We start from the raw sequence: 144179 nt of genomic DNA, 5'->3' as shown, positions 1-144179 counted from the left end.
CTGAAAGGAAATCCATTAGGGGAAGCCAGAGTCAGGCAGGAGCATTCAGGGCCCACAGTACTACCCTCTCTTGCTCTCGTTCTGGCTGGGTTTTATTTACTTCTGGGCACAGGACTCATTTTAACTCTTATGAGAGTTTATAAAGATATGGGTATGTTTCGCTTCAGAGGATATAGTGATGTGTACAGGATTGGAAATGAATGCTGTAACAATCTGACCCACAACAAACCTTATGTCAGATGGTCTTTCATGATTGATGGTGTGTTTTCTGCACCCAGCTCCCAACCTATGGGGTGGAAGATCAGGGAGTGCACTGGTTAGATCACACCTTCAGTACTGTGTACAGCTCTGGGCTCCTCAATTTAAGAAGGATATTGAGATACTTGAACGTGTCCAGAGAAGGGCAACGAGGCTGGTGAGAGGCCTGGAACACAAACCCTGTGAGGAGAGGCTGAGGGAGCTGGGGGTGTTTAGCCTGGAGAAGAGGAGGCTCAGGGGAGACCTTATTGCCACCTACAACTACCTGAAGGGAGGTTGTAGCCAGGAGGGGGTTGGTCTCTTCTCCTAGGCAACCCAGTGGAAGAACAAAAGGACACAGTCTCAAGCTGCACCAGGGGAAGTTTAGGCTGGAGGTGAGGAGAAATTTCTTCACAGAAAGAGCAATCGGCCATTGGAATGGGCTGCCCAGGGAGGTGGTGGAGTCACCATCCCTGGATGAGTTCAAGAAGAGATTGGATGTGGCACTTGGAGCCATGTTTTAGTTGTCAGGAGGTGTTAGGTATTAGGTAATAGGTTGGACTTGATGATCTCTGAGGTCTTTTCCAACCTGGCTGATTCTATGATTCTGTGTTTACCTGTCCCAGTACCACCCAGCAGCCTCAGCCAGCAGCCACCTGCAGTGATCCCAGTTACCACATCCCTTCACTTGGAGATCTTTTTCCTCAGAGTCACAGGCTGCAGATCATTAAGGAAAGATGTTTCTCAATGGTTTCTGCACTGCCCCTTATAAAAGTCCTACACAATCAGGGCAATCAGGAAGTGTTCACACTATTTGGCCTTTTTTTTTTTTTCTGGTATCTTTCAACACTGACTCCAAAATAATTCTGATTCCCTTACCAAGCAAACACACTATGGCTTTTTTACTGGTAAGGCACAGACTGTCCATTTCCCAGCCTTGGAAATTGCAAAAGACAGCCCTGGTGCCTGCAACACCTTTTAAAGGAGCCCCCTGGCATTCCTAAGGAAAAATTCACATTGGGTAAATCAATATTCAGCTTTATTGTCATCCTGGATCAGAGCGGGCTGCAGGTGAAAGAGAGTTTAGTGGTTGCTATTTATTCCCAGTCGACTACTTCCCACTGCTGAGATAAGGCGTTAAAAATCAAAGTAATGTCTCCTTGAAAGGAATGCATTCCTAACAGCTGTATCCTTCAAAGGCTTCAGCCTTTTCTTTCCCCTCACCATCTCCCTAGGTAGCCCTCCGGGACACACGGATATGTGGGATGCCAACTGCTCACTATCCATCATGGCCCTGCTCTCCAAGGGCCCATTGACTTTCAATAATTTATCACTCAATGTTTGGTGTGTTGCTGCAGAAATAAATCAGAGCTGGGAGTGCCAGATGCTCCCTCATCCCATTGTGCTGCCTTAATTTATTAAAAAGGGCTTTTCTCAACCCAGCCACGGGGTCCAGGAATCTCCTCTGTAGCACAAGCAGTGAGGATGGGGGTTTAAGGTCCACCGAGCCAAGTACAAAGAGTGTTGAGAGAGAGAGAGACTTCAACATGGAAACACATGAGCTTGGAAATCCTTGCAGGGTTGAGCAGGCAGTAGGCTTTCCAAGCAGAGCTAGTGGTGACAGCACTCCAAGAAAAATACATTTATTCCTTAAGCGTGTAGCTTTTGTTCTGGGCTCATAGCCTCCTTTTTTTTTTTTTCTCTTTTTTTTTTTCTTTCTCTTGGACTAGGTCTTGCACCCGGATACGGCAAGTAAATATCAAGCCATAAATCACAAATTCAATGCTTGCTTTTCTTTCTTCAAGGTTGTAGAATATAATGAGAAAGATCAAGCAAATGCAAAGCTATTTTATGCTGCACATGCCGAGTGCAAAGGGCCTTGGGTCTCTTCCAATGACCCTGCAAGAATGATAGGCCTCCTGCTAACAGGAAGATCTATTTTTCTGAGGCATCATGCAAATCCTCTTATGGATTGAAGAGTTTCTCCTGTTCTTGTTTTCTTTAATGTTATTGCAATACACTTAACTTAACATATAATGATCTTTCATTCAAACCTTCTGCACATATATATTATGGTAATTTCATCACATATGCTTCTGGCAGAACAGGAAACACAATTTCCTAATTTCCTTCCCAGAGTCCTAAATGCTCTTCAGCAACTTTTTGGTACTTATCAACCTTGGTCATTTCTCATCTCCCCTTCAGAGTGGGAGAACCATGGCTGTTAACACACCATCTTGCCTCTGACATTACCACTAGAACATCAAGTTAATCCCACCTGGAAGATAGGAGGCTTCAGGGACTTCTTGAAGTTCTAGGACCTTGTACTTGAAGTCCAGCTGCACCAAGGTTGCACATTCAGTTCCAGCACTCCCTAATGTAGTGGGACTTGAGGTCATCTCACAGATACTCTATCATCTTCTGAGGTACCTGCATGGGGAAGAGCCAAACCAAGAGTGCATGATTCTTCCTACACCCCAAAAAATTGTTCAGAGTAATTCCTCTTTCCTAGGACAGCGCTCCCCAAACAGGAATTGCATAACATGACAGGAGCATTCCCAGCAGTGCTGACACACCAGCAGCCTCTCTGCATGTGAAATGGACCTTTGGAGCATCACATCACCAATTGACAGCTAGTTTTTTTAGTAACAGCAAGAAAACAATTTTCTTGACACCAGCTCCCTTGCCAGGTTTCAGGTCTTTACCACATCTCCAGAGGAACTTAGCAGCCTTTACACAAACAAGTTGGTAGTTGTGTTATAAGCCCCCATTTCTGCTTCCATTCTTTCCTCTCCCTCTGAAGCTTGCATTTGCGTTTATGTCTTCCCAGATGTATAAGCTAGGGAAATAAATCTGATGTGTCTAATTCTAGCCCAAAAAGCTGAAGTTTGCCCATGAGAAAGCATAAGCAAGAGCTCATACTGGGAAGCGTTGGGCAATCCTGTCTTTACTGAAGGCAAGTTCCCCAGCTGTGTCTGCCACCAAGATAAATTCCAGATTTCCTTAGGTTCTGTGACATGCACAGGGCCTGTCTCAGCAGCTGCTAAGCACTGTCAGGTCTAATGCTCTCTTTCAGATCTCTCAGCTCTAGTATCAAGAGCATTATTCTGAGGAGATTTTTTTTTCCTGAAATCTTTGTGAGACAACATTGGGAAATTCTGAGTAGTCAGTAAAACTGTTGTTTATCCTCCTGGTAAAACACAGCTTCCACTAAACCACAGCCATTCTCTCCATGAAGATAAGCAAATGTTAGCAAAATTACTGTAAATTGTGAGATTGATGGTTAAGGTTGCAGGAAAAAAAAAAAGGAATTTGCATCTAAACTCTGTTTTCCCTCATTTACAGCCTTCTTGAAATGTCTTCTTTGGCACTGAGAACACTTATCTCAACCTAAATGTGAACTTTGGAGGGGGAGGATTCTGAATAAAACCCCTACAGATGTTTTTGAATTATCCAGGAAGAAAAAAAACTGCACATTTCCCAATATAAACATTATCTCGGTTTTATTTGGGGGTTTTTGTTGTTGTTGTTTTGTTTTGATTTTTTTATTTCTTTCAAGGAGAACATTCAGTTTATTTAGACTTAGATTATTTTATTTAGATGTCAGCACAGCACATCTGTATTTCTTGGTGAGACAGAGGAATGTAAGAACTGCTCTTGCAAGGACAGACCAAGGGTCAGTCCAACCCTGTATCCTGCCTCCAACAGCGGCCAGTAGCAGATGCTTAGAGCAAAGCAAGAGAGAAAACAGGACCAGCAGCCAGGGGCCTTCCCTGGTATACCTGCTGTGCTCCCAGCACTCAGTACTCACAGGGCTTTCTGAGCTGGAGCTAGCTGGGTCGCTGCATTTAACCAACAGCTCAGACCTCTCTGAATGTGTCTAATCCCTTCATGAGCCCCTCTACCTTCTTGCCCTCTGCAGCTTCCTGTGGCAAAGACACAGGCATGAGGTAGCTATGCTGCTTGTGAAATTAATGCCTCCTTGTCCTGTTTTTAAACCTGGTCCTTAGTCTCTTCTCTGGCGACTTTCAAGACCCATCTGGATGTGTTCCTGTGCGACCTGTGCTAGATTCTCTGGTCCTGCTCTGGCAGGGGGGTTGGACTCGAGATCTTCAGAGGTCCCTTACAACCCCTAACATCCTGTGGTCCCATGATCCTGTGATCCAGTGACTCCTAATTCTTACATTATGAGAAACACCAAATAGGCTTTTTCCCTGAATAGGCTTTTTTTCAGTAAGCTGTTTCACCACACTTGTGTGTGCTTGGTCACAGCTCTCCTCACTCTTGTTTTTCCTCTCTCCGTGCCTCTGGCTCTCCTGTATCTGTTTTAGGAGAGCTGAAGCATGGACTTAACAACTCAAACAGCAACTTAGTCTCCTGGCAGTATCTAGTACTTAATTTGCCTATATTTTCCCTCCATTTCTGAGTAGCAAATAATGCTATCAGAGAATTTTCCATTATTCCAAACTTCTTTCTAACTGGCAGTAGCTTGCTGAGAGGCAACTGTTGGTTAGGCAATGGTCATTTTGTTGCTTCTCTTACATTTCATTACTTTGCTCTTATGAGCATTGGTCCCTTCCAACCCAAGCCATTCTATGATTCTAATCTGTCATACAATTTTCAATACCTTGCCTAGTATCACAGTATCACAGTATATCAGAGGTTGGAAAGGACCTCAAGAGATCATCAGGTCCAACCACCCTGCCAGAGCAGGATCACTTAGGGTACTCCACACAGGAATGCATCCAGGTGGGTTTTGAAAGTCTCCAGAGAAGGAGACTCCACAACGCCCCTGGGCAGCCTGTTCCAGTGCTCTGTCACTCTCACTGTAAAGAAGTTTCTCCTCATGATGAGCTGAAATCTTCTATGTTCAAGTTTGAACCCATCGTTCCTTGTCTTATCACTGTGCACCACTGAAAAGAGCCTGGCCCCCTCCTCCTGACACCCACCCCTCAGATATTTATAGGCATTGATCAGATCCCCTCTCAGTCTTCTCAAGACTAAATAGCCCCAGGGATCTCAGTCTCTCTTCATCAGTACAGAAGGCCAGCATTTTAGTTTGCAGTTCTTGAGTTCATTCTTCAATTATTCTATCAATAGTTAATATATCTGGAATAAAAGGTTCAAATATGAGGCTTTATTAATAATTAGAAGGACAACAAATGCTCCCTGTAGACAAGTTCAGTTACCTGTGCTAGTTTCCATGCTAAAAGCAGAACTTCTTTCACAAACCAGGCCAAAGTATGCCCACAATGAAAATAATTTGGAAAGCTGCACTTGCTTCTTGAATAAAGTGTTGATATAGGTTTTGCACTGCAAAATGCATTGGCCATTTCTTTACCCATAAACTCAATTTTTATATTCACACTTTTGCTCTTAACAGTCTCTTGTAGGTCAAACATAAGGCATCCAGCACTTGTCATACAGTTTGGCATCTGCAGTTAATGCCAGTTAACTATTAATTAGAGGCCTCCTACGCTGGGGCATTATTTTATCCCCATAACTTCAGTTCTGTTGTAAGGCAGTTGATGCCCCAAGCCTGTCAGTGTATAAGAGGCATTTGGATAATGCCTTCAACAACATGTTTAACTTCTGGCCAGTGGTCAGACAGTTGGACAAGATGATCCTTGTAGGTCCCTTTCAACTGTAATAGTCTATTCCATTAGATTCTAAACCAGAGCTTTCCCTGTGCACACTCCTTTTCTGGAATACTTGTGTATTTGATGGTTCAGTCTATTTCCCACCAGTTTTACACAGTAGAAAGTATCCTACTTTCAAAATGTAGTCCAACATAAGGTAAAAACATGCAAGCCTGTATTTGACTTGTCTTACACACCTGAGTGTGTCCACATGTGCCTGTGTGCACAGCCATAGAATCAGAGAAGGCTTCAGGTTGGGAAGGACCTTAAAGATCACCTAGTTCCAACCCCACTGCCATGAGCAGGGACAACTTCCACTAAAACAGATTACTCAAGGCTTTGTCCAACCTGGCTTTGAACACTTCAAAGGAAGAGGACATCCACAACCTCCCTGGGCAAGCTGTTCCAGTATCTCACCACCCTCACTGTGAGGAACTTCTTCCCAATATCCAGTCTAAATCTACACTTACAGCTCAAAGCCCTTATCCCTTGTTCTATCACTATAAGCCCTTGTAAACAATCTTTGCCCAGCTTTCTTGCAGGCTCCCTTCAGCTACTGGAAGGCTGCTATAAGGTCTCCCCATAGCCTTCTCTCCTCCAGGCTGAACAACCCCAGCTCTCTCAGCCTGTCCCTATATACAATGCTGCATGAGCATTCATGCAGGCATTAGAGAGGGTAAATGCAGAGACAAAGGTATGTGTACAGGAATGGTGGTTTATCTCATGCACTCCTAAATAAAACCTGAAGAGGCAGAAGTTACCTATAGCAACAAAAGCTTCAATTATTTAATCATGAACATAATTACAAATATGAAAGCACTGTCTGCAAAAATGAATGAAACCTACCAGATCCTTTAAAAATAGGCTCCCACTTGTTTTTTGGGTTTTTTTTCTGCCTGAGTAGGGCTTCAGTAGGTATCATCATAGTACCACCTAGGTAAAGAAATGCAGATTAATGGAGGGAGAGTGGGTGCTTTTTTTTCCTCCTATGCATTCCCACACAATAATACATCAGGGCTGTGCAGCCTTGCCTCCACCCTCAAGTCAGTTCAGAGCTGTGTTTGCCTCTGGGTAATGTTAAATTTAGGGCTTATGTTTTTCAGGACTACTCATCTTCACTTTGCAGCTCTCTCAGCTGCAGTATATCACTCACAGGCCAATACCCTTAGCCCATAGGAGGATATCCCGTGTGGCACACACCAATTTATAAATGAGAATGATATTTGAATGTGTCACATTTCAGTGAAGAAAAACAAACCTTATGAACTCTTTTGAGGCTGTGATAAATTAGAATGTGCACAGTACAAATATTTGTCTTGCACCCTTATTACAAGTATTTCCTTTTCACTGGTTAATTTAATTAAGAGGTGTCCCTTTGGATTAAAACTTTGCAAGATGGATATATTTTTCTCCAAAACATAATTCATTTTGAATGAAGAGGGGAAAACACATAGCTCCTGAACTTATTAATAATGATCTGAATTAAAATACGTTCCTGGCTTCCTTGAACACTTACGTATGTTATGGGATAGCTGGGAGGGGAGGCAAGAGGGATTATTTTTGTTTTCATGAGAAGGACCTGATCCCAGAAACACTGTCAAACACATATGATGAGGAGTTAGTCACAATGATTTCTTTGGCAAGGGGGAAAGAAGCAGAAACAAAAACAACACTGACCCAACTTTCTGTCAAAGTGGGGGACGAGGATGAGGGAGCTGGTATGGGATCATTCTTCTCCCCTCCCAACACCCAGGATACCATCTCACTCCCAAAAAGCCTCTTTGTGCTCTCAAGGGCTGTAGGGGCGTCCCTTGTGTCCCCCTCTCTGCATGATGCAAACCATCACCCAGGGCAGGCTATTGGGCCTTCAGGGAAAGCAAAACCCACAGAAGACCCCATCCTGGTTCAGCTGGCAAGCTCTGAGTGAAAGCAGCCATCCTCTGAAGATGTTACCTGAGCTGTAGAAAAAGGGAAAGCTGAGGCCTACTGCAGAAGGTGAAATTTAAGGGTTCAGAGGGTCAGGATTTTGCCTTGGGTCTGCCATGCTAATCTTGGATGCGCCCCTTCAGATCTCATTTTTTGAGACCCCTTCCCAGCTTTTGTCTGATCTACTACAAGGGCGTTATCTCTGGATCACAAGCTGACTCCTGCTGTGTCTATGCAATGAGCTAATGAGGCTGCACACACAGCTTTGCTGACACCCAAGCATTACAGAGAGATGATGACAAACCCACAACTGTTTTTGCAAAATATCTGTTTTGCCTCTGTTCACAGAGCAATTCCTAGAATTGTCCATTAGAAAACTAGACCCCAGTACAGTCCCTACAGAGCAGGCCTATGGGATTTTGGGCTTGATTCTCTTCAAGTGAGAGTTTAGACACACAAATGCTTGGGAACCACTCCTGTTTTGTGAGGTCTCTTCTTCCACAAAACAGGAGTGTTTACAACTTCCATCCCTGCTTCTGTGGCATGCTGATGAGGGATGATTTTAATGACATTCAAGGTTGAATAATAGAAAAAGGCTTTATCAATTCATCAGAATTTTCTGATCAGTTTGGGGTATTCAGTACTCAGTTGAGTGTCAGTAATTCCTGTTAGATTTTCTTTCATTACAGAGCCTACCAATGCACTGCTAGCAGACTCATTAACAAAGCAAGGGTTAGAACTGCCAGGGGAAAAAAAAGTCTACTCAAATGTAAATACAAAGCCTAGCAAAACATCTCAAGCATATAAGATTGAACTTGAATCATTGCTGCAGTTACAATTGAAAGGTTTTTTTTCTTTTACATAATATTCAAATCCATACTGATGCTGGTTTGCTCCCCACCTCCCTCCAGCACCTGCAGAAACCTCTCTGCTGACCCTAAGACCCTTGGTGAGATTCAAGCCAGAGCATTTGGTCAGTGCCAGCTCTTACATCAGTGACTGGCACCCCTACATGTCCCACTTTTAAAAGAACAATTACTGCCATGCTGTGAGTTGAATGACAAAACTCAACAGAAAATTAACTTGAAGACGTTTCCCTAGCAACTGTGTGCAGCAGTGTCCCACCAGTCCCACATTAGAGCATCACACTTTGAACTGAAAAAAAAATTAAAAAAAATACTGATTTAAATCTTTACCACTTCAATGGCAAGTGCAGCCTGGCAGAGACACAGACTTCCTTTGCCACACTGCCCAGTACCCAGCTCACAACACTGCCCTTTTGCTTCCATGGAAGAGCACTCTTTATAAGGAACAGCTACAGCCATGAACAGATGTTCAGGGAATACAGCAACTTCATGAGCTGGCCCTGAGGAAAAAAAAAAAAGGGGGGGGGGGAGGAAAGCTTAATTTCAACATTGTTAAAAGAAAGTAGACATGCATTATCTCTTTCTCCTTCCATTCCTGACCTTTCTTACTACACCACTAGTGTAATTTCAGTGTGTCCTATTTAACAAGCCATCTTCAATCATCTGACACACATTGGCCTTCTTGAAACGAAGGCCATGAGTTCCCAGGAGGAAAAGGAAGGTTTAGTCACTTACTGTAAACATCTTTGTGCAGCAAGCCTTTCCCAGTCCCTCTTGCTCATCCTGCCTAAAATGGCCTGACTCCTGGAAACAACATGCCATGGTGCAAACAACCCTTTCTTTCCTGGCAGACATAGAGGTTCATATGCAAGCAAACATCATGAAGTTTAATAAGGACAAGTGCAGGGTCCTACATCTGGGAAGACAGGCACCAGTACAGGGTAGGGGCTGCCCTGCTGGAAAGTAGCTCCACAGGCCAAGACCTTGGAGTGCTGGTGGACAGCAAGTTCTCCGTGGAACAACAATGTGCTCTTGTGGCCAAGAGAGCCCATGGGATCCTGGGGTGCATCAAGAAAGGTGTGTCCAGCAGGGCTAGGGAAGTTCTTCTACCTCTCTACTCTGCCCTGCTGAGACCACACCTGGAATACTGTGTCCAGTTTCGGGCTCCCCAGTTCAAGAGAGACAGAGACCTGCTGGAGAGAATCCAATGGAGAGCCAAGAGGATGATTAGGGGACTTGAGCATCTCCCCTGTTCAAGTGGAGGGGGCCAGGCTCTTTTCAGCGGTGCACAGTGATAGGACAAGGACCAATGGGTTCAAACTTGAACATAGAAGATTTCACCTCAACATGAGGAGAAACTTCTTTACAGTGAGGGTGACAGAGCCCTGGAACCCAGGGGGGTTGGGGAGTCTCCTTCTCTGGAGACTTTCAAACCCCACCTGAATGCATTCCTGTATGGAGTATCCTATCTCATCCTGCTCTGGCAGGGGGTTGGACCTGATGATCTCTTGAGGTCCCAAGACCTCTGGGTCTTCCAACCTCTGATATATTGTGATACTGTGACTGTGATACTGTGATATTTTCTCTCCACCATATTACCCAGAGCAAATACAGGGAGTGATGCAAACAGGGGAAGAGGCAAGAGTCCCATTACTCTCACAACTCACTTTTGTTCACATTACTATCATTGTTTTACCTGCTGTGCTCCAGTCTACTGCGTGAGGCCAACATTTCACACCGCATTTTGCTTTATTATTTTCCAGAAGGACAGTAACCATTTCCCCCAAGGATGCTATTCTGGTTTGAATATTTAGGCACATAGATGGAAGGCTGCTGTGACATCATCTTGTAAAATTTATTTGCACTAGTGCATTATCTAGTACCTGAGATAAATGCAGGATTATACCTTGCGACCCTATAGAATAATTTCCAGTCAGTTGTGCTGGAAGTGTCCTGTTCCATAAGCTTGAGTTCCTTCTTTAGGATTTGAAAACACTGAAAATTGCTCCCTCAGAGATGGCCAATCAATTGCTTTCCTTATCTCATGCACATTCAACATCACTGTCATGGATTATGTCTGGACATGAGCAGGCAGTGTAAGCTTGCAGCCCAGAAGGCAAATCACATCCTGGACTGCATCAAAAGATGCATTCCCAGCAGATCCAGAAAGGTGATTCTACCACTTTGCTCTGCTCTGGTGAGACCTCACCTGGACTACTGTGTACAGCTCTGGAGCCCTCAATATAGGAAGGACATGGACCTGATGGAGAGGGTCCAGAGGAGGGCCATGAAAATGATCAGGGTGTTGGAGCACCTCTGCTACAAGGACAGGCTGAGGGAGCTGGGGGTGTTCAGCCTGGAGAGGAGGAGGCTTCGGGGAGACCTAATAGCAGCCTTCCAGTACCTGAAGGAACTACAGGAAGAATATAAAGAGACTGTTTACAAGGGCCTTCAGTAGCAGCACAAGGGACAATGGCTTCAAAGTAGAGAAGGGCAGATTTAGATTGGATATCAGGAAGAAGTTCTTCACTATGAAGGTGGTGGAACACCGGAACAGGTTGCCCAGGGAGGTGGTTGAGACTCCTTCCCTGGAGATACTCAAAGTGAGGATGAACAAGGCCCTGGGCAGCCTGATCTAGCTGGGGATGTCCCTGCTGACTGCAGGGAGGTCAGACTGGATGACCTTTGGAGGTCCCTTCTGGCCCAGACAATTGTGACAATGACTCTATGATTATATTAGCAATATTAAGTCCCAAAAATTGTATCTCACACTGTGATTTATGGTTTACCTGCTGCAATATGAGAAGCCTTTAGAACGCTGAGGCAGAGATGCCTCAAATGCCACCAAAGGGTCATTTTTACAAAAAGAATGTGAGGAGAGGGAAGCATTCAGCAACTTACATGCTTTAGCTGTGCAGCTCTTCCTCCAGCTTGTGGGGTGTTAATTCTCACACCATTCTTTCTTTCTATAGCTCTCCATGCATTGTGAGTAGGAAAAGCTCAGCCAAGGGCTTTGCAGGGCAAGGCTAAACAGTCGTAAGATTATCCCAAAACTTCAGCTGTTGAAGCAGGAGGAACACTATGCAATCACCCTGACCAGTGAGAAAGGGAGTGTTGCTTCTCCCATGGGGAAAGTGGTGCATTTGTGGAACTGAGCAGAGTAATCCAGGAGGGAAAAGAATGATCAAAACTTGGTGAGGAGACAATCCTGCAATCGCTGGGCCTGCTTTGGGAAAATAGTTCCCCACTGTCTCCCAGGCTGCATGCAGGGACTTGGACAAACCATGAGACCTGCAGTCATCTGCAGACTCCAATTTTCAAGTTTCCAGCCTAAGAGCAGCACCTGATCCTACTCCCTCTAAACAACCAGGAACATTTTGGGAGGCTTTGGAGCATTTCATAACCACATGCAATGAAGTCAAAGCCTGAGAAGTGCAGTTTTCTTCTCTATAACTCAACTAACAGCCCACTCACATATTTAGATTAAGGTGTGTACCTTAGGGCAATGAAAAGTCATTAATTTTCTTCTTACAAGAGTTTCTTACGAAAATGTCTCTGTTACTACATCAGTTCCCTCTGTTGACAGAGGATGACAGAGATGTAGTAGATCAGGCAGTTGGACTTTTTTCTGTCATGCAGAATCCCAGATCCTGTCTTCCTCACCCACATACTTACAAGGCACCAGGAACATTATCTCATAGCTATGAAGTACTCCTTTTCTCATTCCTGTGCAGCTTTGCTAACATTACTTGCAAAACCTCCCTGCTCAGATTGCAGCTGGCACTGGAGTTACCATCTGTCTTTCCTGTCTGCATGAGGGTTTGGTGCAGCCTCTCATTTCGCTAGGAGCCAGAGCATGGCTTCTCCCAGCTTTCCATGACAGGAGGCAGAAGTGCTCATGCTCTGGCCATGTGGTACAACCTTGTCACAAATGGATGATTTAGATCACTGAAAGAACTGCTGTCAAAGGTATTAGCAAAAGCAGGGTTACTGAAAGAGGATCACAGAATTATGGAATGGTTTGGGTCTGAAGGCACCTCCAAAGGTCATCTAGTCCAACCCCCCTGCAGCAAGCAGGGACATTCTCCACTAGAGCAGGTTGCCCAGAGCCCCATCGAGCTCACCTTGAATATCTCCAAGGATGGGGTCTCAACCTGGGCAACCTGTTCCAATGTTCCACTACCCAAATGGTAAAGAACTTCCTCCTAACATCCAACCTAAATCTACTCTTCTCTAATTTAAAACAATTGTCCCTCATCCTATCACTGCAGGCCTTTGTAAAAAGTCTCTCTCCAGCCTTTTTGTAGACCCTCTTCAGGTACTGGAATGCTGCTATTAGGTCTCCCCAGGCTCTTCTCTTCTCTAGGCTCAACAGCCCCAGCTCCCTCAGCCTATCCTTGTAGGAGAGGTGCTCCAGACACCTGATCATTTTCGTGGCCCTCCTCTAGACCCTCTCCATCAGGTCCATGTCCTTGTTGTGTTGAAGGCACCAGAGCTATACACAGTACTCCAGGTGAGGTCTCACCAGAGCAAAGTGTCAGAATTACCTCTCTGGATCTGCTGGCCACACTTCTTTTGATGCAGCCCAGGATGAAATTTGCTGTCTGGGCTGCAAGTACACACTGTTGGCTCATCTCCAGCTTCTCATCCATTAGCAACCCCAAGTCCTTTTCCACATCCCCCAGTCTTTATTGGTAGCAAGGATTATTCCAGCCCAGGTACAGGACCCTGCACTTGCTCCTGTTGAACCTCATGAGGTTCACCTGGGCCCAGCCTGTCCAGGTCCCTCTGGATGACATCCCATCCCTCTGGTGTATCAACAGCACCACTCAGCTTGGTGTCATCTGAAAGCTTGCTGATGGTGCACTCAGTTGAGCCATTGACCACCACCCTCTGGATGTGACTATCCAGCCAATTCCTTATCCACTGAACAGTCCACCCCTCAAATCTGTATCTACCCAACTTGGCAAGCAGGATGCTGTGGGAGACTGTAGCAAAGGCCTTGCAGAAGCCCAGGCAGATGACATCTATAGCTTGTTGCAAAAGTGACACTTAACAAACTTCAATGGCAAGGTTCACTCTCTTACTGTACTACACAACCATTTGAACAAGGATTCAAAATTACCAAGACAAAGCCAAAAATACCAAGAGAAAAATAGAAACTGCCATGACAGAAAGTTACCATAAGACAGGGTTATGTGTGATATTAGTTTCTTACGAAAGCTCTGCCATTGGTGAAAGGTCTTTCTGACTCAAGAAGCAACCTTGAGAGGCATCCCAGCATAAGGGGAGACAACTTCCATACAGCCAGGCTGCTTAGCAGGGAGAGCTGAAAGAAAGCCAACTTAGGATGGTTTATTTATGGTATAAAGTGGTTGGTTTGTCATTAAATTGCATACAGTGGAGAAGATATGCATGAGACTCCTTGTACCCACAACTTTCTTTGTTCCTTGATAAATGGGTCTTGGAAAAGCTATCCATTATTCATGTGTTCATCACATGATTGGTGCTCCAAGCTCATACACATCAATGCTTGCTGTGTAATTCTGCAACTTTGTGGGTTCCCAGAAAACAGAATAGAACTGGAGAAGTTCTTGGTTGAATTACAGCTTCCCCTTTGTGTCCTTTGGACCCTGTAGCAAATTACTGGTAGTTTGGTTAAGGAGCTGAGTGCTAGATCCCCATATCTGCAATACTCCATTTTTAGCTGGTATCTACCAAGATCTGACCCAGTCCTAGGACCTGGGTGCTGCAGCTGAAGCATGCAGACTACCCCGAGAGGAGTTGAGGGTTTTGTGTGCAAAAGCAGGAAAGCACCAAATCAATTGCCTGTTCCTAGGAAGGAAAGCCAAATCCTGTTCCCACAGAAATTAATGGTGAAACCATTGGGACCTCAGCAGTGACAGTTCAGGTCCTTTGTGATTGTTTGCCTCCTGAAAGGAATTTTGCTTCATTAAGATGCTGATTCTTTCTAATGCGAATATTTGATTTGCTTCGGGTCTTGGGTTGTCCTCATTATGTGGTTGCCAAGAAGGAATCAAAAGGGGCATCAACGAACCTGCTGTGAGGCAGAGAAACTTTACCGAGCAAAGAGTTACTGTGGGGCAGGGGCAAGAGGGAGTGCACAGGCAGATTCCTGAGGGAGTGCTCCCGGTTTGATACCATTGTTATGGAAACTGACACGTTCAGGATAAAGCATGAAGGCCAGTGAAATGCAAATGGCACGAAGCCCAAGAGAGACCGTATTTGCTCTCTACTTACAAGCTTCCACAGAACAAAATGTCTGAGTTTATGACTTTTGAGAACATTATCTTTCCTGGGCTCATAAAAGCCAAACTCACTCATAAGCGTAAAGGTCAGGAATCACAGAATCACAGAATTTCAGGGGCTGGAAGGGACCTGGAAAGATCATCTAGTCCAAGCCCCCTGCCAGAGCAGGATCACCTACACCAGATTACACAGGAACACATCCAGGTGAGTTTTGAGTATCTCCATAGAGGGAGATTCCACAGCCCCCCTAGGCAGCCTGTTCCAGTTCTCCATCACCCTCACGGTGAAAATATTTTTCCTCATATTTATGTGAAACTTCCTATGCCTCAACTTCCAGCCATTGCCCCTTGTCCTGTCGTCAGGCACCACCGAGCAGAGCCTGGCTCTGTCCTCTTGGCACTCACCCTTTACTTATTTATAAACATTGATGAGGTCACCTCTCAGCCTTCTCTTCTCTAAGCTAAATAGCCCCAGCTCGCTCAGTTTCTCCTCAGAAGAAAAGATGTTGCACTCCCATAATCATCCTTGTGGCTCTGCACTGGACTCTTTCAAGCAGTTCCCTGTCCTCCTTGAACTGAGGGGCCCAGAGCTGAACACAGTATTCCAGATGTGGCCTCACCAGGGCAGAGTAGAGGGGGAGGAGAGCCTCTCTTGACCTACCGGTCACACCCCTTCTAATCCACCCCAGAATAGCATTTGCCTTCTTGAGCAAGAGCACATTGCTGCCTCATGGTCACCCTTCCATCCACCAGGACCCCCAGGTCCCTTTCACCTTCGCTCTCCAGCAGGTCCATCCCAAACCTATACTGGTGCATGGAGTTGTTCCAGCAGCAGCAAGGTGACATGAATCCCAACAGTCACTTGAGGTGGAAAGAACTCTTGCACAAAAGTGGCAAACCCAGAAGATGTGATGCAACAGCCAAACAAATAAAACCATGCATTTCATCCCAGGATGAGTTACCTGTTGGTAACTGGGAGAGGGAGGGCAAAACATTGTCTCCCTGTGTAGCTCCAGCTTTTTTTGCATCCATTTGAACCCAACCACCTAGCAATGGCAAAACTTCCTGCATTTTGATGAACTCAAACAACAGGATCTTAACAACACAGGAAGAAATGTCCCTCAGCAGTAAAGCAAGTTGACCAGATAGAGGTGGTTTCATTGCACAATGATTTACCAAGCAGAACAGTGCCCTGCCACGCTGCAAAATAAAGCTTTTTTTTTTTTTTTTTTTTTTTGACAAAGGAAAGGGTTCTTTTTCTCTTGCAAATGGCTTAATTAATCACTTCCCTCAGATCCAAAAGGAAGGAGGCTTCAGCTCAAAAAACTCTGCTTGTGTTAGCCTCCAGGCAAGGAGATGCTCTTTCCAAAAATTCATTTAGCTATTAAAAGGGGAAGGGGGGGGGGGGCAGAAATGCCAGCAGCAGAGAGATTCAAAAACTGCAAAGTCCAGGCACTTCAATGAGGCTTTTTCATTTAAATAAATAAATAAAGTATAAGTACACTGACAGTCAGTTCTAGAGAAGATTTTGTCCAGAAGGGAGAGGCAGGGTGAGGATACCACCAGCACTTTTACATACAATCCTTTTCTGCAAATTATTTCAAAGGGGAGCTCTTGCTCTTGCCTGCAGACAAAAGCAGAATGCATCACTGTTGCCAGACCACCTGGGACATGGGGAGGAGAAGAAATTTCCAGATGGGTTTTAAGACAATACATTTATATTTACATAGCCGGAACAAATGTGGGTTTGTTGTTTTTTTGGTTGTTTTTCCTTTTCTGAGATAGCATTTCCCTTTGCTTTATCTAGACCACCAAGGAAACAGGGAGGCAGGGATTTTCTATTGCATTAATAGTACTGGTGTTTATGGGTTTGGCTTTTATGAACTTGTGGGAGCTGTTTATTGAGTCATAAACTCTACTAATGGGGATATTATCTCTAAATTATATAAGTACAACAGTATTTGGGTTAGTTAAAAGAAAGGTTTAAAACAGTTACATACTCACAGTTTGTCTCAATTACCAACATGATCCCATAATGGGAATTTAATTGCTAATTGCTGGCTTATATTGCAGAACAACTACAATAACAACACACAATATATAGCCTGTATAAACATGTCCAGACAATTCTATATTATCTCCTTTCACTGCTACCCTCTTGTATGGTGGTTTGGTCTTTTTCATTACAATTATTTCATTCCTAAATGTCTCAAACTGGGAATTCCTCTTTGTCAGAAAAGGAATGTCCTCTCGTGCTTCATTTGACAGATTTCAGCAGGCTTCCTGCACACACTTGAGTGGCTTTGTGCAGAAGGGACAGTCTACTCTTAAATACTTTGCTAAATTAGGTTCTCAGAGAGATCTAACAAGAGAAATCATAGCTCTGTTTAAATCTTCTTTGACTAGCTGGAGTGGAATTTGACTGAGACCCACTGGCCAGAGCCTAAGTCAAGCTCATTAAGGACAGTTAGGTCCAGCTGCTAAGCACAGCACTGAGTCTCTGCTCAGCAGCCCAAGCTCCAGAATACCCCATGAGAGGGACGCATGCACATTCAACATACAGCATGGATTCAAGCTCCCCTCTGACCAGTCTGCCCAGCTCAACTCAGACTACTCAGAGCTGACTGAAACTCAGCCCTTCCTACACCTACTGTACTGCCATGGATTGAGCTGAACCTGCTGCTGTTATTCATACCATGCTGCAGTCATGCCAGCTTCAAAAATGAAAGTGCTAACCAGGAAGAAATTCTTCACAGCAAGAGTGATTTGCCATTGGAATGGGCTGCCCAGGGAGGTGGTGGAGTCACCATCCCTGGAAGTGTTTAAAATAAGACTGGATGAGGCACTTAGTGCCATGGTTTAGTTGATTAGATGGCAGTGGATGATAGGTTGGACTTGATGATCTCGAAGGTCTTTTCCAGCCTGGTTAATTCTGTGATTCTGTGATGATGGGGCCTGAAGTTCAGACTGCAACATGGGAGGCTTCCTGTTCCAGTTGCTGCTTCTGGGTTCTGGGGTTTTGGGTGTGGTCTCTTTTTCTGCTGACATAGAGGCAGAAAGAGCTGGAGTTGGGTAGCTGTTGGTTTTGGCTTTCTGGTTTATACTGGGTTTTTTGCCTGTGTATCTCACTGCACTTCTTCTGCAAATAGACTGAGATAAGGTAATCATGCATTGTATTTTTAAATTAATTAGATTATTAGCTAAGGTAATTGCACAGTGTGCTTATGAGATTTTATGTTATATTAAACTTATCTCTTTATCTCAGCCCTGAGTTTTGAGTGTCCCTCTTCCCCTCACTTTTGTGTTGAGGGAGCAGGCTAAGGTTTAGCCCTTGCACTAAAGCATTACATGTACTCACTGCAGCATGGCTGAAACACACAGCAAGGGCAGCCAAGCAGACACTCAGCTCAGTGCCCCTCCAGCAGTGCAGAAGGATCCCAAAGGGGGGATTCATCTCAGCATCTACCTTCACCTAGTTGTTGGAAAAACCTTCATAGTCAGTGCAGAGGGAGGGACAATCGGTAAGAGGCCCCCCTGTTAGGCTAGTCACTCCCTAGAGGTCTCCGTCACCCTTTCATTGACAAGTAATGGATCCAGAGAGCTAGTGCAGGTGGAGACATCTGCACTGTAGACATCTGAAGAAATAGGCCTCATGCTAGTTTAGGGGAAGTTGTTTCCCACCTGCACCACAGTGGCTCTGCAAAATGTCTTCCTCCTGTCCTTCAACAGTGCCATTCTTCTGACAGATCTGCCTTTGAAAGCGGGAACTCACTCAAGTACTGTTAGGTGATACAATGGATTTTTGCTGTCATAGATCATCCCACCATGCTGCTTGCCAGGGATCTGCATCAGATTTCGGAGAAGTTTGTGAACCAGCTCTTTTACTGTTCTTTGTCTGTAGTTCTTAATATGAAACTAGCATAGTGAAAGAGGAGAGCAAAGAGGACAGATGACTAAAGTGAAGGGCAGATGAGGATAGCTACTTTGTGTGTAATACATACTAGAAGAAACTTCCAGATGATCCAGAAATGACCAACTGTGCAGGAAAAGTATTTATATAATCAATCTATATCCTTAATAAGTGCATCTAAATTAACTGCCTTACCTTGGTTTTAAACTTTGCATTGGAAACTGGCAGGGTCACAACTTCCTCCCACACCCCTATCTGGCTTGTTTGACCATTGCCTAGAACATGAGCCTAGCTTCTGACTGACTATAAGTCATCACCCTATCAAAACCCAGGGAATTTAATTCAAAGCTAACAGTACCTTAGAAAAGCCTTCTTTTAAGATAGCTTTCTTTCAAATGTTATCTGTGCTGCCCTCTGAAATCTAAAAGTGATTTTAAAACTCTGACTGAGCCCCGATTTTGGTGTTTTTCCCTCCTGATATTGCAGCTATTTCACAAACATGCTGCTGTTTTGTCTCTCTCCTTGCACCAGGCTAACACAGCTCAAAGAAGAAGAAATGTTGCATATAAATACACAACAAGTTGCTGAGGGTGCAGAACATTTGTCCTTAACGAACCTATGTTTCCCTCCATGTCACAGAATAACCTGTGTGACTACAAGATGTGAAAATCCTTCTAATGATTACTTCCATATCTCTAACCACAGGAACGCAGTAGAAGGGTCCAGCAAACAACAGACCAGTGGATTACTGTTGGTGTTATAGAGCCTGCTGTTCTCTGAATGCTGTCAAGTAGCTGGAAATATCCAATATTTTAGTTACTATGCAATAATAACTTCCCCATAGAAAGCTTGCTTCTGTGAGGCAGAAATGTTTCCTAGGCTAAAAGGACAGAGAAAGCAGACATGGGAGTCAGCTGAGCTCAAACTTTTTCTGTGAAGAGCTTTCCTGCCATGAAGTAGGATCAAATCACATCCACAGAAGGAGGACCTCAACATCTTTCATTGATGTAGGTGAATGTTTATCTGATGATGGCACAGATGGCTCTGCCTAGAAAAACACAGTAGATGCCTGTATAATGGGCAGGACACAGGAAAATACTGCCTGGTGAGGAACTTAATTTCTGTCCACAGATTGGCCATGGCAGCTGATGGGGCCCATCTGCTGCTGGGACCTGAGTAGCTACTCTAAACTGGACAGGAGCAGAAGCTGATGTGAGGCCATGAGCTAACCAGCACACCACCTGCACACAAGGACTGTTCCCCTTTGCTGTTTTCAGCCTGCCATTTGCTTGCAGCAGCAGCTATTCCAGAGACCTTGAAGCCTCTTATTCTCAAATGCCAAGCTGAGGAAATAAAAATTAACACTGAACACGCAGCAGATCCCAGCAGTGAGATGGGGAGCTGGTATTGTAATGTGAATCTCTTTGCTCCTGCTGTGGACAGCAGAGATACTTGTGGAAAGAAGATATCTTTGGCTCCCCTACAGAGATTGAGAGCTGAGATTAATGGCAACTGCAAGGGCTGCCTTCCCCTTTATGTGATGCATGCTTTAAAGCTGTGGCCTCCTGCCATCTTGAAACTTAATCTCATGGTATTGTCTTCATTTAGGCCCCTCATCAGCAATGTGAAAACAGAGAAGAAGCTAGTGGCAGGATTAGAGGAGAGGTTGAAATATTCTGGGCAGCATATGCTGTAAGTCACATTATACAAAGGGTATTATTGGACTCCTCATTGGCTAGTGCTTTGCCTTCGGGAAGCACTACTGTTTGTGAAAAAGAAAACCTGGTGAAAAGTGTTTATGACACAACAGACCACAGTATGTGACATTTTGTGAGCACAGGGACAAGCACTGAAAATAAGTTCAGGCTCTGCCTTGCTTCCACAAAATCGTTTTGTGCTCATCAGCATTATGCAGGATGCATGAGAAAAGAGAAGAAGGAGCAGTGAGAACAATCATTTGGAAGGGTATTAAAAAACATCTGCAAATTACTGTCATCAGATGATCCACTTCAACCTTAAAACTGAGTAGTTCAGTCTTTGAAAGCCCTTTGAGACCCTCATTGTTTTTAGAAGTGAGAAACCACCTTTTGCTGCCCAGTTTAAATTAATTTGTAGCAAATTATGCCCATTTATCCTTAGACTATCAGTGTTCTTAACTGAAACAGATTACGTTTCTCTCCTGGCCTCAATGCATTTACAGAAGGCAATCATATTGCCCCGAGACTTCATTTATTTCACTAAACAAGCCAAACTCCTTTAGTCACCTTTCTTATGTCCATTCTCTTGGTGACCTTTCCAGTTCTTCTCTGCACTGGTTCCAGTTTGCAGTCACCCATCTTCACCATGACCAAATCAGACGAGATCATGACTAACCAGGGTTCCATGTGAAATGAAATTGTATTTCTTGGACATTATTTTTTTTTCCTGAAAAGAGGCTCCTCTTTGTCCTATGAACATAAAGGCAAACAAACTAATGTGAATTTCTCATCTCTAAAAGCCACTTGGCAATTTCTTGGATGTTAGGAACAAGTTCTTTACCACGAGGGTAGTGGAACACTGGAACAGGTTGCCCAGGGAGGTGTTTGGGGCCCCATCCCTGGAGATATTCAAGGTGAGGCTCGACAGAGCTCTGGGCAGCCTGATGATCTAGTTGAGGTTGCCCCTGCTTACTGCAGACAGGGTTGGACCAGGTGACCTTTGGAAGTCCCTTCCAACCTAGACCATTCTATGATTCTTGAAAACCCTTGGCTGTGCAAGATTTTCATAACTAAAAAATATCCTTCTGATTAAAAAAAAATGACAAGGGCAGCTGCATTTGAGTGTCAAGCTAAGTCATGGTGGCATGTTTTTAAAATCATCATTTTTCATCAAACTGGCTACAAATGAAAGTTAATATCATTTTGGCTCCTGAAACCATCCCTGTGACAATTTCTTCTTGGATCAAAAAGCAGTACAGGGTCTTGCCTATCAGTTGAAGCATGTTAAGTCTTCACAGTTTTCTTTTTGACCCCCTGGATACAGACCATCACTTAACCATTTTATTACAAGTATCTGCCTACCTAGCAGCAATGCACATACTTATGCCTTGTCTCAAGCCCTTTTTTTTTCTGATGAAAAAAAAAAAAGTTAGAAAGCTGTCAAAAGCTTCATATTTTGGCATATAGAGGGAACAGAATTTCTTCTTAGGAGCTAGGGAGGCCTCTAGAGAGAAGATAAACAATGAAAAATTTAATGTACACCACCATGCAAATGTGCAGCAAGCTGATTCTCATTGGAACCATAATTCTAAAAGGGATCTCCACATTTCAAATAGATACAGATTAACTGAATTAAGTTATTCTTTGAACTATTTTCTTCCTCTCAGATTTTCAGATTTAGATACACTGAATTCTCATCTTTCTCCATCAAACACTTCCTCCTCCCTGGATTGTAATTTCAGATTACAGAAAGCAAAGGGTTCTCATTCTATCGACTATGTGAATTTTCCAGGCACTAATAGAGATGGCTCACATCTCCTTCCCTTTCCCTATGGAATGGTAGTGGATGAGTCAGCTCCCTCCTCTGCCTCAGCTCTTCCATTCTTTAAACTGGAGGAATTACTTCGCTCACAAAATCACACAGTTGATTCATATCTAACCATGGCTGTGAGCTAGCATTAGCTTAAAAAGACACAAAAATGCTACCAGGAACTCCATGTAGTCATTTGCAATTCTGAGCAAGAAAAAAAAAAAACAACCTATCAATTGATTTTCAAGGGGCAAGTACAGTCCTACTGCAAGAAAGCTGCACACTAAAATTGCACCTTCTCTTCATATGGGTCACACCCAATTAACCTTAGGTGGCTACTAATCTGAGACACATTTTAGAAAAAAAGCAAGGACTGATAGCTTCCATGCTGTGCTTGTAAAATATTTACTGCTTCACTGGAAGGCTATAATTATCTCTGATACCAGAGCAACTTTGTACTGCGCTAAAACCTTGCTAGGATTTTCCTCCATAAACTAACAAACTTGGACACAAACAGCACTTGAGCATCAACACAGGGATGTGGCAAAAACATAAGTTAAAAAAAAAACAAGAGAGGAAATCTGAATGGATTAACTTCTTGTGCTAATATGGTCCAATGTAAAACAGTCCAGCCTAACACTTTAAAAGGTCATCCCACAACCTTTGTTTGCAGAATAAGATAGGATGGGTCTGACTTTCCTGTTTGACCCAAAGATTTCTCAATACTTGTAAATCCTCCATGTAACCAGACGCAAAGATCAGAGGACACAGTTTTAATTATGTTTGTATAAGTATGAAAGAATACTGCTGATTCAGAAAGAGTTACAAACCCACACAATGTATACAGCTATGGTGGAATAAGAAATTAAATGCAGTAAAATCTATATCTGGTTTTGTTGCTTTACAAGGAATGTTTGCAGTATCTGTCTAAGTAAGCTTTGGAGCTGAAACACTAATCCAAAAGCAGATCAGATTATTCCTCCTTGCCAAACAGATCATCCAGAAGAGGTAAGTATTTGATCCTGTTCACAGGAAGGGATGGTGCTTGTCCACTCCAGTCATCTTCATTCTGAAATTAGTAACCCAGAGAGTATCTTAGAAGGCTGATATAAGAATTATTAAAAGCTAGTCAACATAAGATTGAATGAGCTGCTTCATTTCTACATATAAATTAGTGAAAAAGTGGCCATTCATAGAGCACATTCTCTTTCAAGATTACTACATGCACATTTTTACCAATCTTGCAGCATATTTTATAAAAAATATTTTATATCATTAGCCCTTTTGCAGGTATTTTCAACTTAAATAATGTTAGATTTCCTTCACTACAACACTTACCTCGCAAGTCTTGCAAGCCATCTATGTTTCCACACCAAAAATAATGAGTTGGAGAAAAAAAGTCAGCTAAACAAGCACAACTCTGTTGCTGAAATCTGTCAATTGCTGAAATCTGTCAAACACAGCTATTGTAGCCCCCAGTATTGCTGTGCACTCGTGGTGATTCATGAACAGAATGACAATTGGATTCTAAAGTTGAGCAAGATTTAAATTCCTTCTTCTCTGCTTTTCCATTTCATATTGATCTCTTCATTAAAATATTTTTGCACTATACCAAAGATAGCCTAGATATTGCAGATAACTAACAAAATCACAACTTCAATAAAGCTCAGCAAATTATACTGGCCTCGGTTTGGGTGCAGCTCATTAAAAACAGTGCTGTATGTCAGTGTGACAGTCACAGCAAGGCTTTGGAGCTGTTGAGGAGCTGATTATCTCAGCATGATGAGGACTTAGGATAATTTCTATCGATTCTCTTTCTTCCCTTTTGATTTCACCTCTCACTTTTCTCCCATAACTCCATGTAATGTTCTCAACTGGGACTCTTAGGCATCAGCCACTCCTGGAAAGACCATCCACCAGCTGTCCTCCAAGCAAAGGTAACGTCTCCTTCATACCCATCCTGATCAGAACATACATTTAAATGTCCACTTCAAACTACTGTTTGCTTCACAAGAAACTCTTCCTTCACACCTTCAACTTGTGAAGGCTGCCTCCTGGGTTCACTGCCACTTGCACCCCACCTTCACCCGGGTCTGAGCCACCTCCTTCCCTCACCTGCCAGAAATCAGGTCAAACTTTCTGTGAGGGGGGAAAAAACGGTCAAACACATAAAACAGCCAAGTGTAACTGTGTCTCTACTTTTCATCCTTGCTTTTTGGTAGAGAGCTTAGCACCAGCTTCAAGAAAAAAATGCTCCAGGCACAGGCTCTGACCTTCTTTTTGTTTTTGTGGTACTGAGGCTCATGAAGCCCCTTATCCTGACATAATCTCTTGAGAGCAGTCACTGTTTAAATATTGAGTTATAACTTAAGCACAGAATTACTCTGTAAAAACAAAAAATACCCACTGAACAAAAACTAATGCACACTTTGGACTACAGGACTGTGTAAAATACGTGGAAGAACCTTGATTTTATCTGCATGAGATGGAAAAGCCCTTGTCAATGACAAATGAAAAGTAAACCATCATGAAAGCAGAGCAATCTAGCAAGCATTGGGCCCTCATTAGACATCACCAGCAGTCTGAGATGCTACAGAAGGAAAAGCTGGTAAACCAAGCAGGAGAGAGGAGCTGGGCTAATAGCACACTACTTGAGGAATGCTGCTTTAAACTAAGTCACTGCAGAACTTGAATTTAAAGGAATGCTATGTCTGAATAACATCAAGCACGTTCTGTACAACAAAGTAACACACTAGGTAGGCCAAAAGAGCAAAACTACACATTGGCAGAAGCGCTTCAGATTTATCTGTTGCAAAGGTTTTTTTACAATCAGCATAATTGCTTTATGCACCATCTATTTTAAAATGTTCCACTCAGCACAAGATGGCATGACCAGATTAATCTCAGCAGTCTGTTGATACCACATTCTTATTTACCCTAAGTAGCAAGCTGGTGGAGACATACAAAGTTGATCCATCTTGCTGTACACCTACCAGTGATGTGGTGTATTATGATAGAACCACAGAATCACTAAGGCTGTAAGAGACCTTTAAGATCATCAAGTCCAACCAAAACCCAGCTACCATGACCACTAAACCATGTCCTGAAGCACCACATCTATAGCTTCTTGACCACCCCAGGAAACTCTACCACCTCCCTGGGTAACTTGTTCCAATGCCTCACCACTTTCTCAGTAAAGAATTTTTTCCTCATGTCCAATCCAAACCTCCCCTGGCACAACATAAACCCATTTCCTCTTGTCCTAATTGCTAGTTACCTGGGAGAAGAAACCAACACCAGCCTCACTACAACCTCCTTTCAGGTAGTTGTAGAGAGCTATAAGATGTCCCCTTAGCCTTCTCTTCTCCAGACTGAACCACCCCAGCTCCTTCAGTCACTCCTCATATGACATGCCCTCCAAACCCCTCACCACCTTGTTGCTCTTCTCTGGACACGCTCCAGGATCTCGATGTCTTTACTGTACCGTGGCAGCCAGAATTCAACACAGAACTCGAGCTGTGGCCTCACCAGGGCTGAGCACAGGGGCACAATCACTTCCCTACTCCTGGACACGGACACACTGTTTTTGATACAGGCCAGGAAGCCGTTGGCCTTCTTGGCCACCTGAATACACTGCTGGCTCATGTCCAGCCAGCTGTCCACCAGCATCCCCAGACCCTTTTGCACTGGGCTGCTTTCCAGCCACTCTTCCCCAGGACTGTAGCATTGCTTGGGGTTGTTGTGACCAAAATGCAGGACCCAGCACTTGATCTTGTTAAACTTCATTCCATTGGCCTCAGCCCATCAATTTAACCTGCCCAGATCTCTCTGCAGTGCCTTCTTACCCTCAAGCAGATCAACACTGCCACTCAATTTAGTGTTACTTAGTTTCTATGGAGTTATAAAAAATACGTAGATATTTTTTGCAGTGTCAGGGAAGTTTAAAGTATTTCCTTATCAGCATGCAAACAGACTGTTGGACATGTTATAATGATGTTTGTAGGTGAAGCAGTATTCATACTCATTGTTCATGGACAAATAAACCTGTTTCTCCCCCTCCCTCTTTTTTTTTCTCCTTCCAGAAAAATCTCACACAGATGTGACACCTATTAGGCAAAAGGGTGTGACAGGGCTCCTTGTCCCTGTTTGACTCCTCTGCTTCATTCTAAATCTCCCATAAAAAAATAATTACTTGAAGAAAACAGGCACAAACACACAAATATGAAAACTGCTGTGGTCTCCATTGGATAAAGAACTCCTGTTAAAGCTGGACAGGTTATATCAATGTACTGTACTGTGCCTTTGCTCAGAGGCACTGGTTTTACCTTGGGAGGAACCTTTATCGTCTGGAAAGCAGGGATTAGATTCTCTCTCCAGTTCAGCCCATCCACAAACTTTTTATATTCCACTTGCTTATGGTCATCTTCAAACCTAAGCAGAATATCCATAAAAGGATTTATGGTGAGAAGAAATTTTCAACAAAGTTGTATCGTGTTATCTACACCATGCTAATATACAACCAATTTTCCTACTCCTTTATTACCAAACACTGGAAAGAGTACAAAAAACGCTACCAAAATGTCAGGATTTCTGTATCATACATTCTATTCCATACTTTTATACCTTATTGTTGTCTTTCATAGTGGAATTCAACTTCTTTAAGCTTTACTTCATTTCAACTAATTTCATTTTACTTTTGAAGGATTGCCCAACCTTTTCCAATACTGGGATCTCACAATTGGTGACAAACAGAGTTGGGATGATCAATTTATGATTCCTTTGTGTAGAAAAGAAACAAAATGATACAAGAGTGCTGAACTATAAAACAACTAACCTGCTTTTAAATGGCTTCTACAATAATTTCCAGAAAATAAGCAATCCTTCAAAAATGCTGTATGCACACACCTTGGGATCAATTTACAATTTACAAACATGCAAGTCTAATTTATCAAATGACAGCCAGAGTTAATAAAGACAAACCTTGTCATTTGCTAGTTGTTTTATGGCATTTTTCTCTGTTTCCATGGAATAAATATATAATTGTGTCAGTTAAGACACTCCCCTAAATATGTGAAGATATAGATGCAGCCAGCTAAGGACTGTAGATGTGGAACACGTTATCTCCCTCCTTTAAACTTCTAAAATTATTGGCCTGCAGTAATAACAAGTAACACAACAACAAACCCCATGGAAGCAGATTTGCAAGCCACTCCATTCTTCTTGCCATTGATTTGGATGAAACAGCTTCAGAAAAAAAGTCCTAATTTTAGCAAAACCTTTGGGTGATTCAGGCACTTGGAGAACCACTCCAACTTCAGTTGGACTACTCAAATGCTAGAAAGACACCTGCAAGCTGAAGGCACCGTGCAAATCATTGCTGAAATGAACAGCTAAACTGCTCTGCTGTAAATACTGTGCTATCAGACTCTGTGAATGACATCTGTCTCACCTAACACTACCTACAGCTAAAAGGGACCTGGGTTAGGCATATAAGCACACCCTGGTAGTGTCTATGCTTCGCTAGGGTCCATGGACAGAAGTATACGACTAGCATGACCCAATACCTACTCTCTGGTGGGAAACATCAAGTTAAACCATTCTCCCTGGTAATCTGGTGAAACAAGTACTACTGCAGAGGAGCAGGATCAACTTCATGAGCCAAGTCTTTAAAAAAAACCATTTTATCTTGTTATTAACGAAATACCACTGCACAAAATATGAGTCTCAAACCCCTTTAATCACTGCAGAGAGTTCTGGTAAAAATTAACCCAGGTACTTTAAGGGAGAATTTACAGCAAAAACTGGGAAAACAATATTGGATAAGAGAAGAAATATATCTAGTGACAGAAATAAACTGCAATAAACTGCAACTCATCCTCTCCTCCTCCTTCCCCCACACTTTTCATTCAATAGTCAGCAGGAGAGACAATAATAAAATATACTGAGAGCCATAAACAGAGATGTTAGTGATAAACTGGGATGTTAAGTACAGTGAGTTACGCTGAAGATGAAAGCAAAGTCAGAAAAGAATGCTACTGTTACTAGTATTAAAGAGAAGCCTGAAACACTGCCATAAGAGACCCTGGTAGCTTGCTTCTTTGTAACAGCTTACACACAAGTTAACTTTTTCAGAAAGCCTTACTTTTGGGGAATATATATCAAATATATGAGAAAATTATCCTTTCCACTTCTAGGGGGTTCTTGTTTGCTTCAGGTTTTTTGCAGGTAGTAATTGGGAAAAGAAAAATTTTCCTTTAGAAGTAACAAGAAAATAAAGAAGCTTATACCTCTTGGAAAAAAAGCTATGGCACACAGATTTTGAATTTCAGAATTGCATGACTTTTTTTTTTTCCTTTTACTCTATATGTATTCATCTTCTAGCCATTATAAAATTCAAAAGATTAAGTCTACTGCCAAGATGCAGAGCTGTGTGAACAGGATTTTTAAAAATTAAGAACAAGTGAATGTGTGTAACTGCTTAAACTTTATGTTGAGAAAATGAAGTTAAGGAAAGTATTGCTTCTGCTTTAGACAAACATTAACGTAAAGTCCTCTGATGTGACAGCACTAGCAAACTGAGATGACAACATGGGCATGAAGTTAACTTTAACATGGGTAGCGGAAATATGATTCCTAAATCCTGTATTTAAACAGGAAGCAGCTTATAATATTACTCTAGGATAATTCACAAAAAAAAAAATCTGCTCTTTACATCTCTTTCCTGCTGTGACTTATTGTATCAATCTACTAAAAGCACATACTTGCAATTTGGCACAGAGTATCCAGATGGACTGAGGAGATGTTATCAAATAGTGCATTATTAGGACAGAGATGTCATACATTTCAGGGGCTGGAGTTAATGCCAATGAAACTGGCAGTGCTCTTCAGGAAAGGAAATTAGATTTGTCTTATCAAGAAGATGCAACAAAGATCTCCTGAAACTCTGTTTCTCTTCAGTTTTGCCCTATGACTTCACCAATCCCTATCATAGTTGGCAGAGATTATTTTTTCTCTTTGTCATTACAGAAATAATAGCACATTTCTGCTTCTGAAAATATATCCATAATGAAATACTCCAGATATCTGAACAACCTGGATACATCATATTATGACCATTCCTGAAGATGCTTTGGTGAGTAAAGGCTACTTGTATTTTTTGATTTTCCGTCAAGAAACCTTTAACCCAAGTATTTATGTGACAAGTTGATGTACATGCAGAGGGGTTTTTAATTGCTTCGTTTTGAATAATATTTATTAAGAAGTCAATCTGATAATAATAATAGAGGAGAACCATTGTGCTGCTTTAACCTTAGAAAAAAATGCTGGGATTCTTTAGCCTGTTTGAAAGCCTCTGTGGAATACACCTAAATTGTCATAAACTGCTCACATGGAAAGATTTAAAACAGGAAGCACAGGCAAGTCTGTGCAGCTGATTAGTACAAATTAAGTAATGGCTACTGTCTTGTGTATATATTTGTTGGCATCTTGAACAACTATAAATTGAATCGTCAGTTCCTCAGGGTACTGAATAACAGAAATAATTTCTTTAAAGAAAACCAAATACTAACGCTAGAGAGTCTCTTCATCAAAAAAAGACACAGGGAGTCTCAGGCATCAAAGATAATGAGCAGAAGACTGCATGAGAAAGATCATTTCCAGGCCTGCTCCTATTACCAGTATATTTGATGTAGCAGGAAAAGAGGATTTGCTTCCTGAAAGGAATAGTCAGCCCTAAAAAATACATTGCAGGTAGGCAGCTAGGTAAAACCAGGGAAAAGTCTGGCCTGGCCAACTAGTAACTTGAGAACTGGCATGACCACATAGGAGGTCTATTGTTACCAGCCACTGCTACCTGAGACACTAGGGGTTAACTGTTTTAAAACAGCCCCTCTAGAGTCCAACATTCTCAGCCCAGTACTGTGGAGAGGAGAAGAACTATGCAACTCTTTTTAACAGAAATTAAAAGCCATATTTTTAAAAACAGGGACATGCACTTCCGTCTAATATGGAACAATCAACATGTAATACTTGTAAGCTTGCCATCCATTCTTTCTTCCCTCCATTTTTTCTTTCCTCATCTATCAGCTGTTTAAATATCCTCTGGGAAGTGACTGCATCTTTCTAAGTTCTTGTTAGCATACATTTAGCATTGCAGTAAATAAAATCACAGAAAAAAACAATCAACCAAACACACAAACAAACAAAAACCTAAAATCATTATTTAAGCACTTTAGCAAGGTTTATTCATTAAACAAACTATAAATTTTTATTATGCCTGAATACATTTAAAGAATTATTTATAATGACTAATGTAGTTTCTGTGTAGAAACAATTGCACACTATCTGCATGGCTTAGTACATTGTGATTCAAAGTCTGTATTGCCGTGTGATTAAAAAACTAAGTGAAAAAATACAGATGGAGAAAGGAAATACTTTTTGGTAACTCAGCTCAGGTAAATAAGAAAAATGGGACACATTGCTGGGTACTTAAATCCCACTATTTCATCATCCCATGATTAAAAATATAAATTTAGTCTAGACAGTATGAAAGGCTCTTACATAACCTCAGCCTTTGGGTACAGTAAACAAAGTTTTGGGTCATCTGGAGGTGAGCACAAACTGAGTAACTTCTAGTCCCATCCCACGCTTTCAATAAGCGACAGATCATTGCAGTATAATTTACAAATGTAAATAATAAATACTTTGATAATAAAGTATTACCTTTCAAAAAGGAAAACCAGAACCATCAAGCCCTACAGAAAGCCTTCACCACCTAACCTCAGATAGAAAAGCTGAATAAACATCTAACTTCAGTCTTCAACTATCATCTGATCACATCGTCTAGCATCATTTTATAGCTGAATAGGGTCCAGCTAGTGCATTAGCTATACATACTGATTTTCTTAGGAATCAATCCAACAACTTTTATTGTACTACTTTCTTCCTATATAAATACAGATACACACAGTAGGAACACCACCCCCACTTGCTTTGCAAACATTAGTGGACACAAAATTACATCCCCCCCCCCCCAAATAGGAAAAGAACATTGTTAATAAACTTTGCCCACACTAAATTGCATACTCCCCAGGAGTGAGTCTGCTCTTCATTAACAATAAACCTGTCTGCTTCATGATGATTCAGTCTCAAAGAAAACTACAGGAAGCAAGAGGAAAGGAAAAGTCTCATTCAGCCAACTCTACTTGTTAATTTCCTAATTACTGGAAATTAACTCCTATTAAATAGACTTTAAAAAAATCTTTTCCTGTCTCTGCACCCTCATGGAACAATGATTTAATAAGCAGTGCCAACTGCACACATTATTAAGAAAGTGACAAACTTCCTTCTTAACTGAAGTGCAGCAACTCACCACATAAGCTGGCATCTTTTGAAGCAGCTGACGGTGTAATTTAGAACCAGCATTACACATAGCTCTCTATCATATGACATACTGCTTACACTGATTTCTGAAAACCAGCTTCATACCATTTACCTTTCTCATAGAGAAATCTGCAATACAGACTGGCCACAGCTCCTTTACAGACAAATGCTAGTGGATGATAATTTTGAAATCCAGCTCTTATACAGGCTGAGGAGGCAACTTTCTCCTCCCATCGCCTACAGAAATAAACTAGAGCATCTGAATCCTAATTCAGCTGTTGTGGGGGCCTGACTAAAAAGCTGGGTGAAATCCAGCATTTAGTCTCTTCCTTGTCTTCTGATCTTATCTCTAATTGTTATTATAGTGTACTGGGCTCTTCCTTTTCTAACTGCCTACATGGAGACTCTTCAGGAGAAAAGCTGAACTCACAAAAGCTTTCCCTGATATAAATAATACCACAAACAATAAACACATTTCTGGAGCCTATGATGTGCCAGACTTGTCTGTTTTTCATCACCATTGAGTTAGTACATCAAGGAAAACCCCCAGGCCCTTGTTTGCCTATCTATTCAATCGCAGCCTTTATGAAGTGGAAACTATGAGAACCACTTGTCTAATACAGGATGTCAATTGTCCTCCAATACTTTTTGTGTTGGGCAACTTAGTGGGAGTTCTAAAAAATGAGGTCTAGATTAATGTTAAAATTCAGACATGCTTCTGATGACTAATGCTTGTAACCTGTCAGAAGTGACAAATGGCAAACAAATTGCCCAAGTCATCTATCTGGCTACTGGAAGGAACCATACTAAAGGTTTTTGGCCTGGGAACAGGGCCTTTGTGAAAAATACCCCCTTAGGCTTCTTAATGAAGCCTTGCTGATACTTATTTAAGTAAGAAGTCTTGTTTGCAGTATGATTCGACATTTCTGCCAAATAAAAGTCTTTTCATTATTTGACAAATCCAGATGCTTAGTTTCCTCCAGAAAACAAGAAGCATATCTACCTGAATGAATCCAGACATGACAGAAGACAAGACATGCTCTTCCTTTAACACAGTACCAAGGCATAGACAAACATTTTAGATTTCCCACTGTCTTAGTTTAGTTTTAGAATGGACAGAAAGCATATTTTACCACTCCTGAAAGGAGTAAAATAAAACTGCTCCATACAGAATTGGAAATTTAAAAGGCTGTACTATGTACAAATATTTACATTATTTACATGAATGTGAAAGACTCAAATTCATATTTCAGCTTGCAACCAGCTCGTTAAGCCAAAAGCCTTCCAACAACCCAGGCTTCAATGCCTCCCCACCATTCCTCCCTAACCCTCACCCTGCCAAGCTAGGCTTAATAGCATTGCTACAAAACTGGCTTTGCCAAGCCCAAACCTCCCCCAAATTGCAAGTGATAAGAGATCCACACTGAGAAGAGAGAGGCAGAAAAGGGCCAAATTGACTCTGCAACCTATCTATATAACAAATGCAGGGCTTATGGGATAAAATAACAAAAGATTACAATTTCCTGTGCCTATCTAGCCCCTTGGAGGACTTTTCAACTCTATGGTTAGTCTTAAACTAGCAATACCCACAAGGGAAAGAAGGGAAAGAAGACAAAAAAGATATCAATGAGCACACATTTAAACCTGTTACCAGAAAATCTGGCCATGAAAATCAAACTCAACAAGACATGAGTGTTCAAAACACAACAGGTGACTCTGAACTCTAGCCTTTAATACAAGTGCACTGAATAGGAGTTCTTTTAACTTCTATTCCCATTAATACACCCAGCCAAGCACTTTGTTTCGAAACAATTAAATGTGCTATGGAAAAGTACTAAAACCATGCAAACAATCCTTTTCCTTTTTAATTGCAATAAAATATGTTACATATGAGATTAATTGGAGGAGGAAATCACTTTTGTGTATTAGAGATGATGTCTATTTCATTCAAGGACATTTCATTGTATTCATCTTGGTATGTTTCTTAAAACTGATATAATGCACTTTCATAAGATTATTTTTTCACCTTATACACATGCAGGAACAACTAACACACAAAAAAAGAGAATGTCATTGATAATGGCAAGTTTCAGTAGCTGATTCCCAGAAGACTAATTCCATATAATCTGGCAAAAAAACAGATGATCTACAAAACAAAGAGAAGTTACTAATATGGATGTACCTTGGTTAATTATAAATATTCTAAATAGTCCATGTGTATAGGGGCAAAATAAGCATCATGAAGCAGTTAATGTTAGCTAAATGACAAATCCTTAAGTATTGTCTCTGCAGTAGATATTTAGCAGTGATTTGCACTCATGCATGCAGGTCATACTGTCTGCCCTTGACTTACATGGTCAGTAAAGCTTGTAGATCATCATCAGCCAGCGGCAACTTAAAGGACTTGCAAACAGTCCTGCACACCTCACGAGGAAGCACTCCACATCTACAAAAACAGAAAAAGACAGTGAGAACCGTGCATCAGGTAATTTCCAGTTATACCTTGAGTATGAAGAATATCACAGGAAAAGAAAACAAGTTTTTATGAAATTTTGCTGTTACACAGCAAAGAAATTGCAGTGCACATGGCAAGCAGTCCCCCCACGCCGAGGTCCTTAGCATTTCTCTGTGATTCTTTATCTGGGACATCAGAGCACAAAAAGGGCAAACAGGTCATATAAATAATCATCTCCAAATCCTTTTGTCACCCCTTAAACTACTGTTTTCCTTCTTTGACTTAAAATAACTGTGTTTTGCATGTGAACAGGCATCTGATTATGTCACAGAATGTTCAGCACAGCAGCTGTAACAAAAAGTCCACAAGCAAAACGAAAAAGAGACAGAAAAGCTATCCTTTTCTTGTCTACTGTCAAGTGTCAAGAGAGGCCTAACATTACAAATATTTTGGCCATGATATATCATTTCTTAGCAATAAAGAGAAAGTACATAGGTTTATGAGCAGAGCTTCCCAAATAACAGCTTAGAATATACAGAAGTGACTTGCTTTTCACGGTCGTTGTACATAAGCACTGCAGACATTTGTCCAAAATTCTCAAAGTTATTTTTCTTCAATTGTTCTTGAGCCATTGCAAGGAGGAAGTGGAGGTCCATTTCATATTCATCTTTCTCACTGTAATAGCGCCCAAGTGTCATCATTTCATGTTCTGAAAATGCTCCACTGGTGATATCAACTATCAAGTTTCTGTTCACAAAAACAACAGCCTACATTAGTTTTAAGTAAAGGAATTAAAACCAGTTAATAATCACTAAATTTCAGAGAGGGGAAAAAGTAAATATTGAAGTGCACTGACTGGGAAATGCTGTATTTAGATCTTTAAAGAATGTATCTACTTAAATTTGAAATCTGTTCAAGGAGGTCTAATGGAAATTACTCAAACTCTGAGAATCTTGCAGGAGTTTTTCCTCAGTAGCTGGCTATACATACCAAAAATAATCATAATCATCATTGTCATCATAGTAATAATATAACAACAATAATAACAACAATAACAACAACTACTACTGAAGCCTTTTACCAGGGATGCCATATTGGCATGGAGTATTAGCAGAGATTAATTTTGTCGTTACAATTATCCAACAAGTTAGGGAATTAACAAGTTATTGCCCTGTTTTGTCCCTACCTAATAATGTTTTGCATTCTGATGCACATGATTAATTAATCTGTAAACACAAAACATGCACAACAGCATTAGTGTAAAATAGAGAGAATTAACAATGGCAGAGGACAAGGCGGGGAGAAGATCCCAGCAGAGAACAGAATATTAATCAAGTGTCAAGCCACACTTCACATGCATTGTAAGTTTGCCCTGATGGGTAGCTTTCAGGGCAAAGCTGGGGGAAGAGAAACAGAAATTGGTACAAAGAGAGGGCAAAAAGCAACACCGAACTTGCCCTCCTGGCAAGAATGGAAGACAGGAGAGAGACCAGTTTATGCTTTGACACCATCAGCAGAGAATGAAACCCCATGCCAGGAAGAGCTAAAGATAACCCTCTCCCAAGATTGCTTATGCTGCTCAATAGCCCAGTGTAAGGAAGAAGAAATGTTTCTGAGATCCATCTGATAGGCCAGTGCTGGCACCAAATGACTAGTCATTCCTGTAGATATCAAGGATTTGTTGCTGATACTGGAGCTTCAGTAATTTCTGGGTAAGCTTCTGAGGGCACTTGTAGTATATCAGCAAATGCACAAGTTTTGGAAATTAAGAACCAGGACTAATAATTACAGTTCTGAAAGATCTCCATTTGCTTTATAGAGTTGGTGGAGAGGAGGAGAAGGACTGATTTTGAAGACTACATCGTCTTTGCAGTAGGAGTTTTGTTGCCTTCAGTTATTACAGAGCTCTTCGTATGTCCTAGATGTTAATACAACCAAGGGAAGAAAAAGATCACCAGTGAGGCATGCAAGGAAATCTAGGAAGCTTACTGCTCTCCTGGAAAAAAATGGCCTGTATGTTACCTCAGCTGTTACAAAGCCTCTTGTCAAACCTGGCTTAGAGTGTTTACATTGCCATTCTGATTGCAAATGTTTGCCTCTGGTGAACTCCTGTGCAACAGGATATTTTTTTGTAACAAGCATCAGCATAGGCCTATGAGCCCCAGTCAAAATTAGATTAACCAAATAAAATATTTCTGGATAAACTGCACTAAGAATAAACTTCACTGTAACTGCTGATGCAATTAAATCTGTACGTTGTGGTAACCCTGAGGGTACTGCATCCCCATGATTACAAACCAATCTTTGAAAACAAATAGGAGAAATTATTAATGATGCACAAAGTTCTGACACAAGACTCAAACTGTTGGCTGGAGAATAGTTAAATTCTTGAATCAATCTGATAATGTCTCTCTTAACATCCACACGCAAACTAAAAGCACAGAAACTTAATGTCCTTCCAAATGACAAAAAAATATCAACAAACACCATTTTTTACTTGCTTTCTCTCAGAGGCTTGTGTGGTACAGTTCCAGTTAAGACATCTTTTCATAGAGTAAGATCGCACTTACCCAGCTATTCAAAAAAAAGAATGCTAAACACTGTATCCTGTCTACTTTGATTCAACTGATGCCTTTTCCATGTCAAACAAATCAGAAAGATCTTCAATTTGCAGTGGCAGAAGATAAATATGAGAATACAAATTGCTGGCAGTGTAAGCCTCAACTGAGACTATGCAACCCCAATGGCCAAAGCTTTGTTCATCTATTAACGTTACCATTATTTTGTCAGTATTAGTATTCCACGTACTGAGTATTACAGCAACATTCAGAGATCCAGTCAAAACTGGAGCCTCCCTCCTCTAGCCTGCAGTGATACTACTTGAAAACATAAAAAAGATGACAATACTGCCTGATAACTCTGGCCCTCAAAATGTTTGGGGTAGAAAAGTTGAAGGCATGTAGATAATATCACCCATCTGAATGTTTCCACAGACTGGATTTCCTTACATGGCACAGATTTTTTCCAGTGTCATGATTTTAAAGGTCTTTTATTTACCAAGCCAGTCAGTGACAATCAAGTCGCCAAAACCCCTAGATAAATTTATTGTCTTATTTGGGAATTATGGAATATTTTAGTGATTGCTAGGGACTAATGAGGGAGACTCAAGATTCAAAACCAGAATTACATCTAAACCCTTCCTGACAAAAAGAAACAAGCTGTAGCAATTTTTCCCACAGCTTAGTTCTCTTTGTTTTATTTATTGTGTATGTGTGTGTGTGTTCTAGAAGAATAAGAAAGATTGCAATCTAAATTTGGTAGAGAATGAAGAAATAATAATTAACTGCCTAAGAGAGCTGTTTCTCAAGCTAAGCATCTTTCTTAAACCCACATGGTTCTTTGTCTCTAACAGCAAAATGTCCTGCCAGCAGCTTATGAGAAAAAGCAGTCTGGAGAGGCCCATGTGATGCACAAGCACCTACATTTTAGGGTTTTTTGGTTTTTTTTTAACAAACTTTTCAATGGTTTTAACAATAGTTTAGGGATAGTTTCTGTGTACACCATGTATTTATTTCATGGATGAGGTGCCATAGATTTATGATATGAAAGTAGTTACATTGACAACTATGTTTCAGTACATCATACTTACAGGTATATTTTTAAACATAAAAAATAGAAAGTTACATAGGTGAAAAGGAAGAAATCTGAACAGCCAAATTCAGAGCACAGTAAAGCCTTAGTTGTATTTAAGATAAGTGGATTATCATGCTGGTTGAAGCTGTCACACAGATAATTGCCTGTACTAAAAATAATCATTTGTAGTTAGTCATAATCATGAAATGCCATGACAGATTAAAAATAAACAGTGATGTACACAAGGAAATATAAAACTGAAAGAAAAAAATATATATATTCTGTTCACAGAAAGTATCTTTATTACCTTAAGATTACTAGACATAGTCATACAGTGGTTTGGGTTGGTAGGGACCTTAAAGATCATCTTGCCACTGGCAGGCACCTTCCACTAGACGAAGTTGCTGAAAGCCCCATTCAGCATGGTCTTGAGCACTTCCAGGGATGTGGCAGCCACAGCCTCTCTGGGCAACCTGTTCCAGGGTCTCACCACCCTCACTGTAAGTAATTTCTTCCTTACATCTAATCTAAATCTAGCCTCTTTCAATTTAAAAACATTACTCCTCATTCTACCACTATACTCCCTGACAAAATCTCTCCCAATCTTTCCAGTAGGCCTCCCCTTTGGTACCGGAAGGCTCCTACATCATGAACGAGCAAAACCAAAATCTGCTATCACTACAAAACACAGAAGCTAAATGCTCCTTAGAGGCAAATTCTTCCTCTGGCACTGTGAAAGTTTCCTGTCAGATTCCTCGCAGTTCCACCACAGGAGGGGTGTAGACTATTAGTCGGTGGTCAGACTGGCCCAGGTGAGCATTGAGGACAAGAAAACATTTATTACATGGCGTCTCCTGCTCTATGTCTTGCTCATGGAGAGGCCTGTTGCTTTTTTGTTACCAAAACCAAGCGCCTAGATTCCATAAAGCCAGATATATCTTACTCCACGCCACAGACCAGCACTGCCCTAAATTAAACAGCTGGGTTTTTCACAGCTGCACAGAATAAGACCATGATTAAATTTCCACTCAGCTGAGTCTCTTCTTGATAAACAAAAATCTTTTTGTGCTATTTAAAAGCACAATCACTTCTTCTAAAAGTGTGCTCCACCAATTTCATCACACAAATGTTCCAAAACTTTAACCCTCTCTTAGTGCATGTAAAAAGATACAGTTTTGCAGATGATTATTCTGTAATTTGTATTAAAACCATAATTACTTGATTTTAAACAGCTATTGTGCATATAAATTAAAATCCTTTTCCAAGTGCTATAATGCTGCTCCAGATATACGTTAACTTTCCATTTTCTGCTCTTCTTACTCTACTAATAATATTTTCCCTCTTGATGCATTTAATAATTCAAAATCTTGCTTCTGTTGAGTAAAATATCTAAGTCTAGAAAAACTTTGACCAAAATCTGTCAATAACTGTGGCCTCTCAGTTTAAGTCCTACCTTTTAATAACTTCAATAACCTTTTTCATTTCTGAATACCACCTTGTTTTCATTTCTCACTACCTTCACTTTGAATTGCTGGAAGAAATCTTCTGCTGATCTATGTATCTTCTGAGATATTGCAGATGCAATTTCTGCCTTGGTTAACATTCCTATAGGGATAACTTCTACACAACAGATATCTACTTATGTGCTTTAGTTATTATGACATTTCCTAAATAGTGTATTGTGAGTCTGAAGACAAAATACTTCTAGGTAAAACTTCCTTCCATGTTCCACACTATTATCTGTACCAGTACTCAACACCATTCATGGGTTCAAATATTCTGGTTGCAAGATAAACTGAAATCAGCTTGCTTCTGAGCATGATTTCTTCTTTCAAGTATCTATATGTTTACCCATTTCTATATCTGAATTATTGCCAGAATCCTGATTTCCATTTCTACTATCTATGCTGAAATTACTAGCTAAGCATTAATTACTCCTTACACTACTGCTTTCCAGTCTTTTAAAAAGATGCTTACTGCTGCATTCTATTATTTCATTACACCTCAGTTCCATGAAGGCTCTCTTCATCAAGGATTCAAAACCTAAATAACACCATTTTCAGAAGGCAACTCAAAACATTCCTCATTGAATTTCAAAAAAGCTAATTAATTGTTTTGACTCTTAGGATGGACTCTTATTTGTCTTTCAGTATATATATTACTGCTGACTTGCCCTTCTTCATAATACTCTGTGACAGTTCCATAGAAGTAGACAGTTTTTAGTTGTGCTTTTCAGCTAACTTGAAACTATAACATTTCTCTTTTTTCCTGGGGCATGGATTCATTTTCTTTTTCACACACAGACTCCAAGTAAATGAAAAACAAATATATGCTATTCATCAGCTAACACATGCAGAAGGCATCAAGAAACAGTCATGCTTTATACATTTTTGGGGAATGTGCCTTCATTAAATATAAAAAAACCCAAGAATCCACTCTCTTACCTGAAAGAGTCATATTCAATCACCTTAGTATGCTCAGGGTCTGTAGCTGCAAACATCTGTCTGATTTCTCGGGAACGAGATTCAGTCATGTCTTTCAGTTTCTTGAAGATGGCACCAATATCAGCCACAGAGAACTTCACAGAGGAAAGCAAGACCAAGATTAGAAAGAAAAGCTCTATACATCCAACTACGCACGTGCCACCAAAACTTGCCAAGACGCAGGGCAATCCTGAACTGCTAAGTATTATTAGTTTCTTCATTGTCTCGCTTCAAATGCATAAATCAGCACTGTGTTAAGCTTGGAGGGAAGCTTGGTACTGAAAAAAAAAATGCTTCCTACTGAGAATGTAAAAGATTAAACAAAAATCATCAAATCATGCATTCTCAGAAAGCTTATTTGAGCTACACAAATGGACACCTGCTTTTGCTTCAAACATTGTATTGTAAAGGTCAAAGTAGAAACATTTAAAGTACAGTTCCAATAACTTATTCCTCATTTTATGTTGGTGTACCTCACTTAATTCTCAATGAATATCATCAGATTGTAATCCATCTTTTCACCACTGGCTCCAACAAGATGTTCCAACAGATATTCTCATTCATATAAGACTATGTTGCCTTAAATACTCAGAATTAGCAGACTGGAAATTTGTTAGGAAGCAACCACAACAGGATTATACAAGAAGAACGCTTATTTCTTCCTAAAAAGTTCTGAATTTAGGTAAATAGAACCAGAGCACTAAGGCTTCCATCCTATATGCAAATTGCTCTGTTAGAGCTCTACCAAGGATTTATTTGCAATACTCATTATTAACATACAACATCTATATATTTAGTCATAAAATTGGAGTTGAGCCCAAGTATGAATACCTGCTATGTCCTTACATCTCACATGCTCTACCTAACTTATAAAGCACAATGAATTGTCTGAAAGCAGTTTTCTCCCATTTCTTCCAGTAAGCAATGGTGTTTTAAATAGCAGTTGAAAACTGGTATGACTGGTATTAAGAATCTAATCACTGTAAAGACTGAGCCTCACTCCTGATCATGCTGAAGTCTGTCTACAGCTTTGTATCACTTCAAGGGGATCTAGAAAAGGGTATTTACAGTCCCCATGACACTGCCAGAGCAGAACACATTGTTTCAATTTTAATTAATGTATCAGTGTGGCAGGTAACACCCTCAGATTTAGAAGACAACTAGTGCCTGTGCCAAAAGGTACAACGCTGGCATGCAATGCCATGCAAGCCAGTTGTGTGGAGCAGCTTGAACAGCAATCAAGAAGTTTTTTTCAGTCCCCTCCCAAGCTGTTATTGTTTGGGCTGTAAGCACACAGCTTTTCACTTGAAAAGCTGAGAAAGAGATTGGGAAAAGAGTGGGCAGAAGGAATCAATGAGCAGAGTATTTAAAGACGGACAAAGTGTTCTGCCTATTTAAAAACCTCCCTTCTCTACATCATCAAAGCAGTTATTTTTACAGCTTTTTTTCTAAACTACATATTCCCAACACCTACATAGACACTGAGTATGCCAGCAGCATGGCAGTAACTCTTTATCAGCTTTCCCCCTTCTCGTAATTGCTGACATGCTAGTGATCACAATGTGGTTTTGTTTGATTGTCTTGCCTAAGTCAGTGGTTATTATGTTGAATTAAGTGGAAGTAAAATCAACCTCCATGTTTGTGATGCAGAAGACTACAACAATTAAACAGTTAGGAGTGTTTCAGAGAAGATTAATTCGGCACACTAATGCCATGTTTGTAAGAATCCTGCTCAAACCTGGGTAGTAACAGTAGGACTGTGCACAGCATGCATGTTCTGTTTTGCAAGCAAATTTACACTTTCTAAATACTTTTCTCCTCAAACTGAAAAAGAAAATAGAAGGGGTTTTTTTAAATGTTGAGAATTAGATCCTTAGAGTTACTTTCAAGTCAGGATGCAATAAAAAGGGCAAGACCCAATGATTTTTCTCTCCCTATAACTTAAAAATTACACAATAAATACAGTTTTGAAACAGCAATAAAAAACTTTCCAAATATCTCATATGGTGTCAAACAAATGTTTCATAGATGGCAACATTAATTCCAACCTGTACAATTACCAATCAAAATTTCATCTAAATCTACATCTGCCTATAGAAAAGTGGCCAAAAAGGCATTTCCTAGAAGAAAAACATTCCATCTGGATTTCTTTCACCAGTTTTCAGAACACGTACTGATGTGTTCTGCTGAAAACAAACCTCTGTCTTCTCAGAAGGAAAATTATTTATTTTCTAATTTTAGAAATAACTGGAAAATAGTCATCTTAAAATTGATTCTTCATGTTCAAACTATTTCCCAGCATTGCTCTTCTCTAACAATTACTTAAGTTCTCATGATTTGAGTATGTAGTCCTGTGATGAACTGTGGCAGGCAAGGTGTGTCCTTAATTTTGGAATTCTATTCAAAGGATGTGAATAAAGCATCTTTCACGAGAAGAACACAGCTTTTTCCTAGCAGCTGTTTTAAAACCTTAACCGCGCAAAGAACAGTTGAAAATTAACTAAAAAGAAATATTTTTAGTGTTGCTTCTTCCCATTTCACAGATTTTATTTTGATAATACACAATCATTCAAATCTTGTTTGATCCAAGATAATCAATGCCAACGGCAGTCTGAAAGAACATTTAGAGTCTAACGATGCACTCTGCATTTTGGGGAATAGCTCTGGGTTTGATTCTACTAGGAGGAGACACAGTCCAGCAGCTAAAAAAAAAAAACACCACCAACAAAAAACCCCATAATGTATATAGCTTTGTATTTTACTGCTTAAAGCCTTTAACAGTTGTATCATTTTATATCACCAGGCATTTTGCAGACCTTTCCCATTTAGCCAGAGAAGGTAGGTGGTGTTAACTTGACATTAATTTACTAGTTTAATTTGAGTGAGAACAGCACCTGTGGCCCAAAGGCAGCACGGGATCAAGCTGCATCTACCTCTGCCTAGCAGCACAAAGGCATCAAGACTCATAGACCTCAAGATTGCACTAGGCCTGCTTGGGAGTCCTGCAGGTCCACTCACTTTGGTGAGCCAAGGAGCAGGGAACAATTACAACTTGCAAACCCTCTCCCTTTTCCACCCACAAAAGGTCTGGACAAAAGGGCAAAGGACCATGGTTTGATAAACCCTCCTAGGTATTTTCCCTAGGAGTATTCTCAACAAGTCTGTGCTCTGGGGAAGGTCAGCTGAAGGCACAGTTTGTGCTACCACCCCATAATGAGCTATGAAGCACACACACTGCCCTGAAGTCCTCACAGCACAGCCTAGTCCAAAAGCTGTTGCTGAAGATCACACTGTGATGAAGCAACAATCCAGAAGAGGGATTGCGATGCCCTGGCTCCTGAGCTGATGCACTCTTATGATGCACCTCAGAGTGGCTGGGTCAGAGCTGCTCACTATAGGAATTTCCAAATATATTAGGGTGCATTTATTCAAACACTGTAGGACAAACTTCAACTTAACAAAAAAAATAGTAACCTACCCTTCTTTCCAAACATAAAATCCTACAAAGCTCTGTGTCTTTTCTGTGGTTCTTCCTCCCTGTAGGTTTTCCTTTTTTTGACCTCTTTTGACAACTGCTAAAGGACAAATGGTTTCTTCCTGCTGGATACATTTCTGGCTCTGGTGAATGAGAGCTTCTTTACTAGCCATTTGTGTAATGATTGGTAGCATTCAGAATGCATCAGCAGAGCCACCCCAGCTCTTTATTTATTGTTGCTCTCCCTCTGAAAGCAACACTGAAAGGTAGTGAAATTCAGTACAAACTGTAAGCTTGAAATGCGGACTGTGATACGAATTTCTAATATTACAAGGGAAACATTTTGGCAGGTAAACATATATGAACCCAAAAACTCAAATCAGGGTACAAAATAGCCTCATCAGTAAGACTCTAAATTAGATGTACCCACACCTTGGGTACTGTTTCACCCTTCACATCTCACAGCTGCCTTGCTGTGACAGGACAGACTGAAAAAAGGGTGAAACTTTACTGGATAGGAATAGGCTGAGGGGGGAAGAAACGTCTGGGTTTTGCAAAATTATAAATGTGGTGCATAAGGTGAATGGGGATCTTCACTGAACCACAGAACACTAGAACTCAAACTGAAACTAGTGGGAGGTTGGATTAAAACAGATAAAAGATATTTACTTCTTTTATCATATATTTTTTATATAGTAGGCAGTGAGATTTTCAACTTGCTGTCACAGGAGCCTGTGGAATCAGACAACATCTGTAAGTATCATAAGAGTTAGCTCAATTAAGGGACAAGAGGTCCATAAACAGTCTCTCAAGAAGGAAAAGGCAGGGATATATCCACTAACAACCACTAATACAATAAAACTGGATGCTGAGAAAGTAAAGAGTGGCCAGGCTTGTATGCACTCCCTAGCTAACATCTCCTAAATCCATTGCTAGACAGAAACTGCTGGGTTGTGAACTCTGAGTGAAGAAACTAGGTATTAAAAATACTAAAAAATATATAGATGAGGTGTGATCCTTTAAGATAATAGAAAATAGCAAAAGCCTGCTTCACCTCATTTGCATGTTTCTCCATGTAGTTGATCGTGTACTCATCCGCATCCACCAAAAGGAAGTTGTGACCATGGAAACAAACTCTGGCTCCAATGAACAGATTCTGAGCCTTGAAGTACTCAGATGGCTCACTCTTAAAGAGCTCCTGCCCAGGCTTCTTAATGCGACCTCTTTCCAAGAACTTCCCACCAAGTATCCCTGTGAGAATAGAATTGTAAATAATTAATCATGGCTTTATTTGGGGGAAAAAAAAAAAAAACAACACAAATTAAAATCCAAAAGACACCTCAAAGCAGCTGGTTTGTATTTAAAAATTAGTTTTCATCCTCAAAGCTTATTGTTTCACATAATATATTCTCCCGCTCCCTCTCATTGCTAAAAGAACTGCCTCTGCCAGTGTCCACAGCAACATTGTGCATATTCTGGGACATGTCTCATTTGAATGCCTGCCAAACACCTTCCCTTTTATTCTTTTCTTTAAAATGGGACAGAAATGTGCCTCTTCAAATCGTTCCCATAACCCTGTTGCCAGCCTAGGGACTGACCCTGGAGAAATATAAGATGCAAAATGTAAGATGCAGGCAATTATCCTTGAACTGGTAAACCAAAAAAAAAAAAAAAAAAACAAAACATAAAGAAAAAATTCACAGCTTAGGATAGCACAGTCCTACAAAGTGGATGAATTCTGGTTTTGAAGGACTTAAGAGCTCTTGAATGTAAAAAAGAAAGCAGGAATGACATAACCCTATCTTCCACATACTGTTCTGCCAACGCAATTCTATGCAATCTGTTATTTCCTTTGTGAGGTGGGTATGTCACATTATTTCTGTTCACATTATAACAGTTCTATTCATGCCACTGAAAACTGCACACAATGCTTAAGGGTATGTAAGATAATAAAAGGAAGACTTTGATTTCCATTAATATCTTCTGGTGCGCTACAAGATTGACTTGCAATGTCCTGAGCTTTCTTCAAAACATTCTGTCCTGTGTTAGTTTCATCAGGATATGTGCCCTACAACAACTCTGGAGTCCCTAGGGTTCATGTCCTGTTTACACTTGAGCTTCCAAGCCAAAAAGCATACTTTAGTAATGCTTAATGATGTATTAAGTAGTGATGCAGGTCCAAAAAAAGGCTGATGAACAGTGTAATAAAATGCCTTTTATAGTCAAAATTATAAATTAATGTGAAACCCAAACTGCTTTTAAAGCCAGATGTCTGTCCTTTACTAGCACCATACAAGCAAAACATAAAAAATACACTATGGTGATGGTCAGATCTAGCTTGAATCAAAAAACATTTCAAATCACTAAGGTAACTCTAATCTTAACACATTCCTTTTCATCTAGCTATTAAAACAACAATGACATTTTAGGTTATATAACCCTGGCAACAGTTTGTAATATTTAAACAGAACTGGTTTCTCTAAGATTGGAACTTCACTCTTGTCTCTACTGCCCTGCAATTGTACAGTTAGATTGGAAACTTACCTTAACACCTCTGTCCCATAATTGCTTTTTAAACCTTACGCGTTAGTACATTTCAAGTGGTATGAAGAAAAACATCAGAAAATATCTCATTAGGTTAGAGATTTTTACACTGAAACCTGATGAGAAATTTTGATGAAAATCTACGAGAGCCAGGCTCAAAGCACAAAATAAACACCACAAGCAAAGACCCTCTTCCACTAAGATCAGATCAGACTTTGCGGGTGTTTGTACAGCTGTTGGCTTAGTCTTACATGAGTTAAAAAAGGGTTGTGTTCTTCTGCATGGGGAGCCAAAGTTCTCATGCTTTGAACTCCATCTCAAGAAGTACTTCAAGATGTCCAGCCCTGTGTATATCATATGCAGGTTCACACTGTTTCTCATAGTGTGAGTACTTCTCTGCAACCTTCAGGTTGCTGGACTGAGAAAAACAAGAGCAACTTGTTACCTCTAACTTAGAACTGAGACTAGAAATATTTTTACTTGCCAATTTGTATTACTTCATGCAAACAGAAAAGGCCAAAACAGCCCTTTGAACCTCTGCACAAAAAGAATGGTCAGGTTGCTCTTCTGGAAGTCATTTACTGCTTTAATTCCTCACTTCTCTAAGATGTGCTTATACCCTTAGCATCTTTTACATCTCTGGCCCTAAAGAATGCAAATCAAACATGTCATTCACTAGAGGAGAACTGAGCTGCTCTTGAGCCTAACAGCAGCATTACATAATTAATATGTACATTTATAGGTGTCTTTCTCTGTAATAAAATAAGTTGCATAAATTACAGGTCACTGGATTGCAGTAAACCAGTAAAATAATGAAGATAGGACAGCATTTCTGTAAGCAGTGCTAAATCTTGCAGTGGAGCAGGGCTAACTGGGAATGCTTGCTGAAGCCTAGGCAGGTACTCTGCATATTTTCAAAATGTTTCTCAAAAAATAGTTTGTATGTTAGTCAAGGGTGAGGTCATTCATGATGTATTCATAATAGATACAAGCAGAGATGCCATTAGAAGCACTTTGCATTGAAAAAGATCACACAGGATGACAGGGTTTGGAAGGGACCTCTGTAGGTCATCAAGTCCAACCCCTCTGCCAAAGCAGGACCATAGAATCTAGTGCAGGTCACACATGAATGCATCCAGATGGGTCTTGAAAGTCTTCAAAGAAGGAGACTTCACAACCTCTCTGAGGAGCCTGTTCCAGTGCTCCATGACCCTCACAGTAAAGAAGTTCCTCCTCATGTTGAGGTGGAACCTCCTGTGCTGTAGTTAATATCCATTACCCCTTGTCCAATCACAGGGTGCAACCAGGAAGAGCCTGTCCCCTCCCTCTTGACACCCAGCCCTCAGATATTTATAAACATTTACTAAATCCCCTCTCAGTCTTCTCCAGAGTAAAAAGCCTCAGGTCTCTCAGCCTCTCTTCATAGGGCATGTGCTCCAGTTCCTTAATCATCCTCATAGACCTCCATTGGCTCAGACCTTCCCAAAAACCTGCTCATGTGCAGGGAGCTCAGAATCACTTGCTAACACCACTGCCACAGAAAGAGTTCTCTAGGAATACAGAAGGCTCTTGATATTCACCACACCTTCATTTGATTATGGGTGTGATATTCATCACAGGTGTGAAAGGTATTAATGTTGGAAACAATTTCAGTAAAGGCTTAAGTATAGAGTCACAAGAATCCTTGGTACTCAACTGTAAGTTGAGTAACTGGATGTCAGAAAGCAAACTTTCGGTACCTGAAGCAAAATGGAGTCAAAAGTCCTCCCTAGGACAGGTTTTGCTCTAGACAGTGAGCTGGGAGTATCAGATAGGTCAGTACTGAGTACAGTGAGCTGGTCAACACTGTAGAGTGTACCTGAAATACCATATTAAGGTACTCTATGCCAAGAAGCTGATATAGGGCAGTTCAGGCAGTATCAAAAGAGCTAGTCCAAAGGTTCCACAAGAGCCTAACAATGGTAACTAAGGAAACCTTTTCTCTTGTCTTTGACAATGTTATTTCCTGTCTTTTTTCTCTCAATAGTTTTATCAGAGGCTGACAGAAGCTTTTATGTGCCAGTCTTTCAGCTGCACATGTTGAGAGGTGCCACGGCACTTCTGGATGTGAAGCACTCTGAACTGTTGCTGCAGATATTTTGGGGGCTTCAAAGTAAGAAACTCTCTCTTCAACAGGGTCATGCTTAGCCACGACTTCTCTATCTCTGTAAGTTACAGAATGACTTCCTGACATCCAACCCCGTGATGGTGTCCTTACATTTGTGTTCAAGACCCTCCAAAGAAATATAAAGATGCTTGAAAATCACAAAAACTTTTATATCCTCAGTTGAAGTCAGCCTACAACAGACAACAGTGTTCAAAGAATTTAACCATGATAACACTGGGTGACCATGCTCCAGCAATAGGCTAAATGTGATCAAGCTATCAAGAATTAATAAAGCAATCGTGACTTAAATGCTGGCAGCCTGACTCTTGAAATTAAGTTCAGTATTATACACACACACACATACAGACACTAGCACAGGGCAATCTTCACCCTTTATATGCTCAACACCACATCATTAAAGCATGCTTAAAAACATCTGCTTTCACTAGCTGCTTCTATACAATGTATGCTATACAGGCTTCATAACATCATCTTGCAAAACATAGGGTTTACTCTTTTGTTCTTGACGCCTCACATTTACTGTTCCTATTCATCATCAGTTACCATTCCGGTGTTATCCACAAAAAAAAGGCAAATCTTAAAGGACAGGTTTGCAAATTAAAATGTAACAAAAAAATCTAACTTCCAGTTCCCAAGGGCTATTGTGAAACCCTGCTAAAAAATGAAGAGTGATGAAGATTATTAATTGCTATGACATACAGCTATGCAAGATCACAAGGCAGACCTGCTAGTCTAATTCCCATTGCATTTAAAAATCCACGTCCCTGCTTCTGCTAGCACGACGTCTGGCCATGACTTTTACTGTAAACTAATCAAATGAGCCAGGCAATTGGGACTGACTGCAAGACATTATTACATCCTACCTGTGTTTCGCTGCTTATGTTCAAAAACTGAAATGGTGTCATCACTCAGGAAGTAGGAAACAATGAATTTCCGGTCCTGGTCAACAGGACTGTCTGTGACAAGTTTTGCAAGGAAGCGCAGTATGTTACTTTCCATGCCACATCTGAAAAGCAAAAGAAGAGGTAAAGTATCAAAAACAGAGTATGAGAAAAGCCATCAACGCTATGAGATGCACTCTCCTGAGTTTTGTAACACAGATTAATTGTTGCTAGTCCTGCACCAAGAAGGGAAATGGTGTAAGATTCCCTTATTTGTCAAAAACCATTTTCGGCTTAAACTAACAGGACCAGCTAGAGTCAGCCAGATAGAAAGGAATCATTTGCAGGGGAAAATTACTTCTCTGCCACACACAGATTTGTGTTGTAAATCAAGCTCTAGATTTCTTTTCAGAAAAAAAAGCAATATAAAGGAAAAACTCATTTAAGTATGCATATTTTCAAATCAAATTCTGACTAGCAATACATACTAGGATTATCTCCACAAAATCAGGTCCACTGGATGATCTTTTTAGTTGGATATTCCTTAAGTGATTGTGTTTTAAATGATTAATAGTTCTGTTATATGCACTACATCAATACATTCCCAAGCCTTTCTCTAATATCTTTCTTTTTTTACATGGATTCTACAGGTGAATCTCTAGCATGTGACTTTGCTTCCCACTTAAGCTTCAACAAGCACTGCCTGACAAAACATTTAATAATGTAAAATAAAGGGTTAATGCTTTAATACTGCTACATTAAACTGCATGAAATTCAACAGACCAAAAAAAAAAAAAAAAAAAAAAAGAAAAAGAAGGAAATGTCAGGAAGCAAAACAGAAAAACAAATCAGTGTTGGACTGCTGAAGCACACAAAATTCCTGACTAATTCCTAGACTAAGACTTCCATCAAACTCCCACTGATGACAGCAGAAAGGAAGGAGCGGGGCATAGGAGGGTCAGAATATTTGCCTCTCAAAAGAGAAATTTTGCTGATTTGGGAAAAAAATGGAGTACTCTGTCATTAACCCATCCTCATGCACCTGTTCTTTGAAAGTTTGATGAGCTACAGATTTTGCTGAAAAAAATTACATCCCTACTTAGCATTTATCCCCTTCACAAAAAGACACGACTAGAAACAGTCAGAATTCTTTTTTTCTGGAATACCTGTCTTTCTCCATAAACTTCTTGAAATCTTTTTGGGGAGGCTTGAGAAGCAGACCCATACAGGAACACAAAGAATCTTCTTCAGAACCAAATCCAGTATAAGGAGGAAATGTTTTTACTGGTTTTGGAGGTGGTGGAGCCTTGTATGGAACTGGGGTGAAATCCTCTACAAGAAAGACAGCAAGAGTTGTTTATTATTGTTCTGATTGAGCTATTCTAATAAGAATTTAAACTCCCAATATGAATACTTCTTAGCCTATTTCTGTAACAGTGTACTGACCAAAGTCAAACAAGGATCCCTCCTACCATTACAGGGGAGGAAAAGACTCCACAGAAGCCAACAGTGAAATTACTGTTTCTTCAAGGGTTTCAGGATTTCATCTATAACCTTCAAATGTTTGACAAATATCATTGACATACACAGGCAAAAGGAGAGGCAAACAGTTTCAAAATGGGATAAAATAATAAATTAACAATTTAAAATTAATTCTGCAGTTTTATCCTTTGAGAGAAATAAATATATATATATAAAGTAAAATTTTATTCACCATTTAAATCATACATATATGAGAAGAATTTGCTACATCAAAGCCAATAGCTTCAGTCCATATCTCACTTTATCCAGAGTTTCAGAAGTTTTGGGTTTCCTCATTTTCCCCAGTCTCAAGTCTTTCCTTGCAGTGACCAATGGTCCTGACTATCCCAGACACTGCAGGAGCACTCCTGGTTCAGCAGGGACATGTCTGGTCAGGGCCCTGCACTCACTTCCCATAGGGGTTACTCCCAAAAGTAAGGGGTAAGTAGGGCTTACTCCCTGCTGCCCTGCAGCCCCTCTTTACTCCTCTCTTGGTAAAACTCTTGCTGTGCCATTTGAGCCCCTTGTTGCTACCCTCTTTCACTGCAACACAGCTTCCAAATGCCAGTGAAATTCACATGGAAGTTAACAGAGTAATACAGTCTTCTGGTTAAATAAGGTTAATAGAAAATGGGAAAGGTGAGAGGGGAAAAGTAACTTGTATATGGGAGAAAGTGAACGAGCAGATCTGAGGCAAATTAAGACAAAAACCATAGAAAACAGGATAATTCAGGTAGCACAGGACCTTGGGAGGTCTCCAGCATGGTCTCCTGCTCAGATGGGGTCAGCCCCAAGTAGACCATGCTGCTCAGAGCTGTTTCTGGTTGGGGTTTGACACTTCCCAGGGCACAGCCTGCACAGCCTGCCCTGGCAGCCTGCTCCAGGGAGTAAAGTTTTTCCTGACCCAACTCTGAGTCTCTTGTTTCCACTTATGTAAGTCATCTCATGCTGTCCTGCGGAGTAACCCTGTGAAGAGCCAGGCTATCTGGTCTCAGCAACCTCCCCATGGGTGGGTGCAGGCAGCTACTCAGGACTCTTTCTGCACTGAGCAAGCCTTTCTCTCCAAGGAGTTCCTCAGTCCTGACCATCCCGGGGTCTTCTCTGACCTCATGCTGGCTCATCCATGACATTCCTGTCCTGACAGACACAAAAGACAGCACACCTAACAAGCACAGAGCAGAGAGGGATAGTCACTTTCCTCAATCTTTGGGCAGCCTAGACTGTGGCTGGTACTCTCTGCCATGGCCCCAAGCCCAGCTTGCTAATGCCCTATGTCCCACAGGACCCTTTCTGAGTGATATATGTAACCTGTATACAAAAGTGGATCCCATGAAACTTAAATTTTCTACCCAGAACTGAAGAGATATTAATAACCTAAACTCGTAGCATGGGTTTCATTGCAAATAGAGAAAAATGACAAAAGTGCTGTCGCTGGCAACATTTTCTGAACTGGTTTGTGATTAAAATGTTTTAAACGTGGCTGTATCAGAAGATCAAAGCAACATATACTCTTAAAATCTGACTTACATAACAGTACTACAAAGTTGAAAAATATAAAAAGTACTCAGATTAATGTTAGAGTTTACCTTGAAAGCACAATGAAACATCTTTTGGTCTTTACCTCAAAAAAAGGGTTCTGTGAAACCCTATCAACATTTTTCTCCCTAAAATCTACATGTGCCTATTTTGTGCCTCAAAAGCACAGAGGCAAAGCACTTGAGATGCATGCAGAAATTCTCAAAGCAATCTCCACCATAGAATCACAGAATAATTTTGGTTGGAAACGACCTTTGCAAGATCATCAAGTCCAACCAGTATATGACTCTACCAAGTCTGGTGCTAAACCATAACACCGCATCCATGTGTCTTTAAACACCTCCAGCGATGGTTATTCAACCCCTTCCTGGGGGTGCCAATTCCAGCGTTTGACAACCCTTTCAGTGAAGAACTTTCTTCTAGTATCCAGCCAAACCCTCCCTTGGTGCCACTCGAGGCCATTTCCTCTCACCCTATCACTTGTTACTAGGGAGAAGAGACGAACACCCGCTGTGTGTGTGCAAACAGGCGCCAATTCACCACTCCCTAAATCCCGTGTGTTACAAAACTGCCTCTCGAGACATTTTCGGTGCGCCTCGAGCGTTTCGTTGATCCCAGCGCAGGCAGAGCAGCGGCCGCAGCGCAGGTGTGGGGCAGACGCGTGCGCGCTCACCGCCGTGCCGCCCGCAGGGAACCGCCGCCGGCAGAGGCTCCTGCGCTCCCACAGCGCCACCTAGTGGCCACCCGGCGGGGCAGGCGGCGGCCGTCACTCCGGACCCATCGCAGCTTGGCGCTGGGATGCGCAACGCGGCTGCTGCTCGTTCAGGTCTTCATGTTCTTCATAAACCTTAATGCCAAATTTCAAGTTATGCAATACGTTAATATGCATTAATCTTTGATCCCTCGAAGTCGGAAGGATTGTAGCAGTGTGTTTTCGCAGAAACAAACCCCTCCTCCTTGCATAGTTAAAAATAACACACTTCCTGTCAAGAGCATTTGGGAAGCCAGCACATGCAGTTGAGCTGATAGACTCAAAGGATAAGCTGATGTGTTTAGATGTGAGTCACACACAGAGCATTCATTAAGAAATCTTTATGTCCTTTAGCACATGTTGATTAAAATTAGCTCTGTAAACTAGAAGGAAACTACAAATTTACTGTAGATGATCCTGCTCTAGCAGTGGGGTTGGACTAGATGACCTTCACAGTTCTCTTCAAACCCCTACCATTCTGTGATTCTATGAAATTATGTGTTAGCCTCAGAAAGTATGTCAAATTCCTCACAACCCAATCTTGGTGTAAACAAAGTCTAACAAGATGTTCAGCACTTCAGTTCTCATCCCTTTCCCTGAGGAAAATGACTTCGCTTCATGCAGATTCACTAAAAGGAACAATGCAAACATCCAGTCTTGTGCCACCTACAATTTCCAGGATCTTCAAGGATTATGCATAAAGACTCTTTCCCAGGAATGAGGAAATTCAGTAAGAAATTGCCATGGAGAAATATAGTTTACAGAAATAGTTAAAAACTCATTCCTGCAACTTTTGAACAGCCACCTTGGTGCAGTAGATAAGCAGCCATGCCCGAGCTCAAAACTCGTTTCATCTTTGTCCTGCCAAAGACCATTAGGGTAGAATCAGACAGACAACTTGCATTTACCCATAGAACACACTCTTGCTGAGATTATCACTGTTTTTTAAGAAAAATTACCTCTGTCTAGTCTGGAAAAGGAATCAATGCTCTCTTCTTGCAGGCTGTGGGGAAACTGGAAGCCTGGGATTACAAATTTCTACTTTCAGAAATAATAGCACAGATATTTTTCCCAGTGTCACCAGTTGTTACTGTATCAACTGATGCCTAGCAGGAGATGGGCTGGCTTTAGGGGTTTTATTTCACCTTGTATACCAAACATGTGCCATATACTAGTGATTTTTTCTCACAACATCAAAACCTGGGTGAGATTTGAAAAAGCACTGGGAACAGCAAGAAACAAAACAGCTCTAACCACATTTTTAGCATATAAACAATTTCAAGATAGCATAGCCGACTTAGTAGGAAAAACTAAATTCTTCAGGAAGATTTCACTGCCACAGAAGAAGCATTAAACCATCTTGAATGAGCTTGTCTGCTTTCAGTTTCAATGTACACTGTCAGATTTTGGTATATATTATAAGATTCCCCTCTGCCCTCAGTCAAAGTGTAAGAAAACCATATTTCAAGAAAGAGCCAAGTGCTACATATCTTGAATTAGAGTGATAACCATACTGAGTATCAGTATGTAGCAGGTATGTAAGAAATTCTGCCTTCAGAGGAAAAGGCCAGACACCCCTGAGCATTACAGCCAAGAACAGGAGAGAGAAATCCCACTAGCCCCAGACAATTTAAGAGGTGGCAGTAACCTGCAGGGATTACATTGTTATCACGATTTTCTCTATATGTATGAGGAGATGTGTAACAGACAGATGAGACCTGTTTTTTGTGAGAGCCTGTTTCACAGTTTAGGTCAGAAGTAAAATAAGGCAATACTACCATCTTCACAACTTTTACATGCAGAGTGAAAGAAAATTCAGTGCTTGTAGAATCATTCATCCAGCTAAAACACAGAATCATCAAGCCAGAGAAAAAGAAAAAAATTATAATTGAAAAAACTTATGATCCCTGAGTCATGATTGTTTATTCTGATTCAAAGAAAATCCTCCTTTTACAGAGTCTTACTTCATGATTATTTCAGTTACCTGAGGAATATAGTCATCTGTAAATGCACAATTATATTTAGAAGCTGCTGCTCAGTCTCCACCACATGTAGCAGAGAGGTTAGACACCAGAAAGACTCTGATCCCTGACATGCCTAGTGAAAATTGGCAGCAGGCTTTAATGCCCCCACTGAGGGAGAAGTAAGAAGTCAGCTGTTATCCAGCAGCAGCTGCCTGGCTAAAAGCACACATGTACTGGCCAGCCCATCACCCTGCACACTGCGCTACCCAAGCAGCAGGTCAGAAAGGGAGCCTGAGAAATGAGGGGGTGGGAGGGCGAGGAGTGCTGGGACAGGAAAAGGATTGCAGGGTGCTGTGAAAAGGCATAACAGACAGGCTTGGGAGGTGCTGGGACGATGAATAAAAATCAGTAGGAAACCAGATTTTACTGGTTTTGTTCCTTCAGGAACAATCTGTTATTTAAGAAAGAACATTTTATACCCAACACTAAACTCTGCTGAAATACTGTATTTAGTGAGAAGAACAAGTATCAGCTTTGCCCCCACTGTGCATCAGTATTTTTCATATTTCAGCTGGGTGACCACAACACCTGCACGGTTACAGAATATTTTTCTCCTCCAGTGAGGCTACACTAAAATGTCTGGGCAGATAATGTCACACATTAAGGCATTTTCTCTTGCATTCATTGCACTGCTGGATGACAGTAATGTCATTATCTTCCTATCGAAAGGCATTAGCTATTGTTTACTCAAGGAAAAGCTCTCCTTTGCTTTTCACAAACAGTAGAAAGAGTAAAACAGGTAAACCCAATATTGGAAATATATCAGATATCATAATCATGTGCTTTAAGAGAAATCTAAACTGCCCTTAATTCTCCTAAAGGGCAAATTCCATTGGCAAGCAACTTATGCTGAAACTGCAGAGTAAAAATAAATATTGTCCTTTATAATGTCTTTGGCAGAAGAGTATAAATTGAAGGGGAGTAATGTGAAAACACAATAACAAACAGCTGGATTGATGCCATGAGGTGCTGAGCACAGTGTCTTGATGTAAGAACCAATTTATCCACTTGCTTACTCTTACTCAAGTAAATGGTCTCCCTGGACTCAAACTGCAATTAAACATGTTTCACTCTTTAATTGGATGGGAGTAGAATGCTGGACACTTTGTGGGACTGACTCCACTGAGAGCACCTTGTATGCTCATCAGATACAAACAGAATTTGTAACTCACTCTTTCTCTCTCTCAAGACCTCTTTTTAAGCCAAAACCTACCCTGATTCTACACCTAGTCCATCTAATTAAAAAGTAATACCAACATTATTTTAATCCTGATGGGGAAAGCAAGAAAGAATTTCACAGCAAATTGTGAGAATCTCTTAGCTTTAAGAAAGTGTGTATTTTCTGTGAACAAGAGAAGGCAGCATCAAGTAGGATGCTTTTTTCATGTTAGCCAAAGTCTTTGCCACCATGTATCCTTAAATGTATGTGCAAAACTCTGCAGTTCCCCAAAGGTCTCAGATAGAGCACATCTTTGTGGGGTTTGTGTTAAGTAGGCAGAGAAACTGGAGACAGCACTGAGAAAAATCAGAAAAACCATCACAGATATAAAAGAATGGAATATGGACAAAGACTGAAAAGTTTCCCCTAGCAGGAATGGCTTAGGAGGAGGATAGGGTGGTAAGATGGTGTATTGGAATAGTGTTCAAATATGTATGAGGTTGTTCTAAAGAAAGGATACTCAGCAGTTGTTCTCCATGTCCAACAAAGGTAAAATAAATACATTACTCTGTCAGTTTACACAAACCAGGTTCAGAGTAGCTATTAAGCCACATTTCTAACTATAAGGTTAGGACAAGATACCTCAGGAGGCAAAGAAATCTCTGCTAAAAGATGCTGATAAAAGGCTACCTACAAACACCTGTCATTGACAATCTATGCATACACACACTGCTGCCTCAGAACAACAGGGAGGGACTAGACCACCTCTGGTCCCATTTTTCTAGAATTCAGCACATCAGCAACTTCTGACTTCTCCTAACTTTCAAACCACCTAATTTTAACATCCAGAGATATAACCAGTTAATTACTGAGCCAGCATTAAAAGATAGGAAGAGCCTTAGTATTTGTGTAACACTTGCATTGCACTGGCTGATACAGAAAGGTCAGCTGCGTTTCATTTACTGTCTGCTGTGAGTAAGAAATCTCCATTCACTGTTCCAGGATATTTTGCTCAAATAGAGGCTACTGCTGCCAAACAGCAGCAGAGGTCTTGGCTGAAGAAAGTCTCAGGGAAGAACCCTCCATTTTGCAACTTTGGAGCTAGACTCACTGTTATTATATGGTTATTGAAGATGGCTTCCTAATGCACTGGCTAGTATAAGAAAAGATTTATTTTGATATAGACAAGCCAAGTTATTACCAAGAAAGTCCAAATGACACGTTTTGCCAATTAAGAAATTTAGTGTTTTAATGGCAGTACTACATCATTTAATCCTCCCAACAGAGCAGACAAGCTTTCATCCAAGCACTATGCTCCATCTGATCACAAGTCAAGCTGAAAAAAGTAGTCTTCTCAGGTATTTTGTTTCATAATGTCAGAGAAAGGCCATAGCAGGATTCTTCCAACCATCACTGAACAGACACTCAACTATATTTATTGAATGAATAAACTGCCAGAAATCAACTAAGTTGTTTTCACAGGAGCATGTCCATAATAGAACCATTAGCAAGTCTGACCAAGCAAACTCAAAGACAGGTAAGCAAAAGCCACTATACCAAAATGCTTTTCCATTATAGACATGTTTGCTAGATGTCTCCAGAATTCAGTGTTGAAACTTCACAGGATACATACTCAAATACACAAACTGCATTGTAAAAACCAATAATGTGATAGCCTACTACTGTCATGTCAGAAAACCTTATTATGTGAGGATTCTGACATCCATAAAAAATGAAACATAGTCTAATGGGGAATAATTGAACTCATTCTACTTACCTGCTCATTACATGCTCTTTATTATTTTCTAACTGCAAACACAGATGTTGGATTGGGAGGGGGAAGGAGAAAAGAAGAAATGGTAGGCTATCCATATGACTATTTCATCATTCTAGTTTTTAAGTTAGGAACAGAACATGTATATTAGATGTTAGTTTTCCATGGAGTATCACATAAGAAAGCCCTTCTGGATCACCTGCAAAATTACTGCTTTGCTGTTAACAGCCTACAACAGATTGCTATTGCTAAAGGTTTTAATGAACATGTTTTGTCAGTAATAAAATTTGAAGACAGCTCTGTCAAAACTCTGAAGTATAAAAATGCACATAAGGAAAGGATAATTACCACTACTTACCAATTCCATACTTTGTCCTGTAATAATCTTTAGTGAATTCATCACAATCACAGAGTCTTATCTTCCTTCCCCAAACATTAATTACTGCCCCTATTTTCAAGTCACTGTCTCTGTAAAATTCCTGATGCACTGCTCCTGTCTAATAAAAGAGGGAACATTTACACAGCAGTTCTATAAATCTCAGAATCCCACAACCTTTCTTAAAATCTAGGTCATTTAGTGTGTGTGTGTGATTTAAAATATAACCTTCATAGTCCATATGCAAGTTTTCTTCACCCCATGCTAAGCTACCTCACTTTCACAAATGTAGAATTTACATACAGTAAATCTCAGTAGTTTTCATTTGAGCTATTCTCCAGTGGCAACACAACTGTATAAATAACTCTCTTTGCTGTAGAGGATAACAACCACGGAAATTACAAAAACTACTACAAGGACATTCAACAGCTGGAGGCATTCAGTAACATCCAACCTTACGATTGTCCAGCATGTAACGGCCTCTGCCTCCTGTTAAGTTTCCAAGCACATTGAGGACAGTGCGACGGGTGATGGTGCCCGGCTGGTACAGCCCAGTGGGAGCATACTGCAAGAAAAGAGACCAGCTCTTCAGAAATGCAGTTAACAGTGATGAAGAAGAAATCAGTTACCTTAGATCTGGCAGGGTTTGGTGTTTTTGTTTTTTGTGGTGTTGGTTTTTTGGTTTTCTTTGGGTGTTTTTTTGTTGTTGTTGGTTTTTGTTTTTTTTTTTTTTACAGACTGACCATTGTTATAGTGTTTTCTTAGGAGAATTTTTAGTAAATTCTAAGGTAAGATTACACCACGAAACCTAAAAGGCAGTGTATATGTCAAATGCCAGGAGAATCATTCAGAATGTTACTGTGCATCCCAAAGTCTCTTTTCTCTTGGAAGCAGGCAGAAAGCAAAGGTTAGCACACTCAAAGTAGCACATCATTCTCAACACCTGTTCTAAAGGCAGATTGGGTTGGTTATAATTATAAACACACCAGTCGGGGTTGCTTCTACTGGGCTAACCACTGCACAAATACAGTGGACTCAAGTCAGCACAATTCTATTGGTAAATAAAAGGTAATATTTTTGTTTCTGTTGTGAGTTTCAAAATTGCAATTGTAATTTATCCCAGTAATATCAAACTTAATGAACAAACACATTATTGTTTTTTTAAATGATTAGCAAACTGCTGATGCACAGCAGATAAACTGAGTTATTTAGTCTTACCAGCTTCCCTGACAGCCCAACTTTTGACTATCTCTGCTGTTCTCAAAAATTCCATCAAATTCAGAGGAACAGGCCAGCCTTTTAAATTGCAACATGCACTTTAATGCTAGAAGGGGTCTGATAACATAGAGCCACTGCTAAATCAGCGTGGCAGAGGTTAGGATGCACAAGGTGAGAGAAGTGCAGTGTTTTGCTGTTAGGGTTTTACTACAAAATCTCATGTACATTTTTGACATCACAAAGAGATTACCAGCATGAGAAGAAAAGGAGGGAAAAGATTTCTCCAATGTGAGTTGACATAATTCTATCATCAGGATCTGTCTGGAGTGATACATTAAGTGTATCCAGCTTGTTAACTTTATAAGCATAGCAGGTTACAGAGGACTCAAATTCCTTGAGGATTTCTCTGAGAGAAGCCTTTTCAATTAAGCACCTGATTAATGCCTGACAAGGCTTATTCATGGATTCCTATTGATTTTAACTAGCTCTGCATAAGGTCTCAAATCTAGGAGCTCAGTTTTAAGAAATCACTCTAAATCTGCTATGAAGAAGCAATGACGTGGAATACTAAAACAGGACTGTTGCAAAAGTTCTACATATAAGTTGTATGGATCAAATCAGTTTCACATTAGTTCTTCTATCAATATTAATTAATTTTCTGGACTTCTATTACCTCAGAGCTTTATGAATATATTTATCTTAATACACTAATAAAGGAGAAAGGAAACCATAGGATATCTTTCTGCCTAAATTCTCCTTCCTTTCAATTTAAGTACAGCAAGCCTAAACTTACTTTTTCCCATCACTTAAATGTGCAAAACAAGTCATGCAATTATCACAGAATACGTCCAGTTGAAAGAGACTTCAAAGATCATCCAGTCCAACCCTCAACCCAGCACGGATGCACAACACTAAACCAAGTCTCTGAGCACTAGGTCCACAGGCTGCTTAAACACCTCCAGGGATGGTGATTCTACCACTGCCCTGGGCAGACCATTCCAATGTTTGAGAACCCTCTCTGTGAAAAATTATTTCCTAACATCCACCTTAAAGGACCCCTGTGCAGCTTGTAACCATTTCCTCTAGTCCTGTCTCTTGCCACCAAGGACAAGAGGATGGCCCCTCCTCACTCCAACCTCCCTTCAGGTAGTTGTAGAGAGCAATGAAGACTCCCCTCAGCCTCCTCTTCTCCAGACTGAACAACCCCAGCTCCCTCAGACACTCCTCATAGGCCATGTGCTCCAGACCCTTCACAAGCCTCGTTGCACTTCTCTGGATGCACTCCAGCACCTCAACGTCCTTCTGGTAGTGAGGGACCCAGAACTGAACACAATACTCGAAGTGTGGCCTCAACAATGCTGCGTACAGGGAGATGATAACCTCCCTGGTCCTGCTGGCCACCTTGTTTCTAATACAAGCCAGGATGCTTACTCTGAAAATACTCTTAAAATACCATTACAATTCTCGTACAGCATTTTTTTAAGGAATTAAACATTTCTTAACTAGAGGAAGAAGTTGAAATAAACTGAAATTTTCATTCTCACCTTTGGAAGTTTATCTCTTCTGAGGAAAAGTGGAACTGCATCCCGGCCTGAGTTTATTGGTGTAATTTCTTTTATATCAATAGTATCATCAGACAAATAATAGTGCAGGACAAGTTCCCGTGGGTCTTCAGACATGGATTCTGGGTCATCCCACACACAGTAAAAACGCAAAACATGTCTATCATACTCCAGAAATTGTTTCAAAGTGTCAAAGCGCTCGTAAGGGCGCAATGGGTTCATACTATCCAGAATCTGCAGAAAAGGGAGAAATTAAGAGAAACACCTTTTTAATTATTTGCTCTGAAAAACAGGATACCAAACTGCAGGATAACCTCTACTCTTAGAACATGTTTTTAGGATTTTCAAATAACACCAGACAATTACAATATATGAAACACTGTTTATGCCATTATCAAAGAACAATTTACAGGGTTGCTGTGCCCTCAGAAAATACATAAAAACTATTTTAGATTGGGTTTGATCTTTTGTTTTTTCTTGCAATGAGGTCTTTCAGATCAGAGAATTGTTAAATTATTTATAGTACAGCTCACATTTTCAACAAATTGCCTATGGTAATCAGATGACTGCAACTCCAAGCAGCATCACCCTTCTTGATTTACTTCCTTAAAAATATTTTTAATAGATGATGTGGTATAAAAAAATAATTCTTTATCTTCCCTTTGATTTCTTTTTCTTTTAGCTTTAAAACATAGTTTATTAACTTTTGATTCATGTCAGTTGCCACAAGTATGTATGTTCTCCCCTCAATATGTACCCATAGCTCTGAAAAAGAATAGCAAATCTCCAGCTAAAGATATATTGCAGCTGATGTGATGTATGGCAAGATGCTATCTACAGTCATGACTGCTGCAGAACCAGTAGCACTGCATTAAATCAGATCCCAGGATGATGTGATCCAATCCAAGGACTGTATGTGCACACTGTTAGTTACAGTCACATAAAGAAATATTGACCTGAACGGGGTATTTTTCCTAAGTCAAAACTCATCACGTCAAAGTGAGTTAAAGGGGGTGAGACAGTCTTTCTAATCTACAAAAATTCTACAAAAATGCTTCCAAAGACGAATGGTGACAGGCATCAATGAGACGATGTAAGCTGAACTGAAGAGAATGCACTGATGACTACAGGCGGTTTATATCAGTGTCTGCATTTCTATTTATTCATTGATACATCTTCTCACCTTAAAAAGCTGATAGGGAGAAGGCCCATTCTGTCAGAGCATCAAATCTTAAAATAATGAGAGCAGTACAAGTTTTGCCTGCCAATGTCCCTGCTGTTCTGAAGCAGTCTTTCCATTTCGGGCATCATAATGTTTGTATGCTACAATCCAGGTATTTACAATCCCAGTACCATCTTTCCTCCTTCCTGGTCCTTGAAGATGCAATAAACAGCCAAATACAGCCACAGAGCCAGACAACATCATCATCCATGGGATATCATCTCCAACAACACTGAAATGTAAATCTAAGGGGGTTGGTACAATTTTCATTGATCTCATCTTCTATTTCATTGTATTCCTTACTTTTCTTTGTAGCTTCATCTTCTGAACATCTATTAGGAGTCTGGTGCAAACTGATTTAATTTTGCTCAAAGCACTTCAGAGCAATCTACCCTTAATAAATAAAAAAAAACTACCTCATGCAAAATAGTCACAGGAAAGTGAGAGAGCATAAAGCAGCCAGAATTTGCAAGATAACTTTTCTGTTATTTCTCAACAGCTGAGAATATTAAGACATAGATTCCATTAATTTTTGGTCTTTTGATGCCCTTACCTCTCAAACATTTCTCCCTATTCCATTCTCTTCAAGTATACAAGTGCACAACACTTGAAAGTGTAGCACACTGGTTTTACAAACAAAACATCTAAGCAGGTTATGCAGTACCACATACAATGTTGTCACAGGCTGCCAAGAGCAAGACAACTCAGCTCATGTTAACTACAAGGTTTGAGAAAGGAAAAAGCAACCTATGCCCAGCCTGAATCACCAGCACACAGAACCAGGAGACCTGTTATAAATACTACCTTTCAATGGAGGGCTGCAAAAAGCCTGACAGCATGAATGAAGTGAAACTAACATCATTGCCTGACAATGGCTCAGAGACATGCAAACTGTCCTATACATCTCTGTCGTGACTGTCTTCCATTTTTGCTGCTGAGAGACGCAGCACTAGGAGGATTAAGCTGAATGCCACAGATACATGGAGTACTAGGCTGTATTTATCTCAACACAACAAGAATCACAGAATGTTAAGGGCTGGAAGGGACCTCAAAAGATTATCTAGTCCAACCCCCCTGCCAGAGCAGAATCACCCCTACCTGATCACACAAGAATGTATCCAGGCAGGTTTTCAATATCTACAGAGAGGGAGACTCCACTACCCCATGGCCAACAGCCCTACAAAGTCAGGTCAAAAGAAAAATACAGTGGATCTGCACTCATATTAACAAAATAAAATAAATTTTAAAAAGAACTAAAAGAAACTATTCCCTACAGAAAACATCGCTCCCACTACTGTTCCCAGAGAAAAGACCTCAGGTCCTGCTGAGGGGAATATACAAAGCATCAAGGAGCTGTGAGTGCAGTTTTTGGAGGAGGTGTGTGTGTTCACATACGCATGAAAGAAGGAAATGCCTTCCAGTAAAACTTTGCAAGTCTTAAAACCACAGAGTGCTGGGTTCTGCTTGACAGAAGAATTTGTTTTACACCTGCAAACAACTGTTAATAACATGAAAGGTAGAGATGAAAGATGATGTATGAATAGACCAAGTGAGTCTGCAGGAAGCCATGGATGTGTTTGAATCAAAATTACAATTAAATCTTCCTTTAAATACTTTTAAAGTGTTAATTATAAATAAATTAGCTTGAGCAAAATCAAAAGAGGAAGACATAATAGGGCATTTGTTTTCTTTTCAGTGCAAAATCGAAAGATTTCTTTTCTTTTTACCAATTAATTCTGTTCTGTTTAGAAAAAGAAATGTGTCAACACCTCAGGAGAAAATCAGTTATATTTGAGATTTCAGTAGGTTAGTACAATGAGCCATAGCATAAAATTCTTAAAAGTTAGTATTTTCTTGGGATTTATGGTGTTGAAAGAGGTAGTTTATATTTGCTCTTAGAGAAATATTTTAAAGAATGCATATTACTAACAGCAATGGCACTTGTATCAACATCAAGTTTTCAGCATTACTGCCTCATCTGACCTTCTGCCGCTCTTTGGTGTACGGATCATCAGGACGACCTGCAGGAGGATTTAATCTAATTCCCATCTTCCTCAGGAAATTTTTTGTAAACTGGTCACAATCTATAATCTTATATTTTCGGGCATAAAAAATTACTTCTATGTTGATATTGAAATGTTCTATAGTATAGAACTGATCTTCCTGAGGAGGTGGAAGTGGTATCCGATGCCGTCGAACAATAGACCCTGTAAGAGAAGTAGAATAAATTCATGAGCCCATGGCTCAAAGGAACACTTCACAGATTTTCTATGCTGATATGACCAAAACAGATGAAGCTGTATGGGACAAACAAAATTATCCTACATTTTGACAAAGAACTATTAGCTAAGATGGTCATTTTTATTGACAACAATATACTGATTGTCTTCCAGAACCTCAAGTTCTGGTATCTGTCTGAAGTTAATACAGAAAATTACTACCTTCTGGACCAAAGAGGAAATCACTGGAATAAATTCCCATTTGTTACTGCAAGTATAACAGGTTAGTATTTTTTCAAAGCATTTGGTTCTCATTATGAAAGCACTTTTATTTTTTAAAAGCAACAGTTGTCTCCTTTACTCATTAGTATCACTTTTTCTTTAAAAAAAAAGAAAACACACAAAAGTTGTGCAAAAAACAGGTGGTGAGAGTGTGTGGGAGGGACAACGTTTGTCTGTACACTCTGCAGGGTGAGGACAGCTATATGTAACTAAAGTTAGAGAAAAAAACTGCCCTGCAAAGGGGAAAAGTGTGACTTATCAAGCATGGAGAGAACAGTGATGAGCTGGGCAGCTTTCTGGGTTGCAGTAAAGAATACATCTCAAAAACACAGAGCCAGAAACTCAACCCAGAGACTCACAGAAACACTATTCAATGGAAAAAGACAGGAAGGGATGGGGCAGAAGAATAAAAAAGGAGAGACATTTTAACTTTGGTAAAGTAAATACACACTTGAATGTCTTTAAATCAAAATACTGATATTCTGAGAGTATTGCAATTTGTTTACATTTACCATGTAAAAAAAAAAAAAAGGAATCTATGATTGGTCTATGAGCTAAAATACATTGATGAATTGGGTAAATTGCTTATAAAGCACTGCTGACAGTTAAGAAACTGGAGCATCTGTCATATGAGGAAATGTTGAGAGAGCTGGGTTTGTTCATCCTGGAACAGAGATGGCTCAGTGTGGGGAGGAAACTTATCAATTGTTATAAATACCTGATGGGAGGGAACAAAGGTGATGGTGCCAGGCTCATTTCTGTGGTGCCCGCTTACTAGGCAAGAGGAAACAGGCACAAATTAAAAGACACAAAATTCCATTTGAACACAGGAAAACACTTTTTTACCTGTGATGGTGATTAAACACTGGAACAGGCTGCCTAAAAAGGTTGTTAAGTCTCCATTCTTGGAGGTACTTAAAACCAAACTGGGCCTCTGGCTCTAACTGATCCTGCTTAGAGCAGGAGGGTTGGACTACATGATCTTAAGATATCACTTCCAACCTCAACGATTTTGTGATCACAGTATCACAGTACATTAGAGGTTGGAAGGGACCTCAAGAGATCATCAGGTCCAACCCCACCGCCAAAGCAGGATCTCCTCAGGTAGTCCGCACAGGAATGCATCCAGGTGGGTTTGGAAAGTCTCCAGAGAAGGAGACTCCACAACTTCTCTAGGCAGCCTGTTCCAGTGCTCCATCACTCTCACTGTAAAGAAGTTTCTTCTCATGTTGAGGTGAAATCTTCTGTGTTCAAGCCTGTTCCTTGTCTTATTACTGTTCCCTGAACCTTTTGTCCCTTGTCTTATTACTGTGCACCACCAAAAAGAGATTGGCCATCCCCACTTGACACCCACCCCTCACATATTTATAGACATTGATCAGGTCCCCTCTCAATCTTCTCTTCTCAAGACTAAACAGCCCCAGGTTTCTCAGTCTCTCTTCACAGGGGAGATGCTCAAGTCCCCTAATCATCCTCGTGGCTCTCCATTGGATTCTCTCCAGCAGGTCTCTGTCTCTCTTGAACGGGGGAGCCCAAAACTGGACACAGTATTCCAGGTGTGGTCTCACCAGGGCAGAGTAGAGGGGGAGAAGAACTTCTCTAGCCCTGCTGGACACACCTTTCTTGATGCACCCCAGGATACCATTGGCTCTCTTGGCCACAAGAGCACATTGTTGTTCCATGGAGAGCTTGCTGTCCACTAGGACTCCAAGGTCTTTCTCCATGGAGTTGCTTTCCAGCAGGGCAGCCCCTAACCTGTACTGGTGCATGTTGCTAATTCTCCCCAGATGCAGGACCCTGCACTTGTCCTTATTGAACTTCATGAGGTTTGCCTGCACCCAGCTCTCCAGCCTGTCCAGATCTCATTGGATGGCTGCACAGCCTGACTGGGTGTCCGCCACCCCCCCCCAGTATCACCCTCAGTGAACTTGCTGAGGGTACTCTCAATGCCCTCATCCAGGTCATTGATAAAGATATTGAACAAAACTGGACCCAGTACTGATCCCTGGGGAACACCATTGGCCACAAGCCTCCAAGCTGACTCTGTCCCACTGATGACAACCCTCTAAACCCTGCTGTCAAGCCAGTTTTCAATCCACCTCATGGACCAGCCGTCTATGCTGCACTTCTTGGGCTTTTCTATGAGGATATTACGGGAGACAGTATCAAAAGCCTTACTGAAGTGACACTACAAGTACATTAGAAACAACTTATAGGTAGCTTAAACACATATGAAATGCATACATTAAAGAGAGGTATGCAGCTGCATGTATGAGAAGCCAGGATTTATTCCAAGTGAAGCTGGAGTTCACAAAGAGCAGCGGATCAGCATAGCTGGGACTAGACTTTTTTTTTTTCGTTATTATGAGAAGAAGTAGGACAACAGTGAAAGTTTTGCCACATCAATACCTCAATGTAGGTATATGAAAACACTCTGCAGAGAATAAAAAGATGGTCCAGTCTTCAGCCTCAGGCTTTTTGCTGTGCTTTACCAACCCAGACACCTCTGTAATATTAGAGTTATAATGTGGATGCCCACTGGCTAAGACCAGACAGCAACCACCAATCCATATTATAATAATTCCTTACCATTATAGGTTCCTAACAACTTTAAATTACAGTAATTATAAAAGGTGCAACTTTAAGACAGCTACAGTAAACATACAAAAATTCCCAATCTAAAAATAGTTGCAGTACTAACCTACTACTACTATAAAAGTTTATTAGACACAATTATCTAAAAGGTCTGTCTCGTTATCTCTCTCTGCAAAGCTGCATATCTTTCCAGTGCCCTTCAGCTGTGCATCTGGTGGTACTTCCCACACAGTCCTGTTTGATGATTTTCCAGCAGTGCTGCTTTGTTTTGGAGGTAGGTGGGGGGGTGGAAGAGGGCCTTGGAAGACAGGGGATAAAAAGAGGCAGAGGAGGAGGGAGAAAGATACCACCATGTGGTTTTATTTGGTGTTTGAAGGGCCTTATTGCTACGTTAATTCATAGAAATTCTTTATTGTTTGCTTTATTTCCCTGAGAACTAATCTGTATGAAATGCCTTCCACTACTACATCATCAGTTGTTTGTTAAATTATGTCTCCTACAATGAAAACACCCCCTTAATTTTCCAGGGGAATAAAGCAACAAAGCAGATTTGCCTTACGTTCCCATTAAAATCGTTATTTAAGACCCATTCAGCATTCTGATGTTTCTCATGTACCAAATCCAATATTCTGGTTGCTGATCATTTGAATGTAAAATAAACGTCAACCTCTATCTGCTCAAACATACTCATGCAGATATTTAAGATGCATCCTCAAGGAAATATTAGTTAGAAAACATGAACATCTTAGCATGATGCAAAACTGCATCCCATTGCTCTTAACAAAATCACACACTTTAAAACATGCTACCTGGTTTTGGCTAATCCCTGGGTCACTCCTACAAAGATCAACAGATAATGTGCTGTCAGAACAGTCCTCTGCATAAATGCAGAGATTCCTGTTGAATCATCACTTTAGTGAGAATATAATGGTTGACAATTTTCTAACATGAGGTGTTTTCTGAGGGCATATTTAACTCAGAACGGGTGAATAAGCCTTCAGCTAGTTTTTCATATCACTTTTCAAAGTACAATGCACATGCCCATTTTCTCTGAGGGAGAAGAATTTCTTCCCTAATGGAAAATGTCTTGTAAAGATAATACCTGTAGCAATCCTTTGCCTTTATTAGGTATCACTGTGCCTGATCTACACATGTAGAGGACACATTTTATATCGTTGAATTTGAAATTTAATAAAATCTGATCAGCTGAGGTTAGGGTTCATCATGTTTTTAAATTGTCCTTCCTTCTGGAAAATAATTACATTTCTTCTTCTAGAAATATGCTAGAAGTCCTTAAAGGAGGACCTGGGTATGTGCAGCACTGAGGTTTGGATGGCTGTTCTTAATGCTTCTTTTGTCTTTTGTCAGTTTATTGAGCAGGCTAACCTATTGCACCACCAAGCATTATTTTAAATACCTGCACCTGGTCAGGCTAAAGCTCCTCTCTATGTGCTCTTGCAGACAGAGTTGAGAGTACCACTTTTCTCTCATAGTGGTTGTGGCATTGAATTCCCATGCCATAATTTGTAGCATATCTTCTTTTCTCTCAGAGATTCTTTGGCAACAACAGCAGCAGCATAAGGACACCTTAATAGTACTGAAAGCCTTTTGACCACAGGTTGGATCATGAAGCTGGGTAGCAAATAATTTGGTCACTGCTGCTGCGTTGCTCTGCAGAATAAAGAATATTCTCAGCACACCTTTCTGACTTCCTCTGTAGTACTTGAGTGCATTAGAGAGAGGAGAGGAATGAGTTACCCCTGGATTTTATACAACATTTGACTGCTTGCACAGAAAGGAGGAGAAGCAAACACTACTATTCCTTCAAGACAGTTTACCCCAATAAACATGGGAGCTTCTTACATTCACTTATTCACCCGTCTCAGAACATAGCAAGGTCATGATTTGGCTACCATTAAGTATGGCAAAATCACAATTATTTCAAGGCCTCAGGGGAGGTCTTAAGCTCTTAGATAATCAGTTATATTGGAGGAGTTGACTGCAACTTCACTTTCCTGCTTGTACTTTCCTCTTCAGCCAGCCTTGGGAATCCAGCCAGCAGGCAGCTCCACTCCCTTTTTCAGCTGGCTGACCTTGGGGAAACCAGCCAGCTGCTCTACTCTGCTCTGGCTTGCAGGGCCTGGATTGCACTGGAAGCTCCAGTCAACCCCATGGGACATAAATGACCTTTTGATAAGACAGTAACAGCCAGCCACAGTCCTCTTAACTGGGAATTTGATCTACAAAACACTTGCACTGCCATATCTAGCCTGGCTCTCTATGGGAGAATTCCTTTTTATATGGGAAGAATAATTAGCATTCTGGCTTTGGAAGAACATAGTGGAGTTTGTTATGTGGTGGAGTTTACTGTCCTTCTCTCCACTCTGTACTCCCTTATCTTTAGTTAGTTAGTTAGTTATTGTGAACTGTGTCTGTCCTGGTATTTTTTTTTGCTTTGATTCTGGTTTTTCAAGTTCAGGTTGGCCTCTGCATTCCTTTGAATTTCTCTGTACAGATTGCTTCCAATATTTTCTGAAGTTCAACCTATAGCAAGCCAGTTTCCAAAATTAAATGAAATTTACATTTCAGTTATTTAGTAGCAACCTTATCTGCCCAATTTCATGTCCAAGTACAAAGCCAGTTCCATAAAGCATATTTAAAGACACTGAAGTATATTTCCCACAGATCATTTACTTTGTCAGTGTGAGATTACAATCAATGCTACAATCATCTTTTCTGGCCCTTTTTTTCCCTGAAGCCAGTTAGGTTTAGTTTTGTAAAATCATAAAGTTAGAAATTCTTCTAACTTTGACAGCTCTTTCTTCACCAAATTTTCCTGCAGTCCATAAGTCTACATCCAAGTTTTCTTCTGCAAAGCCATACATACTATCCACAGTAGAGAGTAAAGTGGGAAACTACTATATTTCTGTGATCCCTTCATGCCCAGGTACACCCATTCAGACCAACAGGCTTCTCAGCTTTGGGTTTGGCACAAGCACTGGTAATCTCATGGCCTCAAGGCATTAACTAGCTAAGATGATATACCTTTAATCTACCACACCAACTGCCTTTGATCTACCCCACCACTGCTGTATCTACTCTTCAAGAAGAGTCATGAGAACAGTCATTTCACTCTCTTCTACATATTTTCTGCTGAGGTAAACATCCAAGCTAAGGTACCACCACCTTCTACCTTCCACAGTTCAATTCCATTCTTTCCATCACTGTTTTTTGCTGTTCTTCCTTTACTCAAGCCTTTTCCTGCCACTGCAGTCTCCAACTGTTCACATATGCTCAGCTTATCCTGCTCTTGATGTGCCAATACTTTCTTTGCCCACACTCCTATGTCTGTGCTCTTTTGTTCAGTGCAATTTGCCTTTCAATAACCCAAACTCTCTTACAGTTGAACTCTCCTCTATGAACTCCTGGCATCTTCATTAACTGAAAGTTCAGCAGACATGCAGAGAACAGCATTATGAATTAGATCCTGAACCTCAGTTCAGTTCCTTACTTTTTCCTTGTCTGCATGATCTTAGGCAAGATTTTAATTCCTCTGCTTCAGTTTACCAGCTTCACAATGCAAACAATGACACTACTGTTGCTCTCAGGCTTACAAATTCCCAATAAGAACAGGGAATTTCAATAGTTTAAGAAATATATATGTAATTATTATAAAAGAGGCAAAGGGCCATTTTCTTAATTGAAAACAGAGTAAGACTAGCAGTGAATGGTTTGGGAATTCTTTTTAAGAAACACTGCCTTTGCATATATCCAACACAAGTATTTAGTACCTTTAACATACCAACTTTGTAGTTGTTCTTCAGTTATGGACCATGAAGTCAATGCCCAAGTGAATGTGAGTGAAGAATCCTCTGACAGGCATCTTTACCATATTTTCCCCTCTACATCATATTAATCTCTAGGATAATAATACTTGTGTATATATAAGGCCAATGGCATCCTAGCCTGTGTCAGGAATAGTGTGGCCAGCAGGAGCAGGGAAGTCATCCTGCCCCTATGCTTAGCACTGGTCAGGCCACACCTTGAGTACTGTGTCCAGGTCTGGGCCCCTCAGTTCAATAAAGATATTGAGTTGCTCAAACATGTCCAGAGAAGGGCGACAAAGCTGGTGAGGGGTCTGGAGCACAAGCCCTATGAGGAGAGGCTGAGGGAGCTGGGGGTGTTTAGCCTGGAGAAGAGGAGGCTCAGGAGAGACCTTATTGCTGTCTACAACTACCTGAAGGGAGGTTGTAGCCAGGTGGGGGTTGGTCTCTTCTCCCAGACAACCAGCAACAGAACAAGGGGACACAGTCTCAAGCTGTGCAAGGGGAAGTTTAGGCTTGATCTTAGAAAAAAGTTCTTCAGAGAGATTGCCCATTGGGTATACATATTTATCCCACATAAAGTACTCTTACAAAGTCCTGGAGGCTTTCAAAACATTCTTCCATGGAAGACTGAGAGAACTCTTGTTTCTGTCTGATACTACTCAGTTAATTTTAGATCTGGTACCAAATGTAACTCCAAAAACCATGAATACAAGATACAACCAAGGAAATGAAGAAATTGTAGCCTTCCTGTTACCACAGGAACATGACTGCACTGCGAGGAACATCAAGCCTGAAAGCACAACTAGCACAACCCATACTACAAAGACAATGAAAATGTCTCATTCCTATAGTTTGATTCAAAGGAAAAAAGCTTTGACTCTGTTTTATCCTGCTTTAATGAACCTGGCTTTCACCTACCCTCTCAAAGATGTCACTCTGCCTCTCAGGTTAGCAGTACTTCTTTTGTTGTAAGACACAAAATCCAGATACAGTTACTCCCACTCCTGCGACACAAAAGTCAAGGAAAACTTAAACCTGATGAGTTTCCTGGCTCATGATTATGAGTGTGGGGAGGGGGTAAGTAGCTTGTAGGTTCCCAGAAAAGCTTCAACATTATTTTCTTCAGTTCTTGGAAAAGCACTTGCCCAGGCGGGAGTTGGATGAGGTTTCTCTGAACTCAAGATCAGTTTCTGCTCAATAGCCAACAAGAATTCCATCAAGAAGAACTACTCACACAGGGACAGCAGAGCCTGAAGTACTGGCTTAAGAAAAGATGCACAGGTAGTTTTATCCCAGATCTAACAGTAATAATGCACCTTTAAATATTATCCTACTCTGTAGACTGAGAAAATAGTAGCATCTGCTCATCTTAGAAAAGAATGCAGTAGCTAAATGGTTAACTTATTTTTGAAGATTGCTGCGCTAAGACCCACTAGAATGTACATAGTATCTGTGGGGATGGGGAGGTGCCACAATCCCTAGATACTCATCCCAAGACATGATGCTTAGCTGGACTATATCCCTTGAAAACATTTTTAATTCTGGCAGTGACCCATAAACACCAAGAAGCAGCAGCTGTGTTCCCCTTCTGCAACAGGATGTTGACCGCTAGATCTGATTATCTTAAAGTAAACCAAGTCCAGTCATACTCCAGTAAATCAGCTCAGTAAACCCTCCTCCAGAAGTCCTCAGGCTGGCCCAAGTGCAGTGATGTGACAGTGAGGCAAGGCAGCTTCTTAACTTAGAGGTGTCAAGGAAAAATTACCGTGCCAGAGGCACTTTAATCATAGATGAACTAACAGCCAGAGGCACAAAAGGAGCTTTCCTTCAATAATGGCAGAGACACTGCAGCAGTAAATGAACAACTACAGAGCTGCCAGAGGAGAACTGACTGACAGTGCCAAGATGGGAGGAGCCAGGCTCAGGAATGCAGATCTAGAACACAAATTGCTATTGCAGAAGTGACACAACACCGAGAAAAGACCTACTATCATGTGATTTCAAACTGTATTAGGGACAAAATTGTACATCTGAGTACGAGAGGGGATTCTGCCTTATAGAACTTCAGGAACTAAGACAATAACAAAGTTCTCATTATGTTCTGTAATAAGAAAAGGCAATTATAGTTGCTCACTTACATCCCATTTTAACTACAAGAAGTCACATTATGTAGCCTTTGGAATGGACTAAGACTGTACTGAAGACAGATATAAAAGGACAAAAAAAAAAAAAAAAGAGTACTATAAAAAATAGATACCTTGATTTATGCCACTATTTGTCACTTGGGGTTCAATCACTTGAATTGTATCATCTTCAAGGTAGAAGTATATTTTACAATGTCTGATTCTATATAGCTCCTGATTTTTTTCAGGCACTTCTTCCTCAAAATAGGCATCAAAAGACAATACCTATTAAAAACAATAAATAAGTATAAAGCAGCAAAATCTCCAATGGTTTTGCAAAATATGTCAAAAATAAACCTCTATAGAATATAAGTAACTAAAGGTATAGATTTCAGGAGGTAGATTTATTTCTCAGAAATGTAAGAACAGAAATCCATATTAAATCACATAAATTTGAAAGTTTTTGTACGGCATTTTTATTATCAAAACATCTAAGCAGAGATGGAACTCTAAAGTAAAGAAATAAATCAAATATAAAACTGTCAGCAGACTGCCTGGACTGTCTTCTGAACAAAGCACTTCTGATAATGCAATGAGCAGCCCAGGTCCTGAAGTAAATTTTAAACTGCTATTCAGTGAATTCCTGGAAAATGAAGTGCATTATGACAGTAGTGGCTTTACCATTGAGGTAAGTGGAAAGAAGCATTCTTTTTAAGCAGATCTTGCACACTGTCTGATGAATAGTACTGCAGACTGTCAGTGAGAAATGACATTTTTCAGGAGTCATTTAAAACTGTGCAATGTTGGCATTTCAGAACTTACCTGGTTCTGTAATTCAGCTAGTGGGGAAATCTCAGGGAGTACACCAACTGGGATTCATGGTCTCTTGCAAGAGCAATAATGCAAGTTAAAAACCCCTCATACGTGAAGTGGTCAGTGGTTTACTACAGTGGCCTTTATGTCAGGAGATCCCAGCTGAAACTCAGCCAGCCATTACACAGGTTTTGCACTTCTTGGTGTCATTTAGGCCTTTAATCACCAGGACAAAGTTTAAGTGCAAAGGAACACCTACTTAGTAGCGCATTATTTACCAGGATGCTTGCTGTGGTACGTTTGTGCAGGAAGGCATTAATTAAAGCAGCTTTCCATCCTGCCCCTACAATACATTTGGATCCAAATCAGTGATAATTCATGCTTCATTTTTCACCATGGTTCTATTTAATAAATTAAACTACCTTTATTTTTGATTCATGACACAAACTGAAGCATTGGGAAAAAGCAGACAACTTAGCTGTTCCCTGCGTTTCAATGAGCATCTGGCAGACCACAGCTTGAAAATATTTGAAATCTAGTAAGCTGTCCAAGATCCCTATATGACAGCACAGATTGGTTAATCGTCTGTATTCCTTTAGCACATGCCTGTGAGAGCCTCAAAATACTTTCCCGAATACTGATGACAGATTTTAAAGCACCCTAACATGTAAACACAACCTCTTCTTCTACATCTGGAGAAAGAAAGCTAGCAGCTTGCTCAGGAGTACACAAGAACAGCTGCCCTGTGTCCTAGTCAGACTTCTCAATAGGTTGCTCTCCTTTCTCTCAGGCAGGTTAAGTGCAAGATGAGGAAAACTATTTCAAAGGCTAAGATCCCACTGATGTTGAGCATGCATCAAACACTATGACAGACATATTTTTGGCAGCTGCTGTCCTGCACTGTGACCCACCACCATTACAGAAATAAAATGCAAATTAGAAGTGAAGGAGATAACCATTGCCTGTTAACCTGATTGCATTGAATCCTCACACAAAAGAATCTAGACACTGTCAGTTATGATTTAAGTAGTACAACATACAAGTTTCTGAGCAACCTACAGACTAAATAGCTGAAAATAAGTTAAAAATCATTCTGCCTACATGTCATTTTTAATTATGGATTTCACTGTTTCATGTATCAAACACAAACACTGGGTAAAAGATCTGGCATACAACAGAGCCAACACAAAACAACTATGTTATCCTTCAGCATCTCTTCTTCCTTCCATTTGTCTAAACATTAGGGTATAGTGCCATTGTGGGTGACCAAGGTATCCTTCCTGGCCTCCAACTACTACTTTGTAAGGACCAGCAGCTCTGTTGAAATCTCTTGAATACTCCAGGGAACTTAAGAGGTACTATGATGGAACTATGATGAACATCCTAGGGTTCAGCTGACAAGAAGCTGATCTCTTCTCCAGGCTGAACAACTGCAACTTTCTCAGCCTGTCTTCATAAGAGAGATCCTCCAGCCCTCTCATCATTTTTGTGGCATTCCTCTTGACCCTTTCCATCAAGTCCATGGCTTTCTTGTGCTGAGGGCACTCTCAGCACTGTTTTCTTTCACTGAGCATATACCTATGTCCTGGTTTACTCCATTTGAGGAATATGTGCAAGTTCTTTTGCACTGAAACTTTATCTGCTTGATATGCTTATCAACATGCTAGTGTATGACTGAAATATAGGCAGCAGCCAACTGCAATTTTGCAAACCAAAACAGATGATTCAAGAAAGGTGAGAAGCAGGAAGGAATTGAAAAGAAGATGACTTACTTTTCATTTTAAAGCAAAGTTAATTTTTAAAATACCTGAAATGTAACACTTCCTAAACCATGTCTCATCTGTAGTACATTGCTGTGTGCAAAATTCCCATCCCACTCTTTGAAAAGTTAAATGTTACCTATGAAAACCAAATGTAATAAATATTGAATAAACTCTGTGGCATGCTGTAAAGTTGGCACAAGTTTCCCTGGTACATGAAGTTATCAAATTATAAACATCATTTCAAGACCAGGAAGCCTTGTGTGTCTATTTAATCACAGAAGAAATTGAATTTACACCTGCTTTCTATTAAGCATATGAAACTGCAAAAAATATTTCTCAGCCTACTTAATAATGACTCTTCATGCCTGTCCTTCCTCCAACTGCTATAGTACTGCTGAAAGTTAGATACCAACAAAAAAATGGTAAGTAAGCAGACTATATTTGAAAAGTTAAACATCTGCTGAAGCCATTTCTCATGTAGTCCATTCTGCTGCATCACAAACTGCAGCACTGAAGGACATACCTGCATCCTGGGCTCTTAACTAGGGAAGCTAAATTACTTGGGTAGTACCCTTGAAAAGTCTGCAATTAATACAAACAAATGAGCCCTCCAGAGGCCAATTCTGAACCTGCAGACTCCTGTCCCATATTGCCATATGGAGGAATACACTGAATAGAGAAAAGGCCAGCTAGCTCATCTCACCTGCCAAGTTCAGTGCCTGATGCTCAGTGGCAGGTCCCTGCTGCCTCCTACCTGACCACATTTTTTTCATAAACTTGTGTCCAAGTCCTGTTAACTTACATATGGCCCTGAGAAGCCAATGCACATCTCCTTGATGTAAGAAGAGTACAGATAAAACAACTGCAAGACTGGCTGGTATGTTATACCAATTCATACTTGAACACACTGCTGAAAACTATGTAAGCAATACTTGGGATTTCAGAGGCAATGCTAAATGAAATCAGGTGTACCTGTTCATGCCTTACATTTTCTTGTAGCATTTCAGTTCTGCCAAAGAGATGAATGTGCAATTGTACTGCAATTACAAAATCAGAGAATTGTCAGAGTTGGAAGGGACCTCTAAGATCATCCAGTTCCAACACTCCCTGCCATGGGCAGGGATGCCTCCCACTAGATCAGGTTGCTCACAGCCACATCCAGCCTGGCCTTAAAAACCTCCAGGAATGAGGCTTCCACTACCTCCCTGGGCAACCTGTTCCAGTGTCTCACCACCCTCATGGTGAAAAACTTCTTCCAACATCCAATCTGAATCTACCCACTTCTAGTTTTGCTCCATTGCCCTAGTCCTATCACTACCCAACGTCCTAAAAAGTCCCTCCCCAGCTTTCCTGTAGACCCCCTTCAGATACTGGAAGGCCACAAAAAGGTCTCCTTGGAGCCTTCTCTTCTTCAGACTGAATAACCCCAACTCCCTCAGTGTCTCCCTCTGATCAACCTTGTGGCCCTTCTCTGGAGACATTTCAGCACATCCATATCTTTCCCGTAATAGGGACTCCAGAACTGGACACAGTACTCCAGATGGGGTCTCACTGGAGTGGTGTAGGAAGGGAGAATCACCTCCCTCGACCTGCTGGCCACACTTCTCCTGATGCAACCCAAGATACAACTTGCTTTCTGGACTGCAAGTGCACACTGGTGGCTGACATTGAGCTTCTCATCCACCAGTACCCTGAAGTCCTTTTCTTCAGGGCTGTTCTCAAGCCACTGCCCAGCCTATATCAATGCTTGGGATTGCCCTGACCTAGATGTAGGACCTTGCACTTGGTTTTGTTGAACTTCATGAGGCTGGCTTGGCCCCACCTCTCCAGCCTGCCAAGGTCCCTCTGGATGGCATCCCTTCCCTCCAGCCTGCCAGCTGCACCACACAGTTTGGTGTCGTCAGCAAACTTGCTGAAGGTGCATGGTTCTTCTTTTAAGAAAAAATTGTGAGACTAGCCACTCTTCCCAATATTTAAATACTGTAATGATTTAGTCATGCAACATTTATGTGATCTGCTGAATGATTTCTTTTTCTGAATCGTTTTTCTTCTCTGATTTTATTTAGAAATAAAATATCACTATGGCGAGTTTAACAGAAATTTAAATGTGGAAAGCAAAGATAGTATGCTACAACATTCCTATCATTATATATTACAGGGGTTTGATAACACTTTCAATTTAAAGGTCTCACTACATTCTTGCAAAATAATTTAAAAAAATAAATTAAATCCCTCTCTCTATAATGGATACAATCTACCTCCATTACATATAAAATAGGTCACACAAAATTGAACAGGACTTTCAGCAAGCAAACATGATGGCATAAGTGAATTCCAAGCCTACAGCATTCCAGTAAAGTTAATGGTTCCCCAGTGCCCATGCATGCTTTCTCCAGTAATGCAGTCTACCTTACATTCTGTCACCATTCTCACTAAAAAGAAATATGTCAACCACTCCCTTACTTTTATTATATCCTGTAGGAGATGTACCCCAAAATAGAAATATTTTTATATGTTGCTCTACGGCATGATAAATGTTTATATTAATTGTCCACTATACCAATATGATGGAAAAATAGATGTTACCACTCTCTCTGTCCATCTAGAAGCTTTTTTGCATGTACAAAATAATCTGATATATCTTCCTGATTTTACTTTTATACCATCTTTGTCATATTGTAGCAATTCATAAAAAAACATACAGATACAGGTTTCTACATACCTGCTTGTCAAAAGCTACCCAGGCAGGAGCATCACTTCCCATTCCTTCAGGAAACACACTGTATTTAGGTTTCAAGTTCTGACCAGGTAATGGTTCACCTCCTATTCCAGGCTTATTTTCTCCAATCAGCATAGCAACATTATTGCAGTAACCCCAGTGCTGTGACTTGTGGAACTTTTCTTTCCCTATCTGTCAAAAGGTTGGAAGAGGGGAAAAAAAATGGTTATGTTTTTATATCGAGAAAAGTTAGCTATCAGGGCAAGGGAGATTAATCACTTGAAAGTTTCTCTATAATTACTTTTAATATAGAGTCTGAAAAGTCTGTAACAACTGGAATGCTGCAAGTGAAGTGACATATTTTAGTGGTCAATTTGCCAACCTCACACAAAAAGGGAAACACATTCCAGTAATTTACCCAGTCTGAGAGACAGGATGATAGTGGCTGTTTCCTCCCCACTTTCTTCCCTGCAACAAGGATTGAGGCATGTAGTAGAAAAAAAGCAAGTCACCCAGGAGAACTGCTGCAAAAGGTAGACAGGAAAAGCCTTTTCTATGGATCTCCAGAGGACAAATGGAAACCAGTTCAGAAATACCTGCTCTTATCCCATATGTCAAAGATCTTATTTACACTTCATCTCTGAGTTTACAATAAATAGCTCTGAACTGGTGAATGCACTTAAATTTTGGGAAGTTGGATCTGGATCAAAAGATAAAATACTCATTCCATCTGGGCTTATTCCAAAAGAAGGTCTCTGTAGTAATTTCTTTATACTATCACTATTTTTTTCATACAATTAAAAACAGCATGCTTGAAAAAGACCTGCACAACCAACTGCAAAGACACACATCTTCCCTACTTGCATTTCTTGGCTGGAGCTGCAGCTGGTCTGTAAGTGATGCAGAAAAGCCCCTGACCTCATGTGAACACGAGTCTTCCTTGTGGGAATGTCCTTCCTAATGATCTGCCTGCTTTGTTGGCCAGTTCCCTTGAACACAGGCAGCCAGTGTGAGCTGGGCAGCAACGACCTAATGACACATCTGTGTCATGCAGGAGGACAGGGAAAGAGAAAAAGCCAACAGAAAGCTCCACTAACCCTTCCTCCCATAAGTGGCAATTCTGACTTGTTAGCTCTTCTCACTCTGCTATTCCTTCCTTCCTTGCCCTCTCAAATCCTCCAAACACTTTGTCTGGGAAGGCAGAGACAGGCCACTGGGTAACTGCACCCTGGCACTTTGAGTAAGAGAGGGAGACTACCACAGCTGTGCCATCCCTCAGCCTGGGATGGGTGAACATGAGGGAAGATGAGGCAGAAAGGGGAGGAACTGACATTATGGATGAGCACAGAGAAGGCCCTGGGTTTCCGGGTGGGACAGCAAAATTTTTCATAGGCAGCACTGGAGTACCCATGTTAGTAAAACAGCAGAAGGCCAAAACTGCCTCCCTCCACTACATCTGGGGAATATCACACGTGTATATTTAAATCACTACTCACCCAAAAGGTGTAGACAATTCTATGTCACTAATATTAATGTTAAAAAATGGTACAAATACCCATTTTTTATTATTCAAGTGCTCCAAGATAATATAACACAGGCTCAGCACAGCAGTCCTGGGAATGAACGCAAGCAATGAAGCAGCAAAACCTGAAAGCAACCAAGTAGTTATTTCATTCTGCCAATATGAAAGAGAGCAAGGAGTCTGAAAAGCAGCTAACTACCCTCATGGCTCATAACTTTTATGCTCTTATGTACAAACTGCTGCATACTGAAGGTTACAATCCAAACCACTCACCTGCCTTGCAGTGCTCTAAATCTAAAGACACAGGACAGAGAGCTGCCCTTGACACCAACAGCTCAATCACTACTTTAGCTGAACATTTCCTTAAAATACTTTTGCATTCCACTTTTGCAAGGACAGTAATATGAAGAACAAGAAATGACTTGCTATTTTTACAAATTACTATTTTTAATACCATTATAATCAATGGCCATATATTGCTTAGGTTAACAAAAGTTGGGCAAGCCAGCACCCTTTGAAATAGTCACTGCAAAATGAGGTAAGGTTCACATTCTGGGGACAGTAGCAACTGGGGGGGGGGGTATGGATGCACTTCCCCAGAGAAGATATTTCAAAGGTAAGCAATGTTTTGTGAAGGCTTTGAATAGAGGTCAATAAAAGGACATGTGGCAAGCACCATAGCTTAAAGAATAATACAAAGGAAAAAAAGAAGTACTTCTGAACTGTATGTTTATAACTCAAGAACAAGGGTTACTGAATAAAAGAGAAAATCAATGAAAGGAAATGCTTGTGTAACAACTAGTTAGCTCACAGCCCCCCTGCCATATAGTATTGCTCAAGCCAAGAATGTAACAAGATTTTTCTAAAAAGCTTCATATTTGCAGGAATAATGCCCAAAATAAAATATTTCATGACAGTACTTTTTTTTTTTTTTTTTTTTGAGCTGTGATATTATGCTTCAACACACACTGTAAGCACTGATATTTAGGCATTAGGAGCAGATCTTCCTATCATCATCCACCCCTCCATCAAGAAGTGAGCACAGGCACTGTCCTGGTACAGGATGCTGGAACAAATGGGCACTGATGGAGTCTGGCAATCACATCTGCACTGGAGATTATTTTCTCCCTTTCCTTTGTGCACTACTGAGCTGCCCTTTCTTCTTCTATTTCATTTCTAACAAGTCTGTTCCTTGGTACAGCATAATACTAGAATCACAGCATGGCTTAAGCTGGATGGAACCTTAGAGCTCATCAACTCCAACGTCCTGGTCATGGGCAGGGATGCCTCTCAAGTAGGCTGCTCAAAGCCTCATCCAACCTGGTGGTGTTCAAGGCCAGGTTGGATGAGGCCTTGAGCAGCCAAGGCTAGTTGAGAGGGGTAAAGTCAGAACAGAAGGGAGCTTTCTGCATTTATCAGTGTGGAATAACTACAGCCAAGATGAGTATTAAAAGGGAAATCTCTAGGCAGAAACATCTGATTTATACTGAAAGTGCTCCAGAACACATTTGCTTGGCACAGCAAATATTTATTTTCCCCCTATTACTAAAGCATGAGTTAGGGAGAAAGCATCATCATTAAAGCACTGTGCAGGTGGCAGTTTTCCTGAGAAAAGGAAAGCTTTTCATGTCCTCAAAAGATTCTTCTAGAAGCATTTGCTGTTCATCTGTTTCAGAGCTCTGGTGAGCTACAGTGTGGTGCAGTGTTCATCAAAGTAATCCAGCTTTGCTTCTGCTGGAAATTTTCCAGAATTTAGGGATGAAATCACAATATCCTTCACAATTTGATATCAAAAATAAATGGCCCAACAGCTGCAATTCCATTAAGAATCTTTTATGACATTCTTGTAACTTTTTGGGGGTTGACAGAAAGACTATTTTAGATTCCTAATCACAGAATTACTTATAAGCCCCTTCTCCATGAAAATCACCTAAATCCATAAGCAAAATAATCTCTTCTAGAAGTCTGTACAGTCATTTCTTAAAAAAAAAAAATAAAAGGACAAAAAAAAAACCCACCACCAAAATAAACAACTATAAAAAAAAAGTAAGACAAAGAGTGATTATAACTGAAGATCACAAAAGAGAAAAATGACATTTGGGAAGGCTCAGCTAATGAACTCAGACCACATCCAGCCAAAAATAGTGGCAGAACATCATGTTACCTCTATAGTAATATTAAATGACTTCTAAAAGAAATCTGTGAGAGTGCAGGGAAAGAACTGTGTCTGCTGTGCTAATGCAGCTAAACTGAACAGGCTGTAGATCTGCTGAATAAAGCTGGCCATTTTCCGTGCGGTGAGCCTGAAATAAATATTGAGGATATATTCAATAGCAACTAATGCAAAGGTCAGGATTCTATGATTGCAGCCATTGGCTTTGCAAACTCAGCCACTGCAGTCCTTGGGGAACACTGCCTCTTGCTCTCTTCATCTTGCTCTTTGATACAGTCACAGCAAACTCATCAGGGAGCTGCACATCTCATCTGAACCAAACATAACTGGAAATCTCTCACCATAGCAGATGAAGTGATGAGAAAGTCCTGTGACACAGACTGTCTCAGGAGCTATGTGTTTTTAACCAAGTCCCATAGGGAGTTATGGCAGAAGTTGCTAGTAGCAGTCTGGTTCTCTTCCTTGTATCCATTTTTAATTCCCACCTTGAGAACAACTGCTGCACTGTGGAGGTCCTGCTCAAGTCTTGTATCAGGATGAGCCATTGTGTTTCTGAACTACTCTGGGCTGCTGATACAGTCTCCTGGCTGCTTCAGCTGAGCAATGGAAATACATGCAAATGCTGCACACTGTGCCAGCCAAACTCAGTTGACCAGTTTTCAATTCCTTTTTCATCTCTGGCTTGCTGCAGGTTTCAGAATGTTCATAGGTTATGTGGTACTGTAAAAGGAAGAATACTTTAAGACATTGTTCCCAGTAACTCTGGTTCTCCTCTAACACATCTCAGATTGAGGTATATCAACACTAAGAGCCTGGATCAGTTAAAAAAAGACATGGAACTGCTGGAAGGCCACAGAAATGATAAGAGATATGGAACACTACTCTGATGTGGACAGGCTGAGAGGGTTGTGGTTGTTCAGCCTGGAAAAGAGAAGGCTGCAGGGAGACCCTACTGTGGCCTTTCAATACAGTAAGGGGGCTTATAAGAAAGATGGGGACATACCTTTTAATAGGGTTTGTACCAACAGGACAAGGGATAATGGTTTTAAACTGAAAAAGTGTGGATTTAGACTGACTATAACAAAGACTTTTTTTCACAGGGAAGGCGGAAAACACTGGAACAGGTTTTCCAGAGAGGTGACAGAAGCCCCATCCTCGGAAACATTCAAGGTCAGGTTGGATGGGCTCTAAGCAACCTGATGTAGGTGAAGATGTCCCTGCTCACTGCAGGGGAGATGGACTTAATGACCTCTAAAGGTCCCTTCCAACCTAAACAGCTGCATGATACCATAATTCTATTAGCTTGCTCTTACAGCCTGAGCTGGCGCAGCCTGAGAGAAGACAACAGATAGATATAAAGGATGCAACCTTGACAGGCAGATACAGGAAAATACGGGTTTGGGGGTTGTGAACAGAGATGTGGGGGAGTGGGGCTGAGTGGTAGGAGGTAGTGGCAAGGGTTGAGGAAAGAAGTCAGGAAAGAGGAAGGGAAGACACAGCAGAAAGGCTTACTTAAAAAGGTTGGTAAGAGCTCCGTCAAGAAAAACTCATGTCCGAGTTTGGTGCTAGAGCAGCAGAAAATAGTCAAGCTGGGAAACACAGAGACAGCAGCAATAGCACAGTTGAGGGCAATTGCAAACTCCTGCATGGAAAAACGAAGGTGTGGAATTTCTGCTGCCCCACTAAATTTACAACAGAAACTGATACTCTCAAGACTGTATTTTCCCTCTGAAATTTCCAAGGAATACCATGCATGTTGTTGCATGGATTTCAAACCTCAGGCAAGAAAATACACTGGTCAGCCATCACCTGGTAAATCTGACCCATGCACATAGGTGGTCCTCTCCATTAACTGATGATACGAGGCAAGAATATCAATCTGGTTTCAGAAGAGGCAGTTGCTTTTGAGAAGATAGAGTAGAAACACTAACAAAGAAAGCAACGATGCTGTTGCATTGCAACCAGTGTCATCCCTAACACAGTCCAGACTACGAGCGCACGATCTTTTTCTTGGAGTAACAGAGCAAACCTATTACATGCAACATGTCCACCACATGCAGGATTAAATACAGTTATCAAGATCTGTGACCTTATGTCCTCGCAAACAAGTGACACATATAAAATTTGTATAGCCAAAACTGAAAATCTCATTGTTGCACAATTTTTATATTGGTTGGGTTCTGCAGGAAGAAGCCACACTACCTAGGTTTCCCCATGGCTCTTAAACATTGGCTTCTGGGGAAGGAATTCCCCTTTTCAAGGGTATGCAAGAGTAGCAAAATTTTCAAAGCTGCAACTTACATGTTACTATCTGTTTGTGAAAATAAAGAAATGAATATAAACTCTTCAATGTAAGGTAAATCATGTGCGAGAACATCCTACCACTGCAGAGGGGCAGACAAAGGCACTGCTCTAACGCTGTTGGGACAGAGAAGCAGCAGCTCTCCCAGCACGGTCTCTGGTCCCCCCAGCCTCATCAAAGGGGAAAGGTCTGGCTTCTGCTCATGAGCCAGCCCCCTGGAGAGAAAGGCCATGCACAGATATAGACTAATCTGTGCTCCAAATAACATCTTGCTCTATCGTTAGGTCTCCTGATCACCCACATGCCAACATGGCAGACACTGTCTGTGGACTTCTCTTCAAGGAACAGGAGTTTTAAAGGAGGTGAAGAGGGCTTGTGTGATGGTTGGATTCATGTGTACACAAACTACTGTAATTTTGATTTTAAAGAGATTTGGGGAAATAGGAGCAGCTCCTTTTACTGTCTTTGTAGATATAAAGTAAATATTTTATGCTCCTGACACCTTCTGTCAGCTGTCATTCTTCTCTAGCCCAACAAACCACACATCAAACATGTCACTGCTTGTGCTGTGCCTGTCCCTTTCATTCTTGCACTTCATTCAGTGCAAACGAAACACTACCTTACTTTACTGCAAGAATCACTGTTTTTAAAGTGCTATCAGCTCTCCATGTTTCCCTCCAGTGGAATTAGCTGTGATGCACAAACAGCAAGATTTCGTCCCAGCTAACCAGCACAGCAGCAGCACCACTCTGGCTGATGTTGCCAAAACCCAATCGGTTACAGTTACTGATCCCACCAGTCAGTTACAGTTGCAGGAGATGGGGGTGTGAATAGTGAATAACAGCTAGTGGCTGCTGCCTTTTGCACTGCCAGCACCACGGATGGCTGCAAACTGCCCTGCCTCACTGCCCTTGCTCCCAGAATAAAGAGGAAGCATTTCTGCTCCTGGATGGAGAGGAAGTAAGCATTCCTGGTAGAGTGAGCTAGAAGTAATAATAATCATAATGGAGGGGTAATACAAGGGACAGTGACCCCTAGATCCAGAGATTTAATTGCTGTGAGAAAATTTCTTCCCATTTGCCAGCACTGCCCTGAAGCTGGACTCCATGCCCCTAACTACCCTAAAGCTCTGGTTTTGCGGAGATAGCCCAGCTGACTTCATAAACACTTTCAAAGTAGACAAAACACCTACATACTCCTCTTCTACTGCCTTTCATGGGTCTAGATATAAGGAAAATGGAAGCATTAGAAGCAGAGAATATTGTAGCAGTAGTCTGAACAGTGGTAAGAGTTGAATTAATACCCATAATTATAAACCAAGGGCTGACAGGAACAGCAACTCCCTGTCATCTGCTCATCCTTCAGGGGATGTTTTGCCACTGTTGTTTCTGTGCAGCAAGAGGCACTGATGGCAATGCTTACAGTACTAACAGGTGAAAATTCTTTATTTCTTTTCAATTTATTTACAGATAAATTGAAAAGAAATTTACCATATTTCATTTCAATATGATCTTTCTAGCCTCTCATTTGTGGAACTACATGAAAATAAGATTAAATCTAACAGTCCACTCTAAGTGGAGATCTGAATTGCTTGTCAAGAAAGGTACCAGTATTAACACCACTATCTCAAGGACTGTCAAAAAGAGAAATGTGGAGCCCTAACAACAGTATAACCACAGATTTACAATGCTGTCTCATGGTAATTGTAACTTGGTTTTCACAGCTTTAGTTCTCACAGCACATATAGGCACTATATGCACTTCAGCATGGAGTGCTCAGCATGCTCTATATGTTAACTCTTCCCAAGCATGTGAAGCCAAATACTGTGCCTATTCTCTGAAAGAGGAGGCACCATGTCTATCACAAAGCCTCCTCACAGGTCCTGTGGAGCTCTGGAGACAACTCACTCCATCAGACCCCAATCCCTACCAATTAAGTTGCACTAAAATTTGGAGAACAACAAAGTTATGGATAGCATTGAGAAGAGCTATTTTGCTTCCACCTGGCAGATACCAATAGCACACACCTATTTCAATGCTGCTGATATAGCCTTGTTTTGTTTTTCTATAAAAATGGCACCCAGCCTGTTGTTTTAGGGAAGAAATTGTCCAAAAGATCCTTGCAAGATGGGCTTCTCCTGCAAGAGGTTCTGTGTGTGCACATAACTGTGAAGTGTTGACACATCAAGGCTGAGGAGTCCACAAACTTCTATGCAACTTCATGTTCCCTGTGTCAGCACCCAGGTAGCTACAATTGTGTTTATCTCTCTTGACATTATTTTATAGAGCTGCCAGAGGTTTTACAGTGGACCACACTTAATGCAAAAGGATTCATAGCTCATAAAGTAGACTCCAGAGTTGCTAACAGCATGTAGAAGCCTCATATTTGAGGGAACTGCCACTGATGATACCGTTGACATTAACACATGTGTCTTGACAAATCACTTGCAAATTGTACCTGCATTATATTACGACCTTCTATACACTTCCTTATATAGTGGACTAGACTTAGGAGATAGCAAAGAACCCAAGCAGACACAATGCAGAAATAAGGGCTCTTACAGCTACATGTTCATAGTGTGAAACAGATTCCCTTTCAGATATTTTAACATTATTAAGAAATTAAGACTGCTTCATCTGCCTCCTAAAGGCACCAGCTACAGTGCCATGCCCACGTCCCTCCTTATCTCCCATGCCTTTTCAGATTGTATTCAGGAAATTTCTAGCTATCTTTTATGAACGTGTATGAGGTAGTGATGGCAGCCTCCCCTTTTGTTTGCTGCTGTAGATCAGGATAAAAATACCATCTTACAAATTCACAGACTGCCATCAGTATTTAATAGCACTGGCAGCTCTGAAAAAAACACACTGGCATCCCTAGCATTTCCCACATCACCACTCCAGCCTCCTGCCTCTGCAAAGGGTTTTTGGTTTATTTAGAGCGGTATCTGCCCCTTCTCGTTTTGCTTCGTCAGAGACGCCACAAGACCTCACACTGCCCCACAGCAACTGTCAGATCCCTCAGTCCCACCCCAGCTGCAATGAACTTCCACTCCCAAGGTAAGACCGGAGGAAGCCTGTACGCCTAACAGCATTCGTCCTTCCACCTGCCGGGTAAGAAGGGCAGGAAAAGGCTTCGGCGCTTGCTCTCCGCCGCCGGGGCCGACTCCGCAGAGGACACCTGCGGCTCGGCCCCTCCTGCCAGCCCCACCGGCAGTCAAAGCGCCATCTTGCTCCGCCCCGCCACCTCTCAGGCCTGGCTTGAGGTGGGCGGCCAGGCCAACGGACACCGACGCCATCCCCACGGCAGCCCCGACACCGAGGCAAGGGAGAGGAAGGGACTTCTCCTCCGCTGTCACTCACGTTCCGGTGGCAGAAGGCCCCGGGCAGGAGCGGCAGCGCCATGGCCGCCCCGGCCAGCCGGCAGCTCCGCGCCGCTGGGGGCGCCGTTGCCTGGAGACCGGCCGAAGACGTCACGGGGGGAAGGGGGGAAGGGGGGGGGGGGTGAATGGCGCCGCTGCCACGCGGGGCCGAGTGGGGGCGCTCCTGGGCTCCAGCTCGCCTCGCACCCGCGGCGTGGCCGCATCGCCGCCGGGGACAGAACGCAGGGGTCCCAGAGACTGTCTTCGGCCCGCGCCTCGGGCCCCACCGAAGGTTCCCTCGGTGCGGTAGCTCGCCCAGGCGGTACCGGAGAGAGGCAGGAAGACCCTGGCCTTCGTCCTCTGGAGCCTCGGCCCCGCAGCGCGCGGGCCGTGTGGCGGTGGGGCACTAGAACAGAGGGAGGAGAGTCAGGGTTCGCTACCTTTGGGATCTTCGTGGGACGGAAGTAGAACTTACATGCCAACGCGTTTATTTGATTATTAGGAATTCATTGTCGGCTTCTTCATAAATCTCTCAAAATTAACCTCGGGCCCAGAGCTCTGCATAGTTCCCTTCCTTCCCCCGCGCTCCCCACCCAGATCACCCCCACCTGCTGGGTGCAGTAACCTTTGTCTGAACATCGTCCCCCTCAAAATCACTCTGGAACCAGGGTCACGGACAGGGCAAATCCCACCGCATTGGTGGTTTTCTGCACACGAAATTAATGTTTTCATTTATGTGACTTTTGGACGGCGCATTTTACTTTGGGGCCCAGGCAGGCTTGGGGGAGTGGGATGCTTTTACATCTTTTTGTTTGTTGGTTTTTGTTTTGGTTTGGGGTTGTTTTTTTTTTTTTGCATTTTAGTCCACTGGGGTGGTGAAACTAGGTCAGTGGGTTTCCACTTTCTGGTTTCCCAGTGCTGTTGTTATGCACCTGCATTTGCATTTAGTGCGGAAAGGTAAACATTTAAAATGTATTTTAATTGAAAATAAAAGGAACCGTCGTTTTAATCACATTCGTTTCATACAGTGGGTGGTATTACACTCAAATTTAAATTTCAAACAAAATACGGTGAGAGTTTCTCACGGATGGTATGGATGGGGGGTGGGGGGGAATGGGTTGTTTCTTTCTTTAATGGAAGTAACATTTTCCTTGTTAATAAGGCAGGATGCATTCTAGATCACCTCCAAAGCCTATTCCAGAGAACAGTAACCATGCTATGTAATGTTCCTCCATTTTAGATAAAGCTGTTCATGAATATATTCTTGTAATTAGAAATGCTTTTTACAGGGGGGAAAAAAAAAAAAAGGAATTTAGGAATAAAATAGCTGAAACCCAAATATTTCAATTCTGATATGTCATCACCCTGCCTGAGAGGAGCTGTACTTCAGTTGCTTAATGTCCTTATTCTCATAGATGGAGTGGATCTCCCCTGCCATATTTCATACTCTATGATGCATCAGGCCATGAAATTCCCATAACATATCATCTCTCCTCCCTGAAACAGGCTGTGGAACCCCATAGGTGATGTGTTCAGTCTGAATGAGTTTATGAGGCGCTCCCTGTACAGCTCCCATTGGCCCTTCGGCAGCCTTTGCTATGTGAATTGGTATTTGTCCAAAATGTTCCGATTTCAAAAACTAATTTCAGTGAAAATTCTTTACGTTTTGCCTTTTTCTTTTCTTTTCCAGAAAGTCTGAAATGGGGAAGCGCAAGAAAGGAGAGGGAAAGGAAGGAAGGAAGAAAGGAAGGAAGGAAGAAAGGAAGGCAGGCAGACTGGCTGTGCAAATTCTAAAAGGGTCATTGCAGGGCACGCAACACTGCCTACATCAGCAGTGAAGCTTCACAGCAGGAAGCTCTTCAGCATCATCAGTTGTTCTTTGCTTGTTCATGTGATCCCCTGATATCCTCTCAATATGTCTTTATGTCCCTGACAAACATTGTACAGGAGAAAGCTATCATAAAACCTACCATTTGATTTTGGCAGCTGTCCTTAGAGAGTGAGAATCTTTGGAAAGTGTATCCAATGCATTTTATAACATTTATGTGCCAATGTGTCTCTCTGAGACAGCCTAGCTGTGGCTTCCTGCAGAATCCCTGTAGGCCCTTTGCAGCTAATGGCACAACTTCTCATTTGAGATAGTAACCATTGTCAAAACACAATAGCAAAGAGCTGTTGTCTTTTTTCACTTCATGTGTTGTCCAGAATTGGTATCTCCTGTTTACTTTTTGTGGTTCCTTACATGGTGGGATGATTAAAATGTCCTAATACTCTTCTGATATCAATAGGAAACTGCTTCAAGGTTTCAGATGGTACAGGCAGAAGCTGTGTGTGAAAAACATGCAAGGGAAACTTCTTTAGGAAGGTTAGCGAAGTGCACAGCATCCATAGGGAGTCTAATGCATTTCCAGCAGAAAATTCTGTCCTAACCTTCAGGTCAAATCTTTCTGCACATTATTACCCTCTGCCTCACCCAGTAAAGAAGCTGCAGGGAGCTATGTGGAAGGGGAGTGTCTTCCTTGTATACCAAATGGAGGGCTGTGGTCTGAATTTTTCTACTCATCTTTAATCTTTTTTTGCTTTCAAAAGTAAAAAGGAAAGATGAAATATAAAGAAAAAAGAAAAGAGAAAAGAATAAAGAAAAGAACAGAGAAAAATAAAATAAAATAAAAACAAAAAAGGAAAAGAAAAAAGAAAAAAGAAAAGTTAAAAGAGAAAAGGATAAGTAAAAAAAAAACAAAAGAGAAAAAAAAGAAAAAAGGAAAGGGAAAGGAAAATAAAAGAAAAAGGAAAGGAAAAAGTGAAAAAAGAAAAGAGGGGGAAAGAAAAAATAAAGGAAAATAAAGAAAAAAAAAAAGGAAAGGGAAAGGGAAAGGGAAAGGAAAATAAAAGAAAAAGGAAAGGAAAAAGTGAAAAAAGAAAAGAGAGGAAAAGAAAAAATAAAGGAAAATAAAGAAAAAAGAAAAAAGGAAAGGGAAAGGGAAAGGAAAATAAAAGAAAAAGGAAAGGAAAAAGTGAAAAAAGAAAAGAGAGGAAAAGAAAAAATAAAGGAAAATAAAGATAAAAAGAAAAAAGATGGAAAGGAAAGGAAAGAATATATTCTGCTTTAGAACAGAATTGGGTTTTTTGTATTACCTTTTCTTTGGGTTTTTTCTGACATGTTTATCTTTTTTGTTCCTTGTTATATTCACTCAAAAATAGAGACCAAGTGAAAGCAAATTAATTTTAATGCCTTGTCTGGGAAAAATAAAAGTAATACAGGAAAACCATTTTTTATAAAAGCTTTTTATTAAATGAAGATTGTTAATGACAACAAAGGCAAGCAGTTGTCTTAACTGTATATTCTGACAGTGCTCTACAGATAATATCTCTATCAGTTGTGCAGTTCAAAGGGGGAAGAAAGCAAGAGGAAAGCTAAAGCTGGGGAAAACATGGAAAATACTGGGTTTATGATAAAAAGAGATTCTAGTCTCTGTGTATTGGGGTTGAATTTTACTGTCAAACTTGACATCAGTAAGCATATTCAAATTGTAAACTTCTGAGCAACACAAAACTTTCCAGGAAAGGTTTAATTTTAAAAATAACCCTGGTTTTCACTCTGACCAAATGTCATTAGCTCCAGGCTCTTGTTACTCTCTTTGTCTGGGTGGAAGACCAGGAAAAACCATTTTTGATAAATGTTTTTTATTAAATGAAGACTCTTAATGACAACAAAGGCAAGCAGTTGGCAGAAGGAGACCAGGTCTTCCTCTTCCAAGTTGTGTCATTTTGATAATAGGAAAATTTGAAAAGAAGAGGGCAGCAGGGAAGTTTTGCTAAAATCAGCATCATTCAGTGTCACTTCACTGTGGAGACATCTCTCTGCTTCCATCATCTGTGTTACTTTATCTTCTTCCTGAGACTGGTTTTACAGGCCACGTTAAAGCTGGGTTATCCAAATTTATATTGTTCTCAGGCTGCCTGGTTTAAAGTGAATTGTGACCCTATGTGGGTCATCACATAAGCACACTAAAACATAAATTGAACTCTGACAGATGCTTGATTAGGTGCCAGAAGTTAAGAAAGGAAAACTATTGCCTGATAATTCCTTCTTGCTCAGCCCTATCTTAGAAAATTATCAAAGGTTGTAACAGTCATTGCAGAACTCAGAGAGGGGGTGGGAGTAGAGGAGACACAGAGCTACAGCCCTACCTGCAGCTGGCTAGCATAGGGTGGGGACAAGGGCAAATCCTGACATGCCTGTTCATTGTGGTGCAGTGCAGGTCAACTGATACCATCAATGAATGATCCTTAGAAATACTCATTCCTTATGTTTTCCCATGTCTTTTATTACCTCATTCATTTTGTTTTCACTGGTCAATGAACATGTGGCATATGAAGATACTTCTTCATGGCTGGAAAACAACAGGCAAACCATCATTTTGGCTGCAGCTGTGGAGTGCTCCAGATAGCCCACACAGGGAAAATCAGGTGTTTGTGTGGCCATGGGTCTGTGGCCATGTACCACATGGGTGCTTGGTGGATTACTGGTGCAGCTGCCTGCTGCCCCAAGATGACAAGATGTTAAGCATCAAGTGCCACAGCTCATGGCCCATAACCTTTTTCTCCTCACAATGCTGTGGGGAATAGGAAAACAGAAAAGCAGTTACATCCATCCTGGTTCCACTGGAAGGTTTCCTTAGCCACGATGACCTCTCCATGGCTAATTGCCACAATTCAGCATGCCCTAATAAGACACATTTGCACATGAGTCACCTATCTGCCATGTCCTTTGGGAAAACGAGGCAGTGGGCAGGGAGAAGGGTGGGAGCCATAGTAGATAGGTAGCCAATGGTGCTACCTCCCTGGTGCAGCCTGTGTGCTAGAGGCCATGCAGGAGGCCTGTTCCCACCCCATCACACCATCTCACAAATTCATCAGCCTCTGGAAACTTGATGGAAGAAGCTTGCTGTCTCACAGAACAGGCTTGGTGGGCGTGTTTCACTTTGCCATGCCTGTTTAAAGCATTTTGAAGCTCCTACTCATCTGATACGCAGCTCCTTTACATAAGGTGTGAGCTTTTCAAGGATGTTTGCAATCAGCCTGATTTCCCTGTCATTGAAGTCAGGCAGAATATGAGGGGCTGCTTTGCTAAGTTCTCCACACTTCTGAAAGTACACGGAAAAGAAATATTCTGGGCCTGGTAGGTAGCTTTGAGTTGCCCCCGCTGCATATATTCAGTGAGATCTGCAGTAGGGAGTAGTTGTTCAGTTCCTCTTCGCCCTCTTCACGTAGGCTGGTTTGAGATGCAGCCACGCTAGTAAAATGAACCTGACAGAAAAGCCTCTAATTTAATTCAGGAGTGAAACGCAGATTTTTTCTGCAATTAAACCATAGGCACTCATTTAATGCAGCACACAGTAGCTGCTGGGAAGTAGGAAAAAACCTAACAAACTGGCAGGAGGAAAGCATCAACAGAGGATGTAGCAACATCACCACTTGTCAAAATGAGGTGGAGACCTCCAAGTAGTGTTGCCACCTGCACAAAGAACAAATTGCACGTCCCTCCCTCCAGATCTGTTTCAGAGTGAAGGCAATCACCTGGGAACATGAAGCCCCAGTGGCAGGGGACACAGTGACTCTCTAACAGGAGCAGCTAAAAAGTACAGCCACCCAAACAGCCCCACGATAGCCAGGGAATCATCATAGAATCATAGAATGGCTTAGGTTGGAAGGGACCTGAGAGATCATCTACTCCAACCTCCCTGCCACGGGCAGGGGTGACACTCAACTGGACTCGGCTGCTCAAGGCCTCATCCAACCTGGCCCTGAACACCCCCAGGGAAGAGGCATCCACAGTCTCCCTGGGCAGCCTATTCCAAAGTCACACCACCCTCATCCTGAAGAACTTCTTCCTAAGATCCAGTCTAAATCTACTTTTCCTCAGCTTAAAACCATTCCCTCTTGTCCTGTCACTTACGAAAAGTCCCTTTCCAGCCTTTCTGTAGGATTCCTTCAGGTATTGGAAGGTAGCTATAAGGTCCCACCAGAGTCTTCTCTAGGCTGAACAACCCCAGCTCCCTCAGTCTGTCCTCATAGCAGAGGTGTTGCAGCCCTTGGATCATCTTTGTGGCCCTCCTCTGGACTTGCTTCAACAGCTCTGTGCCCTTCTTATGATGGGGACACCAGAACTGGATGTAATATGAGAGGTGGGATCTCACGAGAGCAGAGTACAGGGGAAGAATCACCTCCCTTTCTGCTGCCCAAAATGCAGCATTTGTTTCACCTGATGGCAGTGTCAAACACTGCAGAACGATGGGTTGCACTCGTGGCCACAACACAAAAGGGAGGCAGCTATTTACCTCCTGACTGTATTTGGTTTTCCTTCCTTCACTCCCAACCTGTTTGGGTTGTCAATGGGACTGACCTCTTCCATGTCACAAACATTTCCTGACTTTTATCTCTTTGCTCTCACACTGCCTTGCTGACAAAAATGAGGGGTTTGGCTCAGCAGAAGTGTCTATATAATCTTTCTTCCTTTCCACCAGTGGTGTGACTTCTGTAGCCTGACTCTCCATGCCCATTGTCAAAGCTCTCCCATTCAGCCAACGAGGCACCACAAGACACTCAAAACCCCAGCCCTAGCTCTGTGCAGCCAGACTTTCCAGTCTGCTTCCTTCTGCCTAGGAAAATTCTGTCGGCATTTCTCCAAGTCTTGCAGGTTGCCTTGAGGATACACCACTGGTTCAGGCTGCATGACTGATCAATGCTTCCCTCTCTTCCCATTCTCTGTTTTTGAGGCAAACAACAAAAGCAAAACAACATATATTTTTTTTTAATTCCCATGGCAATAAGTAGATAGACTGATTACAGTCAATTACCAGGAGCTGCTATTGATCAAGGCTGGTTTAGAACTGTGCTTGTTTTCTGCAATCAAGCTTACAATACAATTTGCCCTGCATTCAGCATCTATTTCAATTAAAATGAGAGGGGAGGAAATGACACTTATTTTAAATAAAAAGCTTTCAAGCTATCCTTGCAGGCAGCTTTGAGGATCTAGGACAGATCAAAGCTGCTTTGAGAACTCATCCATTCTGCTTCAAATATGATAGCACACTGTCCGTAGAAAAAAATCAAAGCAGCAAGTATATTTTGGGTTTCCAAGCAGTGATCTCAAAGCTGGTGAAGTCTGCCAGAATAATAACAGAACCAGAGTGACAGTAATCCCCTCTGTCACATGGGACCATGACACTGGCAATTGCAAACACTGCAACAGAAATTGTTTCTTAAACTAATCAAGCTCTTGTCTTGAAAGGACTTGGGGGTGCTGATGGACAAGAAGCTGGACATGAGCAGGCAGTGTGAGCTTGCAGCCCAGAGAGCAAATTGCATCCTGGGCTGCATCAAAAGATGTGTTGCCAGCAGATCCAGAGAGGTGATTCTGCCACTTTGCTCTGGTGAGACCTCACCTGGAGTACTGCATCCAGATCTAGAGCCCTCAATATAGGAAGGACATGAACCTGATGGAGAGGATCCAGAGGAGGGCCATGAAAATGATGAGGGAGTTGGAGCACCTCTGCTAAGAAGATAGGCTGAGGGAGCTGGGGGTGTTCAGCCTGGAAAAGAGGAGGCTCCTGGGAGACCTAATAGCAGCCTGCCAGTACCTGAAGGGAGCCTACAAGAAGGATATAGAGAAACTGTTTACAAAGGCCTGCAGTGACAGAATGAGAGGTGATGGCTTCAAACTAGAGAAGAGCAGATTCAGATTGGATGTTAGGAATAAGTTCTTTACTATGAGGGTGATGGAACGCTGGAACAGGTTGTCCAGGGAGGTGGTTGGGGCCCCATCCCTGGAGAGTGAATCTCAGCAGGTCTCTGGGCAGCCTGATCTAATTGAGGATGCCCCTGCTTACTGCAGAGGGGCTTGGACTAGACGAGCTTCAGAGGTCCCTACCAACCCAGAGCATTCTATGATTCCAGTCTTAGTGACAGTGAAGTGATCAGTATGGATCAAAAGTCTCAAGCAATACCAGCTTCTCAAAACTAACTGAAATCAGTCAATTATGAAAAAGTTAGGATTTGAGGTTTACCCCAAACCTAATCCCTTTGCAGATTAGGACTTTATTGTAGCTTCCAGCATATAGGCATTCATGGGAAACAGCCTTTTCATCCTTGTTTTGGTATTGTCCTTTGAATAATGTGCCTCTTTTTTGCTGTTTGATGCCCGCTGCTTACATAATGGAAGATAGCAATCACACCTCCTTTCAGCTTTTTGCCAACTTTAGTGAACCAGACTTTTTGGCACTCTGATTGTGTGATAACTCATCTTTCTTCTCAACACACAGGTCTGCTTTTCTCTCTGCCTATTCCAGTCAGAATGCATCTTCCTTGAATAAAGGTAGTTATTCACAGTAACCTAAGTCTCACCAAGGTGCTGCGCTGTTACTGATAATCAGTCTTGCCTCTGCTGTCCCTCTGCTGTTTCTTCCCAACATTTCTTTCTCCTGAGTTTCTGCTTTCTGGGTTTGTGCTTCCTCCTACTCTTTCTCATTCTCACTTGTACTGTTTTTTGGTTCTGCTTCTCTTCTTCGTCGCTGTTTTTTTCTCATCAAAAGCCAAAATAAGTGAGAAAAGTGTTGGATCTCCCTTTCCAAACCTGTTGATTGAATGTGTTGAAGAATAAGCAGTCTGTGAGGAACAGGATTTATAGGGCTGTTAGCTTGAATGGAGCTGTCTGGCTCAGACTGTTGAGTCTCTGAGCACAATTTCTTACTGCACAGCTCCACTGATGCTCTTCCTCTCTTTCTATGTACTTTTAAGGACCTCTGTATCAGTGTGTGAGGAGCATGGGTAAGACCTAATTTAGGGGTTGAGAGAAGCAAACCACTATTTGTCAGAGGTGATTTCATGGCCTTAAGATGTATTTTTCAAGGCAAAAAATCCTGATGGTGCATGGCTAGCTTGTCTTCCATCTGTTGAAATTAGAGCCACTGTCCTGATGGGGTTTTGCCTGTTTGTTTAGAGGTAACCTGTGTTAGCACAGAAACAAATGACTTGACTTGAACTTCTGAATGAACTCAATTCTTTTTATGCAGGAGGCACCAGTTCTTACTGGCTATGGCTCTACCTTAAGCACAGAGCAAACCCCAGATCTTGTCAATGAAAGGACAAAAAAAGTTTAAATGAGAGGTGAAACACTTCACAGTATCACAGTATCACAGTATATCAGAGCTTGGAAGGGACCTCAAGAAATCATCAGGTCCAACCCCCCTGCCACAGCAGGATCACTTAGGGTAGTCTGTACAGGAACACATCCAGGTGGATTTTGAAAGTCTCCAGAGAAGGAGACTCCACAACCCCCCTGGGAAACCTGTTCCAGGGCTCTGTCACCCTCACTGTAAAGAAGTTTCTCCTCATGTTGAGGTGAAATCTTCTATGTTCAAGTTTGAACCCCTTGTTCCTTGTCTTATCACTGTGAACCACTGAAAAGAGCCTGACCCCCTCCACTTGACACCCACCCCTCAGATATTGATAGACATTGATCAGATCCCCTCTCAGTCATCTCTTCTCAAGACTAAACAGCCCCAGGGATCTCAGTCTTTCTTCATAGGGGAGATGCTCAAGTCCCCTAATCATCCTTGTGGCACTTAGCAGGTTCCACACCACGGTGAGGCCACGTTTATTTTTGTGCACTAAATGTTGTAGCGAGGACGGTTAACAGATGAATAAATGACTTGAGGTTGAATCCTTAATGGAATCTCAAGTGGAACAAAACCTAATGTGAAAGTTGAGATTTTAACAACCTTGACAGTGTCCCTTTAAATTACACTTAATAAATACCAGGGAGCTGAAGTGTCCTGTGGTTGTGCATGTATTTGTAACAAACCATTGCACAAATATTTGGCACCTAACGATGAACTAAATGGTATGACATTTGCTTGGGAAAATTAATTACTTTAACATGTGTTGTATAAAATATGAGATAATCATGTAATGTATTCGTGTGCTGTAGAGTGTTGCTGAGTGACTAAGTTATTACCAAAGGAAATTTATGAGAAATAAACAAGAAATACTCAGAGATACTGTAAATGTCATGGTATGCTCAAGGGCCTTTTTGTGGCTGAATAATTCTAATGTGGATGAGAAGGACAGGGTCATGCAGTGAAAGGCCAAGTTGAGATGAGTTAATCTTTGCATTTGCATACAATTTTACAGGCATTTAATGTAGCTATGATGTTTCTGTTTCCAATTGTAGGGTCGGTTCATAATGGAGACGACAATATCAAACCAGACTAAACTTCATGATCCGGTGCAGTCTTGGCACCAAATTTTGAATTGTCTGTGTTTAAGAAGAAAAGCTGCCTATTAAAGAAATGGAGAATAAATGATCCTGATAGTCTAATCGTGGCTGCTGTGCTGGGCAAAATCTTCCTGCCTAATTTATGTGACTTTCTGGAGTGGTGAAATAATCTCCTTTTGAAGTCTTGCCTGTGAAGAGGCTCTTGTCTGTACGACTGTCATGTCTCAGAAGCAGGGAAGATTCAGCAACTGCCAGAGCTCTGCCCTCCTCTCCTGTTAGGATGCTCTACATGAGACTGCCTACATGAGGAAGAAATGGAAAGCAGTAAACTGGAGAAATATGAACTGGCAAGGGAAAAGCAAATCTGTATGTTTCTTCTCAGACAAGAAGCACAGAGCACGATGGACCTGATCTCTAAATAGTAGCAGGAAATAATATGATAGAAAAATCACATCCATTACACTTGTTGTCTTTTCCCCAACTAAGAAACTCAGATAGATGAGGCTGTTTTGTGAGCAGCTAGCAAAATCCTTTAAAAAAAATGGGGCTGGCTGGTGTGGCAGTTTTAAGTTGATGCCTAGAAAAATTTTCCACAGATTGAGTAGAACGTGGTAGAATGTAAATAAATTACTATTGGATGTAAAGGGAAAATAATGATAAGGTCTAAACAATCCCATTGGTCTGATAACTAACATAAAGTTAGTTGTATAAACGAACTCTTTCTCTTTTTGGCCTCTTCTTTTCTGTAAAGACAGACTGAGAGAGTTGGGGCTGTTCAGTTTGGAGAAGAGAAGGCTCCAAGGAGACCTTTTTGTGGCCTTCCAGTACTTTAAGGGGGCCTACAAGAAAGCTGGTGAGGGACTTTTTAGGGTGTCAGGTAGTGATAGGACTTGGGGGAATGGAACGAAAATAGAAATGGGTAGATTCAGATTGGATGTTAGGAAGAAGTTTTACACCATGAGGATTTTGAGACACTGGAACAGTTTGCCCAGGGAGGTGGTGGAAACCTCATCCCTGGAGGTTTTTAAGGCCAGGCTGGATGTGGCTCTGAGCAACCTGATCTAGTGTGAGGTGTCCCTGCCCATGGCAGGGGGGGTTGAACTGGATGATCCTTGGGATCCCTTCCAACCCCGACAATTCTGTGATTCTATGATTCTTCACTCTAGCAGATACTTGCTGGTGCTTTTGCTTAGCTGTTGCTGATCTTGGCTGTGTTCTTCTTGTGGCTAAATACTAACAAAGCTACTCTCTGCTTTTCTCCTCTTTCTTTTTCCTTTGTCTGGGAGAGGGGGAAGCTGTTGTCAGCCCCCTGGTTTTGTCCAGGGGGGGTTCTTGTGATGCTTATAAATTGTAAATACATGTAAATATTGTATACTATGTACATATTCATTGCATTTCATATTTCTAGGTTGTAGTCTGCTTGTAAATCTAGCTTCATTTGTTTCCCAACTGACCTGGTCTGGCAATTTTATTTTGGGGGTAATTTCAACCCACCACAGTTGGTTTGGGGGGTCTTTAGCTACCTCACCAGTTATGAAGAACATAATAAACTAGGGCACAGCCTGCTCAGTGAGTGTGTTACTAGCATTTTATCACACAGCCATACAGAAAGCAGCTTCCCAGGTGGCCATGCTGGAGTCAGTTCCTAACACTGGAGAGGAACAGCTGAGGAGTGTGAAGGTGGACGACTGTGTTGGAGAGAGTGTTACGGCATTTGAAAGCCTCAGGAAATGAAGGAAGGACAACATAAATCTGAAGGCAAAGGTCCTGAAGGCAGCAGACTTGAATTAACATAGAAGATATTATCAGGTTAATTCCTCTGCGAATCAAATTCTGGAAAGGAGCTCCAGAAAGAGCTGATGGTTCATTAAATAAAAAAAATATAAACAAAAGACAATAGGAGCAAAATCACAAAACGTCCCAGTGTGTGGCAAGGACAGAAAATGCAGGAAGAGCTATCTGTGAAATCACAAGCTCTTCAATGATCTCAAGTGCAAGAAAGGAGTGTACAGAACATAGAAACTAGGTCAAATATCTAAAAATGAATGTTGAAAAAAACTCAGCATGAGCACACAGAGACAAAATCAGAAAGTCTAAGGCAGAAAATAAAACACTTCTATTCTTTGCTTATACTAATAAGGCATTTTAAGGGCATTTTAATAGTAACAGAAAGAGAAACCAAGAGAAGAGTTACTCTATGGGTAGGAAAATTGGCAGCTGATGCTGAGAAGTTCAGAGCACTTAGCGCTTGTTTTGAAGAAGACTGGAAGATGTCAACCATAGTGCTTCTGTTAAAAATAGGGACAGGAGATTGTGGAGCCAGGCAATTAGAGAGCATCACCACCCCTTTAACTCCTGAGAAAAGACTAAAACAAATAAGCAGGTGATTTATAATCCCATGACATTTGAAAGTGAGATGCCGCTTGATGTGATTTGTCTTCTTCCAGAGCCAGCACAATTCCTTTCACAACAGGCAAACAGGCATTGTAGCTACAAGAGAAACAACATGTGCCACACACAAGTCCGTGTCTGTGTGGGTCAGGGTGGGAGCAGCCAACCATAAATACCCTTGGAGGAGCCTTTCAAAAGGCAAAATGTGAGATCCTCTCTGCTTCCTGCTACCAGTGCTTGTGCAGCTGCCTACATTGAAGACTTTGCAGTCTGTAATAGTTTTAAAACGTGGGGAGCACCAGAGCTGGAAGGAGCTGGGGGAGAGAGATGTGAGCAGTGGGTGCTCCCTCACAGTGCTCTTGCAGCTGTGGTCCTGTTGTCCTTTTAAATAAAAAGGATGGCTGCCCAGGAAGGTGGTTGGGTCAACGTGCCTGGAGGTGTTTCAGAAAAGACTGGATGAGTGCCATGGCCTAGTTGATTAGTTAGGGTTGGGTGATCAGTTGGACTTGATGATCTTGGAGGTCTCTTCCAACCTGGTTGATTCTGTGACTCTGTGCAAGCAGGGGAGGATGCAGGAAGTGCTTGGGAGCTGGTGGGGCCGCTTGCTTTGTAGCTGTGGGAATCTGTTCTTCTGAGCTGAATGGCAGAAAAAGATGTGGCCAAGAAGACACCAAAAACCTTGCCGGTAAGAAGGAGCCAACCTTCCAAGTGCTGACAGCATCTCGCTGTGCTGCTGCATCCTGGATGCTTGGGCCAATGAGTTGAGGAGAGCACCAAACATGGGGAAAGATGCTGCATGTATGAAAGCCTGATGTTCAAAATAGCTCTCTGGAGCTGTACATTTTTATCTGCATTTAATGGCCATAGTGGATAAGACAAGACAAAAAGTAACCTAGTTACAACAGAAAAATAATGTGGTGGTGAGAGTAGTGAAGAAGCCCCTTATGAGCAGGGCACCCTCACTTTCCAGTGCATGTAACACAGTGCTCTGCTAGGTATGGCTTAGGTATAGGTGATCTACCCCAGGGTCAGTAGAAAGTTTAAAAGAGTTTGTACTGCCTCTTTCAGCACTGATTTTTTTTCCCAGGATGTGATACCTGCAGCAATGGCCTGACAGGAACCTCACTGGAAAGGTGAAGGAATGGGTGGCCTTCAACTGATGGCATTCTGGCTCATCTTTTGCTCTGAACTACACGTGTGGTCTCTTTTCCTTCTGCAGAGTTAGCAATGGGCTCAAAAATGGCTGAGGACATCACAATGGGCTGATTCCCAGTGGATGGGATATTTTTTTTCTCCAGGGACAGCTGTGCCAGACACCTCAAGGGAGAAACACAGAAGCTGTGTGAGTGGATAACCAGTGAACAACTTGCTTGTTTGTGGAAGAAGTTAAGTCATAATCTGAAGGACAGCTATCCAGACCCTGAGCCTGCTGGCATTTCAACCCTTGCTAGCATAACTGTTGGTGGTCTTGTCACTTATGGAATGGATGACATCATTATTTTAATCCTCCAAGGCTTTCAAAGCAATGAAGCTTCATCCCTCCATTGAGTCGAGCAGCCTTCCTCTCTTATCTTCTGCCTCTCAGAGTCACCTGTGGGTTTTGTTGTCTTACTATGACAAAGTCGGGAGAAGTGCCAGGTCTACCTGCAATTCACTTCCTTAGCTTGTACACTTCTGATTGCTCCCTATCTAAATCGCTGCCTCAACCTTGATTTGTTTTTTCCCCAATTCCCTAACAATTTTCATTAACCATGCCTTACATTTCTCTATGTCTGGATAGAGAAAGGGATAGCATTAGCCTCTGTTTTAATGGAGAAAAGCAGCTTGCTCTGAAGGATGGTGGAGAACAGTAACCTACCACGAGAAGCTTGAACTAACTCCTAGGAGAGAGCCTAAAGCTTGCTCTTGTCTGCAGAGGGATTTTTAGGGAGAGTAAGCTCCTTAAGCTAAATTAGCTCTACTGACTAGGGTCCCTGTAGAGCATTAGGCTGACCAGCACCAAATGTATTCCAGGTGAATCACTAAAACTTAGTGACACTGTAATGTCATATTGTTGAGTATAATTGGCTTCCCACTCCTTATGTACCCCAACTCCTTGTTTGTGATTTGGCTACTGGTTTACACTGTGCTTCAAGGTGAATGTCCAAGTCTTTCCCTGACTTTGTTGTCTGTGATGGAGGACAGAGAACTGTGCAGAGTGCTTCAGAGTACTCCATCCACTGGACATGATTTTGCATTAATGAGCTTTATCATCCCACTGCCCACATGCTCAGGCTGCACAAAACTTTTGGGAACTATTTTCACCCCATTGGCTTAGCCTAACCTGAATGACTTTGTGTCACCTTCAAATGCTGCTCCCCCACCTCTTTCATAGATCACAAAAAGGTACTGCAAAACACCCCTCATCATGTTATACAATTCTTGGGCATATTAATATTAATACAGGCTTTAAAAAAAATACTGAAAAAAAACATTTTGGTTACAAAGATAGGAGATGCCAGGATTAAAGCTTCTTAATAGTTGTGATCTAAATCCCTCTGTACAGCATCATAGGTTTTAGTCATGGGTATATGGAGGATTATTTAGAGGACTCTTTGTTTAGCAGGCAGTATATATTTTGGACTAGATGGGTTGTTTTTCTGACCAAGGATGCAGTCTCTGGTTAAATGTGCTGTTGCTACATGGACACAGAAAAAATGCAGCAGCATTTCGGATCCATGCTGGTAAGATAACATAAAAAGGACTTTGAGATACATCAGAAGATTCTTTTCTGGACTTTATTTTTTCCTATTTAGTATGAAAAGGAAGGGAGAGAGGCTGTACTTCTAAGAGTTACACATCTAGGATATGTTTGGATGAGTGAAACTGCCTTCTTAAATAAAATAGGAACATTGTTCTCTGTGTCTTCCCTTAGGTGTGGGAAGGGGACTGGGGGACTGCTAGATCCCTCCAAAGCCACCTCTCTTCATCAGCTGTCTCAAGTAGGACAGACAAATGACAAAAAGCAGCAATTTGTGTACTGTGACCATTGCCTCTTTCCATTTTGTTCAAGCAGTTGGACTTCACTTGTGGGAGTCAGCGAGACTCCTATCCCAGGGATGTAAGTGAAGTTGTGATTAACCAAGCAGTGAAATAGACTCTGTCAGTTGGATGTATGCACAGATGTGACCTCATGCTTGCTAAGCAAGAGGCTTATTTGTGCATTCCAGGTGTGGATATGTCTACTATTGCCCATTGGTCTTCTCCCAGCTGTGTGGTGGGTAAGGAATGGGATGGTGAAGATAGCAGACTTTCAGCCCAAACACTTCCATAGAGAAACACAACTGAGAGGCCAATTCTTCTGCACATACCTTTGCACCTGAAGCTTCTGACCATACCAGGCTTCTGACAAAATTCTGTGTTCAGGCTACTGCTATCTCACTCACTTCACTTGTGCTGGGAGTCTCCCAACAACAAGCAAGTATGTAACTGGGGCAAAAGCGACCTGGGGTGGCTTGTGCTACCCAGCTAGGGCGATGGATTGACATCTATGCATAGAAGATCCCATCCACAATCCTCTTTTACCTCCTATCTTCCTCCACCAGGACTCCCTCAAATGAGCATGATCTCAAAACTAGAGAAAGGAAAGGGTGATTTCACTGTAATAGTTTATAATTAGGAAAGTAATCGCTCCCATTTTCTGATTCCTTGTGGAGAGATTAAGAAACCTAAGCTGTCCTTTAAACTGTGTCCATATTGTTTTCCTTCTGGATTCCTCACCCAGCAGTTTGGCAGATTTCATGAATTTCATTTTGGAACGAAATCAGATTCACTGCAATGGATAACAATTTGATTAGGAGTTAAGCATGCAGCTGTATTGTAAGTTAATTTAACTGTAAATAAGACACAAAGCATGCAGCTGTATTGTAAGTTAATTTAACTGTAAATAAGACACAACATTCAGTATGATCAGCTCGATACAATGAACTATAATAACATCCATTGAAACAGAATGATGCAATCCCAACTGCATTTGCAGTTCGTGCTGATCTGGAAAGAAAAGAAATCAGGCACCTGGGAAGAATGTCACCAGAGTATTACTGAGAGGTTTTTCTGTTGCATAATTTTTTGAGATCCAGAACTATTTACTTGTCAATTGGAAATTAAACCAGTGAGACTCAATTAATGCATGACACTGTTCCCTTTGAGTACAAACATGACTCAGAAGCAGTTCATAAAGAAGACAAGCTCTTGCTTAGTTTAGCTACATGACCTGCTTAGTTCTCAAAGGGACCCATCAAACTGAAATTAGGCAGTTAAAAAAAAAAATCTAAATAAATTCAGGAACTAACACATCCTTGGATCCCTCTGCTAATTTATATGGCTTTGCAATCACATTTTGCATTTTTTTGTCAAGTTTCCCTCTTAGGTGAGAACAGGAAGGGGAAGGGAGGTTGTCTGAGCACAGCTTTACAGTCTGCACATCAAGTGACAAGTCACACATAGCATAGTGTCAGCCCACTACCAAGGAAAATATTCTTGGTCATATTCTGTCCTGTGCCATGGCTGACCACAGTTTCCTACATTTTCAATGCTTGGTCAGCCACAGTGAGGATTGCTAGTGGTGGCATTGGTAATTTAAAGATGGAGAGTTTTCTGTAGGACCAAGCTGCCAGAAAGAGCTGAGCACAGAAGGTATCTGCTTTTTGTATCATATCACATCACACTGACTTGAGAACCTGGGAAAGGGAAGAGACATCATTCCATGGGGAGTGTGGTCATTCTGGCCATGAAGTCCTGTCTCATCCTGTGAAAGATTCCTTGGGGTGCAACCTTTGCTTTATTTTCCTGCAGATAATTATCCACAGGAGGTTTGAGTAACTATGACAACATTTAGAAAAATAACCCAGATCCCTTAAAACAAACAAACAAACAAACAAACAAATTCAGACTCCACAGCCTTTCTATCTTCCTTCTTACTATCTCCTCTTCCTGTCTTTTGGAAGAAGATAGGTTGGGACTTGGTTGCATGCTTTCAAACAGGAGCTGTATGGAGGTGAAGGTCACTGTAGAAATAAGCTGGATCTCTTGGGACTATGGCTTGGTTGTCATACAAAGATATCCCATTCCATGTGAAACATCCTACAATATCCAAATCATCCATGTATAGCTGGTAGAGATGACTCCATATGGATGGATTGGATATTCTGAGGTGTCCCAAGGGCACTGAAACCTTCCCTGTTCAGGCATCTGAGTCACAGAATCACAGAATCACAGAATGTTAGGGGCTGGAAAGGACCTTCAAAAATCATCCAGTCCAACCCCTCTGCCAGAGCAGGATCACTTAGACCAGATCACACAGGAGCACATCATGGTGGGTCTTGAGTATCTCCAGAGAGAGAGAGTCCACAACCCCCCGGCAGCCTGTTCCAGTGTTCTGTCACCCTCACAGTGAAAAACATTTTCCTCATGTTTGCATGGAACTTCCTGTGTCCCAGATTCCACCCATTGCCCCTTGTCCTGTCATTGGGCATCACCAAGCAGAGCCTGGCTCCATCCTCTTGGCACTCAGCCTTTACATACTGAGAGGGGATCTGATCAATGTCTATAAATATCTGAGGGATGGGTGTCAGGAGGAGGGGGCCAGGCTCTTTTTGGTGGTTCACAGTGATAAGTGTGGAACACAGTGATAAGACAAGGAACAATGAGTTCAAGAAGACTTCACCTCAACGTGAGGAGAAACTCTACAATGATGGTGACAGAGCACTGGAACAGGCTCCCCAGGGAGGTTGTGGAGTCTTCTTCTCTGGAGACTTTCAAAACCCACCTGGATGCATTCCTGTGCAGACTATCCTAGGTGATCCTGCCCTGGCAGGGGGGTTGGACCTGATGATCTCTTGAGGTCCCTTCCAACCTCTGACACTGTGATGCTGTGATGCTGTGACATTTATAAACATGAATGAGGTCACCCCTTAGTCCCCTCTTCTCCAAGCTGAAGAGCCCCAGCTGCCTCAGTCTCTCCTCATAAGGGAGTCTTGCTCCCTCTGTTGCCCCACTAGGAATGTGGTGGCATCCCAGTTCTACAACATCCTGGATAAACAACTGCGTGCATGCAGGGATGGCACTTTTTACTAAAGAGATCCCTCAGCTGGAATTTTGGATTCTTAAGAGGACAAAATGCATGAAGGACTTCACTATGCCTCTGTTGTTAAGGGTTAAAATGATTTCATTTTTAACTGCCTAATTTCATGATGGGTCATGGCTAAGCAGGTCCTGTAGCAAAACATGACAATGCTGGGCTACATGGAAAGCTTCTCACAGCATTAGATCAGTGCATCCCAAAGTCACAAGAATTTACAGCTGGAAAGGACACCCTCCCAACCCTCACTGCCTCATGCACTGAGCTGGCTGAGCGTTTCTGAACCACCACTGCTGAATGTGTCCTTAATACTCTCTTTGAAAAGGTGCACAACACATGCCTGGGTTATGTCTTCCAGTGCTGCATGATTTTGTCATTTGGAAGTTTTCTCTACTGCCTAGCCTAAATCTTCTTTACTTCAGTTTAAGCTGATTTCTTCTTGTCCTTCTTTTGATGGACACGATGAGCAGTTGATCATAATCCTCTTTATAACAACCTTGTGTGTACTGGAAGACTACGAGACATGTTTTTTGAGGACTTGGGTTTGGCCTTAAAATAACTCTTTCCAATTTGTTTTGCCTCTGTGCTACTTGGCCTCAAAAGAGGCATTTTTCATAAAAGAAAGAAGCAGGACTGATCATTTGATAACCACCTCTGCAAATGCAGGTTTTAGTCCTCTGAGAGGCAACCTGTCAGACAATAAACTGATACTCTTATTTATCAGTGTCATGTGTAATCTGTAAATCCTTCTAGTGAGATAAAGATTTGCAATTTTTTTCCAACAGTAAATGTTGGAGACTCTAACTGACTGGTGCCTCTGATCCCTTATTGAACTTGCAGTGGCCTAAGTGACTAGTTGCTGAGCCAAGGAAAGCTATATTAGGTAATCTGGATAGTAACACAATAGACTTCCCACTTCTCACAAAGACAGAGATTAAGCAAAGCAGTGCAGATAATAAACAAAATCAAAACCACTCGGGAACATTTTCTCAGTCATTGCCACTTCAGTTATGTGTTTGGCTCCTGGTGCTGACCTTGGGCTGCATGTGTCCACATCTCTTCTCTCTTCAGGGGAAAAAAACCTCTTGCCTGAAACTCAATTTGCCTTCTCTGAAAAATGAAACCTGTTTGCCAAGGAGCAAGAACCCTGCCTGAAATCCAGAATCAGCTGGTGCTGCAGCCATTCGTCTTTGAGAAGCACTTGAGAAGCCTTTGAAAAGCAGCACAAAACATGTGGGTTCCTCACAATGTGTGGCCAGCAGACCCAGAGAGGTGATTCTGCCACTTTGCTCTGCTCTGGTAAGACCTCACCTGGAGTACTGTGTACAGCTCTGGTGCCTTCAACACAACAAGGACATGGAGCTGATGGAGCAGGTCCGGAGAAGGACCACAAAAATAATCAGGGGGCTGGAACACCTCTGCTAGGAGGACAGGCTGAGGGAGATGAGTTTGTTCAGCCGGGAGAAGAGAAGGCTCCAGGAAGACCTAATAGTGACCTTCTGGTACCTGAAGGTACCAGACAAGAAGGATGGAGGGAGACTGTTTACGAAGACCTGCAATGATAGGACAAGGATCGATGGTTTTAAATTAGAGTAGATTTAGGCTGGATGTTAGAGGAATTTCTTTACCATGAGGGTAAGTGAAACACCAGAACAGGTTGCCCAGGGAGGTGGTTGGGGCCCCATCCTTGGAGATACTCAAGGAGAGGCTTGACAGAGCTCTGGACAACCTGATCTAATGGAGGATGTCCCTCCTTACTGCAGGGGGGTCGGACTACATGAACTTTGGGGGTCCCTTCCCACACAAACCATTCTACAATTCTGTGATTATGGATCTGGGAAGTCTGTCACTGTTATCCTGAAGGGGATTGGTTTGTGGAAGAAGCAAGGAGCAAACAAATGTGTATCCCAGTGCTGAGCAGGTTGGAAGAATCTCAAGCTCAATACATATTGCACAGGAATGGAATCACTTTTAGCCATTTGGAGAAATATTTATGCTCAAGTTTCACTCAGAAAATGACAGGTTTTCTCCTTGCTGGTGTGACCTGATAGCAAGGAGAAGCAAAAGTGATGGGTGACAGCAGTGAGCACTACTTGGTCACCCTCATGTCAATAGAATCATAGAATTGTTAGGGTTGGAAGGGACCTCAAGGATCATCCAATTCCAACCCCCTGCCATGGGCAGGGACACCTCACACTACAGGAAGTTGCTCACAGCCACATCCAGCCTGGCCTTAAAAGCCTCCAGGGATGAGGCTTCCATCACCTCCCTGGGCAACCTGTTTCAGTGTCTCACCACATTCATGGTGTAAAACTTCTTCCTAACATCCAATCTGAATCTACCACTTCTAGGTTTGCTCCATTCCCCCTAGTCCTATCCCTACCTGACATCCTAAAAAGTCCCTCCCCAGCTTTCTTGTACATCCCCTTCAGATTCTGGAAGGCCACAATAAGGTCTCCTCAGAGCCTTCTCTTCTCCAGACTCAACAGCCCCAACTCTTTCAGTCTCTCCTCATAGGAGAGGTGCTCCAGCCCTCTGATCATCGTCGTGGCCCTTCTCTGGACACATTCCAGCACCTCCAGATCCTTCTTGTAACAGGTGCTCCAGAACTGGACACAGTACTCCAAGTGGGGTCTCACCAGAGCGGAGTAGAGGGGGAGAATCACCTCCCTTCACCTGCTGGCTGTGCCTTTCTTGATGCAGCCCAGGATGTGATTGGCTTTCTGGGCTGCAAGAATAGGAATTGAAACAATGACCATTCATTACCTGATGAGAAATAAAGCATGGTTTGGTGGGCTTGGCCATCTCACTGCTGTACCGTGGGCAGTGAAGTGCTGTACCCCTTTGTCTTTGTATCCTCCCCTGTTCTGATACTGCACAGCTGCGTAACCTTGAGTCAGGCTGCTGGGAAAGAGCCATGAGAAAGTCACCACACAGATAAGAGAGCTAAAATTACAGTCAGAGGCAGGAATACTGAGATGGGCTTGTTGTAGAGCTCAAGAATCCAAGGGGGGAAATATCTGCAGGGAAAGGTATTGAATCCTTAAAAAATTTTTAAAAAGGTGAGGCGATTTGGGGGCTTTTCAGAAATTAGGGAATGGTTGGGTTGTGTTGCTGGTGCTACCTCCCACTGCACAGAGAGAAAATGTTTTTTGAAATGCCTATTGTCCCTTGTAGTAAAGGTGCATGAGTGCTTTGATCCAAAGATATCCCTCCTAGCCTCTGGGGTTTGGTTCCACAGATGAAGAGATGCTGCTGTGGCAGCACCAAGGATATGGCCACGTCCTTTCTGAGCAGCACAGTGTGGAAAAGCAGCAGGGTTTGACACCTCAGTGTGAAGCAAGGGCACACATGGGTCATGCTTGCTGGACCAGTGCACAAACCCCAGGAACATGGTGCCTGCCTAGACACACACATACACACACTCACACACACACTGAGCCATTCACTGGGCTGCCACCAGATTTTCTGGTCCTCAGCAGGATACTTCCAGTTGGGCTCAGTTGTGCCTTTATTCTTCCTGAGTCCCAAAATTCAGCCAAAGATGAGTTTGGATATACAAATCTGCACAGCAGCTGCCAAGGAAAGGCCATGCTGGGGAGTAAACTGATGTCCATGGGGAACCTTAGGGGGAGGGGAGTTCCATCTCAGGTGGGAGCAGGACACAGGGACTACACCAAGGTCAAAGCCCTGTGTGGCCATGCCTACATGCCCATCCTGGGAAGGTTTGCCTTGGCAGCTTTTTTGCAGCTGCACATTTTTTCCATTAAATACCTTCCTCTTCTACATGCAGCTCTAGGAGAAAGTAAATGAAACATTCTCCAGGGCTTGTGACCTTCTTCCTGTGTGGTCTTACTCCTTCAGCCCCTTTCCTCCCTGCAGATGCAGGCTGATGGTTGAAGCCCTGAGGGCAGCCCTCACCTGACTCTGGAGCCAGCATTGGGAAGAGAGCTGTGGGGTAAAGCTGTGGACAGCCTCTTCAGGCAGCTACTGCCTGGTGCAGACCTTGGTCCCTGTCCCACCATGAGCTGTGGCACAACCCCACCCAGCCACAGGCTCTACTCATCCTGACCCCCACCTGCAGACCCATGTCCCTGATGCAGGTAGGTGCCCAATGCCTCGGACTGGGGCTGTCCCAGTGCCCCCAACTGCTCTGGGCTGGGAGTAGGATGGGTCCAGGCTGCCAGGCCCTGCCCTGTCACCTTCCTGCTGCCCCAGTGCCTGGGAATGGCATGGGTAATGACATCTTGCTCCCCTGGGAAACACAGGATTTAATCAGCCTGCAATACCAAGAAGAGAAGTATGCCTATTATTTTTGTTTTACTTCTACAGTTAAACTATTTCATAAAGAAATCATGTTCCTATCTAAAATAAATCAAGCAATAAAAAGGTGTGGAGACCAGCAAAGGTAAGGTGTGTGGAGGTGTAGCATACAGAGAATTTGTATTCCTCTCATTTCTTATTCAACCTGCAGGTCATAAACTGCACAGTTCACATATTTACAGAGCCTTGTGAAACATTAGCAGCTACCTCCTCTATAATATATATTAATGTAGGGGAAAGCAATATCTGAAACTGTAGAAACATGAGAAACCCTTTGGAAAGGTAAATCACGAGCACAGCATTGTCAAGACCTCTTCTCATATTGACAATAAGGGATTTGCAGTGAGAAATCCTATCAATAGAGGTTATTGGCATAAATCTTTTGTGCAACTGACTCCCAAATCTTTTGTCATGTGTGCACTTCTGTGGCATGTATGTTCAAGCCATGTCTCCTCAGTCATGTATTCATTTTGCCACTTATAGACACAGAGAGCTATGAGTCACAAGGATTTAGTTCTGCTGCAGAAATGAAGTCAAGCTTACAGATCTGTAAATGTGGGGACTGTGGTACTCCCTCTTCTTTTCCAGTGTAAACTTCATTAAACACTCACCAGTTCTCAGCAATTCCCTTTCCAGTAAGTTATCTCAACTGCTCCACAAAAGCTTTCCAGCACCTCCCTCTCCCTTTACAATCCTAGGACATGATTTATCACTTGAGTCTGGGTGTGCTGACAACTTTTAATAGTACTAATTGCCTTATTATCCACTCCAGTGCGAGAGTAAAACCTTTTGACATTTTCCTACCTTCCCTGAGGAAAACAAATCCCAGTTCCTAGGATGTTGCCTTCTGCTGCCTCTGTGATTACTGGGGCGAGGAATTCCTTTAGGCCCTTTGCCTTATCAACCTCATCTGTCACCAACTTTCCATTCCTGTCTCTCTTTCAGTGCTCCCTAATCATTTTGCATCTTCTGTTACTTTGCAGGTTTGTGTTGGTTTTTTTTCTCTTCCTTTTTTCTTTGCCATGTCATTCTTCATCACATATTCTATTCCTTCTTTTCTATCAATGTACTTTTTTTCACATCAGGCTCTGTGATATTTACCTTGCTCCAGTTTACTATTTTTAAATTAGTGTGGGAGTACCTATGAAAAGCACAACAAAACAAACAAACAAACCCCACGATGACATTTTTCTGCCTGTTCCGTATTTGACAGTTTGCTGCAACAACTCCAAGTAAGTCACACACAAACACCAAATCCTGTATATTATCTACTAGGAGATTTTCATTTTCTAATATGACCAAAACATGTAGCAGGTCTCTAAACTTTCTGATATTGATATAATAAATAAATGTGCCTTTTTTTTTAAACAAAACCAAGGGGGAATTAATTGTAATACCACATACCCTCAGCATCTATTTCTCATGCTCAATGTGAATAGTAGAGACCAGCCATAGAAGAGCATTTATGATGCATGTTTAGATGTGCAGGAGCACAAGGCACAAGGTTAAACCCAGGAGAAAGACTGAGGGACTGAGTGGGGTAACACCTACTTTCAGAGTCATATAGATGTGCTAGATGGATGGGGTGTTCACAGCAGGATGCTTGTCATCAACACTGAATCAGGTCAGCTGTGGTTCTGTTCAGCCAGATCTTGTAACCACCTGAGTGACCTGCCCCAGTTCTGCACCACCCTTCTGGTAGAAGAGCTTTTCCCAGTGTCCAGCATGATTCTCCCAAGCCACAATCTGTGGCTTCTGTCCCTTGTTGAGGAGGCTTTCACCTTAGGTTCCCCTCAGCTTCCACTTCCCCAAGATGAACAGCCTCAGCTCCCCTTGTAGGTCCTACACCTGAGGACCTAAGCAGCTTAGGTGTTCTCGTCTGGACTCTTTCTTATTTCTCAGCATGTCGCTCGGACTGCAGGGCCCAAGAGCGGTTACAGAATTCCAGGTGTGGTCTCACCAGCACTGAGTACAGACAAACAGATCACTGTGTTCCATAACTGCTGACCATGCTCCTCCAAAGGGGCCTCAATATGTCATTTCTTTCATTTGCAGCCTGCGTGCAGGGATCATTCAAATTCAGTTGGAGGTCCACCATAACCTCCATGCCCTCTCCAGTACAGCTGGTGCTCAGGCAGCAGCTGTCTATGGCGTTAGCCTTCCCCAGGCACCAGACCTTCTGCTTTTCCTTGCTGAAATCCATGAGATTGTTTTTTCTGCCCCAGCTTTGCCTTTGAATCAAAGCTTTGCAGTTCAGTATGCCAGATGCCTCTCTTAATTTTGACTCATTACAGTTTGTTGCATTCTGGCCCCATCACATAGGTCATTGCTGAAGATATTGAACAGTATTTGTGCAGCATCAGTTCCTAATGGACTGTGCTTGTTACCACCTACAGCTGGATACCAAGACATTGCTCACTGCCCTCGGGGTCTGGCAGTGCAGGCAGTTTTCAGTCCACATTAAGAGCTCCCTTTCTCTACCTAACCAATTGTTTCATCAGAGAAGGATAACAGGCTGGTCAAGCATGACCTGCCCTTGGTAACTCACTTTGTCATCCTTCATGCCATTGGCAGTTCTAACATGCTTCATGGAATTAAAGTCACCTAACCATCAGTACCTGTAGATGGACAAGTCATGGCCTGGGCTGCCTTTAAAAACAGTGGGTGAAAATAGCTCTGTCTAGGTCAGATTCATCTGAGCCACCTTAGGTGTCAAGTTTAAAGTAAACTTGACACAGAACTGCTTGTTTCCTTTCATTTTTCTAAGCAGGCCATAGGATACCTAGCTTGACATCCATATTCAGACAGACAAATTCTACTTCTTGTACCTTACTGTTAGCTCCTTTGCAGTGTGCAGTCCTTGGGTTTCTGATTCTCTGCAGATGACCTGAGACTCCCAAAGCCTAATGTATTTGGTTTGGCTGAACTGGAGTCAATTCATTCTCCCCAGAGCATCTTCCCTAACTCTGTGTTTTGCAGTGATAGCTGAGTGTTGCTAACACACTGCTGGTTTGGCTACTGCTGAGCGAAGCACCCAGGCTGTGCTTTTCCAGCATTTCCCCCACAAGAGCAGCATGACAGATGTCAAAGATCTTGGGAGAGGACACAGCTGGGCCAGCTCACCCAAACTGACCAGAGGGGTATTCCAATGCCATAGGACATCAGCTCAGATACAGAAGCTAAGTGAAAGAAGGAAGTGTGGGGATATTCGTTGATGGTGTTTGTGCTCTGGAGCAACCACTGCAGGTATTGAAGCCTTGCTTCCTGGAGAGTGGCTGAACATTGCCAGCTGATGGGAGATAAAGAATAACATCTTTGCTTGCTCTTGCTTCTGTGCATGGCCTTTGCTTTTGCTTTGAATCCTATTAAATTGCCTCTATCTTGACTTGAGGGCCTTTCATTGTATTTTACCTCTCCCTTGTCCACCTAGGAAAGGGAATGATAGAGCAGCTTTGGTGGGCATCTGGCCCCCCAGCCAGGGCCAAACCATCACACTTAACTAGAGATTCTTGTAACAACATCATGTGTGTATCACTTCCAGTGTTTGCTCTACCTTTGCTTTCATATACGAACCAGTTATTCACTGAAGCATCTACTTAGCTTTACTTGCACAAGCAGCCTGAAAACCAAGATCCCACAGGACCTGGCATGCAGTTTAGCTACTGCAAGAAGCTTTTAAGTTTAGAAACTAAGTATCATATTTGACACCATATAAATAGAAACAAAATTATATATTATTAATGTTGTAGAAAGGCAGCTTCTCAGTATTTTTGAGCCTTAACAATCATACATACACTCCTATATGAGCATTAGGAATACAGACTCCTTTTGCTGTGAATTTTCATTCCTCCCAAGTGGGTTTTGAAACTCTATTTGGCAACACTTGATTTTCATCCATTCCTTTCAGCTTTTTTTCCTTGCATTTATAGAGATTTCCTCAGATGTATTTTGGCTTAGATTTCTGCCTGAGCAACATCTAGCTATCAAGGCATTTCAATTGTGTCACTGGAGAGGATATGAAAGCTGAAATTACATTTTATACATTTGGCTGCAGTATGAGTTTGTTGTCTGTTAAACACAGGAGAAAACAGCATATCCTTTCTATTACAATTAATACTTCAGGAAAATAAGATGTTTAATTAAAAATCATACTAGATATATTGGTTCTTAATTCTCTAGGCCCCATGAGTGCATATTGGCAAGTGTATGCAGATAGCCTCTTGCTGTGATGAAGGTTCAAAGTATCAGTATGAGATGGGAATTGTGTATCTCAATACTCATTAATTCCCATTGTGGATGGTAACATTTTCTATTAAGTATTTTTTAATATACAGTCTACATATGCAGAAATTTTTTTTTGACAATTTAAGGCTGTGACCAATGGAGTTTGTGGGAGTCTGATGGTAAGGCCAAAACCCCTTGTATCAAGGGTTAGATGTATAGCAATATATTCCAGTTCTCAGGTAAGCATCCTACCAAATGGGCAGCAAAATATTCTTAGTGTAGTCTCCTGACTTCCTTCCTGTTAGAGCCTTTCCATGTCAAGCAGCATATCTAACTATGTAGCAACAATTGAAGGTTAGCTTTGAAGAGATGAGACCCAAGTTTCTGTCCACACTCCCATGACTGCTGAGACATCTACACAACAGAATATGTCAGTAGGAGAGAACAAGGATATCTCATGCCAAGGTATCTTATGGCTTGGTAGATAGGGTACAGGCCTAGGAAGAAGAGGTTCTCCAGGAAGAGGTAACTGAATGTGGTCCCCAGTTTCCTTGAGCTAACCCAGAGGCATCAGCTGTCATATAATCCCACATCTGAACTGGCTTGTGGGATTTATTCCCCAACTTCACCCCATTTTCACAGATCAGCAGCACTGTGTGCTGTGGTGCTCTTTTCTAGGTAGCAGTGAAATAAAAGGCAGGCAAAACAAAAGTAGAGAGGTAGAAACATGAAGTGTACTGAGAAATCTGGGACACAGAGGGCAGAGGGCAAGAGAAGAGGGCAAGGGAGGAAGCGGACCTCTAGGTGCTGAACCTCTGAACCAGTCAAATCTGTTAATGCTGTATTGGTCCATCCAAGCTATAAATTGAAGCTAGCTTGGGTAGAGCAGGATTTCTTAGTTAAAGCATAGCATCACCTGTGCTAGGGTTAACCATGCTGTTTCCAGCCAGTGTGTGAGCACGAAAGCCCACGTGAAATCACTGCACCGTGTTCCTCTGTGCTCCAAGATTTCGATGGCCTCTGAGCTTGCACGCGGGGCCAAACCTGATCAAGGTTGCAGGCTGTGCTGGATCAGCACTGAATGCTTTGTGCCAACCCACCCCACAATTACCTTAATGAAAACTGGCTTCCAGTCTTACAGGTCCTGACGAATGTCAGCTGCCTCAGCAGTTAAGACTCCACCACCTGCTTCCCAAATTGCCCCAAATCAAGAAACATCAACTTATCCATTTGTCCCAGTACTGGTACACCACCACATTGCATCAGATCTGCTTCCCAATCAGACAAGGGAAAACCAGCTTTTTAGGCTCATCATTTGTGTTTAATTTTGGAACTGTAATACAAAAGACGAAGGAGGATTAACCCTATTCTTGGCAGATTTGATTTTAGTCCTTCTCCCCCCACCACCCACCTACTACATGCACAGTCTTAGGATACCCAAAATCCTGGTTGTTTTGGTTTGGTTTGGTTTTGGTTTGTTTTTAATGCTCAATCTCCCTTCCAAAATGTCATGTGCTGAATTGAGGTGAATGTTATCTTTTCCCACTATCACACAGACAGCTGTATGCTAAAGGAATTTGATTTTTAAAGTAATTCTTTGGGATTTCCAACAATTTCCAAAAGATTAGAAGGAATTACTGATGCTTCTTCTTCACCTTATTCCGTGCTGTGTATGTTATGAAATCTGCAGAAGCATCAGTTTTGAGCTGAAGTATTGATTTCTGTATTTTACATCCCTCCTTCTTAAGACCTCATGACAAATACATTTGAATCTAGGTGGCAGCTGTAGCTTTTAACTAGAATATTTTAATTTTCAGTCTGGCTGCTAAAACAGAAACAGCCTTCAAAGATTTTGCTGAATTCTGGCCTCTTACAATTCAGCAGTAAGATCACACTGGTTTTGACCAATCAGTCATCTCACTTTAAATTGAAACTAATTTCCCAGTGCTGCTGTAACTAAAAAGAAATAATTTCAGAAAATGGATTGTTCCATTAAGATAATCCAAAATAAATAGATGATTTATTAGCAATCTCTCCCAAAACTCATTTAGCAAACTTTCAACAGATGTTCATTACATTACATTACATTGCAACAAGCTATGTATGTTGTGTCTTAGTCAGTCATTTAGCTTAGCATTCAATTTAGAATAGTGGCTGATAACAACTGCTTGAGAGTGGTAAAAAAAAAAAATACACAAGCCTGTGGAAAGCAAAGGTAGGATAATCTGATCACTAGGATCATTTTATTATGAATTTCACCAAGCAACAACTATGGCCAGAGAAACCTAAAGCTGCTTTTTATTTTATTTTTTTTTACATCCTTAGATACAACTGAGCACTCCTGCAGTTAACCTTGATGTTGCCCCATCTTGCCCTTAAGGGAGCCTGTTCCCTGGTTTCAGTAGCGTGCAGGGGGCATGAGTTCCATGGAACAGTTATGTGAAGAGGTATTTCCCTGTGCTAGGTTCATGTTTTCCACACTGTTAAACACGGTTTGAGGCTGGATGCCTTTAAGAACCACAGAGCTGAGGATCTCCAGGAGGACCAGAAAGACTGTTATCCCATAATTCTATCTATTTATAAGCTGGCTGTAGGGCCAGCTCTTCCTCTTTTCTCCCTTCTCTCTATTCCTGGGAACGTGTGAGCTTTTATCTCTCGTATGGGGGAGGATTTCAGTCCTCCTATCTGCAGCCTTGAGTGGTTTGGCTAATTTTGTCTATGCAATTCTGGCCTGGTTGGGCCTAATGTAAGGAGGCATTGGGGGGGTGGGTAGAAAAGAGCACTTAGGTCTTGATATTAAGGCATGGCTGGGGAGAAGGTTTTTCTTGCTATGTAGTATGGATTTTATATGCTTTGCCCTGTAGCATGTATTTATGAATAGCATTTCCAGTTAAACTTTCCAATTCTATCCAATCCTGTGTGTTTTCTTTAACTCCTTTGAGAAGGGTTAAAGAGCTCTGTCTCACTCATTAAACCAAGATACCTTTAAGTTCTTCAACTCTACAATATAAAGCACTGAAATGCTGGCCCAGCCTTTCATTAATTTACAGATTTCTAACACTTTCTTTCTTAATCATGTTTTCTAAAACTGATATTCTATTTACCCCACAAAAAATGCTTACAAAAAAAGGGTATTTTTTTCAATCTATTTCACCCTTCTCTGACTCTTCTTAGCTTGCATTAGTTCTTGTCAGCAACTTTGAAATCATTCCAGAGAACTTGCCACCAGAAAGACAGTATTTCTTGTTATGTTATTCTGTTTTCAATAACCCCATCAACATTCACTTTTCTGACTGTAATTTGATAGAGCATTCCCTTATGTATCCAAGACTCACTCCTGAGCTGACATATATGAAGTCCCAGGTATTTGCAAGAAAAGCTGCATTTGTCTCAGTACTCCACATTTATCCAAGCCTGCCACTCCATCATCTCCTTGCTGTCAGGTCTAGCTGTAGTTCCTGGTAGCACCTCCCTTCCCTCAGCAACCTAGGGAACTGTTATCAGAGAACAAGGCAAGTATCACTGTGCCAGCAGCCATTCTTTTTATGCCATGAATGTATCCTAACACAAGCCACCAGTGTTCACCTCTTCAGTGACAGCATTTCTCCTTCAGTTTTTGTCACTCAGTTTTTCCTTATCCTTCTTATTCCAAAGGCTTAAAAACCCCTAAAATAACGAACTCCCCAAATGTATTTAATTCAAGCAGTTCTTTATTCATTACCTAAGACTCTCAATAAGGCAATGATAACAGTATAGCAGAACCCTTCTGCATAAATCAGTTTTGTGTACTACTGTATGGGGCCCTTTGCTTGGTTTTGTGTTTTGCTTTTTATTCCTGCTTTTAACAATTAACATATTCCTAGCAAGCACACTAAAAGATGCTCCCTTGAAATCCTTTCACAGAATAGGCCCTTCTTGAAAATGCTAATGATCATTTTCTTCCTAAAGTCCTTCAGAATGCCAGAGTTCCTTCAAATCAGGGTGGGTGACTCACATCAGCTGGCTTCAGGTGCTTTTGAGATGCCAACAATCCATTAGCTCCATCAGCAGAAAAGAGCTGCCTGGTCACTTTCCCATTATCCTTTGGACTGAACATTAGACAAAGAAGCTTTCATGTTTTAACATTTTCATGTTAGTTTTTCTTTAAATCCCAGATGACCCAGTACACACTTCTCCTTGAACTTCTCATTTCCAATGAGCTGCAGCAGCTGGGTTTAGACAGCTTTAGATATTCACCTTAGGATGCTAATATGTTATTTGTGGCCACTGATGTTCCTTAGTTTTAGGGAGGCTGGTTTGGGCAGGGTGTGTGTTAAGTTCTATTTTCAAAAGTTACAAACAGGCTGTGGCTTAACCAAACCCTTCAACCTCACAGATATGCACATCCTTCATAACTTACCCCAGCCAGAAGCACACATATATGTATGTACTACATGTGCTACAGACCTCTGAAGTCCATAGAAGCACTCATCTAAATGAGGGTAGTATGTCAAATACCTTTCAGGCACAGCCCAGCTGATGGATGTTTATCCCATGTCCTGTATGTCCAAAGATCACATCCATCCACCTGATACCCATGAATCATTACTGTTGTTGGACATGGAAACATGAACCCCACAGAACCTGTGTGAGGTTTCATTTCACATTCACTTGCTGGTACAGTAGAAAGCAGAGAAATAGGGACACAGTGAACAGTCCTTCCTGGGCAGAAATTTCTAAAAGGTTCCCACGTGTGCCATGCAGAAAAGTGCTTTAAGCATTTACCTGGCCTCTCAAAACTCTTTAGAATAACCTAGTAACAAATTACCAAAACCACCTCAAAACCCCTCCAGCCCATCTCCAGTTATGCCTCCCATCTTGCTTTAGAATCAGCTTACTGCTTTGATCCATCAAGGGCAGAGGCAGCTTACATGCATTGAGCACATTAAGTGCTATTTGCTTCCCCACACTTCAGAAGAAGCCTACACTCTCCCAGTAAGCTAACTGAAGCTGATCTGTACCCTTGTAATTCCAAAGCTGACACCCTAGACAGTGACAGTCAAATTAAGTGACTATTTAAAAAAAAAAGAGTCTGCAGAACAGATGAGTATTAAAGTGACCATCATTTCTAGCTAAAATGGAGTCCAAGAGCAGCCTCAGTTCATTCACTGTGCTGACATGCCAGCAAGCCCTAGCTGTTGTAGGGTGCTCAGTCAGGAGCCTACTCTTACCTCACCAACTGAAGTCTGAAACCATCTCTGTGGCTCACTGGGTTGTAAAACAAGCAGCAGATCACTGTGCTGTCTGCACTTGCAATGATTATTGATAGAGCTGTGGCACATAGTGGAGTTTATGAATGTCTACACATCTGGGAAAAACAACAAATGTCCTTTCACTTTAGCACACAACCATCACAAGTATCTCTGCAAATATCTGTACCAGATGCCTGCTACAAGCATGAGATCCTCCTGGTGATGCCCAATGACAGGACAAGGGGCAATGCATGGAAGTTGAGGCATAGGAAGTTCCATGGAAACATGAGGAAAAAATTTTTCATTGTGAGGAAAACAGAACACTGGAACAGGCTGCCCAGGGGGGTTGTGGTCAAAACCCACCTGGATGCATTCCAATGTGACCTGGTCTAGGTGATCCTGCTCTGGCAGGGGGGTTGGACTAGATGATCTTTCAAGGGCCCTTCCAACTATGTACACAAAAGCCAGAGCCAAAGTCAATTTTCACCTTTAATAAGCTCATGATTCTTTGTTATTTAATACTCTGTAAAAAGGGATTACAGATTGACAGTTTATTGCAGAGATTTCTAAAGAACATGGGCAGCCACAAGGCTGAAACTACAGTATCATATACATTGTCTAGTCATTGATACCATCTACTACAGCATGAAGAAAAATACTTTCAGAATGAACAATATTTTAACTGAAAACATAGAAATGGAGCTTTCTTTCTTACAGTATGGTTACATTCTATATTCCAAGAATAACATTTTTTAAAAAATGCTAGATCTTGAAAGGTCATAGATAAAAACAGTCATGATGAAGATGAACCAGTTTTGCCCAGAAATGCTATAATGAGCACACTGCACCGTTTTTCAGCAAATCCTAGTTTTGCCAAGCTTCAAGAGGCAAAAGCCTGAAATGTAAAAGCTTCCAAGTTGTCTACCTAGTCCACTTCTCTTGTTCTGGAAGGCCCAGTGACCCACACTGCTTTAAGACAGTGTGACATCACAACTGTTCTTTGCTGACACGAATGCCATCCGGGAGAGGCGATTCAGGTCCTTATGATGCCAGGCCTAACAAAAAGCCTCCAACAAATCCACTGGACACCACAATGTTCTGTTTGATAAATTCTGTTGACTAAAAAAACAAAAAGAAAACCCCAAAAAAGTATTTGTAAGGAACAGAGTTAACTGTATCTCGATTACAGCATTTAATACTTAGCACAATTGCTGATAAAACAAAAAATAAAATTATGGAGGAGAGCATGCTTGGATGTTAGGAACAAGTTCTTTACCATGATGGTAGTGGAACACTGGAACAGGTTGCCTAGGGAGGTGGTTGGGGCCTCACCCCTGATTAAAGGTGATGCTTGACAGGCCTATGGGCAACCTGATCTAGTTGAGGATGCCCCTGCTTACTGCAAAGGGGATGGACTAGATGACCTTTGGAGGTTCCTTCCAACGCAGGTCATTCTATGATTCTAAAAACATATAAAGCTAGGTGGCAAGTAGTGGCACCCATGGAGTGAAAACTGACCCTCAGCTGTCTTCATTAGTAGATTTAAAATACAGCTGGCATTTTAAGTCAAAATACAGAGGAATTGACATAGGATTTTTTTGGCAATACCACTTGTTTTGATTAAAACAAGACAGATGTTTTACAAACTCCCTTGGCAAAACAGAAAAAGTACCACCATGACTTTCATTTTTTTGTTTTAAATACTTTTTTCCTAAGAGCAGATCACTAGAAAATAAATACAGTTCACTCCATTATGGACCAGCTTCTTAATCACTTAATCCTACAAAGACATTTGTGTACAGTATTTCATTAAGTAATGGCCCAGAGTACAGCACACTACTTCAAATGTGCCATTTTGTAATTCTTCTACTTTAAACACTTGAGATTGTATTAATTCTATTTGTGGAGCAGCCAATCTCGGGGGAAAGAAAAAAGGAACAACCAAAAACACCATCCTGTCCCACCCATTTCTGCAGGGCAATGGAGAAGGACAGGTTCAACTATATATAGAAGCCAGAAAACCATCTGTCTTGAATTTCCACTTCACATTAAAATTTAAAGGTATTTTTTATCAACCTGTGTGCAACTCCATACAGGTTAAATCTGAGATGTCAAAACTCTTAATTACAGAACACTAGCATGGCTGCTGTTACATGATCTGCAGCATATTCCAAGTCAGGATTCACAGTTACTGAGAAAGAAACTCAGAGCACTTATAAGAAATTTGAAAATATGCACAAACAGGCTTCTTTTTTTTCTTCAGGTAAGAGAGCTAAAAATGATTAAATAAGTGTTCAAATAACAGGATGAAATAGCCCCAGGGACACCAATCAGCATCCCAGGCTACCTCTTTTCAACACAGTATGCAACTGACAGGTTCTGAAGATAGATATACTTCAAACTATATAAATGAGATAAAAAAAAAGTAACTCTATAATTACATAGCTACTGCTTTTGTCCAGAAGGAAACTCAGTCTTTTCCAATCAAGTAACTTCGTTATCAGTGCGAGGAGATTTGGGCTTTGTCATTGCAGATACCAAGTTTTAATCACACCACCTCCATCTTTTTGCCTTGTCATGATGACCTTACTGGCTTTCTCACTGGCCAAGGACTAGTACAGACTAAATGGCAAAGCCAATGGCAGTCTCTAAACCGTATCAGAAATGTAGAAATGCATTCACTTTGATATTTGTATGTCATCTTTAAAAGTAGGCAAAACAGAAAGGTGAATGAAGAAAGCAGTACAATCTGATGACTTTTAATAAAACATACAGACACACCACTTCTGGTGCCTTCCAGTTTTGTACCTGCATATTCAACTAATCATCACCTGCAGTGAAAGGTGACAAAAACTAACTGGTAGAACATAGTTTACAACCTTAGACTTACCTCTTCAATTAGAGTATTGATTTCAGGAGCTGCCTTATTTGCACGCTTTTTTAACTGTTTCTTTGCTTTGTTTACATCTTTTTCAACTCTCTTCCAGTCAACTTGCACGTATCCACTGTGACTAGCAATCTAGGAAAATAAAATATATTTAGTACAGTTGCAGTTTACATTTCCTAAGTGAAAATACAGTATCTTAGTGCCTACAAACATGGTGGTTTTTTTTGTTGCTTGTTTGTGGGTTTTGGTTTGGTTTTGTGTGGGTTCTTTTGTTTGTTTCATTTTTTTGTTTGAGTGGTTTGGGGTTTTTTGTTTGTTTGGTTTAGGTTTTTGTTGCTTTTTTATTTATTGTAGCTTTTTGTTTGTTTGTTTTAGTTACAGGAAAAGACACTGTTCCAATCACAGCAGGTACTCTGCCTCAACAGTAACAGCAGTTTAAATTAGAACAAGGAATGACAAAGTTTAGTAGACTCCTTGTTAATTTTACAGGTTGTCTAGTCCTTACTTAGAAAGGCTTTAAATAACAGTATTTTTCCTTCAGCATTTACTGTAGCTTTATTTGTAAGAAAAGGAAAGGGAAAGCATGTTCATAGGACAACAATGGAATAAAATGGCTTCATTTCAGCTTCTTTCAGAATTGTGGGATTCTGATTTGCAACAGAGTCTCTGGAGCTATCAGAATCGTCCTTAGAAATACACAAAACTATCATTTTATCTTGTGTCATTTACCCTGTCCAACAAAAGAGTAATACAAGAGAATTCTCATGCTTTCTACAAAGCAAAGCCAGAAACTAGAAAAACAACATGGTCTGTGTACAGCACAAGTTCTGAAACATCATCAAAATGGGTAAGTTCTAGGGGATTGGTCATACCAATTCACACTCAAACTCCCAAAATCGTTAAACAACATCCATGAGATTTTTAGCACATTCAAGCTCTATCCCAACCCTTTGCCTTATTTCATTTACTAAGATTTGATCCTGCAAAGAAGTAAGATGTTCTGTTACTCAAACAGCATTGATAATCCCACCAATTTCCTTAATACAATTCACAAAAAAATTATCTAAATGCTTATATAAGATCACAGCTTAAAAAAAAAAAATCCACACCAACAAACAAATGAGGCAATTACTGCATCCTCTAGAGAACACTTACAACAAACAACTCATTAGTTAAAAAAAAAAAAAGGGGGGGAGAGGCAAAACCATCAAAACTAAGGATTATTGCTTCTTTTAACTGCTAAGACAGATGTAGATCACTACATAAGTAAATGCCTGTTATACCAAAACCTCTTCATTTCTCAGGTCCTCCTTAAGCTCATGTTTGGCAAATTCATGTAACTTAAGCATTGCATGCAAATGGTACAACTGGTAAATAAAAATCACCAATAATGGACTTCTGTGGAGTAGATATTTAAATATACAATATATTAGGTTTGGCATAAAGAAAATGTTTCACTGTTTACAGGCACTACAAGCATTTGACTTTCACTTAGTTCTTTCTACTAAGTAACTAAAATTAGACCCTCTAACTTGTTTTGAAACTGCCACAATAATTAAGCAACATCTTTAACCACAAATTAGAACTTCAAACTTGAAAACAAACAAACAAACAAAACAAAAAAAGTGTCAGACAGTTTCTGTCTGAATTCAAAATGAAGCTCCTAAGTCTACCAATGTAAGAAAGTAAACTTTGGTTTCCATCTTTGCACAAGATTTAAAAAAAACAATTCACTGGACAAATGCAAAATGAGCTTCTTGAATATCATACTCTATTTCATACCTCAGAATATAACAAATTCAGAGACCCTGCCTGTCTATTCTAAAACTTTTTAGCCACACATGCATTTGTGTGAGGCAGGGAGAGCCAATTAAGGACTGCATACAATATGAAAATGTGAAACCAGTTTTAAAGTTGCACTGGTTGCAAATCCAGTCACTGTGTGATATAACAAAATAAAATAAAAAAATTAAAAATGAAAAAAGTTAAGAAGTATTTTTTATTTTATGAATTCCATATTACCACAATAATTTAAAAATGCCCAAGCACTGAATTGCTGCCTTCTAACTCATAAACCAGAAAACTAAATATGGACTAATCTACCCAGCCCAATACAAGGTAAGAAATGGTAATATATTTGCTTGTAATGATGTAAGAAAATGGACTTTAAAAGAAACATAAGAAACATTTCATTAAGACTAGTTTAATTAGCTCAGTTATCCATACAGTAAAGACAAGGCACAAGTTTAACTAAGTTCTGTTTAGCTCTCCAGTAGTTACAGCTTATAATTGTATCAAAACCTCTGGTTTACACCACAAAAGTAATACCTCTGCTACTATGTTCAGGGAGAAAAGGAGTATAAAGTTCTGCTTTTTGAGTGTCTGCATACATCTCTGAAATAAGCAACAGAGCACAATGAATATAAATAATTTGAATGCAAAATTGAATATAAAATGTAAAATATGTTGAATATAAAATTGAATATAAAATTTTAACTGACAGGGAAAAAACCCTGTACTTCACTGCAGTGATAGTCAGAGCCTGTGTCATATCCATTTTGGCTGCAATCCTACTAATTATATAACTTTGTATACAAGCACAGAAACAGTCCCAATGAACTCAAATGTTGGTGGGACAGCCTTCAAATTTTAGGGCTTTTATGATGCTTTAGGGTCTGTTACCTTAAAACAATAAATTTAAATGAACACAAATTATTAAAAGCTGGTTAGTATTTCTAAACCCATCTCCTACTATAACAAACTGAAATGATGGTATTTCATACATATGGAGACACATAGGTCTATACATATATATAATTTCCTAAAAAGACATATAGAATGGGTTGTATATACAGAAATCTATCTCTATACATATATGTGATAATGCAAAGAATTAATATTATTTGTTATTATTATATACATATCAGGTTAGTAAAATTTATTTTTGTTCAAGATTTTCCAGAACTGTTGAAAAAATAATGAATTTTTTTTCCAAAAAGGCAGTTGAAAAAAATACATCAATGCAGGAACAATAAATACATGTACATTGTTCCCTAAGCTAATCAAAGAAAACAGAGAATCTAAGAGGGAAGACCTCATTTGGGGGGCAGATCTGGAGAGGCATGCAAATACTTCATTACTGTGAAACATTAAGAGTAATGAACAGAAAAATGTTTGAGAGCAGAAAATTTATATGGCAAGAGGAGACAAAGGAGTTTTAATTTCCTCAAAGACAAAATCTCTCATACTAAGAAAGTGCAACCAAGCCCAGAATGTAAATGTGAGCTCCTTGTGCTCAGCTGCTTGTACAGCATACAGAAGCCATGTACCCCTTTAGGTATTTTCTGGTATTTAGATAGGTAGCAGCCCCCATCACACTCAATCAATTTCCAGAACAGCTCTGACCAGTCTCTAACTTCAATATATAGACAAAAAGGGAGACTGAGAAATGATTACAGAATCACAGAATTAACCAGGTTGGAAAAGACACTTTGAAATCAAGTCCAACCTATCACCCAACACCATCTAATCAATTAAACCATGACACTAAGTTCCTCATCCAGTCTTAAACACTTCCAGGGATGGTGACTCTACCACCTCCCTGAGCAGCCCATGCCAATGGCTAATCACTCTTTTTGTGAGGAACTTCTTCCTAACATCCAGCCTAAACCTCCCCTTGGTACAGCTTGAGACTCTGTCCTCTCATTCTGTCACTGGTTGCCTGGGAGAAGAGACCAACCCCCACCTGGCTACAACCTCCCTTCAGGTACTTGTAAACGGCAATACAACATTGTAAGAGTTAAACTGCAGATGTTGTGTCTGCAGCCATCTTCTGCTGGCACAGCTTCACTGTAACCAGTGACATTACTTCAATTTGTTACAAAGGCAGAGAAACGATGCCCCTCCATACCATGGCAAAACCTGCCCAAAACATGGGATTTCTTTAAAAGGCTAACTGCCAACTACCACTTGCTTTGGCTATTCCACCCCACATTCCCTCAAAGTCTGCCTGTATCAACTGCCAACTAAGATCTTCAGCCCCAAACTGAATACAACTCTGTCTTAAGTCCTCACCCCTACAAGCAAGCTGTTCTTTCCCCACTTCATTGAGATGTCACAACATGATAATGGCATGGTTATCAACAAACCCCTGCACAATATATAGCCAAAGAGATTGTAAGAGTTTATTTTGCTTCTTGGGTTGCTTTCAAAGATTTACTTTAAGTTAGAAAACAGATTACCAAAGAACTGAATTCATCAATGACATATTAATAGGATGGGGCAAAATATATTAGCAACAGCACAAATAACTGAAAAAAATACAATTTTATGATTAAATAATAGTCAACACAATGGAAAACCCTACAATTTGTACGTTGACTGCAGAACAAAAAGCAATGAAACCATTATTGATGATACAAGAGTTTAAAACCACAGAACAGGTGCTCATTAAGAGCAATTGTTTTTAACTAATTAATCATTTCCCTACTCTACGATTTCACTAAACTGTGCTGTACAAACTAGAATTTACACAAGGAAAATCCCTTATTATGAGAAATTAGAATTTCTCTAATACAGTCCATGGGTACTGGGCTTATACCGGCGTATTTGAAGAACTACATCTATTTCAATTAAAAAAGGATAGTTAATTGATCAGATTAAGCTGTTGAAATACCAAGCACAAAGATGTGATAACAGTTCTAATTTTTAAAAACTACACAAAAAGCACCTTTTTTCATTTCAGGACTGAAATGTTTCACTGAATGGGCTTTAGCCAAGAATCTTGCCTTCTCCAGTTCTTGTTTTAGCGAGTAATTACAACATCAATATTGCAATCAGCAGCTGAAATGAAATCTGCAACTTCAGAGAAACCTACAGACAAAACCACAAGTTTCTAGTCATGTGTTGAAGCACTCCTCTGCCTCCTCAAGGGAAGCACTGAACACATTCATAGGGAAACTAAAATCACAATGTGTGATCTTTAAATGAAAAAATTAAAGACTACAGAAATGTAATTACACTATAGAATTTATGACTCAGCTTTAAACTGCAAAATGTTCTGAATTAAAATGAAAGACCACGGCATTTACTTCATTCCCTTCCAGAAGCATCTCATCTTACTTAATTAAAGATACAGACAACTCAATCAAAATACGCAACTCATTTTTCCTCTTGGATAATATCCCTTTTCAGATACACTGTAAATGAGATCAGCTAAATCAGACACTCAAACACATGGCAAATCTATTTCATGTACTGGAAAGCTCACAAACCTTCACTGCTCAACAAGCAAATATACTGCACAAGTAATACGTTTTAAGCAATTTGTGTTTTGTTTTGTCTGCAGGTTTTAGCTTTAACTTTTCAGCTTCCTGTAGTCAGCAGTACTAATGAAAGCTCCTGCAGGATACCCCTGCATGCCAGGCCTCCATTCTGTAGGCTCTTCAGCCACTCCTAGATAAGAACTGTCATTGAAGGAATTGAGACCAATGGCATACAACATGAGAAGAGAGATTTAGATCGTTAAGTCAACTAGATGAGTACTTCAAGATCCACTGCAAAGAGATATCTTAAAAAAAAACCAAAATTAATTATCCAGAAATGATCCAGAAATACATACTACAGGCTAAACAATTTCAGAGTATTCTGTCAAACTGATTCATTTGCTGGCATAGAACAATTTGCCAAAAATTTACATGTGGATGATTGTAAACCATTTCAGACTCAATACTCTTGTACAATTCCACCCTGTATTTAGGTACAAGCCAAGTAAGCAGTGATTTCCAGGAGATTTAAAAAGGTCATCAATGCATTATGGTGAAGTGAAATGAATGCTAATACTATAAAAGCTTCACACCAAAACTATTTCTCTGACCTCTTACATTGTTGTTGATGCTTGCTTTTGAGTGATACAAAGTAAAATATACTTTGTGTTTGTTGAAAACAGCTTAAATCCAAATAGTTCCAAGAGCATGCATTCCCAAGTAGAGTGCTGCAGTTCAGTCACATTGAACATGGGGTTTAAAAACCTAAAAACCAACCCCAAATCAATAGAGAACATAATGATGAAGGCAGTAGGAGTACTTGACAACTGTGACATTTTGATGCTTTACACAGCAGCTATCAGAGGTCCTACCCAAGTTTTCCTGATCAACGGTTGGCTGCAAGAGCCATTACAATAACAAAAAATAACTAGAAGTAGGATATGCCTTCTGAAAATTCTCCAGGGTGATGCTGGAAAGACTAAATGTGTGTGTGTATATATACACACACACATATATATATATATATACACATACATACATACACACACACACACACTTAACATCCTGTCTCAAAAAAAGCTGTATTACTGAACCTAAGCTGGCACCAGTCTACTTCCTCTGGAACGATGAAGAAGAATGACAAGCTCATAGGTATGAAAAATGGCAGTAAGAAAAATTATGTGGCATCTTACAGAAGGGTATGTGAAATTCTCCTTCATTGCAAGTTGTGTCATCTAATTTAAAAGCTTTGGGGGAATACACCCTCCCTAACCACAGTATCTGATGAAAATCACAAAACAGTCATGCCAGAAAATATCATTAAAATTTCTGGATTTGAAATCCAATGGAACAGAGGAATGCAGTGAAGCTATCAGAAAAGCTTCAGAGGTTCAACCAGATAGAACTAATAAATACAGCATGGGGAATAAAGAGAAAAACATGGCTTCATAAATGGAGCAAAGCAAGTCTTCCATACAACTGCCCAAGAAGCCTACTTCTTCTAAAGGATTGATAAAATTCTCAAACCTACTTAAAACAACCATCTTAAATTCCTTGATCTCCCTAACCATAGGTTTACAATTACTTCCCCTAATCTGGCAATACTGACTACAGAGAGCATCTCAATTTTTGCAGAGAGGTTTCTTTTAGCTTAATAGAAACTATTTTACAGGATAGTATAGTTTCTGATTTGCCACTGATTTTCAGAAATATCTCTGTTGTACATCATATTCCAGCTGAAATGGAAGTTTTTGACTGATAAGGCAGAAGAGATCAAGTAGATAAGAAGCCTTCCTAATTAACTTTTACTCAACAGCTGCATTTTTCCTATTGTTTAGTAAATAACATTTGCCAACTTATAAAGCATGAAATGCTACATACTTGAAGCAGAAGAAAGCCACCACCTACTGCAGTTGCTGCAAGCTTTCCGACTTTCTGGAACAAAAATCCCGCACACCTTAGGAGAACAAAACAAAAAAAAAACAACACCCAGTCCAATGAAGTTGTCTGCTGAACAATGCCACACTCCAAAATTCCCTACCACAACTATTACTACTTTCTTATTTAACAAAGTAAATTTATCAGTTCACACTTTTAAATTTTAAAATCAGAATATTTAATACAAACAATATTGAATTAATAAACTCTAAGACAAGACAACACAAGTAATGGCTGGTGGTTCATGTCTGTCTGATGGTCCCTTTAAAGTAAGCTTGAGACCTCCAGACCTTGTCTATATACAAAAGCTGAATGCTGCTACTAAATGTACTAAGTTAATAAAGCACAATGTAGTAACATAAAAGTGCCATTATAACCATTCCCAAATGGGAGGTAAAAACATTATACCATCATTTATATTAACTGCACAACCCAGAAGTTAAATATCTCAGGCTGAGGGAGCTGGGGTTGTTCAGCCTGGAAAAGAGGAGGCTCCAGGGAGACCTAACAGCAGCCTTCCAGTACCTGAAGGGGGCATACAAGAAGGATGGAGAGAGACTGTTTACAAAGGCCTGCAGTGATAGGACAAGAGGCAATGACTTCAAACTAGAGAAGAGCAGATTTAGGTTGAATGTTAGGAACAGGTTCTTTACTATGAGGGTGGTGGAACACTGGAACAGGTTGCCCAGGAGGTGGTTGGGGCCCCATCCCTGGAGATATTCAAAGTGAGGCTCGTCAGGGCTCTGGACAACCTGATCTAGTTGAGGATGCCCCTGCTTACTGCAGAGGGGGTTGGACTAGATGTCCTTCCAAGGTTCCTTCCAATCCAGACCATTCTATGATTCTAAGATCTTGGGTAAAAAGAAGTTACATCCCTATCACAAGAGTTAAAATCAGCGGGACCTCTCTATTGGGACATGGCCTTAGTCTATTTTTAATGGATCAAGGTAACCAAAAAATTAATTATCTTGTTCACAGACTCCAAACATTCCTACATCAAATACAGAATAGCATAGATATCGGTATCATGGAATAGTTTTGGCAGGAAGGGACCTCTGGAGGTCATCTAATCCAGCTGCCTACCCAAAACTGGACCAGCTGCAAAGTCTGATCCAACCTTCAAGCTCAATCAGGTTGCTCAGAGTCTTACCTCATGCAAGTGCTCAATGTTTCCAAGGCTGATGCTTCCACAACTGGGCAACTCTGCTAGTGTTTCACCTGCTCCACTGACTGCCCCCACACAGAGGGGAATTTTCTTCCCCCTGCATATATATTTTTATATATATATATATATATATATATATATGTGAATATGCACTCAGAAGTACATAGAGATACTGAAATACACCATTTCCACATCTTTCAATAAGCCAGTTGTTATGGATACAAGATGAACTATACCCCAGAAGCTTCAGAGTTTATGAATACAAATCTAACTTCTAAAAATAATTTTAAGGCTACAGAGGCAAATAAAACAAATCAGACTTCAATCTAAGCCTACACTCCTCAAAGCTGAACTGAGTCTGCACATAATTTCATTTTCACTCTATTTTACCTTCCGCATCTTGCATAATTCTGTTTTAAAAGTTCCTATGCTACCATAATGCTGTTTTTCATGCAACTTTTTTAGAGTACTAGAATAAACACCATTCCAATATCTCTGAGATATAACCAATACTTTGATGTAGCTGTTAACGCTGTGGCCACACTTTTCAGTCTAAGTTCTCATCTTTACTGTCCAGCTTTCACCATGAATTACCTTAGTGTAGTACCTCCCTTCAGTTAACAGCATAAGAGACTGTTAATTTGTTCAAAATGGCTCTAGCTGAATTCAGAGAATCGTCTCTAAAAAATGGGGCTCCTAATTAAAAGTGTATTCTCTAACCTTTTTTTCCTTTGTTTCTTTTATCTATATAATGTCTTACCAATAATACCATAATAAGGTTCCTAAATCTGTACTAGTAAGGAAAAAAACTTTTCCATACAAACAGAAGTTACATGCAGTAATTTTCCATTTATTTCTTATACTTGTAGAGCTCTGACATTGCCCCAAATCCTTTCCACAGTAACTGGTGTAAGTTCTCTGAGACAACTGGTGTTTTACCAATATAACAAAGCACTTTAAAATGTGAGTTAGTAAGAAAAAGAAAGAAATTGTAAAGAAATTGTTCACACATGAATAACCTTGATCAATGATAAAGAAAATCCTGTTAGAGAAGATACGTTTATCTGCTTCAAATAGCCTTGGAAATGGATCTTCTAACACCATAAAAGGTCTAGGGCAGTTAGGAAAAGTGATGTTCTCTCACCAGCCAGTCACGCCGCCCATCACAATCTGGGTAGCTACAGAATATTTTTCTACAATTGGTCCTGAATTCCGTCCAAACAGACGATTCCACCAGTGGTGACGTCGTGCATACTCTGTTAAATCCAATACTTCATAGGAATCATCATCACTTTCAAGTTCTTAAACAGGAAAAAAAAAAAAAAGTGATTTTCTCAGTTAGACAGTAAATTAACAATCCATGTAAAAACCCCCAAACATTAACAGAACCATTTTTGGTATTAATTGGCTAATCCAATGGTGTAAATTACTGCACACAGTCTACCTATAGTCCAGCAGCTCACAGAACATAGAATTTCGAGATTTTTATTCCATAATCTTCAAGGTAAGGAAGAGAAGACTTACAGGGAAGGTATCATCCATTAAATCCATGGCTGGCACAGAAAAGGTGAACAGGAATCTCCTATCTGCTCAAGTACAGGAACCAAGAGGTATTAGATGAAACTATCAGGTAGCTGGTTCAACAGAAGAAAAAAAAAAAAAAAAAAAGAAGTCTTCTTCTCCTTCATCCCCCACCCCCTGCCAGAAGCCCAAGTTAACCTCTGCAACAGCTCGCTGCAGGATGCTGTGGATACCAAAAAGCTGTGGACTCCAGAGTAAACCACGGAAAATGTTAAAAGGTGAAAAAACAACCAACCAAAAAAAATCCACCAAGGCCTGTTGGACATAAAGTCAACAACCATGGCTAACGAGGCTGTGAGCTACAAATCATTCAAAACAGTCTAAGAAAGTATCAGTACATGCTTACTCTATTAAATCTTAGCTCATCCTACAGCTGATGCCCTTCAGACACTGGGCACTGGGCTTTCCTCCGACCTACTACAACTGCTTTTATGATCTTAAGCAATGTGAAACACATGTAACTTAAGGGTAAGCATGCACACGCTCTCTTCTGGATTGACCAAAACATTGAAAGATTGAGAGCTTCTGGCTCAGCATTTTCCTCAGAGGGTTAGTGTCAGCATATGTTAATAAGCCAGGAATAGATGCTTCTGTTCCTTTTCCACAACAGGTGAAAGAGATGAAACTGGGACTTCAATTAAGTTCTGTATTTGCAGTACAATTCTGTCAACGTGTTCAAAACAGGCCTCCTACTTCTTCAAACTAGAGATTCTAAATACCACCCATACTCAAAGATCAAAGGGAAAAAATGGTTTTAAGTTTTTAAACAAAAAATATTTTAAAAGTATATCATAGTTCTCTGGACATACACACTTGAATTAAAGCGGACTTTGACTAATTATATTTAAAGTGAATTATAAGTTCAGCAATGCTGCTGGAACATTGCAGAGAAGTTAAATCAACACTGAACTATAAAGACTATAGATCTAAACATTTTATTAAGCATTTTAGCAGCTTCTTTTAACGCTTACAAGAATGGGTAAAAAGTTAAGAGAATGCAAGAAATACATATGCATGCATGAACTAGATCCCTTTATTATCACCAAAGTGTATCCGAGTACTACAGCCCATAACGCTAAAAAGTTATGCAAAGATTTTTCTTTCCATCTTTGAGGTATCGAGTGCAAACTTCAACTTCTTTAAATGAAATATAAAAGCACTGTCACAGGCTGTTAGTTATACTAATTCTACCCTATTATTGAAATGGAAACTCATACAAGTGTAACACGTTGTATGGAAAATAATAACGTTAAAGCGTTTTCTACTAGTAAAAAAAAAAAAAAAAACAACGAACAATTCCTTCATTGCAGGGCAGTATTATGCGTAATTTTCACGCACATAAAAGCCCGCGTGTGCAAAACGCCGATACCTCAACAGAAGGATCTTCTAATACACTTAAAAGATCTGCTCAACAACAGACGGGGAAAGGATGGATGCTAGGGAAATGGACATTGCCCAGTCCAGCAGCCTCGAGCGAGTCACCGCCAGCCGCCGGTCCTGGTGCCTTCCCTATGAAGGGCTTCGGCAGCATTCTGCTTTTAAGACGGCTTTCACCCGAGGCCCTGCCGCTTCCTCCTCGCCACTCTCACCCCGCTCCCGCCTAGAATTGGTTTCGGCAGCTAAGCAGAGAGACGCCACCGCAGCCCTCGGGAAGAGGCCGGGGCGGGGACTACGCGCGGGCCAGGGCCGGCAGCAGCGAGACCCGCGTACAGGCGTCCCGCCCCTCCCCCACCGGCAGCGCGGACGCGGGGGACGGACGGGGGAGGGGCAGAGGCCGGGACATCCCTCCCCCGCCTTCGGGCACCGACACCGGCCGGGGGGGACCAGACTGCCACCTGCCCCCGAGAGCAAGGGCGGCCGCTATGCCTCCTCCTTGCTTCCCCTTACGGGGAAGGGACACGACGCATCGCCGCGGACGTGCCCCAGCCCACGGGGAGCTCACTGACCTGAGGCAGTACGGGGCCTCCGCGCCGCCATCTTGGCTGGTGCTGACGGCGTAGCCGGGCCTCAGGCTGCCTCGCTCCGCCCCCAGCCAGCGGCTCTGCGCTGCCCGGGCTGGTCTGTGCCCTCCCCCAGCCTCGGCCCCGCCCCCTCTGCGGCCGCGGGGCGGGAGCGCGCATGTGCCCGTCGCTCTCCCCCTTTCTGAGGGGGCTCTCGCTGAGGCGGCGGGTGGCGTGAGGGCGCCCTGGGGAGCATTGTGGGGGCTGTAGTTCCCGAGGGAGGGCTCAGGGTGGCCATTTGGGTGGGGGCCAGCATGCCAGCACCGTCGCACACCGTGGGGCCGGGGCTGCGGGTCTCGGTTCTGACAGGGTGATCGCCTCAGGAGGGGAGGGCCGTCTCCTTGGCTCTTGAAAACTGACGGGTGCAGGCCCGAGGTGCGCAATTGCTGTGGTGGAACCCAGATAGTTGGCACCCTGGCTCTTCGTGCTCGTAGTGTGGAAGACTTGATCACCCTCGTGATACGTATAAGGTCCTCAAAATGCCTCAGAATAACGCTTGCTGTGTATGAGGACTGAAGGGGTGGCAGCCGTTATGGCTGGAGAATGGGTCTCATGCAGTGTATCAAATGCAGCAGGGACACATGAAAATGGATGTCACGTTGCTTGGGCATTGAGTGTCCCATAAAAATTAATAACCAGAAAAGAAAACAAAATGCAAGGCCCCTGGAAGAACAAAGGTTAAAGTCAATGTGAGGCATGAAACAAAACAAAAGAAATTTGGAATCACCTGATTCCAGTTTACTCTCTCCTTTGATGCAACAGTGGGTGCTGCTGGTGCTGTTTTGGTGGGCTAAAAGCTGCACGACTGTGTTTTATGGTGCTTATTTTGGTTTTAGTGTATGCATCTCCATACAATCTTTGTGGCCATAACACAGAGGTGCAGATTCATGAACACTGTGGCAATATGAACATGAAGAAAGCAAGAGAGTTCATTTATTATAAATAATAAAAGAAAATGGGAAAAGGATTATTTAAAAATGTTTATAGCCTCTCTTTTGGACTCTGTGCTGCCAATACACAAGATGGGCAATTATATATAATGAAAAACCCCACGTTTCCCCATGTTATAAAGCTACTTTTATAATGAGACATATCTTGCAAAATGTGAAACAAGCATTTAAGATTCTAATTAACCCCTTAATTACACCAGACTTTACAGGCATACCAAAAAACAAAAAAGGAGAATAGCGTATGTTCTATATGAAGGTACTTCTTAAATCAACTCTGAGACTGAAGTTAACATAAAATTTGAAGTTAGTGGTTTGCTTATTAACTGATTTTTATTACAAACATCTGCAATCATGATAAGCAGGTGACATTATGCCAGACAGAACTTGTTTTCCTTACGATTTTCAATAAATATACTTCTGTATGGAACACAAACTTGTCTATTACAAGTTGTTTTGACAACCACCAAACATCTTTGGACTTTTCATGTTTAAGCATTATTATTTTTTAGGGTATTCATTTCCCAATCAATAGTGAAAAGCTTGTTGGCTTTCATTGCTATGTGAATTTAAATAATTTCCTAACGCTAGCAGTTTCGAATGTGTCACATGGTTGTTATAATTAACAGTGAAAAGCAGCATGCTAACAAAACCAAAAAAGTTGCTTTTCTGGTTCCCTTCACAAGGCCAAGACTGGACAAAAGGCAGCTGGCTCAGCTAACTCATCAATAGTATCTCTTTTCAGAAAGGTTTCCCATTATCTAGATATTTCTGGTCTTCCTGATTCTTGTCTGGGTTTATACCTGAGCCTATGTATGCACAATATTGGTTGTTGCAGCAGATGATTTCCTGGCCAGGAGAACAGGGAAGGTGCTTTGACTAATGCAGGCAGACTTGTTGGCTTTTTTTTTTTTTTCAGTTTCACAACTTCTGATGCAGTTGCAAAACCTCTAGTAGTTTGTATGGCTGGCTTTCGGCAGCTCTATTTCTATCTCTTGGGGAGATCCTGGAAGATAATTTTTTACTACTGTTTATTCTTTTGGCTGAGTGCATCCCTGTGGAGCTCCTACAACCTTTTGCTTCTCTTGTTCATTGTGTAGGCAAGGCTGTAGAGAGATAATAGAGAGAAGGGATTTTCAGGATGGTCATTCTAACCAGACCTTAACCTAATTTTGTATCTCTGTTAGTGCTTGAAATTTCTTACCCTGTTCCTGACAGAGACATCTTGCACACAATTAGCAATCCAACAACTACTATGCCAAACTTAGTGCCATTGTCTCAAGGTCCTCCTTTCCTGGGGCTCACTCTCCTCATTGGTACAAATGGCCATATCTGCACCCCTCTCTCAGCCATGCCCCACGGTGCTGTACTGTCAGGATACCCATACACCTGTGACAAGGAATTTCACCACCACGTCTTGCAAGAGAACATACATGGCGCTCTTACCTTGCATATACTAAAAACCCAACAATAAACAAACCCAAAATGAAGAGCAGAGGCAAGCCCCCTAACCTTCAAATACCTTCATGACTCCAGTCCTAACAACTTCCCTGTGCTGCTGACCAGACTTTCAAGATAGGACACACCACACTTGAATTTTAAACCATCTTGCAGCAAACTAAAGGCAGCAAACACTGCAGACCATCTTCACTAGGCCATATGTGTTAGTGGAGTTTACATTCATGGCAGATTTAGCCTACTAAATACAGTTTGAATAACCTGGAAATAAATATGTTGGAAGGAATGGATTATTCCTTTTCAGAAACTGGATTGGGTATGTTGTTACTCAAAGCTCAGTGGGCTGGCAAATGGCAGGGATATGTCTTCTCAAATAAAGGGAGGGATTTGTGTTCTCAGAACATCGAGATCCTGGGCAAGCACTGTTGTGGGAAGGCACAGCCGCTGACTCTTGGAGATTACAACCCTTCTGCAACAGCTACCAGATTGTTGTCAGAGCAGAAGCAAGAGCTTTCATCAGGAATTATCCCAGCTCTTTCTTGCTTGCCTGGCAAAGAAGGGTCATAATCCAAATTGTAATGCACTAGGAAGATGTTAAAACAAAACTCTCCTCCCTGTAGTTACCATGCTAAGAAGTACATATCCTTCTGTCTTGGGCCATCTCTATGAGTCTTTTGATAGCTTGCTTGTATTGGTTATCTTCAAACTTCCTTTGTTGCTTTTCTTAACTTTGTAAAATGTTACGTAGTTATAATAATTTTTTTCAGGTTTGTAATCATTATATAAATTCTAGTTTTCAATTTTGTAGTCCTGTAATTCTATAACAGACCTCTAAAAGGTCATTGAGCCCAACTGTAAATCTTAATTTGTTTATCTCAATGAAATTTCTATTAAACGTTCCACCACAGTCCATGTATGAGGAAAGGAGGAAAGAGTGGCAAAAGGGATGTCTGTTGTCTAGATTAACTAACAAGATCTTAAATTATCCCTTGCTGAAGGATTAAACTAACGTGCAAGAAGTAAACTTGAAATTTAGTGTGCTGTGAGAGGTTCCTCAACAGGTAAGAAGCAAAGGCATCACCCAAGCAAGATGCACTGGATCCAGAGCACCTACATTTTACTTATTAAACAAACTGATGTTTAGTGTCAGGTCAGGCAGTGGCAGGCTACATTCCCACAATCCCAGACTGGAAAGTAATGGAGTAAAAAGTTAAAGGGGGAGATTGATCTTTCCTCTTTATTTTATTTACAGCATTGTTAGTAATGCAAGCTGATTATCCATTAATCTTTTGATCTTGCTACTGGTCTGTTATTAGAACTGGACTGCAGCACAGAGCTTTGACCGTGACTTCATGCTATTGTATAAATCCCATCAATGCATTTGGACAGTCTGTTTGTCATACATGTGTGCAAATGCTGATATCTGTGGCAAGAGGGGAGCTAGTTTTTGCAGTGAAGCACACTTCTGGTGAAGCTGAGCTCATTACTGCTTTAGGATCTCTCTGGGAAGTAGCTAATACTAACTGGTGGGAGCAGACTGCAGAAGGAGACAACTACTGTGATTCAGGTTAATCTTGCACAGTCAAAATGGTTTATAAAAACTGGTGTGTTGAGCTAAATTTGAGGCTTCTGATTATCTAGGCAAATAAAGGGTAGGGAGGGGAACTGAGAGTCTTAAAAAAGCAGAAAGTTTTGCAAGGCACTGGAAGGTTGTCTTTAATGTTATATAGGTCTCAACAAGATGCAGGTCTTGTCATACTCTTGTCAAAATCTTTCTAATGTATACACAAAGTGACCTTTATTTTAAAAAATGTTTATGCAAAGCTTTTGTTCTTAATTTGTAGTTTTGTTGTAAGTAGAAAAAATATAAAAGGTTTTTAATTTTCTGAGTCTTATATATCCACATTATAAAATTTCAGAAAAGGGTACTGACTGTAGTACTGTATTATTTTAGAGGAATTATTTAGAAAGCTCTTACCTGTGATAATGAATATAGCGCTATATTTTATTTTTAAGTTATTCTTCAGTGACAAATAGCTGATTCCCTTGTTATATTTTTTAACTGTTCTGGGGTTCCCTGGCACTGTCACTCAAGTACTTGGATTAACCAATGGAGAGAGCAAGAACATGGACTGACAGAGGACCTTCTGGCAGTCTGTCTTGCAAAGGAAATGTGAGGAATTACTTTTTTAGAGAAGCTATGATGATAAATCAGTCATACATACCATTTCCACACTTACCAGATGCTCCTATTAAGTTTCTCTAGTATAAGTGCACATAAAACTCTTTTGCATAGCTGTTTATGAAGCTAACAGTAATAGGATATTAACTGAGCAGGGCATGTTTTGAAACAATCCATGCTGAAAAAGCTAAGGATGTTCCAGAAATGCCATCTGAGCAGCAAAGAGCCCATAGGATTTCAGAATTCTCTGTTCATAAAACCTTGCACCAAGAAAAGGTTAAAAATCCTAACCTGAAGGCAAATGCAGTAATAATGTTTTTCATTTGCTTGCAAAAAATGAAAAACGATACAGAACTGTAATGAGTAAATACTAGACAGTATACAAACAGAAAAGATAATTCGTGTGAGTCATCTCTACTGGCAAGGAAAAATCTTCACTCAGAATCTGCTCTCTAGTCATAGGTAGTATGCACTGAAACACCTGGCTGCTCTCAGCTTACCTCAAGCTTATGATGAGCCCTCCTACAGCTTCTTCTATGCTTCCTATTTCTGGATGAAATAAAACTAAACAAATTTCCCCCAGAGAACTCAAAACATGCCAACACAGTCAAACATGAGACTCCTGGAGTACAAGGCTGCTGCCAACTGCCTTGTTCCCTGTGGCAGTATCCCCTTCCTAGATGCAGATCTCATAATAACATCTCTGGCCAAATAACTCGCTTACTTTACCAGCCCTGAGATTAGGAGAACCGGATTTATTTTTCAAGGGTAATTTTTTGTGCAAAAAAATGGAGGTCCCCGGCAACTGGGGAGACAGGCAAACAATAAGGAACGTTCTTCATTGCACTCATACAGAGTAACAGTACTTTGTCAACAAGACTTTTCCTAACTACAAAACAGCAATGTCAAATAAAATTTAAATAATTTCCTTATGACAAAGATTAAGTCTTGAGAAATCCCCCAAGGATCAGACTGTCATTTAGTTACCTTTCAAAGCTCAATAACAATGAAGTCGACTATGTCACAGTGTTGTTTCCAGTAGCACTACTTTTTTTTTTCAGTTTTTAAATTCTAGAACTTTTATTTCTGTTTAAACAGTAAAGTCGTAAGACAAAAATTGAAAGCAGCCATTGCCTCTGGTAAAACTGCTCAAACCCAGATAATGTTCACCTTTTTCCCTTGATTTTCATCAGTATTTTTTTCCATGGAAGTATTCCACCTGCCATGACTCATCACCACTGATCATCTTCAGGACTACACTCTCTCCAGGGACTTAGGAAGGATTTTTGAAGAATGCAAGTTACTCCCCTATAAAGAAGACCAAACACTACTATGCAGAGCTTTCAGCATGTGACAGGACAGAGGTAGTGCTGTCTGCAGAAGCTATTTGAGACATAATTCTGAGCTAAGCATCTGTAGCAGCAGCAATCCCAAGTCTGATTGAACCTGAAAATGGCATGGGCAGGAATTACTGGAGGAAACCTGGTTTCCATTCCCACCATTAACTCATTGCATTGACAAAGACCAAGACACTGAATCTATCTATAAAAGTTTTTGTTGCTATGTATTTCCTTGCACTGATACCATTTGCCCAGTTCTACAGACTGCAGCAACACGAAGAGCATGGTATGGCAGGGCCTCCAGTTCACCCATCAGTGTTTTAATGCAGTTCTCACTCAGTTTCACCTAAAGTTACTCAGAGGAGGAGGAAAAGATTGGAGATTTGCTTTGTCCACTTTCCAACTGGAATCAAAACTAGCATGTAGAGTTTTCTAGTCTAGTAGTCACAGAACACTCACTCAAAAGAGGGCAAGCAAAAACAACAGACAGGCTTCACTTCTGTCTCATATTGAGGACTTCCTCTGGATATTTTTCAGTCAGCAAATCTGATTTTGCATGTGGGGCTTGTTTGCCTCCTTTTTCTTGAGCACCAAGGTTTGGCTGAAGTTTTCACATGGAGTTGTGCGGAAGCTGCGCTGGCTGCTTGCAAACAAGTTATTTCTCAGTGGTCAGCAGCAGGAAGCTGTATGTCTGCTGCAGGGACATGGGTCATGTAGGACTGATCTGTATGTCACACGGCAGAGGAAGAGGTTATGGAGAAGCAGCTGTTGGGCACAGTCTCCAGCATATGCATAAAAAGATGCAGTGAGCAGAGAGATAGACATTGTGATCCAAAGGAGAAGGGGAGTTCTTCCAGGCTTTGAAAAAATCTGACTAGTACCTAAAAGGTCCTCAAAAGTGTTGAGAAAATGGAAACTATGAAAAGGTGTAGGCCTTCTGCATGTGTGTGCATGTACATTTATATGTACTATGTGAGGTAAGGTGAGAGTGCCTTGTAGTTCAAAACCTTTCTCTGTCCATTTCACATTTCTAAAGGTGTGGATGCCTTCAGGACTACCCCTAGACCAAATGCCTGGAAAGCATGGGTGCTTATGTTGCCAGGGTATTTTCTGTGCTACTGTTAAGCTCCAGAGGCTTCGACAGATGTGCTTTGAAGTGACACTAGCTTGTCAGTATGCAGCACAGAGATAGGCCAAGATGGCTGGAGCCACAGAAAGCTGACGGAGGGCCATGAGTTTCAAAATAGTTAACACCTATGTAGTCACCACACAGCAGCATCTACCAGAGGGAACTACAGCAGGGATGCACATCACCCACTAGCTTTTGTTCAGTTAGGAACTCACCCTGGAGTTTCCAGGGAGGTGGTAAAACCAGGGAGGATGTTCTGATAATTTCTTCAGATTTTCTTCAGATTGCATTGGGTTGGAAGGTCATCTTGACCAACCCCCCTTGCAGTCAGCAGGGACACCTCCAACTACATCAGGCTGCCCAGGGCCACATCCAGTCTGATCCTGAATCTCTTCAGGGACAGGGCCTCAACCACATCCCTGGGCAGCCTCTTCCAGTATTTCACCACTCTTATTGTAAACAACTTCCCCCTGATGTCCAACCTAAATCTACTGTGCTCTAGCTTTAAACCATTGCCCATTGTCCTATCACTACAAGCCCTTTTAAACACTCCTTCCCCAGTTCATTACTTGTTTTAATTTTAGTACTCTAAATGAAATATTTGCTCATTAGTAAAAGGAACTTCTCTTTCCCAGGGTTATCTTCTCATACCACATGGCTCCCAAGTCGAACATTTTATATATGCAATTTCAAAATGTTACGAATATAACTTTAAAAAAAGGAAAGAAAAAGAAAAAAGTAAACCAAACAAATTTTTAAAAGCCCAACCAACCAACCAAAACCAACAAACAGCAAAGTGACTCTTTGTCCTCTCCTCTTTAAATTACTCTACTTTCCATGCTATACAATTTTTATCCCAACATACTCTTCCCACTTCCCTCTCCTTGCTTCAGGCTTAAGGTGCACCCCAAAGAAGGGCTATGCCAGCTCCCCCTTCTCCTACAGGGGCCAGAGGACTCATTGGAAACATTGATGGAAAGCCCACTGATCCACTTCACAGGTTATTTACTCTCCCCATGTCCATAGTGAGACTCATGCACTTAAAAGACAAACTTTAGATGCCTGAACTTGTGACTGAAGTAATTTAAAAATATTTTAATACTTTATGGTGTGTTTGTACAGAGTTTTTTATCATCAAATTAAGATGAAGATGGACACATCCTTGTCTCCTGATCACTAGTACGGATGTATTTTATCTTTTTCTTGCTTACTCATGACTTATCACAAAAGTTAAAAAGTAAGTAGTGAATAGGTCATAAAGCTGGGCATCAGCAGCTCAGTATTGTTGAAATACAACTTCATAGTATATTATCTCTAAACTTTGCCTTACAGTGTTTGGTGTTATTTATGGGTTTGCTTATTTGTATTTTGCGTAATTTATGTGTATTCTATATCCCATAGGAAGTTCCTGAATTCAATTTAATTTTTTTTTCTCATTGATTAGGACCAGTAAATAATCTTTAGAAAATTTGTTCGGTTTGTTCCTGTCTTCTTCCCAAATGCATTT

General features: G+C 41.2%; 2 protein-coding genes across 2 annotated transcripts; both read right to left on the bottom strand.

The window, feature by feature from the left end:
• Window positions 1-23327: 23327 nt before the first annotated feature.
• On the bottom strand, window positions 23328-88258 carry EFHC2 (EF-hand domain containing 2). Its single transcript, XM_054388113.1, has 15 exons — window positions 88217-88258; window positions 78861-79049; window positions 73697-73847; window positions 64500-64723; window positions 61277-61528; window positions 58969-59079; window positions 58497-58635; window positions 50540-50705; window positions 49356-49498; window positions 44836-45032; window positions 40268-40401; window positions 34740-34937; window positions 34089-34181; window positions 26680-26785; window positions 23328-23423 (listed from the first exon to the last, which is right to left on the bottom strand). The coding sequence occupies exons 1-15, from the start codon at window positions 88256-88258 to the stop codon at window positions 23328-23330; spliced, it is 2241 nt and encodes a 746-aa protein (XP_054244088.1).
• Window positions 88259-121274: 33016 nt separating this feature from the next.
• FUNDC1 (FUN14 domain containing 1) lies at window positions 121275-135607 on the bottom strand. The gene is made up of 5 exons (XM_054385743.1): window positions 135563-135607; window positions 133180-133336; window positions 130814-130889; window positions 123672-123800; window positions 121275-121900 (listed from the first exon to the last, which is right to left on the bottom strand). Exons 1-5 carry the CDS (start codon window positions 135591-135593, stop codon window positions 121823-121825), a joined length of 471 nt encoding a protein of 156 aa, XP_054241718.1. The 5' UTR covers window positions 135594-135607; the 3' UTR covers window positions 121275-121822.
• Between the last annotated feature and the right edge of the window lie 8572 nt (window positions 135608-144179).

Source organism: Indicator indicator, chromosome 1, assembly GCF_027791375.1.
Source record: "Indicator indicator isolate 239-I01 chromosome 1, UM_Iind_1.1, whole genome shotgun sequence".
Classification (NCBI taxonomy): Eukaryota; Metazoa; Chordata; class Aves; order Piciformes; family Indicatoridae; genus Indicator; species Indicator indicator.
The sequence above is the reverse complement of the archived record's forward strand: the minus strand, read 5'-3'. Positions and strand labels throughout refer to the sequence as shown.

Coding starts and splice junctions, on each gene's coding strand:
- EFHC2 (XM_054388113.1), bottom strand. CDS start 88,258: ATGGCGCTGCCGCTCCTGCCCGGGGCCTTCTGCCACCGGAAC. Junction 45,033..49,355: donor ACATAAGCAGCGAAACACAG/GTAGGATGTAAT, acceptor CTATTCTCACAG/GGATACTTGGTGGGAAGTTC. Junction 34,938..40,267: donor ATTGAATATGACTCTTTCAG/GTAAGAGAGTGG, acceptor TTTTGTGAACAG/AAACTTGATAGTTGATATCA.
- FUNDC1 (XM_054385743.1), bottom strand. CDS start 135,593: ATGGCGGCGCGGAGGCCCCGTACTGCCTCAG. Junction 133,337..135,562: donor GAGGCCCCGTACTGCCTCAG/GTCAGTGAGCTC, acceptor TTCCTGTTTAAG/AACTTGAAAGTGATGATGAT. Junction 123,801..130,813: donor GTGGCTTTCTTCTGCTTCAA/GTATGTAGCATT, acceptor TTATTTTCCTAG/ATTGCTAGTCACAGTGGATA.